The 144,179-nt window shown below is 41.1% G+C and overlaps 2 protein-coding genes across 2 annotated transcripts; both read right to left on the bottom strand.

Moving 5' to 3' along the window:
• Window positions 1-22,901: 22,901 nt before the first annotated feature.
• On the bottom strand, window positions 22,902-57,627 carry mydgf (myeloid-derived growth factor). Its single transcript, XM_072243806.1, has 6 exons — window positions 57,436-57,627; window positions 47,163-47,213; window positions 41,195-41,256; window positions 39,058-39,139; window positions 24,170-24,242; window positions 22,902-23,866 (listed from the first exon to the last, which is right to left on the bottom strand). The coding sequence occupies exons 1-6, from the start codon at window positions 57,574-57,576 to the stop codon at window positions 23,787-23,789; spliced, it is 489 nt and encodes a 162-aa protein (XP_072099907.1). The 5' UTR covers window positions 57,577-57,627; the 3' UTR covers window positions 22,902-23,786.
• Window positions 57,628-89,017: 31,390 nt separating this feature from the next.
• LOC140188176 (protein-lysine 6-oxidase-like) lies at window positions 89,018-118,787 on the bottom strand. The gene is made up of 7 exons (XM_072244183.1): window positions 117,953-118,787; window positions 115,392-115,500; window positions 105,405-105,542; window positions 103,132-103,288; window positions 98,831-98,926; window positions 95,059-95,174; window positions 89,018-94,019 (listed from the first exon to the last, which is right to left on the bottom strand). The coding sequence occupies exons 1-7, from the start codon at window positions 118,548-118,550 to the stop codon at window positions 94,013-94,015; spliced, it is 1,221 nt and encodes a 406-aa protein (XP_072100284.1). The 5' UTR covers window positions 118,551-118,787; the 3' UTR covers window positions 89,018-94,012.
• Between the last annotated feature and the right edge of the window lie 25,392 nt (window positions 118,788-144,179).

Below are 144,179 nucleotides of genomic sequence, written 5' to 3'. Positions count from 1 at the left end.
CAGGCCCAGTGTCCTTGTCTCGTCCAGGGCCTGTGTCCATGTCCAGCGTCATTTCTTCCTGATTCCCCTTGCTTTCTTGATAACTTTCAGCACTACCTCCTTGCTTTAATATTCTAGTCCTTTTGATGTGAATGCCAACATTGCATTTGTCTTCCTTACTACCAACTCAACCTGCAAGTTAACCTTCAGGAAATCCTGCACAAAGGCTTCCAAGTCTCCTTGCACCTCCAATTTCTGAATTTTCTCCTCATTCAGAAAATAATTTTCTCCTCATTCAGAAAATAGTCAATGTCTTTACTCCTCCACCAAAGTGCATTACCATACACTTTACTCCACAGTATTCTGTGTGTTACTTCTTTGCCCATTTTCCATACCTGCCACAGTCTTTCTGCAGACTCCCTGCTTCTTCAACACTACCTGCCCTTTGACCTACTTTTGAATCATCCACAAACCTGGCCACAGAGCTATCAGTTCCGTCATTCAGATCATTAACATATAATGAGAAAAATAGCACTAACCCCTGTGCAGCACCGCTAGTCATCATCAGCGAACTGTAAAAGTTCCACTTTGTTACCATCCTTTGCCATCTTTCTGTCCATGCTAGTATCTTTCCAATGAGGCAATCGCTCATTGTTAAACTGCACACTGCCTTCACACACCAGTTCAGATGCCTTCCTGTAGCAGGCAGCAACATGGTCTTCACCAAATCCAGCTCCTGCACCAACGAGCAACTCGCTAATGGGGTAGACCTGAAATACTTGAAGTTTTTATTGTCCAGCATTGTCTTGTGACAGTAAGAAAGATATTTAGAAAAGACAAAGTCACTTTTGGCTGGCCAAGGAGAGGCTGCTTTGTCTGAGCACCTTGCCATTTATCCAGAAACAGTACTCTTTTCCACTTTTCTAACATAAGCTCAAGGACAAGAACTGTATCTTCCATCTAGGAACTTTGAGATCCCTGAGGTCACTACTGAATTCAGCAATTTCCGTGATCTAACATTTTATGTTTGTGTCAGAACTAGCCAGTTCAGAAGTAAGGTCATTCAGCTGTAACATTAACTCAGTTTCTCTTTCTCGCTCTAAGATGTTGTGCGAACATTGAGTCTATCTAGCATTCTCGTTCATTGTAGTTTTCTGCACCTCAGGTCCAACATGATTATGCGTTCTCTCTCTACTGCCCCTGTTCACACACTGCTCTAGGTAGATCAGTTCCCACTCAAAGATGACAAGAAAATAATTATGTGATTTGGTAGTTTTTGGTCTCCATCCTGTAACAAGCATTCTTTCGTTATTTGCACCCTTCCACATATCTGTGACTTACAACATGCATATTTTCTAAGTATCTAGTAACATCTGAAAGTCTACCACTTTCTCTTGAACATGTTTAGCAACTGAGTGTCCACGACCATTTAGGATAGAGAATTCCAAAGAATCATCACACTTTATTGAAGAAATGTTTTATTTCAGTCCTGAATGGTTGGCCCTTTGTACAGTCCATGACCCCAGGTTCTAGACACTTCACCCATGGATAACATCTCAAAGTTCAAAAGTTCAAATTACATTTATTATCTAAGTATGCATACTATATACAACCTTGTGATTTGTCTCCTTGCAGAGAGCCATAAAACAAAGAAACCCAATAGCCCCATTAAAAAAGAGCATCCAACACCCAATGTGCAGAAAAAATTCAAAATAATAAAAGTAAGCAAATAACATTCAGAACTGAAGTTCATGAAAGTAAATCCACAGCCACAAAGACAGTCATCAGAAGCAGAGCAGCAAGCTGAACACTGTCATGTCCCTCTCCTCCTGCCCCGGCACCCTGATCATTTCAATCTAGTCCGGCACTTCAATCAGCCAGGCCTCAGCTCTTGGCTCCCTTCTCCAGCTCAGGCTCCGTCGTCTTAACTCTGCTTCGCCTTGGATCTACCACTTCGAATCAACTCCAAATCCACTCCAACGATGGCCAAACACTGGCTCATTCCCTGCTCTCAGACACAGGCCCCGCCACCTCAATTTACCCCATACACTCCACACTGCAACCATCATGTATCTTCGAAACTTCTGTTCACTCCACAAAAATGCCAAGTGTGACAAGAATACACATAGATTAAGATGTAGCTGGCCTGGGCTGGCACCAGTGGAATCAGCAGTTGGTCTGCCACCTGTCTTCAGGAGAGAGAGAGATAAGGAAAACAATGGAGCAGCATTTGGAGATGTTAATGAAGGGACGGGAGAGAGAGGTGTCAAGAGCGTCTCCCCCTTTGAACCCTGAACTGTGTGAAGTGATGGACAGGCGATACCCCAGCAGGGGGATAAAAAGGGACAGGTTCGCTAAGGCAGGACACACACAACACCCAAGGTAACGAGACCCTGGAAGCGGTGCGTCTCTCACAAGTCGGTGGGAAGTTTTGGAAAGGCACGATCGGCGGGAACCTGGTGTGTGTCCACCCTTGCCTGGGTGCCAGGTTCACCGCAGGGAAACGATTCGTATCTGGAAACGGAGGGGTCACGGTCGGTGACCTCAGATGACATCACAAAGGACCCGCCCGAAAGCTGACTGCGAAAGTCTGTGTGGAAGCTGTGTTGAATATTCATTTGTTTTGCTCTCTCTCCCTCCCCCCCACTGTCCATCGCCACGGCAGCGATTACTGCGAACTGAACTGAACTAAATTGAACTGAACTTTGCGTCACTTTGAAACTGGTCATTTACCCCTAGACAACGATAGAGCTTGATTGATCCTGTTATCTTAATTCTGTGTACATGTATGTTTATCATTGCTGAACTGTTGCATTTATTATCCTTTTTGATTAGAGTACTGTGTTGCTTGTTTCTTTAATAAAACTTTCTTAGTTCTAGTAATCCAGGCTCCAACTGAGTGATCCATTTCTGCTGGTTTGGCAACCCAGTTACGGGGTACGTAACACAAGTTGTACAGGTGGTTCAAAAGCTCAACTCTGAGAAGGAAGTTACAAGCCATCGACTTTCCGTGATCGTTTCTGGAGAAAAGTGTGATGAATAAAGTTATTTTGTAGTTTTGTTTGCCTGCCAGCAGCTTGTCACTGTGCTTCACCAGCACCATCTTAAATCAGACTAGTCTACTCTGTCAGGGTCCAAAAGAATTTTGTGCATTTCAATGAGATCGCCTCTCATCCTATAAAGTCCTCGTGTAACAAGCCTGCCATCGGAGAAATCAATTTGCTGAACAGTCCGAACCTAAGTATATCCTTATTTAGGTAGGTAGGTAGAACAAACCTATACATATTTTCTGGATATGAACTCGCCATGGGCCTGTATAACTGAAACGTCTCTCTTCTTGCCATAAGTGCCAACTATTTCCCTTATTTTGCCTGTTGAACTTGCACCAAATTTTTCAGCGATTTGTTAGAAGTACAGCAATACCATTCAATTTCTCATATTTTAAAAAAAACTTTCTATGTTATTCTACCAGACTCTGTAATCTCACATTTTTCAACAATATTTTCCATTTGCCATTCATATACTTGGCCTATCTATATCCCTGAAGCCTCTCTACAGCCTATACAGTGAAATAGCTTTGTATTATCAGTAAATTATATTACACTTGATCCTAGCTAATTAATTGAAATAGATTGTGCTCACTTTCCAGGTGTTCGCAGACATCTGTGGCATTAAACACACAGCCACTCAACCTACAAATAACCTTGCTACTCTTGTTATTCATGCTTAGTCCAAATATATAGATTAAAGTCTGTCATGATTTTCACATAACTCTATAATTTCCTGATTTATGTTGCATCCGACATCTTTTTTTCCTACCTGGATGTCTATATGCAACTGCCAAAGTTTTCTACCTTATCTTGTTTCACTTTTTCACCAGCTAGTTCTACCTGATTTCCTGAACTATGATCCTCTCTTTTGCCATTATCCCCTTTCTTTAATATCAGGGCTTCCCACTACTCTTCTGTTTAGTTTACCTCTTACAAAAGTTAAATGTCACAACAGATTTCATTCCCAACGTTGGTTTCTCGAGAATGGCTGTTAGATTGTACCCACCTACAAATGCCACTAATTCACTCACCTGGTTATAAACAGTATATGTATTTAGACAAAGGACCTTCAACTTTGTTGCTATAGCTCTTTATCATCTGGTTATGGTGCAAGTCCCTTTGGATATTGTCCAAAACTGATGCACAGTAAAGGACCTTATTTTTCCCCCACAATTAAAATTAAAATTGGTGTGAGAGAGTTGCCTCTACGTGGAATCATCACTTTAACAGAGACTGCTACAGATTAGTTAATATAACAAATGGAAAACTGCCACATTGATGTATTGGAAGATGTTTTCCTGAAACTGCTGCACAGTTGAGTAGAAAAGAGTGAACTTTAGTCTGTACCAAACAGTTTGATGAGGTCTGCAACTTTTCATTCATTTATAAGACCATTGCACTATTCCACCAACTAAAGTAGAGGCAAATTATATGCCACTTATATAATGTGAGTTTCAATGCAAGTACTAAATAATGTTACTATAATACATCGTTGTCTCTTAACTCATATAGAATTCTGACCTAGGATTTGCAGGATATTTTCCATTCTAAATCCTCCTCTGAATCCAATGCCAAAGCTGTTTGAAGTTATCTTGAATCAAGTTACCTTCAGCTCACTATTTGGCATAACCATCATTTTGCAAGTAACAAATTCAAAATGAATATGTTGAATGGTGGATGTAAGGCAATACTGAAACAAAATTTATGAAATTACATAGCACAGACATTCTTCTGTAAAATACAAAAATGAATTAACGATAGCCATGGGTGAGATAAAGTCAAAATGTAATGAGTGCTCATTTAGTAATTAAATTTCTCATACTATGTTGCTTATTTAACTAAATTTTGAATATTCAGAGATTTAACAACTATTGAGGCTATAAAACACTTCTACCTCTTTACAAAAGCAGCATGGAATATTGATTAGAATTGAAAACCAATATTTGGAGCAGTTTAAAATACTTATTATTTCCACAAAGGTATTTATTTGACAAGCATTGACCTCACATACGGAATTATATTATACCAGTTAGTTTAATATCTCAGGATAATACATTTTAATGATGTCTTCAAAAGAGCCCATTACTTTTGAAGTTATTTCATTTTATCCTGAGTAAGTTACAAATAGCATTTCAAATTAAAAGAATGTCCTTTATATTCATTACCCAACCATCTCAGATTAGGACTTCAATTTGTGCTTAAGACATTCAGCATTAACCATTAGTTCCAAACCATTTGCTCACTTTTAATCATCTCTTTTAATAATAAAACACAGAGCTCTTGGTCTGATAATGTTAAAATTTGCCCATTTATTCAGTTTTCTCAGTAATATTCCTTCACTAATAAAATCATAAAGAATGGTTTACTTTAAAGGAGATTCAGCAACATCACACATTTTCAAATATAATACAACTTTGAGTTGAACATTTATGTCACAATTTGCTCATTTTACAGGGATTTCTATATCTACCCAAGCTCTATATGAACTGAGCCACTAAGTCTTTCTCTGTAGACAAGGGGAAGGACAATGAGTTCAAGGAAGGGTAGTTGGACAATCTAAAGTAGGTCACTATTAAGAAGGAGCAAATGTTAAAAGTCATGGACTGCAGAGGGGTGGATAAATTCAGGGCCTGATAAGATTATCCCAGGATCTTATGGGAAGCAAGGTCCCTGACAGAGATTTTTGCACCTCCATTATCCACAGTGAGCTGCCAGAAGCATAGAGGATAGCTAATGTAATACCTGGCTACAGGGATAAGACAGGTAACAACAGTCCAGTGAACTTTACATCAGTGGTAGGGTCTTTGGAGGTGGTAACTAAAAAAAATGATGAAGGCATGGTGTGGACTTTGTTTATCTGTCAGCAAGGTTTCTGTAAAGGGAAATCTTCCCTAACAAACCTGTTAGAATTCTTCAAGAAAGTAACAAACAGGGTGGACAAAGGAGAGGCAGTGGATAACATTTACTTAGATTTTCAGAAGGCATTTGATAAGTTGCCTCACATGAGGCTGCTCACCAAGATAAAATCCTAAGGTGTTACAGGAAATATATTGGCATTGATAGAAAAATGGCTGACAGGCAGGAAGCAGCCAGTGGGAATTAAGGGGGGCTTTTTGGGTTGACTGCCAGTAATTAGTGGTGTTCCTCAGAGGTCAGTATTGGGACCACTGCTTTTCACGTTGGTTGTCAATGATTTAGAGAGTGGAGTTGATCTTTGCAGCAAAGTTTGTGGATGATACAAAGATAGGTGGAGGGGTAGGTAGGGCCGAGGACGCAATGCGATTGCACAAGGTCTCAGACAAAGTGGATGAATAGGCAACAAAGCATCAGATAGAATACAGTGTTAGGAAATGTATGATAATGTATTCTGGTAAAAGGAACAATAGTGCAGACTGTTACCTACATGGGGAGAAAACTCAAACATTGGCAGTACGAAGGAACTTAGGAGTCCTTGTGCAAGACCTCCAGAAGGCTAATTCACAGGTTGAATCTGTGGTAAATAACAATAGACAATAGACAATAGGTGCAGGAGTAGGCCATTCGGCCCTTCAAGCCAGCACCGCCATTCACTGTGATCATGGCTGATCATCCACAATCAGTATCCAGTTCCTGCCTTATCCCCATAACCTTTGATTCCGCTATCCTTAAGAGCTCTATCCATCTCTTTCTTGAAAGCATCCAAAGACTTGGCCTCCACAGCCTTCTGGGGCAGAGCATTCCATACATCCACCACTCTCTGGGTGAAAAAGTTTTTCCTCAACTCCGTTCTAAATGGTCTACCTCTTATTCTTAAACTGTGGCCTCTGGTTCTGGACTCACCCATCAGCGGGAACATGCTTCCTGCCTCCAGCGTGTCCAATCCCTTAATAATCTTATATGTTTCAATAAGATCCCCTCTCAGCCTTCTAAATTCCAGAGTATACAAGCCCAGTCACTCCAATCTTTCGACATATGACAGGCCCGCCATCCTGGGAATTAACCTTGTGAACCTACGCTGCACTCCCTCGATAGCAAGAATGTCCTTCCTCAAATTTGGAGACCAAAACTGCACACAGTACTCCAGGTGTGGTCTCACCAGGGCCCTGTACAGCTGCAGAAGGACCTCTTTGCTCTTATACTCAATTCCCCTTGTTATGAAGGCCAGGATGCCATTAGCTCTTTTCACTGCCTGCTGTACTTGCATGCTTGCTTTCAGTGACTGATGTACAAGAACACCTAGATCTCGTTGTGCTTCCCCTTTTCCTAACCTGACTCCATTTAGATAATAATCTGCCTTCCTGTTCTTACCACCAAAGTGGATAACCTCATGTTTGTCCACATTAAACTGCATCTGCCATGCATCTGCCCACTCACCCAGCCTATCCAAGTCACCCTGCATCCTCATAACATCCTCCTCACATTTCACACTGCCACCCAGCTTTGTGTCATCGGCAAATTTGCTAATGTTACTTTTAATTCCCTTATCTAAATCATTAATATATATTGTAAACAGCTGCGGTCCCAGCACTGAACCCTGCGGTACCCCACTGGTCACCGCCTGCCATTCAGAAAGAGACCCATTAATCACTACTCTTTGTTTTCTGTCAGCCAGCCAATTTTCAATCCATGTCAGTACTCTGCCCCCAATACCATGTGCCCTAATTTTGCCCACTAATCTCCTATATGGGGCTTTATCAAAGGCTTTCTGAAAGCCCAGGTACATTACATCCACTGGCTCTCCCTTGTCCATTTTCATAGTTACATCCTCAAAAAATTCCAGAAGATTAGTCAAGCACGATTTCCCCTTTGTAAATCCATGCTGACTTGGACTGATCCTGTTACTGCTATCCAGATGTGTCGTAATTTCATTTTTTATAATTGACTCCAGTATCTTTCCCGCCACCGACATCAGGCTAACTGGTCCATAATTCCCTGTTTTCTCTCTTCCTCCCTTCTTAAAGAGAGGGACAACATTAGCCACCCTCCAATCCACAGGAACTGATCCTGAATCTATAGACCACTGGAAAATGATTACTAATGCGTCCACGATTTCTAAAGCCACCTCCTTAAGTACCCTGGGAAGGAAAATGTAATGTTGGCATTTATTTCAAGGGGAATAGAGTATAAAAACAAGGAGATAATGTTGAAGCTTTATAAGACACTATCAGGCCGCACTTGGAGTATTGTCAACAGTTTTGGCCCCTTATCTCAGAAAGGAAGTGTTGTCACTGGAAAGAATTCAGAGGAGGCTCATGAGGATGATTCCGGGAGTGAAGGGGTTAACATATGAGGAGCATTTGGCAGCTTTCAGCTTGCACTCTCTGGAATTTAGAAGAATGTTTGGGGATGTCACAGAAACCTATGGAATGCTGAAAGGACTAGAAAAGGTGGATGTGGAGAGGATGGTGGGAGTATCCAAAACTAGAAGGCATAACCTCAAAATTGAGGGACAACCTTTTAGAACAGAAGTAAGGAAGAATTTTTTTTAGCCAAGGGGTGGTGGATCTGTGGAATGTTCTGCCACAGACTGTGGAGGAGGTCAAGTCCGTGGGCAATATTAAAAGAGGAAGTTGAAAGATTCCTGACTGGTCAGGGCATCAAGGGATATTGTGAAAGGGCAGGTGTATGTGGACTTTGCAACTTGAGGGGCGAACACGTTGGACCTTATTTACACAAATATTCCCGGCGCATACCGGGCGAAGCCCTGCCCCCACCTCGGTTACTCAGACCACATCTCTGTTATGCTAATCCCAGCATACAGACCACTCGTCAGACGCTCCAGACCAGTTCTGAAGCAGGTGAAAACATGGACAGCAGGAGCCATCTCTGCTCTTCAAGACTGCTTTGAGCACACCGACTGGCACATGTTCAGGGAGGCTGCAACCGATGGCGACTCTACCAACTTAGAGGAGTACATGGCATCGGTGACTAGCTACATCAGCAAGTGCATCGATGATGTCACTGTGGCCAAGACCATCACTACACGCACTAACCAGAAGCCATGGATGACCGCGGAGGTGTGTGCGCTGCTGAGGACCCGTGACTCCGCTTTCAGTGCAAACAACAAGGCAGCCCTAACAACAGCGAGGGCCAAACTGTCCCAGGTCATCAGGGAGGCAAAGCATGCACACGCCCAGCAAATCCACAGCCACTTCCAGGACAGGGGTGACACGCGGCACATGTGGAAGGGCATTCAGTACATCACCAACTACAAGACAACACCACCTGCCTGTGCTGGTGATGCCTCCCTCCCAGATGCATTGAACAACTTCTATGCTCGTTTTGAGGCAGAAAATGACGTGGCGGCGAGGTAGACCACCCCTTCTCCAAACGACCAGGTGCTGTGTCTTACTGCGGCTGATGTGAGGAGAACCCTGTGCAGGGTCAACCCACGGAAGGCTGCTGGACCAGACAATATTCGTGGCAGAGTGCTTAGAGGATGTGCAGACCAGCTAGCTGAGATTCTCACTGACATCTTCAACATCTCCCTGAGCAGCACCATCGTTCCTATGTGCTTCAAGGCTGCCACAATTGTCCCCGTGCCGAAGAAGTCTTCAGTGTCCTGCCTCAACAACTACCATTCCATTGCGCTCACATCCATCATCATGAAGTGTTTCGAGAGGCTCGTCATGAGGCACATCAAGACCCTGCTGCCCCCCCCCCACTAGACCGCCTGCAGTTCGCGTACCATCCCAACCGTTTTACAGACGACGCCATTGCCATCACCCTCCACCTGGCCCTCACCCACCTGGACAAAAAAGACACGTACGTTCAAATGCTGTTCATAGATTTCAGTTCAGCATTCAACACAATCATTCCTCAGAAACTGACTGGAAAGCTGAGTCTACTGGGCCTGAACGCCTCCCTCTGCAACTGGATCCTAGACTTCCTGACTGGGAGACCTCAGTCAGTCCAGATTGGAAGCAGCATCTCCAACACCATCACACTGAGCACTGGGGACCCCCAGGGCTGTGTGCTCAGTCCACTGCTGTTCACTCTGCTGACCCACGACTGTGCTGCAACACACAGCTCGAACCACATCATCAAGTTCGCCGATGACACGACCGTGGTGGGTCTCATCAGCAAGAATGATGAGTCAGCATACAGAGAGGAGGTGCAGTGGCTAACAGATTGGTGCAGAGCCAACAACCTGTATCTGAATGTAAACAAAACAAAAGAGATGGTTGTTGACTTCAGGAGGACACGGAACAATCACTCTCCGCTGAACATTGACGGCTCCTCCATAGAGATCGTTAAGAGCACCAAATTTCTTGGTATTCACCTGGCAGAGAATCTCACCCGGTCCCTCAACACCAGCTCCATAGCAAAGAAAGCCCAGCAGCATCTCTACTTTCTGTGAAGGCTGAGAAAAGTCCATTTCCCACCCCCCATCCTCACCACATTCTACAGAGGTTGTATTGAGAGCATCCTGAGCAGCTGCATCACCGCCTGGTTCCGAAATTGCACGATCTCGGATCGCAAGGCCCTGCAGCGGATAGTGAGGTCAGCTGAGAAGATCATCGGGGTCTCTCTTCCCGCCATTAGAGATATTTACACCACACGCTACATCCACAAAGCAAACAGCATTATGAAGGATCCCACGCACCCCTCATACAAACTCTTCCCTCTCCTGCCATCTGGCAAAAGGCACCGAAGTATTTGGGTTCTCACGACCAGACTTTGTAACAGTTTCTTCCCCCAAGCCATCAGACTCCTCAATACCCAGAGCCTGGACTGACACCAACCTACTGCCCTCTACTGTGCCTATTGTCTTGCTTATTATTTATTGTAATGCCTGCACTGTTTTGGGCACTTTATGCAGTCCTGGGTAGGTCTACAGTCTAGTGTAGTTTTTGTGTTGTTTTATGTAGTTCAGTGTAGTTTTTGTATTGTTTCATGTAGCACCATGGTCCTGAAAAAAACGTTATCTCGTTTTTACTGTGTACCGTACCAGCATTTATGGTTGAAATGACAATAAATAGCGACTTGACTTGACTTGACTTGGTATGGGGTCAAATGGGATCTGGGATCAGCCATGATGGAATGGCGGAGTGGACTCGATGGCCTGAATGGCCTAATTATGCTCCTATGTCTTATGGTCTTATCTGGACTTTTGTAAGGCATTTGACAAAATCTCTTCATCTGCTACACCGTTCAATAAACGCATGCGAGTCTATCTCAGCACCATGTTCCTGCTACATCAACATAAATCTTGATTCTCTTAATACCCTGAAATCTATTGATCCACTTTGAATCAACTCTATTACTGAGCCTGCAGAGCTCACCTGGGTAAAGAATTCCGAAGTTTAAAGAAGATTCTTCAGATCAGCCTACTACTTATTCTGAAATTGCTCCTTGTTTTAGACCCCTCATACATGGAAAACATCCTCTGCATTTAGCCTGTCTAGTCTTTGTCAAGCTTTGTACATGAGTTCTTCTATTATTCTTCCAAACTCAAAAATAAGTCCCAGTCTCCACAGCTCTCCTCCAATGACCAACCTGCCATCCCTGAAATTAATCTTGCAAATCTTTGCTATAGACCTTTTAAGGAAAGTAAAACTTTCTTTATGTGAAAATGTAACTCTAGGGGCTCTTTTTTTAATTTAGTTTCTGAACCTGGGTACTTACCCCTTGAACTGGAATACTTGATGATATTTGTCCTAACCTAGACCAAGATCATCACTTCTCCCTGAAACATCCTTCTCAAGCCAATTTGACCCGTCCTTCATTATAGCACCTAGTGACCAATATGTACAATCCATGTAGAAATAATGCTTTCTTCCTTCATCATTAATGAACTCTCTACAACCAAATTGTTGCATCACTGCTTCTCCCAAGAATGCACAGAGTAAGTGTAGCATAAGAAAGAAATAACTAGTTGGAATTGATAGATCTAGTTGACCTATGGTCACTCAAGTGCAAAATCTGCAAGTAACTTTTTATTTGCTTTCTAAAGTTAAGGCACAGTTAACACAGCAGTAGTTGTGACATTAAGTCACACCCATTTTAGGTATGCATCCTGGATGGTCCATCCAATTAGTTGCAGTTATGATTTTGTTGAATATATGTGCATACTTGTGCAGAGTAACAGCTTGTGCTTGCTTTGATCTCACTTTGGATAGCACTGGGCACACATTTGGTATTCCTGCTCCTCATCTAGCATCAATGGTTTTAAGGGATAGTGACAATAACTGTGATTAGATTAGATTAGATTATGAGGACACGCAGTCCTCTTTTATTGTCATTTAGTAATGCATGCATTAAGAAATGATACAATGTTTTTCCAGAATGATATCATGGAAACACATGACAAACCAACTTAAAAACAAACAGAAACTACATAATTATAACATATAGTTACAACAGTGCAAAGCATTACAGTAATTTGATAAGAACAGCCCATGGTGAGGTGTCTGAGGTGTCATCAGATCAAATAAGTTTCCAACATGATGAAAAGCAAAATAAGGATATCTAGCACGGCTGTTGAATTAGGTGGAGAGGACTTCTTAAAAATGGGAGTGGAAATGGAAAGACATAACTATTGCCCCAATATAAGTAGGTAGCAGGGAATCAGGAGGAGGTGATGGACATGAGAGATACAATAAGTTACAGGGAAATAAGTGGGACAATGGTAATAATAGTATGCTCTTGAGATCTGGCATAAACCCAGTAGATTGGATGGCTACCTTTTATGTTGTAAGACAATATGAACAGATTGACAATATTTTCCTTTCCTTTCTGACAGGTGGTGGGACAAATAGACCAACTGACCTCTAATCTGAACCTGTGTGATGATACAAATGAAAGTTACAAAAGTGATACCCTTGACAGCAGTTCCAGTGGAGTAACAGTGTCTACTCTGGAGAAATCTAAAGAGAGGCCAAAACTGACTACCAGACCTATGCCAACATCAACTGCTATCCTAACGGTGATTCGCAAATCCAAACCCCCACCCCCACCCCCAAGGAGGACACCAATCAGGGTGCTAAATTCAGCAAAATCATTTTATACAGATAACAATTACAACATAAATGGCACTCTCATGCACAATGGAACACATTCAACTACTGACCATCTGGAGGGTAATTGTGAAAAGTGCAGTGCAAGTTCTGATACTCCAATGTGGGTGCCACAAAATCAACTGGACGATGATGATGAGGCCAAACCATTACCAAACTCTCTTCCCATTGGTCAACAATCCTCAAAGTGTGGCTGTTACACCAGCTCCACAAACAAACTTGAGCATCCTGTTCAACAGCAAAAAGCGTGCCATGTTAATGTATGCGGCTGCTGTACCAGATCACAACTCAGTCCCTGCCTTCATCAAAGACCACTGAAAATCTGTAACAGCAGCATTTCCACAACAAATGTAACAACAGCATCACATCCAGAACATCCCCAATCAACAGTCAGGAAGCCTACCTCTACAACAGTTTGAACTGTACATTTGGAAACAATTTACCCAAACATCAATTAAATGGGATTAAATTATCTGACATCTCGGACCATTCAATAGAGCAAGACAGGGGAGACCTCAGGAAGGTAAGTAATTCAAATATATTTTAAATCCCAATTGGAAAAGTAACACGTTAATCTGTTATCTCTTAACACAAGCAAGTAACTTAATCCTATTTCAGTTCATAAATTGGTGTTAATACAACTGAACTATTTCTGAGTAGAATGAAAGCAAAAAAAAAGAAATGGAGGGGAGAAGAAGAATTGACTTTTCCTGCTACATCCAGTGCCCTTGGTTGTGTTATATAAGTACTTTTTCTTAGTGCGTGTGCCTGGAAAGCAACCAACAAGAGGAATTGAGGTTAAATATTTACAGGCTACTTAATTGTGGACCACACCTCGGACTAACACATTCCTAACCACATAAGCACCTTTCCCAACAATTATTGCAATACATAATAAACAAAAACGGCAGCCAAATCAAAATTGAAACCTATTGGATAAGAAGAACAAAAGTGTCACAAATTAAGAATTGGCTGTTACATAGAAGAAGTATTTTGGTGAATGGCTGTTGCTTAAACTGAAGGGGGATAAACATGGACTTCTAAAGTCGCATACTGGAAACACTCATGTTTGCAACAATACATTAATGGATTGGAGGGCAAGGAACTTTTTGGAAATTTGTAGATGACTCAACTGATCAGTGTACTAAACAGTAAGGAAATAGTAATTTTCTCCAGACAGGTAGATGAGAAGGCATAGGTTATCGTTTGAATCAAGTGGACATAGCGCAGATTAAATTCATTTCAATGAAGTGTGCAATATTTTGATAAGGATATGGAGGCAAGACCAAAGATATTTATAGTGATTGTAGGATGCAAAAGAAAAGTAGAATTACATGCATGGACCTCCAATAAAAGACGTGCAGACCCATAGGCTGAATAGGCACTGCATTGTGTTGAACTATTGGACAAATTCATAATCCACTAAGAATGTGGCCTCAACTCTCTGCACTATCAGTTAAGAGCTCATTAGCTGCTTAGATTGAGTTTTAAAATGTATTGTAAACTGATAATCAGAAATCAATTAGTCTCCTTCATCTGTATTAATCCATTTCATATCAAATCAGAATCATGGCACACTACAGCAGTGAAATAGGCCCTTTGGCCCATCTAGTCAGTGCTAAACTGTTATTCTGCTTAGTTCCATTGACCCACACCTGGATCATTATCATCCATACTCCCTCCCAACTATCTACTTATCCAAACTTCTCTTAAATGTTGTAATTGAACCTGTATCCACCACTTCCCCTGGCATCTCGTTCCACACTGGCACCACCCTCTGAGTGAAGAAGTTCCTCTTAATTATTTCACCTTTCACCTTTGACCTACAACCTCTAGTCCCAGTCTGACCCAATCTCAATGCGTGCTTGCATTTACCCTAGCTATTCCGCTCATAATTTTGTATAACTCGATCAAATCTCCCCTCATTCTCCTATGCTTCAGGGAATAATGTAGTCACCTATTCAATCTTCAGAATCAGAATCAGAATCAGGTTTATTATCACCGGCATGTGACGTGAAATTTGTTAACTTAGCAGCAGCAGTTCAATGCGATACATAATCTAGCAGAGAGAGGAAATAATAATAATAAATAAAATAAAACATAATAATAAATAAACAAATAAATCAATTACGTATATTGAATAGATTTTTTAAAATGTGCAAAAACAGAAATAGTGTATATTAAAAAAAAATGAGGTGGTTTCCCTATAACTCAGGCTCACAGGTCTTGGTAACATCCTTGTAAAATTTATCTGCACTCTTTCAATCTTATTGATATCTTTCCTATGGGGGATGGTGGGGGGGGGGGAGGAGTTGACCAGAACTGTACACAATACTCCAAATTTGTCCTCAAAGTCTTATACAATTTCAACATTTCAACTCCTGCACTCAATACTCTAATTGATGAAAGCTCTCTTTATGACCCTATCTACCTGTGACACTACTTTCGAAGAATTTTGGATCTGTATTCCCAGATCTCTATCTACAACACTCTTCAGTGCCCTTCTGTTCACTGTAAGTCCTACTCTGGTTTGTCTGCCGAATGTGCAATGACTCGCATTTATCTGCATTAAATTCCATCCACCATTTTGCAGCCTATTTTTCCAATTGGCCCAGATCCCACTGCAAGCTTTGATGGCCTTTCTTACTGTTCACTTGGTCCCTATCTTGGTGTCATCTTCAAAATGTGCTGATCCAATTTACCATATTATCATCCAGTTTGTTGATATAGATGACAAATACCAATGGACCCAGCACCAGTCCCTGTGGCACACCACTAACACAGGCCTCCAGTCAGGGAGACAACCATCTACTACCACTCTCCGGCTTCTTCTGTGAAGCTAATGTTGAATCGAATTTACAACCTCATCCTGATTGCCAAGTGACTGACTAGCCTTCCGTACATGACTTTGTCAAAGCCCTTGCTAAAGTCCATGTAGACAATCACAAACATGAGAAAATCTTCAAATACTGGAAATCCAAGCAACCACACAAAATGCTGGAGGAACTCAGCAGGCCAGGCAGCATCTATGGAAAAGTGTAAACAGTCAACATTTCCAGCTGAGACCCTTCATCTGGACTGGAGAAAAAAAGATGAAAAGTCAGAGTAGAGAAGGTGGGGGGAGGGAAGGAGAAATACAAGGTAATAGGTGATAGGTGTAACCAGGAGAGGGGGAGGAGTGAAGTAAAGAGCTGGGAAGTTGATTGATGAAGGAGATAAAGGGCTGGAGAAGGGGAAACCTCATAGGAGAGTTCAGAAGGCCGTGGAAGAAAAGGAAGGGGGAAGAGCACCAGAAGGAGGTGATGAGCAGGTAAGGAGGTAAGGTGAAAGAGGGAAATGGGAATGGGAAATGGTGAATGTGGGGGGGCGGGAATTACCAGAAGTTTGAGAAATCGATATTCATGCCATCAGATTGGAGGCTACGCAGATGGAATATAAAGTGTTGGTCCTCCAACCTGAGTGTGACCTCATCACAGCAGTAGAGTAGGCCATGAACTGACAAATTGGAATGGGAATGGGAATGGGAATGGGAATGGGAAGTAGAATTGAAATGGGTGGCCATCAGGAGATCCCACTTTTTCTGGTGTACGGAGTGTAAGTGCGTAACAAAGCGATCTCTCAATCTATGTTGGGTCTCACTGATATACAGGAAGCCTCGCTGGAAGCACCAGCTACAGTAGGTGACCCCAACAGGCTCACACTTGAGTCTTTCTCCCTTCCCCCAACCTTCTTCTCATCTTTTTTCTCCAGTCCTGATGAAGGGTCTCGACCCGAAATGTCAATTGTTTACCCTTTTCCATTAATCCTGCCTGGCCTGCTGAGTTCCTCCGGCATTTTGTGTGTGTTTCATGTAGACAATGTACACTGCCATTCCGTCATTAGTATTCCTGGCACTATTTTCAAAAAAAAACTCTCTACAAAATTCTACCACACCACATGCAAAGCCATGTTGAGAATCACTGATCAGGCCCCCAAATACCTATATATATCCTGTTCCTTAAAGGAACTTTCAATAATTTACCCACTACTGACATCAGACTCACTGACCTTTAATCCCCTGGGTTATTCTTAGAATCTTTCTTAAGTAACAAAATAATTTAACAATCCTCCATTCTTCCGTTACCTCATCTGTGGTTAAGGATGTTTTGAAAACCTCTGCCAGGACCCTTGCATTTTCTGCACTAGCCTGCCATTAGGTCTGAAGGGATACCTTGAAATGCTCTGTGGTCTTATTCACCCTAATTTGCTTCAAGACAGCAAGCATCTCCTCTTCTGTTATCTGTATACAGTCCATGATCTCACTACTGTTTTGCTTCAGTTCTATAGACCTAGTGTCCGTCTCCCAAGGGAATACAGATGCAAAAAAATCAAATTAAAATATCCTCATCTCTTTCAGCTCTATGCATAGATGACCATTCGACATACCAGGCATGTACAGTATTTCTAGCTAAGGTTAATAAGTAGCAGAAATTATTGAAAGCTTCTCAATGTATACCTAATAATAAATTGAGGAAATAAATATAATTAAAGTGAAAGTTCCAAACAGAATATAAAGCCTCCAGATGACAGTCAAATCAAGCAGCCAGACCTATTTTTCAATTAGATCAAAGGTGATCTGTGGTTCAATTTCAATCATTAGAACTTGTTGCATACCTCCTGATACTCTTCCTAACAATGATCAGCCAGAGTCAAAGTTTACATTGACTCACCATTCATAGCTTTCTGGGAAAAGACAACGTTGGATTCCACTAGCTTGTGTCTGATAAAGTGGCTTCAAATTTAATTGCTAAAGGGTCTAACTCTAATTTGTAAGGTTTTGGTCTTATGATGCATTCTTTAGCAGACATAATAGGTTCTTTGTAATTACTAAATGGAGTTTCATATTTGTAATTTTAAATAATGTTGGAAACTCAAAATATGAACCATGTTAATCCAACTACTCTTCATGATTTATTCTTTATGTGAAAATTAACACTGTACTCTAATTTTCCTGCATATCAGTGCCCATATGGAACTTGCAATCCAATTAAATTTTTGTTTATTGACATACCACTTCATAAACATAAAATTTATGGACAGGACAAGACCAATTCATGAAATAAGCTTGTCCAACACCTTGTCAGACCTTCATAGCTAAATGCTTCCTCCCCATCACCTCCCAACACATGTAGCCTGGTAACCTTTTGAGAGGCAAGGACAAAATAATATTCTGAAAAATAACCTTACGGTTTCCTTTGAAAATCAATACTACTCTAGATCAAAAATTTTAACAAGGATACAACATACTGTGACTCAAACTTTGTTCCAGGTAAAAGATAATCTTACTCCCCATTAAAGTTGAAAATAATAATGCACCCATTATGCCAATCAGAAGTTGTCTGATGTTTAACTGCACATTCCCAAGCCTTCCAGTCAATTAAACTAGACAGAGATTGAGCAGTAATGCACATTTCAGCCACTTATTCAACTTACAGATTTGTCAAAAGTATCTTTAAATCCTTACTGCTCTAAAGTAATCAGAATTAGCTTTATTTAGTGCAAGAAATAAAAATTATTTTCAGTTATAAATGTATATATAAATATTGTGAAAAGAGGAATAATGAGATAATGTTCATAGGCCATTCATAAATCTGATGGTAGAGGGGAAGAATAAACACAAGAAATTCTGCAGATGTTGTGAATCCAACGTAATACACACAAAATGCTGGAGGATCTCAGCAGGTCAGACAGCATCTATGAAGAGGAACAAATAGTCTATATTTCAGACCAAGAACCTTTATTAGGACTGGAAAGGAATTGGGAAGTAGCCAGGATACAGTAGGAAAGAGTACAAGCTGGAAAATGATAGATGGAACCAGGTGACTGGGGGTGAAATGAGGATCTGGGAGTTGACTGGTGGAAAAAATAAAGGGCTGAAGGAGGAATCTAATATGACAAGAGAGTGGACCATGGGAGAAAGGGAAGGAGGAGGGGTACCAGAGGGAAGTGATAGGCTGGTGAGGAGAAGGGAAAGGGTAAGAGAGGAACTAGAATGGGGAATGAAAAAGGAGAGAAGGGGGAGAGGGGAGAAAATACCAGAAGTTGGAGAAATCAATTTTCATGCTATCAGCTTGGAATCTCCTAGTCAAAATATGAGATGTTGCTCATCCAAATGAGAGTGGCCACATCATGGCAGCAGAGGAGGCCATGGACCAACATGTCAGAATGGGAGTCATTATTGACGGAGCAAAGGTGCTTGATGAAGCAGTCCCCCGATCTATGCCGGGTCTCACCAATGTAGAGGTGGCCAACAAACTTACAGGGAACTGTTGCCTCACCTGCAAGGACTGCTTAGGGCCCTGAATGCTGTTAAGGGAGGAGCTGAATGGGTGAGCATAGCACTTGTAAATGACAGCATCTGGTTCTTAAGTTTATGCCAAGACCCAAGCAATACACAATTTTCTGACTATTGACTCATGGTGTCCAACAATTATTTTCTTTTATTTTGAGATGTAACACAGTGTATGTTTCTACTGAAACAACACAATTTCTTACTAATGTTAACTAGCTCTTCCTTTATGGTCATAATCTTTTGACATGCAGTCTCAAGTGAAGCTCAGATTTTTCAGTTGTTTTCTCCACATTATTCCCATGAGTCACATTGAGTGTCGCTCCACTAAAATGTGTAAAACTGCATTCTAGATTAACATGCTTTTGCCATTTGAGCTTCACATGCCTAGACCACTAAATCTTTTTTAAAAATGTTATTATACTTTTATCTTAACCCTTGCAGAAATGTTGGTGTTCCTCTCAACTTGCTGAGCTTAAGTCCTCATCAAAATGAGTAAAATGAGTCAGCACAGGGTCAGTCCCTGAGGAATCCAAGTTGAACCAATTCATTAATTAAAATTTTATTATTTAAGTTTAAAAGAGATAAGCTACAATATTTAAGCACATAATGTTTAACAGGTTTCTTTCATTCATCATCTTAAAGACTTCTTCAAAAATAACCCAAACTGTTGTATTTTAATCTCTCTGCACACACAGATGAGCATTAAACAGCTTCCAGCAGAGCAAATGTCTTTGACGGCCTGGGTGAAATTTATCCCTAAATTAACATCAAACAGATTATTGAATCGATACCATATTGGTGTCTTTAGGAGTTTGCTGGAAACAAATTAGCTGTCATGCTTCCAGCAGTATAACAATGACCTTACTTAAATGTAATTTGTTGTCAAACATTTTGTAATGACATGAAGGACACAAAATGAACTAAATCCTTTTTATATTATTAACTCCTTAAACACATTTGTCATCCCTTGGCACAAGCATAGAGAAACATCTGCACTGTGCCATTAATACTTTATTTTATTATTTACAATCATTTGTAAACAAAACAAAATTAAAAGCACAAGAGACCAAGATTAACAAAAAGATCACTTGCTCTGGACGTGAAATAATCATCACCTTCAACCACTTAGAAGTAGTATTTATGAGCCTTAATCACAATCCCAACCTTTCGTCAAGTGATAAAGCTCCACAAATAGGTTAGGAAAAAAATACAGCATTTCAGTTATAATTTTCCAGTAAAATCTACCTTATAGCATAGCCTTTTTTTTTTCCGATTCTAAGAACCTGACCATCAGAAATATTAATAGTGGTTTAATTGCTCTACAATACTCAACTCTGAATTATCTGTGTCCTATGGAATCTCTAGAAATGAACATGCTTTATTTACAGCTGCAAGAAAAAGTTGTGAACCCTTTGTAATTACCTGGTCTTCTGCATTAATTACTCATACAATGTGGTCTGATCTTCATTTAATAGACAAACAGAATCTGCCTAAACTAATAACACACAAACCATTCTACTTTTCATGTCTTTATTGAACACCTTGTTTAATCATTCACAGTTCAGGCTGGAAAAAGTCTCTGAACTCTTGTATTTAATAACTGATAGAACCTCCACCAAACATTTCCTATAACTGCTGATCAGACTTGCACAATGGCAAGGAAGAATTTTAGAACATTTCTCCAAACAAAATTGTTTCAGTTCATGCCACAGCATCTCAATTGGGTTAAGGTCTGGACTCAAACTTGGCCATTCCAAAATACAAATATTCTTCTTTTTAAATCGTTACTGACTTACTGGTGTGTCAGATCATTGTTTTGTTGCATCATCCAACTTCTATTAAGCTTCAGGTGATGGACTGCTACCCTGATATTTTCCTGAAATATGTCGACACAATTTTGAATTCATTGTTCTCTCAAGTTGTCCAGGCCTGAGGTAGCAAAGCAGCCTCAAACCATAATGCTCCTTCCACCATGCTTCACAGTTGGGACGAGGTTTTGGCGTTGGTGTGCAGTGCCCCTTTTCCTCAAAACTTAGTGTGCATTTCTGCTAAAAAAGTACAATTTTTATCTCATCCGTTCACAGAACATTGTCCCTGAAGCATTGTGAAACATCCTGGTGGTCATTTGCAAACTTGACACAGGCAGCAATGTTTTTTGGAGAGCAGTAGTTGCCTCCATGGTATCCTTCCTTGAACATTCTTCTTGTTCAGTATTTCTTATAGTGGAAACTTTAGCAAGTTCTAGAGACTTCTGTAGGTCTTTTGCTGTACCCTTGGGTTCTTTTTAACCTCCTTCAGCATTCATTGATTGGAACACCTGACTTCAAATAGCTGTCATTACCTCAGAGGTTCACATATTTTTTGAACCTAGACTGTGATTGATAAAAGCGTGTACTCAGTTTTAACAAGTAATACAATTGTTTGTATTATTGGTTTAGGCAGCTTGTGTGTATCTATTATTGTGACTTAGACAAACATCAAACCACATTTTATGAGTAATTAATGCAGCAAACCAGGTAATTGAAAAGGGGTCACAAACTGTAAGTTCAACTTTACAATTTAAATATTTGTACCACCATGTGCTTTACTATTCTATTGTGCTTAAATTATCAAGAGCTCAATATCCTTCCTGTCAAAGATATTTGTATTTAAGTCCAGTATTAAACTTCACCTCTGACTTATAAGATCACAAATACCAACTGTATCAAATCAGTTCTCCATATGAATTACATCCTCCAATTTGATGTCATCTATAAATCTGAAATTGGACTTCTAATTCCTTTATGTACATAGCAAAGATGTAGTCCCAGCACTGCAGCTTGTGAAATTCTCCCAGTCTACAGCAATTTTGCGCCAGCATATTATTAACTTTACTTGTTCAATGGCTTGGTTCACTTCTACAAATAAACTTTATTATAGTAACTTAAAGCCCAGGATTAATTCTCTATTTCAAATTCTCTTTACATGTGCTTCTACTCTTGCATTTTCATTCCCAACTTTTAATGAGAAAGCACAATTCATCATGACCATGTTTTTGTTCTAAATTTGACATGCACCACCATAATCACCTATCTTAAGTGTATATTTGATTCAATTTTCGTAACCACCTTGCTAGGCTCCCTAATAAATAAAGGCAAAGTAATTATTGAAAATATCTCCTATTTTGTTCTTATTCAGCTTTTAATTTATTCTGTGAAATTCCTTCATCAACTAAACCTCAATCCTGATATTTCTATTATTTCCTTTGCTTCATATTTATCCTCCCACAATCTCAATTTTCCTAAGCTCTAACTTCCACATTGCCATCCTTTCCTTTGATGCATTTTGTGTCACCTTCATCTTTGCTTTCATTATTCAATTACTGTTCACGTGTTATCATTACTGATTAATTTCTCATTTCTCTTGAACTCTGTTGATCAATCTTTTTTGTCAAGAATCCCATAACAATCAAATTTCCAATTCAATACTTTGAGCTCATATACTGTGTTACAAACACGTCAAGTTGTTTGACAAACAATAAAATTCAAGCAGTCAGAAAAAGTATAAATGAACTGAAATTAGTAATTTATTCCCCTTGTGGCATAGGTCTATAACAAAACCAAATACAAGGTTAACTGTAGATGATACATTAAGCTTGTACCAAATTATTTGCAATTGATAGTAAAATATAAAGGCATATGGTGCCCGTAAACAATTGTTACCTAGTATAAAAGTACAGAAGACTTCCAGACATACATAAGAAACATGTTGCATTTCAACAACAGCACTGTACAGATAAGCTCTATAAATTAACACCAAGTTTGCTAAAGATTTATCTAAGACCTTCACGCAAAAATTATTTTATAAAGATGTTCTATACAGGTCAAAGTTCATTCTTACAGTTGTAGACAGGTTTCATAGTTTTGGTTTACAAAGAGCACCCAGTGTACATTAACTAATCAAATATACCAGCATTAATACAAAAAAAATCAGTGTTGTAAAGATGGGCACACGTTATGCTCAGTTTATAATTTTGACATTTAATCAGATTTACAGGATTTAACAAAGGTCATTGTTACAGTGCAAGACTGAGTGTAGTCTGGCCACAGATGATCTTCCAAGAGTGCTTAGTTACCTCTTCCCAGTTTGCATGTGAAATGAGACACCCTGATAGGACCAAGGATCTCTTCAAGATTTAAAAGATTAACAAGGACATTTGTCATTTACAAAAGGTCATCTTTAAACTAAAATTTGTTTGATTTAAGATGGTTGATAGAACAGCAAGCAACAGTACACATTTCTGCTCTGTCATTAAAAGGAGGAAATCAAAATGAAAGATACAAGATAAGGGTAGGGATGAAAATGTTTCCAATAATTGAATTAAGGTAATGAATTTATAGTTATAAAATTTAAGGTTTATTTCAATGGTTATTTATAATGGTCTTCTAATTACAGTTCATCATGTCCTGTACGAGCAACTATGATAAGCTTGGACAGCTCTGATTTGAAAAAACCATCCTTGTGAGTCACTGCAAAAAGAAAAGCAGACGTTACCAACAAAGCAATAATTGAACATTAATACCCTGTCAGAGCTTTATTTATCATGTTTTCTAATATAAAATACAAGTGACTTATACATAAGTTAATCATGCAGTAGGGTAACATACATGTTAACAAGAAACGATGAAGCTGCAAAAGGAATTCTGCAGTTTATGGAGCCTAAGTTGTTATTTCAATCATTTTAAAATCAATTGATGAGATGAAGTTCAAGGATACATTCAAGTAAAAGCAACAGAGGAAAAAACTGATTGTGTTTTGTGAGCTATACTAACCAGTATTCTCACTGATCACATATTCATTTTCTTTCAGAGGAACATCACTTCGGCCGTCTACTGCTGCTTGAGACTAGAAAGGAGGAGAGAGAAAAGTGAATCAGCAAATCAAAACTGTTGTTCCACCCAAGGGAAATAAGCACTGATAAAACCAAATAATTTCTCCATGAAACATCAAATGATAGCATTTTCATCATTGGTAAAACAAAATATTTCATACAAAAATGCCCCAATGCATATTTTAAAAAATATTAAATAGCTAATATCAACATTGATGATACAAACATTGTATGTATACATTCATACATGGTTGAAGTAATTTCAACTTTAAGACTGAATATTTGCTAATCTTTCATGATATTATAAAAGAAACGGAATAATAAAAATCTATGGCATCATAGCTTCCTGTCCCCAAATCAAAGCCCATTATTAACTCAATTTTAGAGCGACAAAAATTTTCAGGTTTAAGGAAGGAGACCGCCTTCAGAAGTGCTTCCCTTCCTCCAATTAGAAAGGTAACTATACACTATGGGATTCCAGCCTCATTACTCCCTGCCTCTCCTGCTGTGAAATATTTCTCTTCCCCATACTTTTCTCTCCCTCCGTAGGTGGAAGGATGCCAGAGACACGTTTTTGCACCCAAGATTCTTTGGCAACTCACCACCCTTGGCCATTCTGTGGACAGTTAATCCATAATCCTAAAGTAGTTTTGTAAATTGCAATTCAGACCCATAAAAGAAATACACATAAGTTATACATGACTGTCAAACTATTTTTTTTAAATAAAATGTTTGAAAATATTTTGGTATTCATCACTGGTGACATTTGGAAGTACTGAGTTTAAAATAACTCTGAAATAGCCTGCACAGTGCACCAGGTGTGTAATACAGTTGACAAAATAATCCATCATAGGAAGAGAATAAAAGACTATGGATCGGCAATGAAGGGTCACTCTGTTAAAAATTCTACTGATATTTAACATTCATGTAGGAACACATGAAATGTGGAATTGTCGTTTACCAAATCATTTACTAAAGCAAAAGAATAGAAGGAAATCAAGAGGCAACTGGAACCTAAATGATATCACATTACCATTTACAACACTATTCTGTGATTTACACATGCAAATCTTAGTACTCAAACTACTTTAAGATTGCTTAATGCTCCAGCACTAGTCAGAGTCTGAAGTAATGATAATGTACAGTATGAGATGCAGTTTTATTTGCCAGCCTCCTCTTAATATATTAAACTTAACTAATAAATTAGTTGGCAGGGTGGAGATGAGTCTTCACCAAAGGAGGTATAAGGCGTTTTTTCTGCCCGCTAGTCTGCATGTCACCCTTGGACAAGGTGCAGCACTTACTCAGCCCCCCACCCCACCCCGATCAGGGCCACATGAAGCCATGGGAGCAGGTGGTGGATGGTCATATGATCAGCTGGTGAACATCACAAATCCTGGTTACGTGACCACTAATGCCAATCAGACAATTTCTGCAGAGTATCAATAATGGCTGGGGTCACCCATCTTGTAAACACACTACCCAGAAGGTGGCAATAGCAAATCACTTCTGCAAATTAAAGAAAATGATTTACAAGTTTTATAGAGTGGCTAGGAATTCTAGAAATATGCACACATTCTTTCAAATTAACAGATATGCCACTACAGAGATAGTTTGGGGTTATGAAAAATGTATTTAAGTATCTCTATAGAATGCATATACATTGTGAATATCCCCTCAAAATTTGATATTCTACTAAAAATGTTCATTACTGCTTTAGAGAAAGAGGTTATTAAATCTAATCATTATTTAATAGGCAAAATGTGCAGGGGTGTGGATTTTAACAGAGGACAAGATCAGGCTTTAATGTCTCCCATGATCAAATAACATGATGACACATGAGAAAAATTAATAAATTTTTAATATCAGAATTTGTTTCAATAATTTGAAGAATAGCAAGTTATAATTTATTCTAAACTACACAAAAAATCAAGGCCCCTCTGGTCAAGTTCCAATGAGAATGCTGAACCTTAAACATGCAATGTATTATGATATGCTTGGTCCTCAAAATTGCACAAAATTATTCTATCACATACTCCATGGACTCAGCAGAGGCCTGTTACTTTTAGAAAATGCACTGTAACAAAATCCTCAATCACTTCATGGAAAATTTTGTTAGCATTCCATTTGAATGTATCATGTACTGAAGAAATCAGCTGCATTTACTTTAAAGTATGCAGTGTTTTTTTTAAACAGGATAGTTAATCTTCTGCCAACTGTATCGTGTTAAATATTTAATCCTTTTGAAATCCAAATCAAGATTGCCATCTCTTATTGCGAAAATGTTAATGAAGATAAATGGACAACCAACAGTAACATTCAGTCCAACTGCCACAGAAGCAAATTAAAATTATAGGAGTTATAATCTACAAAAATCAACGGGCTAGTTTGGCTGCCAACATCTAAGATACATAGAATCACAGACTAGTGTCACAAAATAAACTTGTATGTTATAATTCAAGCATGTTAGCTGGCAAAGTACCTCCTGCAATACACAAGAAAATTTGAATTTTTAAAATCTAATTTGAGATAGAAATCACAAAGTACCAAGCTCAAAGTTAATTCATTATCAAAGTATCAAAATACCATCCTAAGATTCATTTTCTTGAAGGCATTTCGAGAACAAAATAAAATATGTAACACCCTGGGAAATTTTTCACTGCTAATGTAACGGTCTTTCTTCAGAAGCAGTGTTTGGGTTATGGTTAGAGATAACGGGTGCTTTGGAATGTGAGCCATTCAAGGACAGGATGGTGTTTTCGTGCCATGTGCCTGACACCAGGGTGATCTGGGTCTTTTGTTTGGCGGGAGATGAAGAGAGAAGATGCCAAAGCGGAGCCATGACCCGACGAAGGCTGGAGGAACCAAAGGAAGATCCGCATGGGGGGAAAACCATGAGCTCCAACTTGTGCACATTAGACTGTTTCATTAAAATGGGCTACCTTCTGTTTTTGCTTTTTCTTCACTAACCCTGTAGTCAAATTAAGAATTATAAAGCTAAATTGTTTAATTGTATGCTGTGAACTGTCTGTTATTTCATGGCACTGATTTGTAACAGGGGAACAAATCACACAGCATCCACAAAAATTGAGTGGGGGGGGGGTTCTCAGGGTGGACTCACATCTCAATCTCACCCGTTTGGCGGGGCCAGAGATTGTCTTCCCTAGACTTACACAGCTGACAGACCCTGAGGGTTACGAATATAATCAATGGATCAATGGAAAACTGCACACAAATAAATACAAACGATGTGCAAAAATAAATAAAAATACTGAGAACATGAGCGTAGGAGTCCTTGAAAGTGAGTCCATAGGTTGTAGAATCAGTTCAGTGTCGAGGTGAGTGAAGTTATCCTCACTGGTTCAGGAGCTTGATGGTAGAAGGGGAAAAACTGTCCCTGAACCTGGAGGTAAGGATTTCCCAACATTTCTGTCCCACAAGAAAATGAATTCTCTGGATTTACTTTAAACTAATGGGTCACATTCCAAAGTGTTATGCAAGCACCTTTCTGACAGTTTGCTCGATTTCCTGAAAAATGGGAGTGAATTGTCCCTGCTCCCCTCATGGCCCAACAGTACCTTGACTATCAGTGGGCCTAGTGGTTTAATAAGCACTAAAGTGGCATAGCCTGCCATTATGAACCAGCACTGAACAGACAACATAAGCTTTCTACAGTGGAGGGTATGCATAGCAATTGACTTTCTTCCCCAAGAGAAAATGAGCAGTTAGAGCGTTGGGCTAGAGTAGGCATCTGGACATGCAAATGGAGTTGAGGATTCACTTGTGCCTTGTCGTTTTGTACAGGTTGCTTAGGCCTAGCACCAATAGTACGCATACACCAGATTTTTAAACCAGAGATTTACTGGTATTAAGCGGTGGTACGAATTCATGGGGTTACTGGTAACGAATGTGTGTATATTGAGTGGGGTAGACATTTGCATCCCCGGTGAATTGTTAATTTCAGTAGAAGCAGTTATGACTATGGTGCTGAGGTTTGATAAAATGGCAGGGAAAAACCCTCTTTGATAAAGAGAAAGTTGACTGCCAAATCATTCAACCTTGGGGACTCCCCAGTACTCCAGTATCCGGAGGCTGGAAGAAATTGATAGAGAAGATGTTGAAGCTGGAAGATGCCTTTTCCACTGATGAGTTTGACATGGGTTGTTTCAAGAGCATCTGCCACCATCCGGGTGACAGAGGACACTTCGTTCAGAGAAAGGTCGTGGCAACTGGCACCTGCAGAGGTGGAAGATGATCGGCAGCACTTATGCAAGCTGAAGAAAGCTGGGATCATCACTGAGTCCAGAAGCCCCTATGGGTCCCCAATAGTGGCCAGGAAGAAGAATGGGAATGTACGGATGTGTGTGGACTATCGGACTCTGAACAGGCGTATCATCCCCAACCAGTATACGGTCCCGAGAATCGAGGATGTGCTGGTCTGCCTGAGTGGTACGAAGTGGTTCTGGGTGCTAGAGTGGGTATTAGAGTGGGTGTAGAGTGGGTATTATCAGATCCCCATGAGTGAGGCTGACAAAGACGGCATTCATATGTCCACTGGGATTCTTCCAGTTCCAAAGGATGCCCCAGGGCATTCTGGGAGCCCCTGGCGACTTTCCAGCATGTTATGGAGGAAACAGTGGGGGGATATAAACATGCTTGAGGTATTGGTGTACCTGGATGATCTCAAGATGTTCGGGTCCACCATGGAGGAACATGAAACAAGGCTACTGAAGCTGCTGGGCATCTTGAAAGCTGAAAGGTTAAAACTTTCCATAGATAAGTGCTGGTTCTGCAAGACGTCTGTCAACTATGTTAGGCACAGAGATGGATCTGTAGCTACTCCACCATGTGAAACTAAGATAGAGGCAGTGACTACATGGCCAAGGCCCCAGACTGTGAGTACCTTGCGCTCATTCCTTGGATTCTGTGGGTACTATCAAAGGTTCATGAAGGATACTCTAAAGTGAGTCACCCTTTAAATCAGCTTCTGTGCAGTTACCCTACCTTGGGGATGAAAGGAGAGGATGGTAAAGACCTTAGCCCTTCGGCGTGAGATGGGATGCGAAATGTGAAGAAGCCTTTCAGTTGCTGAAGGAACTGCTGACGAAAACGCCTGTGCTGGCTTTTGCAGACCCCTGGTTCTGTATGTATTGCATACAGATGTCAACAGAGAGGGTTTAGGGGGTGTTCTGTATCGGGATCAGGGAACAGGGTTGAGACCTGTTGCGTTTGTCAGCCAGAGTCTGTCACCCTCTACGCACGTACAAATTAGAGTTCTTGGCATTTAAATGGACTGTGTTGGATATGCTAAGTGACTATCTATATGGTGCCAAGTTTGAGGTGAGAACGAACAACAACCCATTAACTTATATCCTAATCTCAGAGAAATTGGATGGCACAGATTTCAGCCTGAAGTACCAGCCAGAGAGTCAGAACATTGATGCTGATGTACTGCTCTGATGTGCACCATGAAGGGCTGCACAGGGACAGAGAGTGGGAAAGCATTCCTGCCCCTGGAGTCAAAGCCATGTGCCAGTTTTCCATCATGGGGAAGGCAGAGGAAAGGCAAGGGCAGAATCAAGCGTTAGATCATTTGGGAGCTTCTGATGGTGCCATGCCACAAGCTTACTGCAACCTGTCTCCTTTCACAACCACTGGCCAAACAGTACCAATATACGAGTTATCTCACTGAGCAGCTACCACCTCCCTAGGGCTCGAAGTGAGGTTGCCCGTCAACCTCTGTTTTGTGACTGGCGAGGAAGCTCTATCGCAGAAAACTTATCCGAAGTATGTGTGTGATATGAGAAGGGAGCTGAAAAAGGCTTAAGAATTAGCTGAGGTCTCAGCTACCAAACAGAATCAAGGAAATAGAAGAGGTAAGATCAAAAGGTTACGTTCTCCCAACTCATGTCTGCAGACTGAGTACTCAAAGAATTTGGGACTACCTGGGAAGCACAAGTTGGCTGACCGCTAGGCGACTACACCCTATGTAGGAGAGTCAGATAACAAATGTACCAGTGAAAACTGAGGGTGGGATGGGCCTGTCAAGATTCTCCATCAGAACCACCTTTTACCTCTGGGACAAGAGGAGCATGCTGACCCAGAAGCTGACTCGGACCCTAGACATAGGAAGTGGACTCTGCAGCAACGTGGGGACACTGATGGACCAGCAGCAGAAAGGATTAGACTGGCCCCTGCCCCTGAATGGGATATGGACTCAGAGGATGAGGAAATGGGGGTGGTATATGCTGTCTTTCACTAACTCCCCACTAATTGAGGAAGAGATTCCCAACCATTCTCATGCTGAGGCAGGTGAAAGTGGACAGGCAGGCTTGCAGCTGGACCATTGGGGGGGGGGGGGGGTGTTGGGCTCTAAAATAACTGAGAATGATGTTCAGCTCAGCCAAGTGGCAGAGAGATCTGAGTTACCAGAAGGCACAAGTGATAGACCAGGGGAGGCCTCGCTACGTAGACCAGAAGTATCCCAAGGAGTGTCTGAAACTGAAGTAGTAGATGATGGGGTAATGGGGTCTCAGAGTCAGGAGACCCCAGACAGGCTGAACTATGTTGCACCAGGGGAACAGAGTGTTGCGAATATCCCTCTAGTGAGATATGTCACTACCATTTACAAATGGATTAGAGGTTCTGACATCACTAAGTTCCTTTGAAAATGGTGTTATTAATGATGGGATGACAAATGATTTTAAAGTCATGAGGACATGACTATTTGTAGTGGGGGGAGCGTGTAATGCCCTGTTTCACGTCTTTAGTGTTATGCTGTAGGTATTTCACTTAGCAGTTCTGTAAGACCAGTCTGTTCTGCTTTCAGCCTTTTTGGGTTATTGTTGAAGATAAAGGATGATGAGGAATATGTGCCATCCAATTAGGTGGGTGGAACTGGGGGGGTGGGTTTTGGTGAGGGACACTAAGATAGTTGGTCTTCGGGCTTTTGTTCGGCGGGAGATGAAGAAAAGACACTGGGGAGAACCAGTCATAGGATATGACCTGGTGGGAGACCCGTTTGTTCGAGATGGATTGTTAGTGAGGTTCGGAAGGTGATGTGTGCTTTCATGCAGACCGAGGGCCCAGAATGCGAGTGACAGTGGAGTTCAAGATGAGCTCCAACTTATGCACATTAAAATGCGTCCCTTTCTTTTTTTCTTTACTAATCCTTTAGTTAAGCTTCATAAATATAATTCCTTTAATCATGGAACTAATTTGTAACAGGGTAGTAAATTACACAGCATCCACACAAACCAGGATTTAGGGTGGGAGAGCTGTCCCAATCTCACGAGTTTGGCGGGACCAGACAGTACCTTCCCTAGACTTACATAGCCAAGGAATCCAGGGGGTTTGAGAAGCTTAGGTTGAGGAAGCTAAAGATCAAATAGAACTCTTAAGAATTATAAAGGCAGCAGAAAATGGTAAGACTCTTGGCAGTGTGGAGGATCAGAGGGATCTTGGGGTCTGAGTCCATAGGATGCTCAAAGCAGCTGTGCAGGTTGACTCTGTGGTTAAGGCGGCATACAGTGTATTGGCCTTCATCAATTGTGGAATTGAATTTAGAAGCTAAGAGGTGAAGTTGCAGCTATATAGGATCCTATTACTAATAATTAATTAGCAATAGAACAAATTATTGCCCTTGAAGATTATGGAATTGAAAAATTGATTTAATCAATGACATTTATGAGACTGGAATAATACCAGAAGAGATGAAAAAAAATCAGTATTTATCACTCTTCCTAAGAAAGCTGGAGCAATAGAATGTGAATTACAAAGGACCATAAGTTTAATGAGTCATATCACCAAGGTACTTCTAAGAATTTTGATGACAAGAGCTAAAAGTAAGATACAAGCTGAAATAGGCAAAGAACAATGTGGTTTTGTGAAAGACAAAGGTACAAGAAACATAACATTGATGTTAAGGATACTATCAGAATGAGCTATTCAAGTGCAAAAAGATTTGTTTGTTTGTTTTATTGACTACACAAAAGCATTTGATAAAGTGAAGCACAATAAGTTATTTGAAATATTACAGAAAACTAGATCTAGATTCGAAAAACCTCTGCCTAATCAGAAATCTGTACTGGGAACAAACTGCCGCTGTAAGAATAGATGGAGAAGTGAGTCAGTTTACGAAAATCAAGAGAGGCGTTAGACAAGGGTGTGTTTTCTCCCCTGATTTATTTAATGTGTACAGTGAAACAATATTACAAAAAATAAGAGACATTTTGGGAATCAAAGTTAGCGGTGAAAACATCAATAATTTCAGATATGCAGATGACACTGTGTTAATTGCAAGTACGGAGGAAGAACTACAAAACTTAACTGATATAACTGTTGAAAAAAGTGCAAAAATGAGTCTATCAATTGCAAAAAGACAGAATGTATGGTGATATCCAAAAAGAAGGAGAATCCTATCTGCAGGCTGAGAATAAATGGGGAAGACATAAAACAAGTAAAGAACTTTTGCTACTTAGGAAGCTGGGTGACATCAGATGGCAGGTGCGACTTGAACATCAAAAGAAGAATAGGGATGGCAAAAGACACCTTTACGAGAATGAAGAGTATACTGACCAATACTAAACTAGGCATGACAACCCACCTCAGAGTACTGAAATGTTACATTTATCCAATTATGTTATATGGCTCAGAATGTTGGACAATATCTAGTAACATGAGGAAACGAATTGTAGCAGCAGAGATGTGGTTTTTGAGGAGGATGCGAAGAATATTATAGACGAAATGAATATCTAATGAGGATGTCATGAACAGAGCAAATACAAGAAGAGAAATAATGTATGAGATCATGAAAAGGTAACGTAACTTCATTGGACACGTGATTAGGAAAGAGGAGTTAGATTGCACGGTAATTATGGGAAAGATTGAAGGGAAGAAAGCAAGAGGAAGACAAAGACAAATGATGATAGAGACAGCAGCCAGAGAATTGGAAATGAATACCAATGAATTGATCCACTTGACCCGAAACAGGAGTGCATGGGCCATGGCAGTCAAAGCTCAAACTGAACATGGCACCTGATGATGATGATGATGATGATGATGATGATGATGATGATATAAGACCCTGGTCAGACCCCACTTGGAGTACTGTGATCAGTTCTGGTCGCCTCACTACAGGAAGGATGTGGAAACCATAGAAAGGGTGCAGGGGAGATTTACAAGGATGTTGCCTGGATTGGGGAGCATGCCTTATGAAAACAGGTTGAGTTAACTTGGCCTTTTCTCCTTGGAGCGACAGAGGATGAGAGATGACCTGATAGAGGTGTATAAGATGATGAGAGGCATTGATCGTGTGGATAGTCAGAGGCTTTTTCCCCAGGGCTGAAATGGTTGCCACAAGAGGACACAGGTTTAAGGTGCTGGAGAGTAGGTACAGAGGAGATGTCAGGGGTAAGTTTGTTTGTTTGGTTTCTTTTTAACGCAGAGAGTGGTGAGTGTGTGGAATGGGCTGCTGGCAACAGTAATGGAGGCGGATACGATAGGGTCTTTTAAGAGACTCCTGGATAGGTACATGGAGCTTAGAAAAATAAAGGGCTATGGGTAAGCCTAGTAATTTCTCAGGTAGGGACACGTTCCGCACAACTTTGTGGGCTGAAGGGCCTGTATTGTGCTATAGGTTTTCTATGTTTTCTATGTAAAACAACTCCAGAGAGAATTAGGAAAGCTAACAGGGGCCATGAAAATCCTTAGCAAGTAGAATTAAAGGCAATCCAAAGCATTCTATACATACATCAGAGCAAGAGAATAACTAGAGAATAGGTTGGATTATTGACTCCAGGGATCCATTAGCCAGATCTCATTGGGGAATTAAAGGTGGTGAGAGAGGGTCAGCAACATGAAAATCCTCAGTGTTATCTTTTTAAAGGATTTGTCCTGGGTCCATCACACAAGGGCAATTACAAAGAAAGCATGGCAGTGAAGATTCGGAATGACATCTAAAACTTCGACAAGCTTCTATAGATGTGGAGAGTATATTAACAGGATACATCACAGACTGGTATGGAAATACCAATTCCCTTGAATGGAAAATCCTACAAAAAGTAGTCGATACAGCCCAGTCTACCACAGGTAAAGCCCTCCCCATTGAGTACATCGAAATAGAGCTCTGTTGCAGGAAAGCAGCATCCATCAAGGGCCTCTAGCATCCAGGCCATGCTCCCTTCTTGCTACTGCCATCAGGAAGGTGGTACAGGAGCCTCAAGACCCACACCATCAGTTTCATGAACTGTTATTACCCCTCAACAATCAGGCTCTTGAAACAGAAGGGTTAACTTCACTCACCCATCACTTAACTACAACCTATGGACTCACTTTCAAGGGTTCTTCATCTCATGTTCTTAATATTTCTTGCTTATTTATTTATCATTATTTTTTCTTTTGTATTTGCAGAGTCTGTTTTTTGCACATTGGTTATTTATCCATCCTTTTGGGCGTAGTCTTTCATTGAGTCAATTGTTTCTTGGATTTACACTGTATGCCAGTGTGAAAATGAATTTCAGGGTTGTATATGTGACATTTATGTACTTTGATAATAAATTTACTTTGAACTTATAGGATACAGAAAGGAACACATGCTTGGAGATGGTGAATGTTTGTGAGATCATAAATGAGTACTTTGCATCAGTATTTACCCAGGAGAAGAACATAGAGGAAAGGAACATCAGTGCAGAGCATGCTAAGGTATTGAGATAAAGGAAGTACTGCTGGGTCTCTTAAAGTCCCCAGGGTCTGATGGAATGTGCCCCAGATTATTAAGGTAGAGATGATATTCGACCTTGACCAATATTTTTGTGCCTTCTCCAGCCACTGGCTACATCTCAGATGACTGGCAAGTAGGTAATGTTCTTTATTCAAGGGAAGTAGGGATAATCCTGGGAACTATAGACTGATGAGTCTCACATCAGTAGTAGAGAAGTTACTAGACAGAATTCTTAGGGATAGAATTCAAGCATTTGGAAAATCATGACTTGATAAGGGACAGTCAGTACAGCTCTCCACAGGGCAAGTCTTGTCTTACTAAATTGAATGAGCTTTTTGAAGAGGTTACAAAGGTGATTGACGAAGTCGAGCTGAGGATCTTGACTACATGGAAGGCTCATCCAGAAGATTAGATTTACACTAAAGTGTTGAGGCCAAAAGTTCCATTTTAGTCTCACCCAAACACAAAATCATCTCCCAAATTGTCACAGTATCTTCCAAGTGACGCTTTGCAAAGTCTTTACAGGCAAGTATATGCTTTTTTTAGTGTACATATGGCACAAATCTAATTGTACATATCAGCCAGGTAGCACCATCCCTACTGTAAAATATGGTGGAGGTAGCATCATGTTGTGGGGATGCTTTTCAGCAACAGAGATGGAAAAATCTGGTTACGATTGATGGAAAGATGAATGCTGCTAAATACAGGGATCCTGAATAAAAATGTGCTAGCCTCTGCCAGAAACATTAAACTGGGGAGGAAGTTCATCTTTCAGCAGGACAACAACCCAAAGCAAACTGCCAGAGCAACCGTGCAGTGGTTTCAAATGAAGAAAATTGATGTCCTTGAGTGGCCAAGTCAGAGTCTTGATCTTAACCCCATCAAACATCTCTAAAGACCTCAAAATTGCTGTCCATCACTGCTCCCCAACTAACCTGGCACAGCTTGAGCAATTTTGCAAGGAGGAATGGGCAAATCTTTCTCCATCACATTGTGCAAAGCTAATATAGAGACCTATCCAAAAAGATTACTAGTTATAATAGCTGCGAAAAGTGGTTCAACAAGGTACTGAGCAAAGGGAGATGAATACTTCTGAACTGCTGGCATTTCAGTTTTTGAATTTTTAGTTTCCATGCTTTACAATTTTCCCAGTTTTGGGGCTCTACTGTGAAAAAAAGTAGCATGTGATTCACAAATAAAAATTCTCAGCTAAATTGATCAAAATCCCTGGTTGTAATACTCATTTATATGAACAAAAGTATGAGGGCTGAATACTTTTTCAAGGCACTGTATATTAAGCTGGTAATTTAATCATGGTCATGAGATCTAGACTCAAATGTTCTTAGCAAAATTCTTAAAGCATTGGGGAGCAAGTTAGTTTTGAATAAATATTATTTAACAGCAATGATGATGATACATTTCATTAGCTTTCTGATAATTAAGAGTAGACAAATAGAGTAGTGATTATGGAGGACTATACGTGTCCTACATTTCACAGAAACAAGTAATAATTGAGGGATTTTCCAGATTCTCAGATGGACACCAGATTTGTAACTGTTCTGGAACAGCATCACTAGAGACAAACTTAGGAAGCCCCAAAGCATATATCTGCAACATTTCTAACATTGACAATAGCAACACAAAAAAGGGAACGAGAATAAGCAGGTTTTGTTCTTAATATCGCTGATGAGCTAATTTGGCAGCAATGGCCTCCCATTAAATATATCTAAATTATGCAGCAAAGGAAAAATAAAAGTTAGGAAATAATGTTAAGGGAGACAAACTTTAAAGAAAAACCAGAAAGGTAAAAACAGAAATATTTTTGGATCAATTTTTCAAAGAGAAGACGACACTGCATCTATAACATTAACCCTTAGGATTAAAGCAGCTTTAAGCAAAAATTATCATTTACTATGATATTAAAACCCTATCCTGCCTATACGAGAACATTTTCGAAAGTCTGTAGTGTAGAATCAACAGGTAAATTCAATCAGTGCAATCCATGAAGGAAGTAATCTCTGACAGCAGCTTTGTAAGATCCACATTTAGTTGTACATGTCCAGATGATGATAGATTTACTTTTTAGTAAAAATGAGCAGTAAAAGCACAGACACTCCACTGCAATATCCTCAGTCAAAGATAAGCTTATCAGAATTTCACATTAGCTTTGGTTATAGTGGAGTGTTAAGGGTCTTTATTTTACTGAAGATGCTTTCTCACATTAGTCAAAATTCTAGTGAAAAGAAAATCTTCAGTGAAATAAAGAATAAAGAAAACTAAATGGAAAAAAGTACCTATTTTTAAATTGTAGTTAGTTCTCTGAGTATGCACCAGACAACATTTGAAACTTGACAAGCTGATGAACTTGTTTCACTCGATTATACCATTGAATGATGATGACGGATTCAAGTGCCACCACATTGGTGAACTGCAAGAACATTAACTTTGACGCCACATCTCAATACTGGCTGTCATTACTAATATGCTCCTTTTTAAGGAACTAATGTAATGTCTATTGCAATGAATCATGGTAAATTACCTTAGGCCAAACTTAACAGTGAAAGCAGAAGGAGTTCACTTTTCACACTATATCATTAATGACCATAGGACAATCCAAGGTACTTTACAATTAACAAAGCACAGTTAGGTATTGATATAATATGGTAGGTAGCTAGGTGCACAAACAGCAAGGGAAAAATAAAAGATATAAGTATCAGAAATGGCACTGAGAGACTTGAACTCATGACCTCTTGCCACAGAGAATATCAACACCAAGACAAGGCTGATAATTTCATTAGATCCATCTGCATTTATCTGTAATATTACCAGTTATAGCACACATACATTTCAAAAGGTATTATAGGAAGAACCAACAAATCAAAATCTACCTTTAAATATTAATATCATAAAATGATTAATGCTTATTCAGAGAATATGAAATGAAAGCAAATCAGATTTTAATCCCCAAATACTTGGACACTGACAATTCTAGAATTATCAACGTATAGAAGATGTAACTAACGTTTAGTCTTCCCTTTGCTTGTTCTTCACAGATGTGAACTTAAACATATTATGGACAATGAACATCCTTTTCTGCTGTATCCCTCTTGCTCCCATGCTTGACCAATAAATATGTAAAATATTCTTGCCTAGCCTACTAAGAAGCAGTCAAGTAATGAAATTCTACAAAGAGTGCAAAAAACAGCCATTTTTGTAAAATCAATCACAATGATAAAATACCTAGAGTATAAAAATATGCAGGAACTACAATTTATAATTTTCAATATGATTAAGTGTTAACCTCCTGTCAGCAGTACCAACCTGGGCACAAGTTGCAGTCTCCCCATTGGGACAATGATGGCTGTTTTGAGTTCAGCATTGCAGCTATTTCTCAAGTCCTACCTATGTAATACTTAAACTCAAAAGTTATAAGCATTGCAGATACAGATTGAATCTCAACTCTGCACTGGTTAGTGAATGGGAGGAAATTACTTCTGTTTAGGGGAAAACAAAATGTGCTGATACCCACCAGCTAGAGGAACATCTATGAAACCAAATGGAAAATTCAGGTGCATCTTTCACAAGATATAAAAACAAATAATGGTTCTGATCACTCTAATAGCTTTATCATGAAAAGAAACTAAAGAAAAATTATACTGGAAGTTAACAAGTTGTGACAAATTGTCCTCTAAAACAAAGATCAAATCTAATCTTTGCTCTTGGATTAGATGTGAATCTCTAAGACTGAATCATAATTAATTATAATCCAAATTCTACTTTGATATTAGCAAACAAAATCAATTTTACAATAAATATATAAGGGGGCTCTAATTTAAAATAGATTGTACATTTTTTCCATAAAAGCAGATGAAGTCTTCTTTAATGAAAATTCAAATATGAAACTCAACAAAGACTGTCCCCAGAAGGTAATCTCATATCTGGATCTTACTCTTGAAAATTTTTACAGCCTCATTACCCTATTCAGTATTCATTGATGTAAAGGTATAAACAGTTCACAACAACGAGGAAACCTTTAAAATCCAGGCATAGCAGCTTATTATTTGATTTATATTGTGTTTTACAAAAGAAGAGAAAAATAATTTACTTACAAAACCATTTGCAAATTCAATCTTGGCATTAGTGACTTCAGCTTTAAACTGAGTAAAAAACAGATAGGATTTTCCCTGAGGTCTGCAAAGAAACAAAAATGAAGGGAACTCATTTGAAAAATACATTCTGCTTAAGTTATTTTCCTCCCTGAAAATGTTTTTTTTTGTTTTTAACCTTTCCTTCAATCTCATCATAACCATCCAACAAAGTATGCCTATATTATTCCTTACCAAATAGAAAAGACAGTTGAACTAAATCCAAGGTCTTTAAAGCATCACAAAAGTCACCAACCTATACTTCGGTACTATAAGTAATCATTAACATTTCAATGAAATTTAATTGCGTGAAATGGCCAATTGCGATGGGAAAAAATCTAAATTATTGATTTTAGTGATGTCAAATATTTGCTGGTTCACCATCATTTTAAGCCACATAAAGTTCAAAGTACATCTGTGTCACCATATACAACCCTGAGGATTATTTTCTTGTGGGCATACTCAATAAATCCATAATAGAATAACTACCTTAATAAAATCAATGAAAGACTGCACCAACTTGGGCATTCAACCAGTATGCAAAAGACAATAAACTGAAAATACGAAAAGAAATAATAATAAAAAAATAAGCAATAAATATTGAGAACATGAGATGAGGAGTCCTTGAAAGTGAATCCATAGATTGTGGGAAGATTTCAATGACGGAACAAGTAAAGTTATTCCTTTTGGTTCAAGAGTCTGATGGTTGAGGAGTAATAACTGTTCCTGAGCCTGCTGGTGTGATCCTGAGGCTTCTGCACCTTCTTCCTGATGGCAGCCCAAAAAGAGAGCATGTCCTAGGTGGTGGGGTTCTCTGCCGTGTAGATGTGCTCAATGATGGGGGAAGGCTTTACCTGTGATGGACTATACCATATCTACTATTTTTTTAAGGTTTTTCTGTTCAAGGGCATTGATATTTCCATACCAGGCTGTGAAGCAGCCAGTCAATTTACTCTTCACTATACATCTACAGAAGTTTGTCAAAGTTTTAGATGTCATGCCAAATCTTCACAAACTCCTAAGGAAGCAGGGGCACTGCCATGTTTTCCTTGTACTTACACTAAGTGCTGGGCCCAGGACAGGTCCTCAGAAATAACACCTAGGAACTTAAAGGTGCTGACCATCTCCATCCAGCTCTGATTCTCCAATGAGGACTGGCTCATGAACTTTGTTTCCTTCTCCTGAAGTCAATAATCAGCTCCTTGGTCTTGCTGACATTGAGTAAGAAACTGGCACCACTCAGCCAGATTTTCATTTGATTCATCACCATCTTTGATTCAGCCTATGACAGTGGTGTCATAAGCAAACTTGAACATGGTGTTAGAGCTGTGCTTAGCCACACAACCATGAATACAAAGCAAGTAGAGCTGGGGGCTAAGCACACAGCCTTGTGGTGCACCTGTGCTAATGGAGATCTGTGGAGGAGATGATGTTGCCAATCCAAACTGACTGGGGTCTGCAAGCGAGGAAATGGAGGATCGACAGAAGTACCAATCAACAGAAACCACTCACTAGTGATGCAGGAGGTTGTAGGAACAATTTGAGAGGATGGTTGATTCTTAATTCAAAACAAAATCATCCTGCTGAATCTTTCTTTGCTAGTCAGTTTTAAGATAACATAAAATTACACAGACTTCCCCCCCACTGAGCATTAAAGTAAAACTCAAAGAGTTTTTCACAATTTTGTACAGCCTTGTTCAGTGCATACTAAAATTACTGGGTACACATCAGTGCACTTAATCAGTTATTGAAAATGTGCACACATTACTATTTACTTGCTGTGGAAATGAAACGTTATACAAATACAGTTACCTTTATCCATAATCTTACCAATACACATATTGCAATAAGGAAAATTAGTTTCCTTCTCCCTTCTGGGAAAGCTTTGTGATGTAAAGTTCTTTCTTTACCTTGTTAATCTGATGCCACAGGAAAGTAACAAAAACTGAAATTCTTTAGTTAATTCTATGCATGGTTGATTTACTTTTGTACAGTAAGTGATTAGTTGAACTCTACATGGGTTTAAGCAGCTACCTAGATCTAATGACTGAAACAGCTCTGCACTTAAAGTAGTGTCATAAAAACTTCCTTATTTACTTACCGCCAGACGGAGCAAGAAAATAACTTATTGTCTTCACTGATACCTACACTCATGTGCCATCTCTGTAAAGAGAAACCAATTATGCTTCATTAAACCTTCATTAATTTTATGTCCTTATAAGTTCAATTACGGAAATCACAGCAAAGACAAGACCTGGAAGTTTAAAGCTGCTGTTCAAATCATCTTTGAAAAACGAAAAGGTGGAATCCACCAAAATCATGAAAAAGAGACAAAATTCATTCATACTGAAATTTTAAGCCATTTCATTTTAAAATTCCCCAATCCAAGATTTTCAGAATACCAAAGAGTCATAGAGCACTACAACAGGAATTCTGCAGATGCTGGAAATTCAAGCAACACACATCAAAGTTGCTGGTGAACGCAGCAGGCCAGGCAGCATCTCCAGGAAGAGGTGCAGTTGACTTTTCAGGCCGAGACCCTTCGGCAGGACTAACTGAAGGAAGAGTGAGTAAGGGATTTGAAAGTTGGAGGGGGAGGGGGAGGGGGAGATCCAAAATGATAGGAGAAGACAGGAGGGGGAGGGATGGAGCCAAGAGCTGGACAGGTGATAGGCAAAAGGGATACGAGAGGATCATGGGACAGGAGGTCCGGGAAGAAAGACAAGGGGGGGGGGGGACCCAGAGGATGGGCAAGGGGTATATTCAGAGGGACAGAGGGAGAAAAAGGAGAGTGAGAGAAAGAATGTGTGTATAAAAATTAGTAACAGATGGGGTACGAGGGGGAGGTGGGGCATTAGCGGAAGTTAGAGAAGTCGATGTTCATGCCATCAGGTTGGAGGCTACCCAGACGGAATATAAGGTGTTGTTCCTCCAACCTGAGTGTGGCTTCATCTTTACAGTAGAGGAGGCCGTGGATAGACATGTCGGAATGGGAATGGGATGTGGAATTAAAATGTGTGGCCACTGGGAGATCCTGCTTTCTCTGGCGGACAGAGCATAGGTGTTCAGCAAAGCGGTCTCCCAGTCTGTGTCGGGTCTCGCCAATATATAAAAGCCCACATCGGGAGCACCGGATGCAGTATATCACCCCAGCCGACTCACAGGTGAAGTGTTGCCTCACCTGGAAGGACTGCCTGGGGCCCTGAATGGTGGTAAGGGAGGAAGTGTAAGGGCATGTGTAGCACCTGTTCCGCTTACACGGATAAGTGCCAGGAGGGAGATCAGTGGGGAGGGATGGGGAGGACGAATGGACAAGGGAGTCGCGTAGGGAGCGATCCCTGCGGAATGCGGGGGGGGGGGGGGGGGAGGGAAAGATGTGCTTAGTGATGGGATCCCGTTGGAGGTGGCGGAAGTTACGGAGAATAATATGTTGGACCCGGAGGCTGGTGGGGTGGTAGGTGAGGACCAGGGGAACCCTATTCCTAGTGGGGTGACGGGAGGATGTAGTGAGAGCAGATGTACGTGAAATGGGGGAGATGCGCTTAAGAGCAGAGTTGATAGTGGAGGAAGGGAAGCCCCCTTCTTTAAAAAAGGAAGACATCTCCCTCGTCCTAGAATGAAAAGCCTCATCCTGGGAGCAGATGCGGCGGAGACGGAGGAATTGCGAGAAGGGGATGGCGTTTTTGCAAGAGACAGGGTGAGAAGAGGAATAGTCCAGATACAGCTCCCCATCCCTCCCCACTGATCTCCCTCCTGGCACTTATCCGTGTAAACGGAACAAGTGCTACACATGCCCTTACACTTCCTCCCTTACCACCATTCAGGGCCCCAAACAGTCCTTCCAGGTGAGGCAACACTTCACCTGTGAGTTGGCTGGGGTGATATACTGCGTCCGGTGCTCCCGATGTGGGCTTTTATATATTGGCGAGACCCGACGTAGACTGGGAGACCGCTTTGCTGAACACCTACGCTCTGTCTGCCACAGAAAGCAGGATCTCCTAGTGGCCACACATTTTAATTCCACATCCCATTCCCATTCTGACATGTCTATCCATGGCCTCCTCTCCTGTAAAGATGAAGCCCCACTCAGGTTGGAGGAACAACACCTTATATTCAGTCTGGTTAGCCTCCAACCTGATGGCATGAACATTGACTTCTCTAACTTCTGCTAATGCCCCAGCTCCCCCTCGTACCCCATCTGTTACTTATTTTTATACACACATTCTTTCTCTCACTCTCCTTTTTCTCCCTCTGTCCCTCTGAATATACCCCTTGCCTATCCTCTGGGTTCCCCCCCCCCCCACCGTCTTTCTTCCTGGACCTCCTGTCCCATGATCCTCTTGTATCCCTTTTGCCTATCACCTGTCCAGCTCTTGGCTCCATCCCTCCCCCTCCTGTCTTCTCCTATCATTTTGGATCTCCCCCTCCCCCTCCAACTTTCAAATCCCTTACTTACTCTTCCTTCAGTTAGTCCTGACAAAGGGTCTCGGCCTGAAACGTTGACTACACCTCTTCCTAGAGATGTTGCCTGGCCTGCTGCATTCACCAGCAACTTGTATGTGTGTTGCCTCTTCCTAGAGATGCTGCCTGGCCTGCTGCGTTCACCAGCAACTTTTATGTGTGTTGATAGAGCACTACAGCCCACTTTCCCAGCTAGTCCAGATCATTTTGCAAACCTTGACAGTCTTCCTCACTGTCCATTATGCACCCAATCTTGATGTCATCCACAAATTTGTTGACCCAGTTTACATTATCAAAATCATTAAAACAGATGATTAAAAACAGACCCAGCACAGATCCCTGCAGCACACCACTAGTCATAGGCTTCCAGTCAGAGGCCCAACCATTTTCTGCCACTCTCTGGCTCTCCCTCTAAGCCAATGTTGAATCTAATTGACTTACTTCATCCTGTATGTCAAGCAACTGAATCTTCTGAACCAGCCTCTAATGCGGGACTTTGTAGCTTGCTAAGGTCCACACAGACAACTCTCATTGCCTTCCTTTTATCAATCTCCTTGGTCACCTCCTTGAAAAACTCTAAGATTGGTTAGACATGACCTGTCACACAAAAGCCATGTTGACTATCCTTAATCAGGTGCTATCAATCCAATACTTATATATATATATATATATATATATATATATACCGTCCCTCAGAATACCTTCCAGTAGTTTACCCACTTCTGACATCAGGCTCACCCAGGTTACTCTTAGACAACAGAACAATAGTAGCTATCCTCCAGCCCTCTGGCACCTCACTCATAATTAAAGACCTTTTAAATCTCTCTGTCAGGGCCTCTGCAATATCTGGACTAGTCTCCCACAAAGTCCAAAGGGACACCTCCTCAAGCCCTGAAGATTTATCCACCCTAATTCACCTCAAGACAGCAAGCATCTCATCTGTAATCTGGATATGGTCCATGACCTCACTACTCTATTTCCTCAGATCTATAGATTCTGCTCAAGTCTCCCATGCAACTTCAGATGCAAAAAATTCATTTAAGATCTTCCCTATGTCTTCCAGCTCCATGTATAGCTGATCAAGTGGATCAATTTTGTTGTTTGCTATCCTTTTGCTGTTAATATAGCTATAGAAGCCCTTGGGATTCTCTTTCAGCTTGCCTCCCAGAGCAACCTCATGCTTTCTTTTAGCCCTCCTGATTTCTCGTGTTCTCTTGCATTTCTTATACTCAAGTGCCTCATTTGATCCTAACTGTCTATACCTGGTAATGCACCTCCTACTTTTTCCTTTACCAGGGCTTCAATATCCCTCAATAACAAAAATTCCCTAAACTTATTAGCCTTGCCTTTTATAAAAGCATTCAGATTCTTCCCTCTCAACATTTCACCTTTGAAAGCATCACACTTACCAAAGACACGTCTGTCAGTAACCAACCTACTCCAATCAACATCTGCCAGATCCGTTTTGATGCCATCAAAACTGGCCTTCCTCCAGTTTAGAATCTTAACCAGAGGACCAGTCCTACCCTTTTTTTTCTTGAAACTAATGGAATTATGATCACTAGATCCAAAGTGTTTTCCTACACTCACCTCTGTCACCTCCCGTGTACCACACCCTAACAGGAGACCCAGTATCGCACTCCATTTCGGACCTTTACATATTAAGGAAACTTTCCCGGACACCTAACTAACTTGAACCCATCCAGTCCTTTTTCAGTATGGGAGTCCCAGTCAATATATGGAAAATAAAAATCATCTATCACAACTTTATATTTCCCACAACTGTCTGCTATCTCTCCATAAATTTACTCCTCTAAATCATGCTGACTATTGCGAGGTCAATAATATAGTCTCATCAACATGCTCATCCATTTTAAATCCTCTGTCCCACCCAAGTTACCTTGGTTGGCAAACACACCAGAATGTCCTCTCTAAGCACGCTGTAATATTTTCCCTGAAGAATAATGCCACCCCTCCCCTCTATATATGACCCGGATCTGGGCCATACCCTCCAAATATCTGGACCTGCCTCTCGGTTTTTTTGCACTACCTTACTTTCCCTTTTCTATTTTCTATTTATGATTTATAATTTAAATTTTTAATATTTACTATCGATTTGGACTCCATGGAGCATGAAGAGCAGAATCAAATATCGCTGTGATGATTGTATGCTCTAGTATCAATTGTTTAGCGACAATAAAGTATATCACATCTAAAACAATGGAACTCTAGAACATTAAGTTGCCAGTCCAGCCCCTCCTGCAACAAAGTCTCACTAATGGCTGCAACATCATAATTCCACATAAGGAACCATGCTCTAAGATCATCTGCCTTACCTACAATAGTTGTTGCACTGAAATAGACACAACTCCAAACATTAGTCCCACCATGTTCAACTTTTCAGCTTCCATCTTTGCTTCTAGCCTTAACATCTACTTCCTCCAAAGCCACTTCACTTGCTGTCTTGCCACTCTGGTACCCTGCTCCCCTTCAACTCCTAATTTAAACCCCTCTAAACAGCACTATCAAGGATATTGGTCCTCTTCCAGTTCAGGTGCAAACTGTCCCATTGTAGAGGTCTGACCTGCCCCGGAAGGGAGCTCGATAATCCAAAAACCTGAAGCCTTCCCTCCTGTACCATCTCCTTAGCCACATGTTAAACAGACAATCATCTTCCTATCACTTGCCTCACTAGCACATAGCAATCCAGAGATGACCACCCTGGAGGACTTGTCTTTTAACAACTCATTGAACTAACTCAGCTAAACCTTGTCACTTTTCTTGCCCCTGTCACTGGTATCAACATGCACCATGACTTCTGGCTGTTCACCTTCGTCCTTAAAAAGAGCAAATACAGACTAGATCTGAAACATCAGACCAGGCACTTTGGAGGCAAAACACCATCTGAGAGTCTAGTTCTCACCCACAAAGCCTCCTGTCTGCTCCCCTAATCAAAGAAACCCCTACCCCTTCTCCACCATCTTCTCTTCTGAGCCAAAAAGTCAGACTCAAGTGCTTGAGACCTGACCACTGTGATTCTCCCCGGTAGATCGTCCCCATATCACTATCGAAAACGATATACTTCTTATCGGGGCGGTACACCCCCAGTGGCACCTTGCTTTGACTGCCTATTCCCTTTTGCTCTCCTGATGGTTACCCAGTTACCTGCCCCCTACTAGGTGTGAATGCTACTCTGTAACTGTGTATCAACCCCTCAGTCTCTCAATGATGATAGTCATCAAGCTTCAGCTCCCTAACATAGTCTGTAAGGAGCTTCAACCAAATGCACTTCTTGCAGGTATGGTCATCAAGGACACTGGAGATCTCCCTGACTTCCCACTTGATGCAAGAGGAGCACACCACTACCCTGGCATCCATTCCCTTTGTTCTACCTGTAGCTCCTTAAAAACACAAACTACTGAAAGCTACTAGTCAGAGGCTCAAAAATGTTTAGACATAATACTAAATCAACTTTAAGTGATAAGGCAGAAATTAGAACAAAATACTTTGTGTTGTTTGCTTCAACATTTTCAGGAGCCTGCTCCCAATATAAGCACTAATTAATTTCAAATTAGGTATAATTAAGATCTCACATGTTTATCACTAACCTCATTGGTTCCGCCTTGAGATGCATATGTAAATATGCATGAATGGTCACCCTAAATGGGGAAAAAAAGGGTGAACATTTTAACGTTTTAACAAATTGTACATCTATAGTGGTTTACAATTTTCATTCAGATTACAAATAATTTATGATATTTACACAGTGCATAGTGATTATGTGAATCAATAATCCAGAGGCCAGAACTAATGACCTAATGACAGATTTAACTCACATCTGCCAACCAATATAAGACCATAAGACAAAGGAGCAGAATTCTGTCGCTCAGCCTATTGAGTCTGCTCTGCCATTCTTTCATGGTTGATTTACTATCCCCTCTCAACCCCATTATCCTGCTTTCTCCCCATTACCTTTGAAGCTCTTACTAATTAAGAACCTATCAACCTCTGCTTTAAATATACTGTGACATGGCCTCCACAGCTATCTGTGGCAATGAATTCCAGATTCACCAATCTCTGCCTTCATCTCCACATCGACAATGTCTAGGCCTTTCAATATTTGATAAGTTTCAATGAGACCTCCCCCCCCCCCCACTTTCCTAAACTCCTGCGAGTACAGGCCCAGAACTCCTCACACATTAACCCTTTCATTCCAGGAATCATTCTCATGAACCTCCTCTGGACCCTCTCCAATGCCAGCACATCTTTTCTTAGAAAGGGGCCCAAACCTGCTCACAATACTCCAAGTGTGGTCTGACCAATGCCATATAAAGTCTCAGTATCACATCCGTGCTCTTATATTACAGTCCTTTCGAAATGAACACTAACATTGCATTTGAATTCCTTACCACCAACTCAATCTGCAAGTTAACCTTTAGGAGATCCCGCACAAGGACTCCCAAGTCCCTTTGCACCTCTAATTTTTTAAAAACATTTTCTCCCCCTTTAGAAATTAGTTTACACATTTATTCCTTCTACCAAAGTGCATAACCATATACCTTCCTACACTATATTCTATCCGTATTTCTTTGCCAATTCTCCCAATCTGTCCAAGTCCTTCTGCAGACTCCCTGCTTCCCTCAACATAGCCTGCCCCTCCTCCACCTACCTCTGTAAACTTGCCCACAAAACCATCAATTATGTCACCCAAATTGTTAAAAAGAAGCGATCCCAATATCGACCCCGGCATAACACCACTAGACATCGGCAGCCAATCATATTAGGCCCTCTTTATTCCCACACTTTGCTTCCTGCCAGTCAGCCAATCTTCTGTCCATGCTAGTGTCTTTCCTATAATAACATGGGCTCTTATCTTATTAAGCAGCCTCATGTGTGGCACATTATCACAAGCCTTCTGAAAATCAAAGTAAATAACATCCACTGACTCTCCTTTGTCAATCGTGCCTGTTATTTCCTCAGAGAACTCCAATAGATATGTCAGGAAATAGTTCCGCTGATTTTGGCCTACCTTATTGTGCACTTCCAAGTACCCCAAAACCTCATCCTTAATAATCCACTCCAACATCTTCCCAACCACTGAGGTCAGGCAAACTGATCTATAATTTCTTTTTCTCTGCTTCCTTCCCTTCTTTGCAATTATCCAATTCTCCAGGACTCTTCCAGAATCTAGTGATTTTTGAAAGGTCATACTAATGTCTCCACAATCTCTTCAGCTACCTCTCTCAGCACCCCTGGTCCAGGTGACTTATCTATCTTCAGACCATTCCGCTTCCTAAGCACCTTCTCCTTAGCAACAACAGTCCCTTCTGCCTCTGACATTCTTGAATTTCTAGCATACCGCTAGTGTCTTCCACTGAAGACTGACACAAACTACTTATCCAGTATTAATAGCATTAAAAATACTTAAGTATTAATACTCTTGACTTATTATCCTTTCTGTAGGCAACATTTAACTGAATCTTCACACTGTGATCTCCTAAGCAGCAAAATCCTGAGGGTGGGAATGAAGCAGCAAGGGCCAGACATCTCAAAGCACACACTCCAGATTCTTCTTCTTCTATTTCCGGCAGAGTAGACGCATCTAGGCGTATTACTGCCCTTCGCAGGATGTATAATTAATTATAATTCTGCTTGCAAATGCTGTATGTGCTCATTAGATAGCAATGCCACAGATTGTTTTCCTTCCCATATTTTGTCACCTGGTTCCCAAGTAACTACATTGCCTCAATTACATTAATTTCATCTGAATCATTTGCAAAACTAAAAGCCTGTTTGAGAATATTAATTATTGCATGCTTAATATTTAAAAATTGCTGTTTTCCAAGTCTATCTGCTATTTCCAAGTTTTCCTTTTCTTGAATCAAAGCCTGTAGTTATTTACTGAGATCTTGAAGTTCTTCCTCATTTGTTTCCATGTTTTCATTTTATAATCTGAATGTAGATAATTCACTTTGCAACAAATTCCTTTTTCCTTTTGTAACTTTGGAATAAGTTCCTCCATTTTTTAATCTGTTTTCCATGTCACTGAATTTCTGACAACAAGCATCTTTTTCAGAAACTGTCTCCTTTAAATGCAGTACTGTTTCATTCAATCTCTTTTCCAACTCATAGTTGCTCTTATTGAGTACTTCTATTTGTTGTTAGAGTTCTGCACATTTACCCTGGGCTTCAACCATATTTCTTGTATACATAAAATCTGAGATTTTCCTTAAGGTCTGATACATATTTCATAAATTCTTGACCATTTCTGATAAGACTCCTTGCATTCCATTGTAATATATATATATATATATATATATATATATATATACACACACACACAGCCATTAATATCCCGCCTCTCCTGCCTGTGAACTGTTTGATCCTCCATTCAGCACTTTTTTGACTGCTTCCCACCTAAGCCCTGTAATACCAAGATATTTTTCTGCAGACTTGACTATAACTTTAATTCTTTTGGTTCTTTTGTCTGTTTGAGCTGAACAGTTAATTGCATCTACCATAAATTAGTACGAAATCCTTTCTACTCATTATTAGTGTATCCTTATTTATCATATTACAACCCTCACAGTTCACCAGTTTATTATTCCCTGTATTTGTTTGCTTGATAGCCTTGTCCTTTTCAGCGAATGCTTTCACTGCATCTGCGTAATTGATCCCTTGAGTTACTTTTACATATTGTATCTCAGCTTCTTTCTTGCTATTAATGCATCCTCGATAAGCTGCACTGTGTTCCTCGCCACAATTGCAGCATTTCAGCCTAGCTCCCGCCTAAAATTTCCCATATTCATGTTCTCCAGCGCATCTCCCACATCTGTTTCCCTCTGCAGACCGCTGCAATATGTCCGAATTTCTGACAATTAAAGCATCTTAAAGGTGGTGGTACATATATTCTGACCTCATAACACATATACCCTAAATAAACTTTAGTCAGCAATCTCTCTTCATCAAAATTAATAACCAATAAACTACCACACTTTTTCCGTTTCTTGTAACTTTCAAACGTTTGGCCTCAATAATTTTTACTCCTTTTATGTTGTTTAATCTCATCCATAGTAACTTTTGTTGGTATCCCCGAAATAACTCTAGTCCACTTTCTATTGTTGGGTATTGAGCACTGTACTTTCTTGCCATCTATTTTATTTAATCTTATCACTTTGCCTTGCTGAACACTATCCCGACAAATCACTAATAGCAATCCATTTCGTACAACCTTTGCTCTTTTGACTTTGCCCATAAGTTTGTTGATTATCTTAGTCAAATGAATCTGGTTTCATTCACCAAAAGGCGCCCTGCCTTCGCTCAGTTTTATAATTGCTTTAATCTCATCTTCTTTCCGTTGTTTTGCTATCCTATTTTGATTGTCCCGACTCCTCAGAGTTTGACATCTCATACCTCTGTTTTCTTTTCTTACTCTTTCCACTCCATTCCTCTTTCCCGCCAACCTCCATCTCTAATCACTTCTGTCGACCAGCAGTTCATCCTGCAGGATACCTTCTTTATCAACTCAACAGCTGCAGCCCACACTACTACCTAACACTGCATCATCCCTCCTCCTGACTGGCCGCCAGGAGCGCATAAGCACTGCTGCTCTGCGAGAGAATGGGACGAGAGAAAGCTTCACACTCCAGATTGAATTGCCTGCTTTCATTAAAGGGCTGAGCTTGGCTGATTGACTACCTGCTTTGCAAATATTGGTTTTGTGCAAGATCAGGCTAGAGGCAAATCTCCTGCATGTCTGCTTGTACATTGGTATGATCTAGTTTACACTCATTCTGTCCTTCATGAACTGACTACAATTCATTTCAGCTTAGTGCAACAGCAACAGCAGTTAGAGAGTAAAGGAAAGTCAAAGCCAAAATCATACCCACCCAAGCTTGCTTTTCTGGATTGATCTCTTCATGCAGCAAGCCATCCTGACAAACCTATCCCCTAATTAGTTGTGAATCTAATTAAGTTATCAAAGAATTAGAGGCACAGTCACTAATAGGAAATGGAGTGAACAGGAGTGAAGAACACTGAAAACAGAACATTGAAGGTGATTATGCTAAAAGCAAACCCAGAGGGATTTGAGCACCATAAGAAATTATAAGAGAGGTTGTAAATGAGAAATTATAATAGAGGATTTAAATGAAAAGCATTTTCCATTGAACTAATGGCAGTGGTGCACTATTATTGCTTAACAGTGCAATTAAGAGTGATTAATATCCAATTAGCTTTTTTATTGTGCAATTAATTTTAAAAGTACAAAAAATCCTTTTTCACCCTAGTTTAAATTCCAGCATATCAGCAGGAGCATTTAAAAAATAGTTAACTATCTAAACTGAACTATAAAACCGGAATCACTAATGGAACAGTGAAACGAAGAGTTTGCCTTTAAAAAAGCATCCGATTTACATGTTCCATTTTGTAAAGGAGTTTATTTACTATCCTAACTAAATCTTGCTGATACAGCATTTTACTCTTAGTTAGCTCATAATTAGTCTTTCATGCCACAAAGTTCTTGTTACATACTTGTTACATACACCTGTTAGGGTGCATTCTCCAGTTACCTTATAAGGTAACCGTAGCCTTCAGCCAGGAGCAGATGTCATCAGGTGGTTCCCAACCTTCACCGAGTGTTTAGACCCTCAACCACAACACTCTCCAGTTGGGGGGCCAGCAGTGATGGCCAAATCACTGCCCATCTGCTCCTGGCTTCCAGCTTCCCTCCTCTCGCCTACTCCAAATCCAACAAGAGGCTCGTTCTGCCTCTTCCCCCAACCTACAAGCTGCTTGTTTTTTGCTCCTTTCATCCAGGCCCAGATCTGACAACAACCGCCATGCTGATTTGGGTGGGAAACCTCTGCAGCCAATCTCCACAGGGAACAACCATGCCTGCCATTCCTTGTCTTTACCAATCATACTATCAAGTAAAATTGACAGACCAAATTAGACAGCTGATCAGACAAAGGCACATCCAATCTAAGACCACCTCACTAATATCTAACACAAATATATGCCAAAGTGAGGAAAGCTATTCCATAGTTTAATCAAAAACAACAGCCTTGCATAATTACATTCAAAATACCTTTCAGCCATTCCTCCAAGAACATCCTCAAGTATTTTCCCTCAAAGAGAGGACAAACCAGCAGAAGTGGTGACACAATAGCACAGCAAGAAGGAAATAGTCCTACAAATCCTCAAAACTAACACTGGAACTACATTACTTTCCCTCTTTTGAGGGATTGTTGCAAAACTTCAATGTTATGACCTAACAGTTCAGTAGCACATCAGACCAAAGAATACTGATTCCAGATTCTGTCTGGAACAGATGAGGAGCAATCTAATTCTATGGTAAGACATACTTAAACTACTGGAGACAAAAGACACTGCATATACTGGAATCTGGAGCAAGACACAAAAAGATTTTTTGCCTATTTACCACATGTATCAGTGTTAGTGACCAATATAGACCTTCCAATATATTATGCAGCACTGCCAGCAAGAGTGATTCAATATAGATTCAGTAGTTCAAAACTGAACATCCATGAAAAGCAGCAGAGATACATCCACAACAGTGAACGTGTCGTGAATTGCTTACTCTAGTTTCAACAATATGCAGGACTAACCCTGCTTTTATACAGAATCAAAGGAATGAACTTCTGGAAAAGTTCCACACAAACGAAGATGTCAACTTGATGAGGACAACAAGCAGAAGCAATATATCATCAACATTAAGCAATCTCAGAACCAACAAATCAAAACTCCAAAGTCCTGAACATCCAGTGTGAACAGTAGCAGTCAAAAAACAAAGGGAAGAGAAATCATTCCAGGCCTCAATAATGGAATCCAGTACATGAATGCAAAAGTCAATACTGAAGCACTTGCAATGACAGGGGAATCCAAATTACATCTAATTCAACCTGACTTAATGAAGCTTACACTATAGATGATTATAATGCAACTCTTCTCCCAGCTGAATTCATTTATGAGGCATGAATGGGTCTTTCTCAAATATGTATCTACTTTCATTTGTAGGTTATGGATTCTAATTCTTCCACTATTTTATAATAATAGATTCAAGAAAATGCTTTATTTCTTATTCTTTTGGCCTTGGTTCATATCAAGTTACTGAATAGTGAATATAGCTTTGCAAATTTATCTTCATGAAAATACAGTTTAATCTTGCCTGCTCTAATGAATATAATACTTGCAAATTATTCAAAGTAAATTTATTAATGTATACTATCTACAACTTTTAAGATTCAGGTTTCTTTGTTTTACGGTTGCCTGAAACACATTCTGAAAGAACATCAAACACCCTATGCGCAGAGAAATAAAACTGTGCAAACAACATTCAGAACTGAAGCTCACAGAAGTCCACAGCCATGAACTTTGTAATTTCAGGCTCAGTAAACAAAATATTCAAATTAACTTTTCAGCAAATTCAAAAGTTGAAAGTGTTGGAAGTGCAGTCATCACTGCAGTCAATTCAGAAGCCCATTTGTTGCAGGCCAGTCTCAGTTCAGTGCAGAGACAAGTAAACCTCACAGAGTAGCAAGCTGAACACTGGCCCAAACCTCACCTCTGCCCCACCACCCTGACCTATTCAACCTGGCCCAGCACTTAAATCTGCTAAACTTTGGATCGTTCTGCATTCTTGGACCCAGGCCCTGCTGCTAATGTTAGTTACATTAAGTTATCTGGAAATATAAACAAAACACAAAGAAAGAAGAAGCGGAAAACTATCACAAAACTATTGCATTTTTGTTGCTTCTTTAGTATGTGGATTTACATTAAAAAGTTCACAAAAGGCAGAAACCCACATTGTAGAGTAACAGTTATATGATGTGCAAGGTTGCAAAGCTACAAATCCAGTACCAAAAGACAGGATTAAGTCAAGCTATTTGAATCAGCACAAACATGACAGAACAACTATCTTCCTCCTGTGTCATGAATTATCTGATTCTTTAAGTCTATAATATATGGTCCTCCTGATACTAATTTAACTTAATATAACTTTAATATTACTATAAAAATGTAGGTAAAGGCAAAATGAAAAACTTTGCAATTTCAGGCCCAGTAGACAAAATATCCAAAAAAAAACTTTTCAGCAAACTAAAAAGTTGAAAGGGTTGGAAGTGCAGTACTTTGAAGAAACATGTGCTGGGGTTAAAATAGAGAGCATGAATACACTATATACAGATTATCAAAAGTATTTGCTAAAGTTATTACAGAAATAGCACCTTGTGGTGTAAGGAAATAACATATTGGTATGACATATAGAGACAGAAGATATGATCAGTAAAAGGAGGAAAGGTGGCATAAATGGATCCTTATCTGATTGATAAGATATAACAAGTGGTGTGCCACAGGGATCGGTGCCAGGGCCTCAACTTTTTACACTTTACATTAATGAAGGCAGTGAAGACAGTTCTAAATTTGATGATCATACATGATAGATTAAGTTGTGAAGTGGACATAACAAGGCTGAAAGAGATCAAGATAAGGACAAAGAAAATACGCGGTCTTTCTTCTATGCTTGATCCTGATCTTAGGCAGTTTGCACATGGTCTGTGACTGCACAGGTTATCACTAGGTGCACTCGTTTCCACTCTTTTACCAAAGACATGCAAGTAGATTAATTGGCTGTTCTATTTTACACCTTATTTAAAGACCAATGACAATTGTCAACAGCAAAATGAATCCTTGATGGAACTGATAACCATGTAAGAAAAAAGAATTACAAGGATGAAGGGAAATGCTCCACTGTAGGTCGGCTTCCTACGTTATTATAAGATATAGGATGATTTACACAAGGTTGATCAAACGTTCACTGTACAAAACCTCACTGTTACGAAAGACCTACATTAGTTCCCTGTTTTCACTAACAGAAGGTGATTTCACTGTTACAAAAAAAAAGGCAGCGCGCGCCGAGGAGCCACTCTCCCCGGATTCGGAACTGCATTCTAGCCGGCATTTCTTAAACACGTGCCTGTGAGCAGCCGTTAGCAAGATGAGTTCTAAGGTATCGGAAAAGCCTGAAAGAGCTTGTAAGGGTGTTACACTTAGCGTAAAATTAGACATAATTAAGCATTTCGATCGTGGTGAACAAAGTAAGGACAAAGTGAGTGAGCTTGGCTTGTGGAAGTTGACGAAGATGATGTTGAAGAGGTTTTGGCATCCCATGACCAAGAACTGATAGATGAAGAGCTGATGCAATTGGAAGAGGAAAGGATAACATTCAAAACCGACGTCCAGGAACTGAACGTGAAGCAACTGCATGAGATTTTCGCTGCAATGATAAAGTACGACTTTAATTTTGAAAGGGTACGTCGGTTTAAGGCATATTTGCAGGATGGGTTGAGTGCTTACAAAGAACTGTATGATCTAAAAATGCGCAAGGTTAAGCAGTCAAGCAAGCTTTCCACATCAGCCACAGCAGACGACGAACCTCGACCTTCGATATCGAGGCAGGCAGACATAGGAGAAGATGACCTGCCTGCCCTGATGGAATCAGATGACACCCCAGTGTCCCACCACCCCAACTCCCGGGCCGCGGACAGATACCGATCCGCGGAGAATGCAGCGGTGGCCGGAACGCACCCAGCACATCTTTAAGAAAAAAAGCCAAAATAAACAAGCTAATTTAATTAGGTGCCGCCCGACACGTAAATGTCGGCCCAGATCAGAGGCGATTACCGATTGTACCACTGCATGCTTCGCGGATCAGTATCAGGTCGCTGCCCGGAGGGTGGGGGCCACTGCACCGCCCCAACCTCCGACAACTCAGCCTAACACACCATCATCAGTGTGCTCGGCGCTGTCCCAATTCCGGTAAGTGATAGTACACTGTACATACATTATTTCTATTTTATATAGGCTGTGTATTTTTACATGTTATTTAGTATGATTTGGCAGCTTCATTGCTTAAAGATTACTGGAGAGAGTGTTTTTGCCAACAGCGCTTGCGTGAGATTTTCACTACGGGGAACAGTTCAGCAATGATTATGGAAAAGTATTTCTACTTTACATAGGCTGTGTATTCATCATATCATTCCTGCTTTTAATATATGTTACTGTTATTTTAGGTTTTATGTGTTATTTGGCATGATTTGGTAGGTTATTTCTGGGTCTGCGAACGCTCACAAATTTTTCCCATATAAATAAATGGTAATTGCTTCTTCGCTTTACGACATTCCGGCTTACGAACCGTTTCATAGGAACGCTCTACCTTCGGATGGCGGGGGAAACCTGTACAAGTTATCAGAGGAACTGGTAATGTCATCACTTAGGGAAATTGAGTACAAACCTGCAGGGAGGGTATGTTTCAGATAAATATGTCAATGGTGAGATCACGTCCGTGATTTATGTCTTTCCTTCGCAAGGAAAGATATATTGCATTGGAAGCAGTTCGGAGGTTTGCAAGAACCGAGTAGATAGAGGATGGTTGCACAGGAAGTCGAGTTGCTGAAACTGCGCATGCGTAGAAGCGCAGCCCGCACTCTGCATGGGAACTGATGAATTACGACCTGTCTCCCTCGGTTTTTCTCGGTGTTCCGCGTTAAGTGCCCGGTCTGAGCAGTGCTGAAGCCGCAATGCTTTCCCAAAGGTAGAGGTATGCAGTGAAAGAGACGCCTGAGAGGTGGTTTACCGGTTGACAGCTCTCTCCTGTTGATACCGAACGCCTTCACTCGACTCCATCGCCTGGACATGGCTGACGTGGCGGCTCTTCCCCGTCCTAACCTGAGAATCTCTCCCCGAGTGTTCCACCGTCAGCCCGTTATCTCGCTCTCACCTGGCTATCTGTTCGCTTCCAAAGGCAGACTCTTCCCAAAGCTCCCCCTCCCCCGTCCCTCAACCCCGCCGGCGATCGCTTACCAGTGTCTCACTGTGCGAGTGCACCAGGCCTCCGGGCCTGACGTCGAACTCCCCCGTGTGCGAACGTTCGGTGCAGCTCAAGCCGAGCGCGCCGACGAAAATAACGATCAACAGCGCGCACCTGAGCCCCTCTCCCGCCATCGCAGCGACGGGTGCCGTCAGCAACCAGGACCGTCGCAACTGCGCAACCGCGGCGGCCGGCCGCCTTGGCAGCCAATCAGCAAGTAGCACTTGTTCTTGGTGTTTCCCCCCGCCCCCGTTCTCACCCACCTGGGAAATCCGAATCTTTTGCGAGATTTCGGGCCGATACTGGTGAATTAGAGTCAAAAGCTGCAGATTATTGCAAACCCGAAATAAAACCAGAGCGTGCCAAGAACATTCAGGTCAGGCGACTTTAATAGAAGAAAAAGAGTCCCTTCATCATAGCTGGAAATTTGAGATAACATTACATATTCCAAGTAGCATATTTCAAAGGATCCAGAACCGATGTGAATAACTTTAGTCACTACAACTCCGAGCTGATGCTACGATTTACAGATTCATTTTCAAAAACTCTGCTATAACTTTTTTTTATTTGTACAATTTGTCTTCTTTTACACGTTGGTTATTTATAGCAGTCTTTGTTTATGCATAGTTTCATAAATTCCATTATACTTTTCCCTTACGTGCTTACAAAAATATGAATCTCATGGTAGTATATGATACCGTATATGTACTTTGATCATAAATTTGTATTGACTGACTTTGAGAAAAGGAATGTGTTAGGATGTAGACCTAAGTTATTGAGGAAATTGTTTATTTTTAAATATTAGCAATTAGTGGCAGAAGAGAAAGGGGAGAGCAGACTCAAACTGCAGATACTGGGCTGCAGAACAAAACAATCTGCTGGAGGAAATTAGTGGGTTGAGCAGCATCTGTGGGAGGAAAGGAATTGTCAAACCTGCATTGTCTAATGCAGGCTTTCTACCTGAGTGTTGCCAATTCCTCCCCCCTACACTTCCTCAGCAAAAAGGAAACAATCTTATTTGATCTCCAGTAACACAGCATGCTCATAAAATATAGGAACAGAGTTAGGCCATTCAATTCATTGAGTCACCCATTCTCCCACCTCACCCCCTATAACCCTTAACTCCCTTCTCAATCAGAAACCTGACAAACTCTGCCCTAAGTACTTTCTGTGGCAAAGCATTCCTCAGATCCAGTACCCTCCAGCTGAAGAAATTCCTCTTCATCTCAGTTTTAAAGGGCTGCTCCTTTATTCTGAGGCTGTGCTCTCAGATCCTATACTCTCCTTCAGATGGAAACATCCTCTTCACGCCCACTCTATCCAGGTCTTTCAGTATCCGGTTGGTTTCAATGAGATACCCGTTCATCCTTCTGAACTCTGTCAAGTACAAGCCTGGAGACATTAAACACTGATATATCAAGCCTTTCTTTCCTGAGATCACTCTTGTTCCTGGGAACTTCTTCTGGATCCTCTCCAGGAGATTCACATCCTTCCTTAGGTACGGGGCCTAAAATTGTTCACAGATATAACAAATGCATCCTGACCATTGCACTTGCCTTCTTTACTACCAACTCAACCTGCAGGTTAACCTTGAAGAAATCCTATACTAGGACTCTGAAGTCCCTTTGTAACTCCAACTTCTGAACTTTTTCTGCATTTAGAAGTCTACATCTTTCTTCTTCCTACCAGAGTGCGTAACTCCACACTTCCCTGCACTGTATTCTATCCACTGCTACCTTCCCACTCCCCCAACCTTTTCAAGTTCTTCTGCAGACTCTCTGCATCTATGATATCACCTGTTCCTCCAACTATATTAGTATTAGCTGCAAACCTGGCCACAGCACTATCTATAGCCCCCTGGTAAGCCTCAGGCTCGCTCAACTCGCTTTCGTCTAGGGGAAGCGGCCTTCAGCCCCGCCAGACTGGGTAATCAAGTTTGTGTGGATGCTGTGTGATGTACCCCACCCCGCCAAATGACAGACAATACACCACATGCGATTAAATGATTACAATTTATAGATATTACTGGAACTATGTAATTAATAATGATAAAATATAAAAGGAGAGTAAAAGGCACCAAACTTATTAAAGTTCAACCACTTCGTGCACAACAGTTGGAGCTCAAGTAACGGAGTCCTCTTTCCACCATTCGATCCCCTCTGACCACCTCGACCCACCGCCTGGGACCAACCACAGTGGTTGACCAGATGCTCCACACGAATCTGCCTTCATCTCCTCTCCTCGCCAAAGACCCTGGGCCTCGGACTCCCGCTCGGGGTCCATCCCGTCGGCCAGCTTACAGCATCGCGTCTCCTCTCTCTGTCCCCATCGCACCTTCTGCACCAAAGCTCGCGCAACACAATAGTTTACAGACACACAAGAAAGAATAACATCTATCCCAATTGGCTAGCAAATGAATACAATTCTCTTTATGACCCAAACAAGCTGCTAGAGAGAACTTTCTCAGCAGTTAACATAACAAAGAAGCCATTTTGATTAGCCTATGCAGTAACATAAAAGAAGAAACCCCTTACATATCAATTCCTCATCCAGGTCAGGAAGATGGGGTGAACTTGTTGAGGTTATGTTGGACATTGCTAGAACATAGAAGATCAAAGACAGAAAAGCTGGATTGGGAATTGGAAAAGGAATTAAGGTGACAAGCAACTGAATGCAAAGCCAAACCCATCTACTCTGAAGAAAGCTAGAACCCACTTCAAATAAAAGATCTCTGCTGATATTTAAATAATGGAATTCACATTATGTGGAGTGTAAAGCACAGTTATGGAGGATGTGCTGATTATAGCCTCAAGTGTGCAGAAAATAGAATTAATATACTTTTCATTGTTTGTCATATTTTATTGTTAAGTATTGCATTTTTTATTGGTCTACACATAACGAACTAACTTCAGGACTCTTTCATTATTCATCAGTTAGGGAATGAGTTAAAGTAACCCTTCACTGTTGTATGGTGTCATTTTCACACATATTGAGCCCAGATCTATAACTATAACAAATTTGTTTGCAATATTCCTAAAGCTGTAAACCAAAATCGTGCTTAACTCACTGTGGCACTGAGAGGGTACTGCAATTTTGGAGGTGAAATTAAACTTGAGACGAAGTCCAGGCACATATTCAGCTGATCTAAGCAATCCATAGAAATCATCAAAGAAGTGCCTTGGATTTCTTTTGGTGGTTCTGGTCAGATTATCATAGTTTCCTCTTACCATTTCATTGTTTTTTTCCCTGTAAAATGCATCGCTAACAGTCAATATTCCTGTGCCTTATCACCTGATTGCTCTTAACCAATCTTCATGTAGTGCTTTGTCTTACCTCACTCCTTTCTCCAGCTCTGTGCTGTAATCCCTTGTGTACTTCCCCAGATCTGAAGGTAAAGGGCCACAATCCAAAACTTTAACTGGTTTCTCTTTCCACAGATTCTGTTTCCCTAGCTGATTTTTATCAATATTTTCAGTTTTTGTTTTAGTTTACTAGTTTATGTACATAACAGCAAAATCATGTAAAACTGGTTGTGTTGAAGGACTTGTAGATATCTGGATCCCAGAAGAAAGAAGTTGGGCCTTCCAGCCCCCAGTGTCATTATTCCATTAGATCATGCTGGATCAATACTTACGTTTTCTTGTCTTTTTATCTCATATCCTTTGATGTAATGGTTTGAAAATATTATTAGAATAAACTCAGGGAAGTGTTTCCAGCTACTTTGCAGGAGTGTATTAAAACAAACATTTGGCACAAAGAACAGGATATTAGGAAACAAATTAGATTATTTGTTAAATAAAAATGTAATTTTATCAAGGAGCAATATACACAATGCAAGAATTCCAGAACTTGGCTTCAATAAATAACAAGGCAAGACGTTTTAGTGCTGGGTAAGGAAACATAAGTAATTTAAGATATTGTGGCCATAATCAACTATTCCCAAGTCAGGTGCAGCATGGGTTGGAAGCAAACTGAAATTCCCCCTACTCTGTCTTATTTGAAGTATCTTCTATTGCACCAAACACACCAAATTGTGGCCTAGTCTGTATGAGATTATTAGGAATTTAGCATGATGCTCCTGGATTTGTTTAATGAGGATTGGAGGGTGGCTTATGTAACCCTGCTTTTTAAAAAAGGAGGGAGAAAGAAACTGGGGAATTGTAGACCGGTAAGCCTGATATCGGTGGTGGGGAAAATGCTAGAGTCAGTTATCAAAGATGTGATAACAGCACATTTGGAAAGCGGTGAAATCATCGGACAAAGTCAGCATGGATTTGTGAAAGGAAAATCATGTCTGACGAATCTCATAGAATTTTTTGAGGATGTAACTAGTAGAGTGGATAGGGGAGAACCAGTGGATGTGGTATATTTGGATTTTCAAAAGGCTTTTGACAAGGTCCCACACAGGAGATTCGTGTGCAAACTTAAAGCACACGGTATTAGGGGTATGGTATTGATGTGGATAGAGAATTGGTTGGCAGACAGGAAGCAAAGAGTGGGAATAAACGGGACCTTTTCAGAATGGCAGGCAGTGACTAGTGGGGTACCGCAAGGCTCAGTGCTGGGACCCCAGATGTTTACAATATATATTAATGACTTAGACGAGGGAATTAAATACAGCATTTCCAAATTTGCGGATGACACGAAGCTGGGCGGCTGTGTTAGCTGTGACGGGGATGCAGGGTGACTTGGATAGGTTAGGTGACCGGGCAAATTAATGGCAGATGCAATTTAATGTGGATAAATGTGAGGTTATCCACTTCGGTGGCAAGAACAGGAAAAAAGATTATTATCTGAATGGTGGCCAATTAGGAAAAGGGGAGGTGCAATGAGACCTGGGTGTCATTGTACACCAGTCATTGAAAGTGGGCATGCAGGTACAGCAGGCGGTGAAAAAGGCGAATGGTATGCTGGCATTCATAGCAAGAAGATTCGAGTACAGGAGCAGGGAGGTACTACTGCAGTTGTACAAGGCCTTGGTGAGACCACACCTGGAGTATTGTGTGCAGTTTTGGTCCCCTAATCTGAGGAAAGACATCCTTGCCATAGAGTGAGTACAAAGAAGGTTCACCAATGGTGTGAATATTGACTTCTCTAATTTCCGCTAATGCCCCACCTCCCCCTCGTACCCTATCCGTTATTTATATACACACATTCTTTCTCTCACTCTCCTTTTTCTCCTTCTGTCCCTCTGACTATACCCCTTGCCCATCCTCTGAGCTTTCCCCACCCCCACCTTCTCCTTCTCCCTGGGCCTCCTATCCCAAGATCCTCTCATAACCCTTTTGCCAATCACCTGTCCATCATTTTGGATCTCCCCCTCCCCCTCCCACTTTCAAATCTCTTACTCGCTCTTCCTTCAGTTAGTCCTGATGAAGGGTCTCGGCCTGAAACGTTGACTGTACCTCTTCCTAGAGATGCTGCCTGGTCTGCTGTGTTCACCAGCAACTTTGATGTGTGTTGCTTGAATTTCCAGCATCTGCAGAATTCCTTGTGTCACCAGATTGATTCCTGGGATGGCAGGACTTTCATATGATGAAAGACTGGATCGACTAGGTGTATACTCTCTGGAATTTAGAAGATTGAGGGGGGATCTGATTGAAATGTATAAAATTCTAAAGGGATTGGACAGGCTAGATGCAGGAAGATTGTTCCTGATGTTGGGGAAGTCCAGAACGAGGGGTCACAGTTTGAGGATAAAGGGGAAGCCTTTTAGGACCGAGATGAGGAAAAACTCTTCACACAAGGAGTGGTGAATCTGTGGAATTCTCTGCCACAGGAAACAGTTGAGGCCAGTTCATTGGCTATATTTAAGAGGGAGTTAGATATGGCCCTTGTGGCTAAAGGAATCAAGGGGTATGGAGAGAAGGCAGGTACAGGGTCCTGAGTTGGATGATCAGCCATGATTGTACTGAATGGCGGTGCAGGCTCGAAGGGCCGAATGGCCTACTCCTGCACCTATTTTCTATGTTTCTATGACATAACCAGTAGATAGAAGTGATCATTATTCTATGTATCTGAACTGGATTTGGACACAAGTTTACAATTTCTTTAAACAGTAAGTAATACTAAGTTATTGCAAGTCTGAATTTGTCTTGGCAGCTAGTAGTTGTCTACAGAATAAAATTGTTATGTCAGTAAAAGATTTTACCTAATAATCTATAACTTTAAATTACTGGGCAGAATATCAGCCAGCTGAATTGTCTTTAATAAGCTCATTTGAGTTCCAAAGAAAGTTATTTTCCAGGCGCGTCTGAAACAAGGCAAGCACTTATTTAAGACACATAATATTTATTTTATCCCTACGTTCCACATATATCCAGACCCTTCTGTAGCCAATGAACTTCTGCATTAGCTGAGGAGAAACATCTTCAGATCATATCTTCAGTAATCTAATTAATATAAGATCAATTTCTATAGCTATACATAATCTTTTTTTCATTCTGGAAACTTATGCAATTCCTATATACTAAGTGTCTGCTTATTCAAGGGTTTTCAAGACATTGACTTTTGCTGGGACACAGTTCTATGGACATATACTGTATGTGTAGTAGGATGCATTCTCCATATGCCAACACTGGCTTGAGTATTGCTGTCACTTTTGTTGAAGTATGACTTCCAAGTACATTAACTATTATAAAAAGTAATGAGGTGCACAGTAAAGGTGAATCTGAATTAATTTCATAGGGCATGCTTTAAATTCCCTTCAGAGTAGGTGAGTGGTAGAATCTCCTGGAAGTTGATGGGAATGTACAGAGAATGAAAGAAGCATGGATTGGTGCTTGGTAGTTGGAACATACTCATTGGGCCAAAGGACTGCCTTTCCAACTAATAAAACCTCTTCACAAAATAAAATTATTTCAGTGTATTACTGATACCCCAGTGAAGGCAAAAATACTGAATCTTTTAACTACTGTATAAATCAGTGCAACAGCAATAGTTGTCTACCCTCTTTTTATATTCTCTTTAATTAGTATTTGATTTTATTTCAATTTTCAATTATAATAAAGAATCTTACAATTTAAACATATGTCTGTTTTTATGTTTTTGTCTAGTTTCTGAGTCACTCTTTAATCTGAAACAATGGTTCTCCTTTGCCTTCCAGTCCATGTATTTTCAGTCAATTTATTGTAAACCACAAGGGGGCAGTAACAAACAACATACTGTAAAACAACTACTGTACACAAAAATCCACCAATATTATTATTAAAAAATGACTAAGTATTTAACTTTAATTATTACCCTTTTCAATGTCACATATAATACTGAATTACTGAGAAAAAGTTGTACTTCTGGTATGTTCTCTCTGCTGGTCAAAGTTAATTCAAAAAAACCTTGGCAATATTAAAGATTATCTAATTATTTTTCTTTGTTTTATTCCAAAGGTGAGGGACATTTATAAAGGAAATTAGTACATATTAAGCACTCAGAAGTTCATGACACAACAGGCATTACGTACAGAATAAAGGTCTTAAAGCAAATGAGGGAGAAGGAAATAGAGGGTTATATTGATATATTTGGATGTGGAAAGGCAGGGATAAGTCAAAGGGAGCATAAGTACTTACACAGATTGGTTCAGCTGAATTTTCTGTTTCTTTGCTCAATTTAGTACTGTGTACATATACTGTTACAACTGTCACAGGCTTTCAATCAGCATCCCATCAAAATAATCCACTTTTCTGTAATCTGCATTATAGTAGCAAGGAGACAGAATGTAGTGAGGAAGAGGCTATTCGACAACCATCAGCAAGCTTGTCTCAATAGCACCGGCACTGAGCAATTTGGTAAATTCCTGAGGGACATTGCTGGTAGTTAGAAAATTAGTGAACCAATACAAGGGATGCACCTACTTTTTTTAATCCCCACCAATCTACCTGTGGCAGATATTTCAGCCCACTGGTAGAAATGACTATTCCCTTGTGCCACCACATTCAGTTAGAAGTTCATCCATCACTTCTGCCTCCTGTGCTTCCCACCATCACAGAAGCCAGTCTTCATCTTACTCAACTCACTCCATGTAATATTAAGAAATAGTTGAGAGCACTAGATACAGCAAAAGCTAAATGACCAAACATCCGTACTGTAGTTTTGTAGACCCCCACATCAGAATTAGCTGTGTCTCTAGTCAAACCGTTCAATCTACCCATCAGTGTGTTACCTAATTCACAAAGACCAGGGCAAATTCAATACAGCTAATTGCTATTCTTGCTATTGAGGGAGTGCAGCGTAGGTTCACAAGGTTAATTCCAGGATGGCGGGACTGTCATGTTGAAAGATTGGAGTGACTGGGCTTGTATACTCTGGAATTTAGAAGGCTGAGAGGGGATCTTATTGAAACATATAAGATTATTAAGAGATTGGACATGCTACAGGCAGGAAGCATGTTCCCGCTGATGGGTGAGTCCAGAACCAGAGGCCACAGTTTAAGAATTAGGGTTAGGCCATTTAGAACGGAGTTGAGGAAAAACTTTTTCACCCAGAGAGTGGTGGATATATGGAATGCTCTGCCCCAGAAGGCTGTGGAGGCCAAGACTCTGGATGCTTTCAAAAAAGAGATGGATAGATCTCTTAAAAATAGCGGAATCAAAGGTTATGGGGATAAGGCAGGAACTGGATACTGATAGTGGATGATCAGCTTTGATCACAGTGAATGGCGGTGCTGGCTCGAAGGGCCGAATGGCCTACTCCTGCACCTATTGTCTATTGTCTATAATTACCACTCAATCACCATAATAGATACAACAAAGAACTAAATAAAGCTATAGGAGCAAACACGAGAAAATCTGCAGAGACCTTTCATCAGGATTCTGGATCAGTATTCTTATTCCATGTTTTCTTTTTGGCATTTCAGTTGCAATCTGTGCTGTTGTCTCCTGTTATTTGGCGTACCATCCTATGAGCTCTGGCTGTATTTGTGCACTATGTTCATTTTTTATTTGTTTGACTAGACATCAGTATTAACAGTTTATTGCAGCTTGATGAGGGGACAGGGGAGTTCACTCCCTTAACCAACTGGTTTCACCATTTCCTCCCACCCTCATTTAAGGCTCTTGTATCTTCTACCTGATGGCAGCAGCAAGAAGAGTGCATGACCTGAGTGATGAGGGATCCTTGATAATGGATGCTGCTGTCATATGTCAGCATTCATGTAGATGTGCTCAATGGTTGGGAGGGCTTTACTAAATCCACTACCTTTTGTAGGATTTTCCATTCGTAGGCATTGGTGTTTCCATATCAGGCTATGATGCAGCCAGTCAATATACTCTCCACTACACATCTGTGAAAGTTTGTCAAAGTTTTAGATGTTATGCTAAATCTCCACAAACTCTTCAGGCGCTGCCATGCTTTCTTTGTAATTGCACTTATGTGCTGGGCACAGGACAGGTTCTCTGAAATAGTAACACCCAGGTATTTAAAGCAACTGACCCTTTCCACCTCTGTCGAGGACTGGCTCACAGACCTCGGGTTTCCCTCTCCTAAAGTCTATTATCAGTTCCTTGGTCTTGATAACATTGAGTGAAAGGTTGTTGTTATGACACCACTCAGCCAGATTTTCATTCCTATATGCTGATTCATCACCACCTTTGATTCAGCCTATGACAGTGGAGTCATCAAAAAACTTGAATATGGCATTGAAACTGTGCTTAGCTGCACAGTCATAAGTGTAAAGTGAGTAGAGCAGAGGCTAAGCACACAGTCCTCTGGTGCACCTTTGCTGATGAAGACCATGGAGGAGATGCTGTTGCCAATCTGAACTGAATGGGGTCTACACATGAGGAAATCCAATTACACAAAGAGGTATTGAAACCAAGGCCTTGGAGCCTAGTGATTAGTTTTGAGGGGATGATGGTGTTGAATGCTGAGCTGTAGTCAATAAAGAGCATCCTGATGTGTGCATCTTTGCTGTCCAGATGTTCCAGGGTTGAGTGACGAGGCAATGAGATGGCATCTGCTGTGGACCTGTTCTGGGAGGCAAATTGGAGCAGATCCAAGTCACCTCTCAGGCAGAAGGTGATATGTTTCATTTCCAACATCTCAAAACATTTCATCACTGTGCAAGTAAATGCAACCAGGTGATAGTCATTGAGACGGGTCACCAAGCTCTTGTTGGGCACCAGTATAATTAAAGCCTGTTTGAAGCAGGTGGGTACCCCACACTGCCAAAGCAAGAGGTTAAAGATCTCAGTGAACACACCAGCCAGTTGGTGTGTGGCCAATGTTATGTTCAATGCTTTCATTTTGATATGAGTTGAGGGAAGTGGAGGCAACTTAAACCCAAGAAAATTGAGAGCACATTAGGAGGCTGATTATCTCCAGGGTTTGTTGATTTTTACCAAAGCTGATGAAAAAGCAGGCACTCCACTTAAGTTAATTGTGCTAATAGTGCTGCAACCTCAGATTTGATGTAATTTGTCAAATTGGCTTGACTATATGCTTTCTGAGAGGACTGAATGTACTGAGAATGCTAGTTAGGTAAAGTCAGTCTACAAAGAAGACCTATTTTGGACATGTTCTTAACTTTCCTTACTGATACTCAGTTTCAGAAATGGCCTCCATCCTTCTTTTCATGCATGAAGCTTTGGACTGTGTGATCATGGACCAGAGATTCCCATAAATCTTTGAGAAATCTGTATTTATCCTTGAAGCACTTCCTGTGCATTTAACCATACCACAATCGTGGCCTTTCCCCCTTACCCCATGACTATCCTGAGATGCTCTGCAATATAAAGCATAAAAGCTAGAGGATCACAAAGGGCGTAAATTGTACTAATGTAGAATCCACCGGAAAAGAAACCACTTTTCTTGAGATTAAATGAGATTACATTTTAGCAGGTGATAATGGAATTTGTATATATTACAAGTAGAAAATGCTAACTTAAAATCACATAAAAATAAAATATGCCAAGATAAGGTTTTTAAAGGAAGTGTAACTGAACTTTCAGTACCGTCACTAATGCATGAAAATTTGTGTCCAAGCAAAACAGAAGTTTGATAGAAAACCATTCTGACAGGAATCACAAACAGATCGTTGATTAATGTCTCCATATCCCAAATCTCTTGCTTGTCTGTTATATTACAATAGGTACTTAGGAATGAATTACCTAATTCTTTTCAGTATATGATGGTGCATTTTCAATGCAGGACATAGAAGTTAATGGTTCTTGACATTCCATTTAAATTTTCAATTTCATAAGTGATATTATTTGTGTATATCAAAACAGAAGCAAGAGATCCTGCTGCTTAAAATTTCTTGGGTTTATGCTAGTCTACTAACTTGAACTGAGGGGTATAATCCAGAGCAGTTTTCTGGATAATCTTACTGCATGTGAAACCGCAAGTTTCCATATCGATAGATGAATATGAACGAGTATGAATAGGAAGTTGAGCAGCTGGGAAGATACTTTGCCCATGATTTTTTTCCTGGCCCTTCAGCTTATTGACACTCATAAAAGAACTATCATATTTTCAGGATTTGAAAGACACATTCTTGTTGTCCTGATAGGTTAGGAGCAGCCCTGGACTGCCCTCCAGACCATAAATCATGAAAAATTATAGAGAGGCTTGCTGTTTGCAATTCCACAATTTTTTGACTATGGCTGAATCAGAATCTGGTTTAATATCATTGGCATATGTCATGAAATCTGTTAACTTCATGGCAGCAGTACAATACAATACATGATAAATACAGGAAAATAACAGTATTACGGTAATTATATATATATCTTAAATAGTTAAGTTAAAATAATTAGTGCAAAACCAGAAATAAAAAAGTATTGAGATACTGTTCATGGGTTCAGTGTCCATTTAGAAAATGGATGGCAGAGGGGAAAAAGCTGTTCCTGTAGTGTCAACTCCTAAAAGTGGTATCATGTTTTATGTGTACCAATATTTGCCTTTGGCTTCAGTTATTTTCCAATAAAGGGACAATACCTCTTTTTCCAAATCCATTATCAGCTTACCTGTTCAGCAATATATTTTGCTCCTTCAGTGCATTTAATTAGTACTCAAATGAACTTCAGTGTTAAATAAGTGCACTCTTTCCATGAAAAGCAGAGAATCACATTGGCCAATCAAATTATAAAGGATAATTTATGTTCAGCTTATTTAATGTTTGAAATGAAATGAGGAATGTATGTTTTCAAGAAATTCTTCAAAATATGATTAAATGAGGTGCTATTCAAAATAAAACCACAGGGAGTCCAGTAAAAATGACTTAAAATTAGTTTCACACCTGAATTTGCCAGGGTGCGATCTACTGCCAAAGATTCCAGAAGACTTCATAAGGGACAAAGCCTCCAACTTACCTTGATAAGTTCTTAAGGAATGGAGACCTGGCATACGTCTCAAAGAACTCAGTTTTTTGGGCCACCCAGAGTCCAAGCTGCCATATGAACCACAGAATATCTGTAATCAATATTTTTCCAGACAATGTTGTATTTATTTCTTTTTATTTCCGGATTAGTTATTGTCACAAAACAAATTTCAGGACATATGTCAGTGGTAATAAACCTGAGGCTTAGGAGGACGATAGCACCTCATGGCAACTCCTTTGCTTGCATCTTCGGAAAGTTTTATTTCTATCTTTAATATCTCTATTTTTCCCTTTCAGGGTTCTTTTGAAGACCGTGACCTGGAGCTACACACTGACTTCAGTTCTTTGCAGAAATGGAACCTGCTCGGGGTCTCACAACTGGCTGCTTGCTACTCGATATGCTAAGGATGCAGCCGAGAAGACTAGAGGGCCTTCAGGGTTCTGGGACTTTGTGGCTCTGGAGGCGGGTGGAATCAAGGTCGGTGCCACTGTAGAAAATTAGTGTGTCAAGGGAGACGGAAGATCGAAAACAGTGAGCTGGCTGCTGGCTATGTGCCTGGAGACTCGAGTTATTTGGGCACAGAGCTCGAAGAAGCGACACGGGTTAACACCATAACTCGGTGAGTTGTTTTGTTAGTCTCCTCTCTCACTGTGAAATGTGGATACCTCTTTTTTCCTTATTAGGCAGAGGGAGAGCCTGTGGTATGTCGAATACCGGGTGAATGAGTAGTCTTTGGGGCCCTGAAAGTCTGTGTCTTTATTGATGCTTTGCTGCACGCTTGATTGCTCGGTGGGGGGATGCCATTGCTTTTCTGCTAGTGGGGGGAGGGCCGTTGCTTTGCTGCTGCTTGGTCGTGGGAGCGGGGAGCTGGGGGGGGACTTTGGGATTCTAACATTTCACTGTCATTCATTCTTTGGGGCACTCCTCTGTTTTGTGGATGTTTGCAAATAAAAAGAATTTCAGGATGTATATTGTATACATTTCTCTGGCATTAAATGTACCTGTTGAACCTATTGATATTCTGAAATCAGATTCTCTAAATTTGAACATTTTGAAATATATTCAAATTAGTGTAAATATGAACATTTTGCTTTTAGCAAATTACCAAATGATTGTACTTAAAACTATGTCTGAGAGAATACCTCTAAATTAGAAGAGCTATATTAAGTAGGAAATTACTTCAAACACTGAAACATAAACCTACTTTAAAACAGTTGGCCTTTGAACAATTTGCTGAGATTATCTTGCTTTTATTTGTACCGTTAATATATCTTTACATATCTGCTCTCCATTTTTAGGCAATGTATTATGTAAATATAAGTTTTGCTAAGTGAACATAAACTACCTTGTAAGTTCTGTCATATTTAAATTGTCCTGTCCTTTCGATTTTGGTGAGTTGTCCCAATTTGAAATTACGGAATTTCATTTGACTGCAATTCCTTGCCTGTTAACTTTCATGGCCGTACAATGTCCCAGTTCCTAACTATGTAGCTTCTGCTTGGGGATTTTTTCTTAGATATTGATATCTTAGTGAGGTATAATTGATATTAGTTGATTCTAGTTGGAGATCTTGTTTGACAGATCTGATCAGTGGAGTATATTGTTTTGAAACTTGACAGGAACACTTATAATGTTAGAATAGTACAATATGGAAGAAACCCATTCAAGCCTTTGGGTTCATGTCTTCTCTGCTTCATGGACAACAATTTCAGTATTGATATGAAATAGGAGCAGGAAAAGGCACTATGGTCCTTCAAGATTACAAGTCTAATCTTTTAGCACTAAGGCTTTCTTGCCTGTTTCCTAATAGTTCAAAAATCAGTCTATTTCAGTTGTGAATATATTCAATGACTCCACTTCCACAGCTCAAGAATTCCAATGATTCACAACCCACTGAGGGAAGAAAATCCAGCTTATCTCTGCCTTAAATAAATGGCCTCTTATTCCAAAACTATGCCTTCTATTTCTTGATCTTTTTGATCTATTGTAATGTATTCTAAGGGACAGAATGTATAAGTATTTGGACAGACAGTGCCTGATTAGGGATAGTCAACCAATCTTACAGTTTTTCAAAGAGGTTACCAAGCAGGTTGATGAAGGAAAGGTGGTGAACATTCCCTACATGCCTTTGACAATATCCTGTATGGAGGCTGGCACAGGAAGTTAAGTTCCTTGGTATTCAGGTTGAAGTAGTCAATAGGATTCAACATTGACTTAGTGGGAGAAGTCAGAGGGTGGTAGTAAATAGCTGCCAACCTGACTTAAAGTCTTAAAAGAATTACATTAAAACAATTAAAGAATTTTAATACATTTTGGTTTTGCATTGAACTATTTTGCATATGTGACTGGATTAATAATTTTATCTAAATAATTTATCAAGTAGTAATTTGGAGGAAAGCAGGATGGTTTGCTCACAAAACTAAATATAATTTTCTCAGATTTTGACTAATAATTCCTATATGGTGTAACCAGAGTTTTGTAAAGTAGAGATTGCTGCTTAGAACACAGATGACCAAGGTGATTTTGGCCGGTGTCATTTGGGAGCTTGAAGTCTATAATTAGTGATAATTTTTGTCAATGTTCAAACAACAAAGACAAGTTTTTCTTTTGTTTTAACAACCTTGCTTTCAACATTCACATCTAGTGCATAAGGCTTCCATTTTCTTACCCACCATTCCCCCGTCCCACCTTTGTGCACATGCCCATAACAGGCAAAGTGAACATCCGAACTAAATGACTACATAGCCCTAATGAAAAGAACTCAGAAATTTCAAAGTTGAATTTTACTCCTAAATCATACTATTTTCCACTGTTGCTCTGAAATTATTAATCCTACTTGACAATGGCTCAGCAATTGTTTTTGTATAGCCTTATTTGGAAAATAGCAGACAATGTTTCCACCCACCCTAGTTACAATCAACAAACAACATCAGATCTAAACTATCTATTAACAATTGTGGTATTGTTGCTGATGGGACCCATTGGTGTTCATATCAGAACTACAAATCACCACAGTGCAACAGTGACTGTTTTTCCAGCAACCCTTGTCGATAACATTATCACAAGAACCAAGAAGATTAACAAGTAATGGGTTGTATTAATAGATAAAACTTTGACAAACTTATGAAAATATATTTCACTTTGACAGCTGATCTGCCAGTTTTTCAGTTATTGTAGAGAAATTGAAGTTCACTTTTCTTCCTAAATATTTTTATTCCTCGATTTCCCCCTTCTCATTCTTTTAAAAATATTGGGTCCTCATGAGCTATGGCATGCTGCTCCCTGTAAGTAAATCAACCTAATAGCTAATCTTAATATATGACCATAAATATTGAATTTGGCAGTCTATTTAATTAAAGGCTCATTTTACTGATTAGTCTCATTATGCTCTTCTCTGATGTGTACACATACAGTTCAAGTAGAAACTGTTAGATCAAGTCTAGAATTGGGAACCCATTCTGTATTTTTATCTTCTGTCCATCTTTGTGGTGTTGACATCAATTTGTTATGACTGAGACCAGCTAACTCAACGTAAGAAAAATAATAATCCAGAGACTGTGCTGCTCCATACAACCCAGTGCAAGGTGACTCGGTAATACCCAAAGCTGCAGAATTTGTTTCAATGAGAATGCTGTTGATTTATGTTATATTCCATATGAATGCATAACAAATGCTCATGAGCCTGAAATAGAAGAAAAACAGATGTGCTAGCATTTTCCAAATTAACTGAACAAGATGTAATTGTAAGTCTCTAAAAGCAAAACTTGTTCTTTTTACGTGTGCAATGACTTCATGCAATGGACTGCCAAAACTTACAAATAGCAGCACCTTGCTACGTTACCAATGCAATAGGTATGTATAAAATGCTATTTCTGTTTGATCAAAAGATTTGAAATGGTATATTTAAGCTGGAATTTACATCAGACGTGAACATTTGTTTTTATATATTTGTTTTTCATAATGTTAGACTATTTATCTTAACTTTATACATTCCAACTTTGTTTTCATCCATGGTTTTCTCTCCTCTGCTGAAGACACTGACCTTTCACTGGAGTTTCTCACATGGTTCAACATCAACCAATTCTGCCAATCATCCACCCATGATTTGACTTACACTCCTGGGCACACTTGCTATTAACAACACAACACAGATAAAAAAACATAATGTGCTTCTAATTGCCAAATGAACCCATTGGTCTCTGTTATGTTTTGTAACTTCAAAACATTAAACTAAATCAAAGGAAGATAGGATAGTCCAAAAATACAGGTGTAACTTTAAGTTTACCTGCACATATCAGGTGGTAATGTGATGACGTAGGTAATTAATGTACTTCTACATATAACCTGTAATTCATTATTTAAATGAACAAGAATACTTAATTAAACAATACATAATCAAGACTATTCAAATATTATTGAAATATTAATACGCAACACTCCTCCCTACTTAGCTATATACTCCAACTCAATATAGAATGCATCGCAACTATATTCACAGTATAAGATATAATGCAACTACTATATATAGATATCCACAACATAGTAAATTTTAAATTGTTCCATTCAAGCTTAAAGATTTAATCACTATGGAGGATTTCTTATTCTTGTGGGATAATGTCTTTCCTGACAAGAGGGATCACTCTGCTTAGTAGGTGAGACTTGTCACTGTAAAACGATCTCAGGTTAGATTAGATTATGAGGACACACAGTCCTCTTTTATTGTCATTTAGTAATGCATGCATTAAGAAATAATACAATGTTTTTCCAGAATGATATCACAGAGACACATGACAAACCAAGACTGAAAAACTGACAAAAACCACATAAATATAACATATAGTTACAACAGTGCAAAGCAATACCGTGAACAGACCATGGGCACGGTAAAATCACAGAGTCTCTCGAAAGTCCCATCATCTCATGCAGACGGTGAACATCCAGTGCCGCAAACTTGCCAGTGCAGCATCCCGGAAGCATCCGACCACAGTCCCACCCCAAGCCCACCTGAAAACTCTGAGCCTCCAACCAGCTCCCCGACACCGATGCACCAAGCACCATCTCTGCCGAGCATTTTGACACTGGCCCTGGCAACAGGCGATACACAAAGCCGAGGATTTGGAGCCTTCCCCTCCGGAGATTCTCGATCGCGCAGTAGCAGCGGCAGCAAAGCAGGCATTTCAGAAGTTTCTCCAGATGTTGCTCCGTGCTTCTTCATGTCTGTCCCCATCAAATCAGGATTGTGCACAGCACCCTACTTCACAGATACAATATCAATTCGGAACGGCTGCGCGCGCTGCGTCGCGCCATCTTCTCCCTCTTTCCAGGTTCTCGGGTCTCCTCTGTGACAGTTGTAGGAGTTGACTCTGAAACTGCAGAAAGTGGTTTTGATAGCAGTAGCCATCTTTCTTCTTCGTTTCCCTTCTTCTAGTTTGGACTTCTTGATCTTGGGAAGGAGCATTTGGTTCACTGGAGTATTCTCTTATTAATCCTACTGTTGCTCCTTTTATGATCCAATCTCTCCGTTTCCTCATTCACAGCGTCATCTAACAAATCCCCTGTCATCCAGCTCAGCTTTGGTCTTTGCATCTTCTTTTACAAACAACTTTTTTGTCTCACACTTGAATTTCATGCAATAACCTTCATGCACTCAGAGTAGATCCTAGTTCTTTATACTCACAAAAGCCAACTGCTTGCAACTTTCCTGAAGGTCCTTGAACTCTTCCAGTTTAAAACCAAGCTACATTTTGCAAGTAACTGCCTGATTAACATATCAGAAGCTTTCTCAGATACATTGCCTACAAAAACTGTTGTAGTCGGACCAATGCTTTTGTCACTTTCATGATTTCTCTAAGCAGCATGGTTCTTCATGGGTCCAATATACTTTCCAAGCAGAGACACAAAGATTGGCACCAACACCTGTTTGTCCTCTGTTAGGCAATGGTTCATGCTGTTCAGCTCAGACAGTTGTGGCATCATTCAGGGCATTTTTTAATTCATTTTCAGTTGGCTTCATTGCAAGGAATGTGGCATGCAAATTGTGAATGGATCTCCAATCAAGTTGTAGTTGTCTATGCCTTTCACATCCCCACAAGGCTGGTGCTCCCGTTTTTACCACAAGGAGGACCAGCATTGTGAGGACATGAACCAACAAGCTTTTTATGGCTTGTTGGTTGTTGTATTTCACAGTTACCAATATTATTCCCACAGGAGTTTTCTCCAGAATAAGTCCTTAGTTGAAAATCTGCAGGCTTTAGTTTGTATCTTTGAAAAGCTGTTCAAACTCATTTTGTGGAATGACTGAAGCAGCACAGCCAGTGTCCAATTCTATTTTAATTAATTTGCCATTCACTTCTGGCGTAAGCCATATTGCTTGACTGTTATTAATCTCAAGGCTACACAGTCCTGTGTCACTCGCATCATTATCAGATTTTTCATCAACAGCATGCAAATTAGTGCTCTTCTGAAATCGCATTTTGACCTTTTAGCATTTTCTCTTCCTTATGCAGACAACTTAATTTTTGTCTGCCAAACATGCTCTTTGTATGTGTCCTACTTTGTTGCATTTTCTGCACATTTCACCTTTAAATCTGCATTTGTTTGGTGTATGTAAGCCCTGTCACAACAATAACACAATTTCAAACAAGAAAAAATCTGCAGATGCTGGAAATCCAAGCAACAAATTGCAGGAGGAACTCAGCAGGCAGCATCTATGGAAAAGAGTATTGTCGACGTTTTGGGCCAAATCCCTTCATCAGGACAACCACACATAATTTGTTCAACTATCCCGGTTTCTGTTTAGAGGCTGCATTTTATTCATGCTCACTTTCATTCCTGACTGCAACACATTTGCACCTCTGCGGTTTCCACTGAGTAAGCTGTGCTTCATTTAGGAGTCATTTTTGAATACTTCTATTTAAGATTCCAGAAGCTAAATGATCTCTGAGTGTATCATTAAGACCATTATCAAACTGACAATGCTCAGACAATCTCTTCAATTGAGCTGCTGAAATGGGCTCCCCATTTTTATGATTCTGCTTATGAAACGTAAAGCGTTCTGCAATCAGCAATGGCTTCAGTTCTAAGTGTTCCTGCCTCACTTTCACAATAGCAGCAAACCTCATTTTTGATGGTTTGTTTGGAGCAGTCAAACTTCGAAGCAAACTGGATGCCTTTAAACCAACAAACTCAGCAAAATTGGCACTTGCTTCTCATTATCTATTTCATTCACTTCATAATACTGTTCCAATAGTTCAGTATAAATGAGCTAAATATCTGTTGTATAATCAACTTCATCTATCTCTCTGATGTAGCCAGCCATTTCTGCTTTTCTTAATGGTCACACAGTCCCGTGAATTCTTCCATTTTCTGATTTTAAAAAAACTGGATTGTGTCAAGAATATCTGCTGCACTCAGACATTCCACCCTGCAAAAATTCATTTCAGGGAAGTCTCAACCTCATTTCAGGGAGGTCTCAACCGGAAGCCTCAACCTCATAGCAGCCTGTGTCAATGAATTTGTTAATTTTGCAAGACATCAGATACACAAGTGTTTTGTGAGACAGCTGACTTCTGATTCTGACTTAATGTGACGCACCATGCTGAATGCCCTTTCTACATCACAATTAGAATTTGTCAGCTCCAGGAGTCTCACGAATATTGATAGCAGCTCCCTGATGCCCGCAAATTATATACAATATCCCGGAAATCGTTTTTTTTTTAGTGAGAACAAGCGGGGGGGGGGGGGGAGGGAGGGAGGGGGAGAGAGAGAGAGAGCGCAAGTGACAGACGTAGCAAGAGAGTGACAGACATCCTGATTGGTCTCTCTTTGTGCTAAGTAGAGCTATCAGTTTTCTCTGTGGGCTGGCTTTACAGTCGACCTCTCTCTCTCTCTCTTTCATTCTCCATCAGTTCAGTTTAGTGTCCTGCAGCGCTATGGCAGAGTGTTCCAAAAAAAGAAAATATAAACCTACTTCACCCCAGACTACACTTAAGTATAGTGTAAAAACTGCCTAATAGGGGTCAAAAGTAATGACAGTGTTGCTCGCTGCACTGTTTGCAACAGTGACTTTTCTATTTCATGGTGGGTTAAATGACTGTAAAAGACATGCTGAGGTGAGTTTAGCAGGTGTCATTCATTCATTAGCATAGCTAATGTTATTTAAACTAACTGGGTACCTGGCAAGGAGGCAGTTGCTAAGCAAGGAAGCACAAGAGATCCCCCCTTTCAAGACAAAGCAGTTCTTCAACGATGCCAGAGCATTCTATGTCAGGTCCTTTCAAAAAATCTTGGAGAAGTTCCCAATGAGAGACCAAATCTTGAAAAATCTATCAGTTGTCAATACAGAGAGCCAAGGTGAGGTGAATCCAGAGCAGATTTTGACTTTGGCAGAGAGATATCCAAATGTGATCAAGGCAGATACAAGAGCACAGCTCCACTTGGAAGTCCTGGATAACCTTGAAAGTCTGGTGCCAAACTACAAAAGTTTGCCAGTTGCTAAGTTCTGGGGGAAGCTGTCCAAAGTAAAATCTGTGAGCATAGGACAGTTGAGATTCAAAGAGCTCTGCCAGTTGATGAAGCTGCTTTTGGTGCTGCCAAATTCTAATTGTGATGTAGAAAGGGCATTCAGCATGGTGCGTCACATTAAGACAGAATTCAGAAGTCAGCTGTCTCACAAAACACTTGTGAATCTGATGTCTTGCAAAATTAAGAAATTCATTGACACAGACCGCTATGAGGTTGAGACTTGCGGCAAAATGCTCATATCTGCCAAGCAAGCTACATCACAGTACAAGGAAAGTTTGCAAAAGAAATAGAAAAGCTATTTGCATTAGCATTTAGCTATTAGTATTGAGACTGCTAACAAAATACTCAACAAGGAATATATATATGTGGGTGTGTGTAAATAGTTTCAATATGTGGTCAAATAAATTGTTGTGTTCTTTCATAATCAAATGTCCTGTATGCATACACCCTTGGAGGTCGACTTGGGGGGGGGGGAATATGGGGTTGTGGGGGGTCGGGGGTGGTTGTGCTACCTCCCTGAATTGAGTTTTTGCAGGGTGGGATGTCTGCAGATTTCCAGCTTCAGCAGTTTTTATGAACAGTCATTCTAAAGGGTTATTGTTTATTTATTCCCTCACATATCAGGCTGATCCTTTGTTTGGTAATAAAAGATCATGATGCATAGTTAGCTATTCTTTTTCTTCCCTGAAAAGTTAATATTCCACACAATAACTTGTGAAATTTAAGTCAATATAACTTATTTGGGGGAATCTAGGACCAGAGGGCACAACTTCAGTATAGAAGTATGTCCCTTTGGAACAGAGATGAGGAGGAATTCTTTTAGCCAGAGGGTAGTGAATCTGTGGAATTCGTTGTAGAGGCCTAGTCATTGGGTATATTTAAAATGGAGGTTGATAGGTTTTTGATTAGTAAGGTGCATCAAAAGTTACGAGGAGAAGGAAGGAGAATGTGGTTCAGAGGGATTATAATTCAGCCATGTTGAGCATTCTCGATGGGCTGAATTCTCCTAGTTCTGTTCCAATGTTTTATAGTCTTATTTGTGAGCCAAAAAATGATTATAAATCTGTGATAGTGTCATAAAAGTTCCAAACATCCTTCAGCAAAGCTAACCTGTCACCCTTAGAGTCTAAGCAACAAATGTCTCCAATCTCAATGCAACACCATAAAGCAATTAATAAAAGAAAAGGTTGTTCTGGTCTAAATGTAAGATCTGTAATTTGATGTTAATTACAGACAAAATGAGAAGATACAGTATTTGAATTGAATCAGGGCTTTGCTATTTAGAGCTATTTGATAGACTTAAGAATGTCAGCTGAAGGGGATTTTGCCAACTGAGTAATTTCAGTATTTGGATCCTTGGCGTGAATAAGAGTAGGAGGTTTTATACTGGGCCTCTATTTCAACACAACAAGGAAGAGGAATTTGTAGCCAAACACAATTTGGACATGGGAAAATAGAGAAAAGTTCAAAGGAGCAGTGATGATAATGAAATACTCAGCAGGTCAGAATATGTCTGAGGACAACAAATTTCATTGTTGACTTCTTATCCAGAATGGACAACGTTAAAGATCAACAGTAATTGAAAAGGAATTTAACAAGGGAAATGTGGGGCACAGTAAAACAAACACACACAGATAGGAATACACAAGAAAAATGGGAAGTATTGTAAGATTAATCAGAGGAATTTATAAGACAGAATGTCCAAAAAGCTAACTGAGATAGGAAATAAAACAGATAGCAATGAAAACAGGAAAGACTAGCAAAATCAAATAGGTTCCAGCAGTTCAGGACACCAGGGAAGAATAATGCAGGTCAATATCACAGTAATGGCAAGCTTTCCAGCAAGCTGTCACTCAAATGCTCCCAATGCTTCACTTCTTCCATTATTGGACCATCGCCTACAAGCATATTCACCTGTCATTTTTACATTTCTTTCGAAAGAGAAAAGTGAAGGCTAAAATGAACTTCTTAAGTAATTGAAGCCTATCTGGGTAAGGAGTAAGCAGCTTAAAGGGGATATGAGGAAATACTTTTAATGGTTGATAAGTAACATTTAGTTGAGTATTTGAATTCCAAAGGCAGAAAAGGCTAGAGCTAAGTGCTAGTGAATACGATTAATATAGATGGATAGTTGATAGTCGACATGGACGTTGTGGGTCAAGGGGTCTGTTTCTTAAATTACTGAATCTACAAAAATGGTTCTTGAAAATCAATCACCTCTTTCAGATGCTACAGAAGTGAGGAAATTGCTGAGTTTCTGACCATAATTTTTAATTTCTCCCTGGTAATAGGAATCATACCAGGCAAGTGGAGACTTGCTAATGACTTGCTAATAAAGTACTTGTGGGCCAGTTAGTTTAACCTAGCTGGTGGGCACATTATTATATTTAATTGAGGGACGGTATAAATCTCTGTTTAGAGAAACAAAGAATAATCAAGCTGTGACAGTAAACCATGTATATATGTTGTAACTCGGTTACCTGTCTGGACACACCCCTCTGCTGACTGCCCCTGTGGCTCCTCCCACAGAATCCTGTATAAAGGTGTTCGCCTTGCCCCTCCCCCTCAGTCCGGGGGCAGACACTCACTGTGGAGGTCGTATTGTACAGCGAATAAAAGCCTTTCAGTATTTTACCAAACAAGGAATTTTACCAAAAAAGGTGCTTCAATTTTATTCGCTGTACCTTTTAAAACATGGAACAGGCCCTGAGACCAGAAAAATTAGACCTCAATCCGCAAACACCTGAAGCTGGAAACGCTTTCGAACTCTGGCTGGCCTGCTTCAAAGCGTATCTAGAGGAGATTAAAGCGACCGACCCCGTAGCGAAGCGCAGAGTTCTACTCTCCAGGGTCAGTCCACGGGTTTATTCACTGATCAGAGACCAGCCGAACTACGACGGTGCAATGAACGCACTCAAAAGACAATACCTGCGGCCGATAAACAGCGTCTATGCTCGGCATCGCTTAGCGACACGGCAACAACGGTCCGGGGAATCGAGTGCTGAGTTTGTCCAGGCCCTACAGACACTCGTGCGGGCCTGCAATTGCCAGGAGCTGACGGCGGCGCAGCATGCAGAACTCCTAGTGAGGGACGCCTTCGTCACGGGGACCAGGTCAGTGTACTTGCGCCAGCGGCTGCTGGAAAAAGCCGATCTTACCCTAAGTTTGGCGATCGAGCTGGCTGATACGTTGGAGGCCACTCTGCCTAACTCCGAGGCTCTCCAGGCACGCGATCCCCCGATGGCCTCGTGGGTGCCGCAGACCCCGCAACCTGCTGGCGAATCGACCTCGGCTGCTGCCAGTCGTGAGTCCACGAAGTGCTACTTCTGCGGACTGGAGAAGCACCCTCGGAAACGCTGCCCGGCCCGACAAGCTACCTGCTGCAGCTGCCCACTTCGCCAAGGTCTGTAAGTCAAAACCGCGAGCGGGATCGAGCAGCGCCGTGTGCGAGACGTGGGGGTTGCCATCTTCCCTGCACACTGCCACCAGGTGCGAGACATGGGGGCCGCCATCTTCCCTGCACGCCGCCACCACGTGCGAGCCATGGGGGCGGCCATCTTGGTCGGCGCCACCTCCCACCGCCTACAACCAACGGGTGCTCACGGGGCACCCCACCACGCCGGACCAAGACAGCGACCCCACCCTGGCTTCCGTGAACCTCGACCAAAGTGCTCCCCACCAGCTCGCAAGGTCAATGATGGACATCCTGGTGGAGGGGCACAGTTCAAGCTGCGTGTTTGACACAGGCAGCACGGAGAGTTTTATCCACCCGGCCACGGTGCAGCATTGTGGACTCATGATACGGCCGGTAAGTCGGAGGGTCACCATGGCCTCCAGGTCGCATACAACAGACATCCGGGAGGATTGTGTAGCAACACTAGTGGTGCAGGGCACAGAATATCGGGACTTTACGTTACTGGTCTTGCCTCAACTGTGTGCCTCTGTGCTTTTGGGGTTGGACTTCCAGAGCCACTTGAAAAGCGTGACAATGAAGTATGATGGGCCCCTCCCACCAATTACTGTCATAAATCCCCTGTTTTGTAGAGATATGTCACGTACCCCACTACTGACCACACACACACACCGACCCGCGCATCCCACCCAACATCATGCCAACTGCCACACTACCGACACCACTTGCGGCCTCTCCACCCTCAGGATCCCTCCCCCACCGCTGTTCGCCTACCTGACCCCCGACTGTAAACCTGTGGCAACTAAAAGCAGGAGGTACAGCGCGGGGGACCGAGCTTTCATTAAGTCGGAGGTGCAGCGGCTGCTCAGGGAGGGGGTCATTGAGGCAAGCACAAGTCCTTGGAGGGCGCAGGTGGTCGTTGTTCGGAACGGGGAGAAGAATAGGATGGTCGTGGACTGTAGCCAGACCATCAATAGGTTTATGCAGCTCAACGCGTACCCTCTGCCCCGCATCGCGGATATGGTCAATCAGATAGCACAGTACAAGGTGTACTCGACCATAGACCTAAAATTTGCTTACCATCAGCTCCCCATCCGCCGGGAGGACCGCCCTTACACTGCCTTCGAGGCGGACGGCAGGCTTTATCAATTCCTGCGCGTCCCCTTTGGTGTCACGAATGGTGTATCTGTCTTCCAGAGGGCAATGGACCGGATGGTGGACCAGTGCCAACTGAAGGCCACGTTCCCATATCTGGATAACATCACCATCTGCGGTCATGTCCAGCAGGATCACGACAACAACCTCCAAAAATTTCTCCAAGCGGCCAAATCTTTCAACCTCACCTATAAAAAGGACAAGTGTGTATTTGGGACCACCCGACTTGCTATCCTTGGGTGTGTCGTGGAGAATGGAGTCATTGGCCCTGACCCCGACTGTATGTGTCCCTTGTTGGAACTCCCTCTTCCCAATACCCTCAGAGCCCTCAAAAGGTGCCTGGGCTTCTTTTCATATTACGCCCAATGGGTCTCTAACTATGCAGACAAGGCCCGCCCTCTGGTCAAGTCCACCACGTTCCCCCTCTCTGCCGAGGCCCACGCGGCCTTCAACCGCATAAAAGGGGACATTGCCAAAACAGCAATGCATGCGGTGGATGAGGCCATTCCCTTCCAAGTAGAGAGTGACACCTCTGACTTTGCGCTGGCTGCTACCCTCAACCAGGCAGGAAGACCAGTGGTGCTCTTCTCTCGTACCCTTCAAGGCCCTGAAATTCGGCACTCTGCGGTAGAGAAAGAGGCCCAGGCCATAGTGGAAGCTATAAGGCACTGGAGGCACTATCTTGCCGGCAAAAGGTTCACTCTGCTAACTGAACAGCGCTCAGTCGCATTCATGTTTAATAATCAGCAGCAGAGCAAAATCAAAAATGATAAAATTCTGAGGTGGAGAATCGAACTCTCCACCTACAACTATGACATCATGTACAGGCCTGGGAAACTCAACGAGCCCTCCGATGCCCTATCCCGGGGAACATGCGCCAGCGCGCAGATCGACTGGCTATACGCCCTACATGTAGACCTTTGCCACCCGGGAGTCACCTGGCTTTTCCACTTCGTGAAAGCCCGGAACCTGCCTTACTCCCTTGAGGAGATCAGGATGATGACCAGGGACTGCCAAGTCTGCGTAGAGTGTAAACCGCACTTCTACCGACCCGAAAAAGCGCCACTCATCAAGGCCACCCGCCCCTTTGAGTGACTGAGTGTTGACTTTAAGGGCCCCCTTCCCTCCACCGACCGCAATGTGTACTTTCTTAATGTTATCGACAAGTACTCGCAGTTCCCCCTCGCCATCCCCTGCCCCGACACCACTACCACGTCGGTTATAAAAGCCCTGCGCAAGCTCTTCACTCTGTTCGGATACCCATGCTATATCCACAGTGACAGAGGGTCCTCGTTTATGAGTGACGAGCTGCGCCAATATCTACTGGCTTGGGGAATTGCAACCAGTAGGACCATGAGCTATAATCCCCGGGGGAATGGACAGATAGAGAAGGAGAATGGCACAGTGTGGAAAGCCACACTCTTAGCCCTCAGGTCAAAGGGACTGCCGGTCTCCTGCTGGCAGGAGGTCCTTCCCGAGGCACTCCACTCCATCCGCTCCCTGTTATGCACAGCCACCAATGCCACCCCTCATGAGCGGCTCTTTTCTTTTCCCAGAAAATTGACCACTGGACCCACCCTACCATCTTGGCTGACGTCCCCGGGGCCAGTGCTGCTCCGGAAACATGCGAGGAGCAATAAATACTCCCCGATAGTCGAGAGGGTTCACTTACTTCATGCGAACCCCCAGTATGCCTACGTGGTTTTACCTGATAGGCGGGAGGACACGGTCTCCATCCGCGACCTGGCGCCCGCAAGAGATTCGGGCCCCTACCCTGAACACTCCGTGGTGACTATTGATCCCGTACCCACCAATGTATGTACCTACGAGACACCGTGCACCCCAAACCCTATACAGACACCACACGACACTCCCATACCGGGCACGACGCACACGCACGAGGGATTACCGACGCCTAACGTGCTGACACCTCAAGTCAGGCCGGAGCCAGCACAACCGCCATTGCCGGTGCAATCACCGCCGGTGCTACGAAGATCACAGCAACGGACTCGACCGCCTGATAGACTTAACCTGTAAATATACTCCTTGTAAATATTGTCAGTCACTTCACCCCGCGGGACTCTTTTTAAAAAAAAGGAGGGGTGAATGTGGTAAACCATGTATATATGTTGTAACTCGGTTACCTTTCTGGACACACCCCTCTGCTGACTGCCCCTGTGGCTCCTCCCACAGAGTTCTGTATAAAGGTGTTCGCCTTGCCCCTCCCCCTCAGTCCAGGGGCAGACACTCACTGTGGAGGTCGTATTGTACAGCGAATAAAAGCCTTTCAGTATTTTACCAAACCTCAGTCTTTTGGAGTAATTGAAGGTGCTTCACAAGCATAGTGAACATAGACACAATACGCTGGAGGAACTCAGCAGGTCGGGCAGCATCCGTGGAAAAGATCGGTCGACGTTTCGGGCCGGAACCCTTCGTCAGGACTGTAGGGGGAAGGGGCAGAGGCCCTATAAAGAAGGTGGGGGGAGGGTGGGAACGAGAAGGCTGGCAGGTTCCAGGTGAAAAATCAGTAAGGGGAAAGATAAAGGGGTGGGGGAGGGGACGCAGGAAGGTGATAGGCAGGAAAGGTGAAGAAGGAATAGGGGAAAACACGATGGGTAGTAGAAGGAGGCGGAACCATGAGGGAGGTGATAGGCAGCTGGGGGAGGGGGCAGAGTGACATACGGATTGGGGAAGGGAGGGGGAGGGAATTACCGGAAGTTGGAGAATTCTATGTTCATACCAAGGGGCTGGAGACTACCTAGATGGTATATGAGGTGTTGCTCCTCCAACCTGAGTTTAGTCTCATCATGGCAGTAGAGGAGGCCATGTATGAACATATCTGAATGGGAGTGGGAAGCAGAGTTGAAGTGGGTGGCTACTGGAAGATCCTGTCTGTTTTGGCGGACAGAGCGGAGGTGCTCGACGAAGCAGTCCCCCAGTCTGCGTCGGGTTTCACCGATGTAGAGGAGGCCACACCGGGAGCACCGGATGCAATAGGTGACCCCAACTAGACTCACAAGTGAAGTGTTGCCTCACCTGGAAGGACTGTTTGGGGCCCTGAATGGTGGCAAGAGAGGAGGTGTAGGGACAGCTACTGCCCCACCAGCCTCCGGATCCAGCACATTATCCTCCACAACTCCCGCCACCTTCAACAGGACCCCACCACTAAGCACATCTTTCCCTCTCCACCCCTCTCCACTTTCCGCAGGGATCGGTCCCTCCGCGACTCCCTGGTCCACACGTCCCTCCCCACAGATCTCCCACCTGGCACTTATCCCTATAAGCACAAGTGCTACACCTGTCCCTACACCTCCTCTCTTGCCACCATTCAAGGCCCCAAACAGTCCTTCCAGGTGAGGCAACACTTCACTTGTGAGTCTGTTGGGGTCATCTATTGCATCCAGTGCTCCTGGTGCGGCCTCCTCTACATTAGTGAAACCCGACGCAGACTGGGGGACTGCTTCGTCGAGCACCTCCACTCCGTCCACCAAAACAGACAGGAACTCCCAGTAGCCACCCACTTCAACTCTGCTTCCCACTCCCATTCAGATATGTCCATACATGGCCTCCTCTACTGCCATGATGAGGCTAAACTCAGGTTGGAGGAGCAACACCTCATATACCGTCTAGGTAGTCTCCAGCCCCTCAGTGTGAACATAGAATTCTCCAACTTCTGGTAAGTCCCTCCTCCTCCCTTTCCCTATCCCTATTTCACTCTGCCCCTCCCCCAGCTGCCTATCACCTCCCTCATGGTTCCACCTCCTTCTGTTTTCCCATTGTGTTTTCCCCTATTCTTTCTTCCCCCACCCCTTTATCTCTCCCCTTACTGATTTTTCACCTGGAACCTACCAGCCTTCTCCTTCCCACCCTCCCCCCACCTTCTTTATAGGGCCTATGCCCCTTCCCTCTACAGTCCTGACGAAGGGTTCCGGCCCGAAACGTCAACCAATCTTTTCCACGGATGCTGCCCGACCTGCTGAGTTCCTTCAGCGTGCTGTGAGTGTTGCTTTGACCCCAGCATCTGCAGATTATTTTGTGTGTGTGACAGTGAACATAGATTTCCCAAAAGGCAAACAAAAACATTTTCAGGACAATCAAGGAGGGTAGTGTGTTTGATGTAGTCTATGTGGATTTTAGCACGACTTTTGACAGGATCCCATATGGCAGGCTGGTTGGAAAAATAAAAGCCAATGGAACCCAAGGGAGAATATCAAATTGGATCCAAGATTGTCTGAATGTCTGGAAGCAAAGGATAATGATAATCAGCTGTTCTAGTGACTGGAAACAATGGAGCTCCTTAGGGGTCAGTGCTTGGTTCTATATTTTTTTTGTAATATATATTAAACACTAAGTCCTAAATACTACTTTCATGATAAAGAAGTTTGTAGGTGATTAGAAAATATGTACATATAATTTGACAGTGAAAGTGAGAAAGAAAGTTTTTAGGCAGCAGGAAGATTTAGATGCTCTGGTCAGTTAGCCAACAAATTCAGTCCAGAAAAGTGTGATATAATGCACTTCAGGAGGTCTGATAAGGCAAAACAGTAAATGAGACAACACTGAAAGGTGTGAAGGGACATTGAGACCTTGGAGTGTTATGTCCACAGATCCTTAAAAGCAGATTGATAGAATAGTTAAATATCAGAGAACCTTTATTAGTCAAGGTAATACAAGAGCAGGAAGTTCTGCTACAACCGGTATACAACACTAGTTACAACACAGGTTAAGAAACTACTGCAGCTTATATCATCAAATTATAGAAAAGATTTGTTTGCACTAGAGATGATGTAGAGATTAATAAGGATGTTATTGCAACTCGGAAATTTTAGCTATGAAGGTTGGATAGACAGTGTTTGTTTTCTTTGAAACAGAGGAGGCACAGGGGAGACAATTGACGAGTTTGTAAAGAGAAAAAAGAAAGGCACAGGGCACCAAATTAAGGTCATTGACAGTAAGATTAGGACAGTGAGAGAGACAGAGAAAACAAATCAAAGGATAAGAGTCTGGAACTCACAGTCTAAAAAAGCAGATGAGCCAGAAACTCTCATCCCATTTAATAGTAGTCGAAAAGCCGCTAGCCATGTGCTGGTAAGTGGGGAGCTTGTTATCAAACAAACACTGTACCGAATGGCCTCTTTCTGTGCCCCGAATATCTGTGATCCTCTGAATGCAGCAAGTGTTTCTCATAGCAGTGTCTAGGCCTACCTACTTGACATGCTTCATCAGTGATCCTCTCTTTATTAGGAGCTCCTTAATAATGAAGCTGGATAATAATCGTGTACATCCAAATAATAAGGTAGTTCATGCCCACCTTCTGTAAATCTTGAATAACGTTTAGACCTGGGCTGAGGTGTACATCTGACATTTCTGCAGCAAGTGTAAGGCATTGATTGTCTCTAAAAGGAAAATGTTTTACAGTTTAACTACTATTCCATGATATTTAGTGCGATTACCATCAAGTCTATTTACTAGCATACAAGTTCATTTAAAATCTCTAACAGACCAAGCTGATAAAATGTCAAGGCTGCAAGAACAGGTCTGTGTTCATGCACAACAAGTCGAATGTCATGACAAGTGACTTACCTCCCAAGTCCCCAAAGTATTTCTCTATCCAAGAATATATCAGTATATTCTTCACCGTGATAGATTAATGCAGTTTCAAAGCAATAAAAAACAAGGTCAATGCTAGTCAAAAAAATAACTTGCACTCCACCTTAAACATTCACTCCCTATCAGTGGCTATAGCAGTGGGCCTGAACAGCACACCAGGGCCTCTTAAACCCAAACCTGCAACCTCCACCACTTAACAAATGCTGTAGGTACATGAAAAATTCACTACCCTCAAGTCCTACTCCAAGTAGCTCACCATACTGATTTTAAATTTTATTACTAGTCCTTTGTCACCAGGTCCAAATCTTGGAACTTATTTTCACAGGAGAGTAATGCAGGATCCCCACAAAGATAGCAGCAATTCAAGACTGTCTTATCTCCATATTCTCAGACACATTCAGTGATTACCAGATCCCATGGATCATTAAAAGAGTTATCTATCATTGGTAAAAAAATAACAGAAATACTAAAGACAGAGAAAATCTATTTTTTTCCAAAATTTTATTCAACATAATATTTATACAAACATTCCTTTCACAATAATACATACTATAAATATGAGAAAGGAAGTGGGTTACATTAGTAATAAATGAAAATTAAATCCTATGGAAACTATTAGATCCTGCAGAGTATTTTTTAAAAATCCTTCAAGTCTCCTTTTAAGTTGCCTGCAAGAAAAGTCGTCACATTTAGGTGTTGAACATGAATGCAAAAACTTGGAGAAAAAGTGGGAATTCTTGCTTAAATCATTCTTCAAAATATGAAAACATGGGCCTGGAAGTTCACCTGCACAGCACCGAGGAAAACAGCTGAATATTGACAAATATCAGGACTGGTCACATCCCTCCCATGCACTGGAGGTAAATGCCATTCCTCCTGGAAGGACCAGCTTTTAATGATGCGCAAGCTGAATGTTATTTAAAGTATTAGACATATTTTACCCCCAATCATAAAATGATTCCTATAGAACTGAAGTAGACTGACCCTGACAGGAATCCCAGTCATTACACCTCTCAGCAACTTCCTCCATCAAAATTAAATGACAAAGAAATCTTGAAAACAGTGTGGTAACATTCCATTAGATCAGAAAATGAGTGAAAAGCTGATCACTGCTAAAGGAGGTAGCACCCAAAACCTTTTCCACACATAGATGTAGCTTCTAATCAACACCTACAGCAAGAGGAACATCTACTCTTCCAAAGGTGTTCCTCAATTAAATTTGTGATCTCCAAAATTCTCAAGTAAAACTTCGCCCTGTGTTGCTCAGAAAGTCAAATTCAGGGTCACTCTCATTCTCAGGATCCTTGCAGACTGCTATCCACATGCGAAACTTTGCTGCTTACTTCTGTATTGTAATTTGTCAAGACAGTTCGTTGGCATTAACACTTCTGCATTCACACTGAGGGACATTTGTCTATGTTGCATTCTCTTAAATGTACAGACAGGCAAAAAGGGGTCACATGTCTTTACAAACACCTTCCCCTGGCAGCTAAGCATGTAAGGTAGGTACCTCCTGCATGTACTGTTCTTTGGGAGCTTGTGCAACTTCATTTGCTCTCCTACAATAACTATCACCCCTGCTATCGCACGAGTATGTGATGATTCCCAGCCAACAGTCCTCAGCAGCGAGAGTGCTGGATTATTGCGTTGTGAGCCATTAAGGGCCATTTCTGAAGATCAGAACAGTCAGAGAAACTACAAGTGCAGGAAATTTTATCCCTAATACTTTCTGATCCTTAAACAAATTCCACGAGCAGTGTTTTCAAATTAATGTTTCATGGATGCTTTCAAACAGCATTAGGAAGATTTTATTTCTATTATTTATTTATTTTTCAGGATCTGGGCATCATTAGAGAAGCCAGCAATTATTCTCCAAAATACCCAAGATCCAACATTGTCACCTGACCTTGAAGGAACTGTTTTGCTGGATCATTTCAGAGAGCCTTTAAGAATCAGTCTATCTGGGTCTGGAGTAATTTATGAGGCAAGAGAAGCAGATTTTCTTCCCTTAGACACAAATCAAATAGATTGCTATTTTAACAATCCAGTGGTTTTGTGGTCATGACCATAATGACAACTTCTAGACTGAAAATTAATTCCACAGTTGCAAAGGTATGACTTGAACCTAAATCTCAGGATTGTTGAATCTAGGCCCTTTCTAATCTGGTAGTTTAACCATATGCCATCACCATTTTAGTGTCCAAAAATAGGTAAAAATGAATTTCTGGGCCATAGATCAGGGTGCCTGGTTATTGAGAAACAAGCCCTTTATCACTTAGATCCAAATTCAACCCAGGCCAGGGTAAGGGAATGAAAGTCTTCAGGCTGGCCCATTATAGTTTTCTGTGAAATAGCTCAACCCAGATCCTAAAGGTAGCACATAATTGGCACCAACTTGGCAGATACACAAAAGTAATTTTTCTTTAGGGGATGGACTTGGCATGATAGATATAGAGTTGATGTCTTCCTGTGGCTCTGGTGTATTAGAACCAAGGATCATACTCTGAAAATAATTTGTACCTATTCAGGACTGAGGTAAGAAGGCATTTTCAACCTACTCCTCCCCTTACCCCCCACAGTATCTCCAGAATTCTTCATCTAGGAAGATTGTGGAGACTTAGTCAGTCTATCCAACGATTTTTAGATATTAAAGAACTAAAGCTCAGTGAAGGAAAGTGGCACAGAAGTAAAAGATGAGCCATGACCTCACTGAATGAAACAGCAGGCAAAAGGGAGTAAATGGCCTTGTTCTGCTTCTATTTCTTGTGTTCCTGTGTAATGAAAGATCTGGAAAATGCAGGGTGGTCACAATTAGATTTATTATCATAAATGGGAATGTTCAATCCTTAACACAAATGTAAAAACACAAGCAAGAGGAGTAGGAGTAGATCATATGTCTCAAACCCTAACAACTCACCAACTTTACTGAGCTCAGTCCTAAATGTTTGCAACATCCATAGCCCTCCAAAGTGTAACAGCATCTTCAGGGTCATCCTTAGGCGGTAGGCTAGACTTTTAATTTAATTTTGATCTAAGGTCAATCTTCAGACTAAGATAACACTGATTGGAGTTGCTTAAACACCACTAACTATTACTAACATTTTAAAGACCAAACTTGGGGAGCAAGAGAACAAAGACTGCCTATCTCTACCAGGATTAATTTTATAAATACTCTCAGATCTCCCATGTTACATTCGGATCAAATAAGATTATATCTTTTTCATTAGAGCAACAGAATAAATGTGCTAAACCACTATGAATACATTACAAATATTACTTTAGAGTTGCTGAATAGATGACCTTACAAAATTGCATAAAACTACAAACCAAATTTTATAGGAGCTCTTAAGTAATTTAGCAAGCGTCAACAATGCCATGCGGAATTTTATTAAGCATTTCAAAGCCAGCTCTTGTGAAATTAAGGAAGTGTCAAATCTTTTCCCTATATTCAATCAAACCTGTATTTTCTAATATATATTCTCTCAGAGATTTTGTTTTTGGAATCCCTGTATAATACTAAACTAACTGATGTAATTCAGTTTTCAAACTCTGAAGATCAAAGAAGTATTCAAATTCCTGTTTCTTTCCATCTGGCTCAAACATTCTTTTGTTCTTGAACCGTGGGAGCGCAGTATAGACCTCTGCCCTTAGTGCAAATATTAATGCAGCCTTCAAACATTTCAAGCCTTAGTTTATCACTGAGTTTGCAGAACAAAATTAAAATCCAAAACTCAGCAACAGGCTCATTGCAAAAATAAATCAATGTCTGGAGATATGACCATTCTAGTACAACATAAACACCGTATGTTTTTATATCTAATCATGTTTAATGTTGTTAAAATTCAGACTCTTGCTCTTCCTTGGCCTTTTTAATAGATCTACTGTATTTGTTTTAAATTTCTTGCTAATAGCAAGTTCTATATTGGAATAGACTTGGCTTTACAATTTCCTATCAAAAGGAAGGTACAGTATGTTTTATTGGAACTTAAACTAACATTCAATCAATAGCAAGTTTGTTTTAGATTTTTAACAATTTCCCATTGTGTTCCCACAAACATCAGAGATACCATGATTTATTTCAGACAAGTAAGTTCCTTCTGATCTCATATCAAACTCATCTTCATTAAAACTACTTTCTCTGTTCTCTACCCAATGTCCTAGTCATGGGGTCAATAGCATAAAAACAAGGAATGTATTCTTCAATGCACAATGCATTTTAGAATATAGGCTCAAAGAATTCAAATTTCCTTCCAAAAAAAAACTTTATGAGAAATTCTTGAAGGATTGAATGGGTGCAGATTGTCCAACTAGACTAGCTAATAAAGTTTCATTTAAATTGAAATATCAAGCTAAAGGATTAAAGAAAAGGAAAAAAGGAAATTGCCTTTTAAACTCACGAGAGAGAATAGGCCATCAACTTTTCGCTGTTAATGTTTCTATAGCAGGCAATTTTTTTTTTACGAGGTCAAGTTACTAGCTCGACACTCAACCCAGCACAGATGGAAAGCGTGCCTGGGGAGCCAGCTGGGTTCGAACTCAGGAGCCTTCACTCCAAAGTCTGGCGCTGATGCCACTACGCCACCAGCCAGCCTAAAGGATGAAAGATAAAGAGATAAAATTGTGTTATGTCATGAATAACCATGGTTTGAAAACTTGAGAGTGAAGGGGAGGAAATAATTTTAGGAAGTACCAATTTTCATATTAACCACTTCAAGACTGCGAAAGGATGAGGAAATAGAAGTTGAATGTGTACTTGAAAGGAGATTAATAAATAATTGTAAGGATCTGGGACCACTTCAAAAGTAATATTAAATTCTTGCCATAACAAAATTGATACCAAATTTGTGAGAGGAGGATACTCCAAGTATTAGCAAAAATATCTCAATTTTTTAAAAATAACTACCATTTCCAAGACTCTTGAACACTCAAAATACCAAAAAGCCTTTTAATGATTGCCGTATATATTACTGTTCAAACCAAGAGCTCGCTGGTTGGGGAATTGCAGCAAGGGGGCCAGGTTCTATTAACTTGGTGCATTTGATATTCAGCGAACATTGGTCTTCCAATTCCGCAGGACACCTTGAATAGTTATTGGGTGGAAGTGTAATGGAGCAAGCTAAACACATTTACTTTCTTAAAAATGGATAGTTAGATCTTCTTTGACAAGCTTTTGGTTACCAGACAATATGTCACAAAATTTCAGAACAGGCAAAAAAGAAAAATTTTGGTTAAAGACAAGCTCTCTTCATTTATTAAAGATCGTTGGAGGGAAACTGCAGCAGGAGCTAAAAGACAGACAGAAAGCAAGATAGATCATGATTCTGGAACCCCAAAATTAGATTAATTCTATGTTTTCAGTTCTAGTTTGCATAAGACTCCCTGCAGAGGTGTAATGAATATTGTAAGTTGACATATATATGTCATGGTTCTGAAGCAGGAATAAAATTGCTCACTTCCACCATAAAACTGTTAAATACAAACACAAAACTAAAGCAAAAAGCAGGAGATTTCACACACTTCTGACCGACTATAGAGTCCATTCACTGGGTCTCATCCTCAGAATCTGTTAAGAAAAATTTTTAAAATATTATAAATAAATTGGAGTAAGCCAGAAAGAATTTAAGATTGTTATTCATTATCCTGTTATTAATGTCCTCAGTGCTATCAGTACCATTACTGAGAGGCAAAACCTAAACTGCTGCACCACAAAGTTTTAGGACAATGGGTCTAAGCCAGCAATTCAGTATTTTAAATTACTTCATTTTGTGCAATTACCAAATCGAAGTACTTTACATTATTGGTTGTTCTATGGAAAATCTAAGCCCTCTTTTCATGGACATCTTTTATTTTTACTGGATTAAGGATTGATGTTCCTTCTGATCAAGTTTGTAGTTTTGTTTTATACATTGCAAATCAAGAAGAAAGGGAACATGACTGGATCCCAGCTCAGATAGCATCCCATAGCCTTAAAAACATAGGCACAGGGCAAAGGATGCTGAGGTTGGCCTTAATCCACAATTAAATATGATTCCCTAAGAAAATATTATCAGGGAGATGATGGGCTCAATTTTGAATTCAGGGTTAAAGTAGAACACAATTAAGAGCAGCCAGACCTTGGACAAAACAACATGAAATTCCTGGAACATTACAGGGGAAAAGGGGTGGGTTTAAATAAATTGTCAAAATGATGGAAGATTATATATCAAGGATATTATCTCTGGCCAGTGAATTAGTCGTAGGAAGACAAAGACTTAGCAGTTATACAGGAAAATGACATTATTTCACTCAACGATTATTAGGTTATATAATTTATTTTCCCAAACTGTCATTAGAACCATGCCAATTAAAATAATTAAAAAGTAATTGGAAAGTAGAAAGTAAAGAGAATTGGAAAATTACGTTAAAATTTCCATTGAAATTAGTGATACTGTACAAACACAATAGGACAATTTATTTACCACTGTCCTGAATTTTACGTGGTTACACTAGTGTTCCCCAAAATGGATCAAATATTTTAAGTGAAAGTTCCATCTGTCATCTGTTAGGCCTTGACATTCAGAGTACAAAACCTTTCACATGCAATTTAACAAACCACTACAAACCTTGTAATTCTGCAATTTCTGGCTGACACATAGCTCCCAGTATAAAGTATATCACATCTAACCACGTTGTTGGTTACATCTGACTCTGGTACCAAGAATCCTGGATTTACTGAAACCTACAAAAGAAATAATGGAAATTATTCAACTGAAATAATTCAACAAAAATATAAGTATGGAACATTCAGCCCCAATTGATTAATTGCTGAATATACTAGCATAACACTAATTGGAAAAATCCCAAGTCAAATTAATTAATTTCAGCTTTGTTTAATATGCGGTGTTGTACACGGAACAAGCACATTCATTCAATAAAGATGCTGTACAGGGAACAGGCATATTCATTAAAAGGTAGCCAAAGCTTCCTCGATGAACTCACCATTTCAATGGTGAACATTATGAGCAATGCTTAAACTTAAGTCAATTTTAATTTGAACAACTGGGCAAATTGGTAATCTGCCAAACAAATAGAAAGAATATTTGGATGAGTTTCTAAACAGAGACCCATCAAATCTCATGGTTAAAATCAACCCTTTGTGTGTGGATCATGAAGTATCTTGTACAAATGTTGGCTAACACCCTTGGAACCCAAGTCTCAACAAAACTTAGCCAACAAGAAAGTGCACCTAACAAAAATCAAATACCCTTGCACCAAAGCAAATCCATGCCTACGAAAGTAGAGAGTAGAACACAGTACTTATGAGAAAAAATGAGGAGGCTTCAAAGCAGAATAAAAATATCAAGATTATTGGTGATTCAACTATTTTTGTCATGTTTCTACAAACAGAGACACATATTTCATGTACTCGTTCTCTCTCTCTAGGAGTCAGGATGACAGAGTAAATTTAAGAAGTAGAATGACAACATGGAATTAGATTTCCAATGCTGCAGAGCCCAGGTCTTAGAATCTGGATGAAGCATGAATTAGGTAAAGATATCAATACAATGCATTGTAGATCCTCAGAACTTCATTGTGGCAGTGAGCTATGGGCACCACCTGTAGCTACAAATTTATTGTTGGTTGAAGGGAAGCACCAGCAGAAGAGTTCATCAATGCAGCTGTGAGGAGCACTGCCGTATCTGATGGTTTTGATATTGGTTTATTATTGTCACATGTACCAAGATAGTGGATACTGTACATACAGATCAAATCATTACACAGTGTATTAAACTAGAACCAGGTAAAACAATAACAGAAAGCAGAATAAAATGTAAAAAGCTACCGAAAAAGTGCAGTAGAGGTAAACAACAATGGGCAAGATCATAACAAGGGAGATTGTGAGGTCGAGTCCATCTTATTGTATAAGAAGTCCATTCAAGAGCCTGATAACAGTGGGATAGAATTGCCTTTGAACCTGGTAGCATCTGCTTTCAGGCTTTTGTCTATTACTCCCAATGGGAAAGGAGAGAAGAAAAAATGTCTGGGCGGGACATTTATGACATTCTTTAGTAAGGGATATGAGCAACCTCTAAATAGCCACTTTAGAATCACAGCTTTCACAGAATAAGCTGCAGTCTTTCACAGACCATCTTGGCAAGAGCATTAGGACGAACATTTCCATTCACAATGGCTTTAATGCCAATTTTTAGATAAGCATTATAAGAACATCAGAAATAGTTGCAGGAAAAGCCGTTTGGTTCCTCATAAACTCTTCTGCCATTCAGTAAGGTCATGGCTGATTTTCTTCCTCAGTGCCACTTGCCTGCACAACCCCATACCCCTTGATTCTCTTAATATCCAAAATTCTATTGACTTTAGTCTTGAATATATACCCTGCATGCCTAATAGAGCAGTCCAGATGTGGCAGCATAGAAATGACAGCACTGCACACAAATCCACCGGATTCAATGGTAAGCATTCTCTTTATGAATATAAATCAGGTGCAGGGCCATCTAGGCCTAGGACTGAATAGATATCATCTTATTCTATGCTGAGCTTCAAAGCTTATTGAAGGCCTGCTATTCCTTTGTTGATGTTAGCTAGGTCAGCAAAAGGGAGTAGGCAGAAATCAAGAAATATTTATACAAAGATAAACATGAGCCAAGGTTCTCACTTCTGATGACTGTCCAATGACTGCAGCTGCAATTATACGTGGATGCGATGTGAGGACAGAATTAGTCTCAAATGGAATTTTATTAGGGAGAAATAACCTGCCAATGTTCACTAGCTGGGCTCACTTTTGATGAACTAACACTTGGGCATGGGGTTGAATGAAAGCCAACATCTGATTTAGAATCCAAACTTTCCAGAGAGTAAAGGAAACTGAAGTAATTTAAAAACAAGGAATTGGCATGCTTTCATCGTCTTGTTAAATTCTTTTTGAATAGGCAGAAATGTGGACAATCAACGTGAAATTCCTCACACCATATGTTCAGGACACAACATCAGCTTGCTAATGCCAATCAAAAGTCTACAGTAAGTTTAACAGGAATTTTCCCTACTTTCTACATAACTTGCAGTCCTGGAATGGTATATGATTCCATCTGCGCAGTTACCATCCCAAAGAAAATGAATTAGTCAAGATTGTAGGAAATGCTACAAATAGATATGGAGCAACAAGGGGTGGCAAAGGGAGACTAAATTAGCCAATGTGCCATCGCCTCTGTCCTCCTAAATCAGAATTTGTTATAGTCCAAAGAAAAAAACACTTCTCTAAATCAAAAAAAATCCCCCCCAATACAGACGCATCTCCAACTCAAACTTCCCATCGTTCAAACCAAAGTTAATGACAAGACTATAATTATTTTTTGAGTTTCCTTTTCCAGTTACCAGAACATGCTGTCAGACAGAACAGATTATATATAAAGAATAAATTCACATAAAATGAAATTCAGTAAAATCCATCTTAATTATTAGATGGCTAATCTGTTCATGAAAATTCCTTTCTCCTTGCCCTGACCAATTTTATTTGTTCTAGCTAATAGACCGAAACAAAAACATATACTATATATTAATAATATATTCTAAAGCAGCGTTAAACTTTTATTTAAATTTACTCTGAATTATTGAAACAGAAATAAAGCATAATTTTACAGTCTTTAACATTAAAAAAGCAGGAAAAAAGTAATAGCGTTGAATTATTACAAAGCTCTCCAATGTTACCTTTCATCTCCCTCTTCATCTTATTTACTGCACTTACTGATGTTACTCTCTTTCTCTACCGCTAAAATAACTTCTCTAAATCTGACTTTTTGGACTTGATACATTTTTCTTAATTTTTGTATTTTCCACCTGAGTAAAAGTTAATGAAAGAATGAATCTGTTCATTGTTAATTAAGTTACCCAATTTAACCAACTTGTGTATTAAATTACGATTTTTGAGAAACCAAGTTTGTAAAAATGAAATTAAAAACAGTAAATTATAATTAATAGCCTTAAGCATGGATTTTGAAAGATGAGAACTTCTAGGAATGACAAAAGACTGAAAGGAAAGTTGTTGAACCATTTTGAGATCCTGGCACTGAACTTGTTACAAATGGTCCAACAAGTCTAGACTTGAACATACTGAAAATGTGGAAAAGAAGCATGGTTTAGGACAAGGAAACCGGAGCTTTGCATGAGCGTGGGGAGATGTTCAGTCCCACTGACTGTAATTGGATAGATGAAATAAAGAGAGAGGCATAAGATTCTTAAGGAGCAGAAAAGAATGCAAGAGATGCAGAATGAGAATTGGCAGCTGGATTAAGCGCATGATCTGTTACAGATATATTTGTGCTTCTAATCTGTTTTAATGATACTGTCATAGTGATAGAGCCAATTACATGGTTTCATTACCTTCAGTATGTAGTTGCCAGGAGCAACATCTGTAATGTCAATCCACTGACAATCAATATCCGCGTTGTATGTGTCATAACACCCAGGACCTAATCCCTATTAGAAAATATGAACATTTAATCAATGAGTCACGAATAAAGCTCTGGAATTGTATTCACGTTAGTTTTCTTTAAGAAATCATGGCCAAAAGCCTTAGCGCTCAACTTCATCTCTAGCAATTAGTGGTTAGAGGTTTGAGGAGTATGTGGATAAAGAAGGATTTACAAGGATGTTGGAGGGTGTACCTTATGAGAATAAGTTGAGTGTACTTGGCCCTTTCTCCTTGGAGTGACGGAGGATGAGAGTTGACCTGACAGAGGTGTATAAGACGACGAGGGGCATTGACTGTGTGGCTAGCCAGAGGCTTTTTCCCAGGGATGAAATGGCTAACATGAGGGGGCATAGTTTTAAGGTGCTTGGAAATAGGTACCGAGGGGATGTCAGGGATAAGGTTTTCACAGAGAGTGGTGGGTGCATGGAATGCAGTGCTGGCAGCAGTGGTGGAAGCGGATACAATAGGGTCTTTTACGAGCCTCTTAGATAGGTACATGGAGCTTAGAAAAATAGAGGGCTATGCACTAGGGAAATTCTAGGCAGCCTCTAGAGTAGGTTACATGGTCAGCACAATATTGTGGGCCGACGGGCCTATAATGTGCTCTAAATTTCTATGTCCTATGTTCTAAGAAAGGAGGGAAACCAGACAGCCTGGGCTCCCATGTTCCTGATTACTGTATTATCCAACATGGTTCCCATTTTGAAACTATATGGGTCTGCATCTATATGCAAACAATGGGGTTGAGAGGGAAAATAAATCAGCCATGATTGAATGGCAGAGCAGACTCAATGGGCCAAATGGCCTCAATCTGATTGTATGTCTTATGTTCTTATATTTTGGGTGAGAATTGAATCAGGTTTGACCTTAATTGCTTCCAAAGTCCACCAATTGTTTCCAAAGCCCAAGTTTATTCATGAAGGATGGCCAAATGATGAAATAGTATTAACCTTTCAACAGTATCGCACATCAAACAGCAACTTCAAGAAATGTGAACTGAAGCAGTTGATTGAGTGAGTGGTAAGGGATTCAGAGAACACTGAATGAGATCATAAATTTATTTACAGGATTATTAGTGAAAAGAGGCTGTCATCCGGGTGCAGGTTAGGAAAGCTTCACTTGGCGCCTGTGACCCATACTTGGAAAATTAGTGAAGGTTTCTAATTACCTTCCACATAGCACCAACTTAACCCCTTCTTCACAACAATGTCTCCAACAAGAAAAATACCAGCAATCCAAAAACAATTGATGTAATTCTACAGTGGATAATTATACATAGAGACACAGCTTATTCCGAATGAAGCTGCAGTATGCCTAATATTCCACATTTTCCCATTAAACTGCAAGGATTTTCCATTATAAGCACAGAATAATATGGCCGAGGAGGACTTCTTTTTGTGTGTGAGCAGGAGATTTTAGAAATAAACTGCATTCCCTGCCTCTTTAATCTAAGATCTTTTTCCCCCAATAATATATCCAATTCCCTTTTGAAAGTTATTGTACAACCTGCTTCTATCAGCAGTACACGCAGTGCTTTCTGGATCACTACATAACCTCCTCATCTGCCCTCTGTTCATTTGTCAATGATTTTATTCTTGTAAAGGAGCTGAATGCCACTGTAGATATAAATAAATTTTCTTTGTTACTTAAATCTAATTGGTAAATTGTTTTATCTAGTTTTTATGGTAACATAATGACTGTATTCTGAGTAAGAGGATCTGCACTTTGTCCTCATTGCTCCATCAGTGGACTGGCCATCATTCAAGTGGTCCATAAAGGCTAAGGCAAAGAAAGTGGGGAAAGTGATGCCATTAGGTAACAAGATGTTATTATCACTTCACAAACAAGAGAAAATCTGCAGATGCTGGAAGTCCAAGCAACACACACAAGATGCTGAAGGAACTCAGCAGGCCAGGCTGCATCTATGGAAAAGAGTACAGTCGACGTTTCAGGCTAAGACCCTTCAGCAGGACTGGAGAAAAAAAGATGAAGAGTCAGTGTAAAAGGTGGGGGAGGGGAGGAAGAAACACAAGGTGATAGGAGAAAATGGGGGGGGAAGGGTGAAGAAAAGAGCTGGGAAGTTGGTTGGTGAAAAAGGTACAGGGTTGGAGAAGGGGGAAACTGATCGGAGAGGACAGAAGGCCATGGAAGAAAGAAAAGGGGGAGGAGCACCAGAGGGAGGTGATGGGCAGTTAAGATGAGAGAAGGAAATGGGAATGGGGAATGGTGAAAGTGGGGGTGGGGAATTACTGGGAGATTGAGAAATTGATGTTTATGCCATCAGGTTGGAAGCTACCCAGACGGAATATAAAGTGTTGCTCCTCCAACCTGAGTGTAACCTCATCGTGACAGTAGAGGAGGCCATGGACTGTCATGTTGGAATGGGAATGGGAAGTGGAATTAAAATGGGTGGCCACTGGGAGATCCTGTTTTGTCTGGCAGACAGAGCTTAGGTGCTGGGCAACCTGATCCACTTCTGACACCTCCCTCCCCTTTCTCGATATCCATGTCTCTATCTCTGGAGACAGCTTATCTGTTGATGTCAACTATAAACCCACGGACTCTCACAGCTACCTAGACTATACCTCCTCCTATCCTATTACTTGTAAAAATGCCATCACCTCCTATCAATTCCTCCATCTCTGCTGCACCTGCTCTCAGAATTAGGCTTTTCATTCCAGAACTAAGGAGATGTCCTCCTTCTTCAAAGAAAGGAGCTTCCCTTCCTCCACCATCAACACTGCCCTCAACCACATCTCTTCCATTTCGTGCACATCTACCCTCCCCCGATCTTCCTGCCAGCCCACCAGGGATAAGGTTCCTCTTGTCCTCACCTACCACCCTACCAGCCTTTGCGTCCAGCACACAATTCTCCATAACTTCCTACAATCCCAACAGGATACCACCATCAAGCACATCTTCCCCTCTCCCCCATTTTCTGCTTTCCACAGTGATCGCTCCCTATGTGACTCCTTTGTCCATTCATCCCTCCCCACTGATCTCCCTCCTGGCACTTACCCTTGCAAGCAGAACAAGTGCTACACCTGCCCCCACACCTCTTTCCTCCCTACTATTCTGGGCTCCAAACAGTCCTTCCAGGTGAGGCGACACTTCACCTGTGAGTCTGTTGGGGTCATCTACAGTATCCGGTGCTCCCAGTGTGGCCTCTTGCATATCGGTGAAACCGCTTCACTTAGCACCTAGGCTCCGTCTGCCAGAAAAAGCAGGATCTCCCAATGGCCACCCATTTTAATTCCACTTCCCATTCCCATTCCGACATGTTAGTCCATAGCTTCCTCTACTGTGGCGATGAGGCCACACTCAGATTGAAGGGGTAACATCTTATATTCCATCTGGGTAGCCTCCAAATTGATGGCATGAACATCAATTTCTTGAACTTCCGGTAATGCCCCCCCCCCCACTTCACCATTCCCGATTCCCATTTCCTCGCTCATCTGATCTCCTTACCTGCCCATCACCTCTCTCAGGTGCTCCTCCCCCTTTTCTTTCCTCTATGGCCTTCTATCCTCTCCTATTAGATTCCCCCTTCTACGACCCTGAAAGTGCACAAATCAACTTCCCAGCTCTTTACTTCACCCCCTCAATCACCTTGTGTTTCTTCCTCCCCTCCCCCCACCTTCTTACTCTGACTCCTCATCCTTTTTTTTCCAGTCCTGATGAAGGGTCTTGGCCTGAAACATCGACTGTACTGTTTTCCACATATGCACACTGGCCTGCTGAAATCCTCCAGCATTTTGTGTACGTTGCTTGTTATTACCACTTGTTATATTTTGTAACTTCAAAACATTGAACTAATTCAAAGGAAGACACGGGAGTATGAAATGTGAGTTGAATTTCGGGTTTACTTGAAGCAAGGTATGCACATATCACATGGTAGCATGATGATGTATACAATTCACATATTTATACATATAACCCCGTAATGATTATTTAAAAAAACAAGAATGCTTAATTAAACTATATATATTATAGTTTGATTAAACGCTATATATAGTTTGATTAAGCATTCTTGTGTATTAAGCATTAGTTACTCAAATATTATGAAATATTAATTACATAACACCACTTGCAGTACATAGAGTCTCAAAAAGCTAGAAGAAGATAATGGTTCTATAACCAGAAGTCTAATAAGTATCCGATTGTTGGAGTATCAACAAACTAAGTTACTAATGCTACTGCATCATTTTACCTGAGTATGGGCTGTACATGCATATCTCCTTTGAATGCCAGGGTCACACATCGTATCTTCTAGACAGAAGCTAGCTTTGTGTCCTTCAGCTACTTTTCTCTGTGAGTTCGCCTCTAGCAGGTCATAATGGCTAAACTGATCCATGCTGTGATAATGCCTGAAGTGAAAGAAATTCAATAACAAAAACTTGCCTTCGTGGGCCATCTTTAATATAGAAAACAACGTGAGCTGTTTACAGAAGGGTTAGAACAGTACAGGACAGTGATTTAAATAAAACAGAAAACAAAATGTTATACGGTTACAAAAGATATTAGAGCAGAAGCTTGCTCAAAGATGCATAAAATCCAAGGCCATGTGATGCATAATCTAGTAGAAGTTAGTAATAAAATGACAACTACATGCAGATATACAATAGGATGGTCAAATGGGATAATGGATGAAACACAAAGTAGGACTGACTTTGTAAAACATGAGTCATGAAGGAGCATACCACTCACTTGATTCTTGTTACAACTAACTACAGAACATTTGCTGTTACCATTAACCTCCTGTAGTTACAACTAACTACAGAATATTTGCTGATACCATTAACCTCCTGAGGAAAAAAAGGTGATTAATATATGCTGATTTTGTTCAAAGTGTGTAAAAGTTTAATACAATCTCAATCCCTCCTTAAACATTGTTCCAGGACAGAATGGACCAGCATCAGCACCTACCTGAATGTGTATTCCTAAACGTTCCTCAATCTTTGATCAGTCATTGTTCTATCAGTGACGATTCCTATCAATGACAGAGACATTTCCCTACAATTTTGTCACTAGATCATACCTAAAGTTCAAAATGACGGAATTCCATTAATATTTTAGCTAATGAAATGCTTTAGTAAAACACTTATTTAATTTAACTTAAAGTGTTTGCCCATCATTCACCATGCTAGCAATCTAGTGAAATTAGTGGTAATAGGATAGTAATGCCTGGCCATTACATTTTGAAGCAGACGTAACCATATTTCTGTGCACTTCGAGAATCACAAAATTGAAATCTCCTCAAAGCTTTGCATTTTTCAGAAATCTATGAGAAATCAGGCTTGTCATCTCTCCAGTAGTACCTTGGCTTTGCTGTTCATGTGAATACTAATGCTTTTTCTCAGAGCTCAATGTTTGCCTATTCATAACTCAAGAAAGATCATATTTTTTCTCAAATGTTTATATATGGGAATGCCAAAATTCTTGATTGAACACACAATGGAGTCTGCATGGCAACAACAGTATATTTGGTCCCAAGGAATAAATTTTGATTGACCCTAGGTGCACTACTTAACTGTAATCACCTGCAGTTACACAGTATTCCATTGTGGATACAGGAAGTAATAAAGAGAATGATCCAAGTGAACATAAGGCAGCTGGTTCTTAAGTAACATGTGGCTCAACAAATATTGACTATCAAATTATCTCCCAACCCAGAATGTCCTGCTCTTCTGCCTATAGAAATACATGAGTAAATAATAAAATGGGAACATTTAGTGATTTCCACAGGAATTTGTGGAAAATATTGAAGTGAAAACTCCAGTAAAATATCACCAATAAGACATAATCAGAATTTTATGTGACCCCATAAAATCCAGCCCATGCAGGACAATTTTAGTGGCATCACTGACAGTACTGCTAAAATGTTCAGTTAGTGAAGACTATCTAAAATGAATCGCTCCATCAATTGAAAAAAATGTCAGCCAGATGTTTTACCATACTATAGAAGTATGAGGTCTTCCTGAAAAGAACAAGTGGCCACATTGTCGAGTGGGATGAAATCCTTATCCGAAGCAGCAGGAGTATTTATGTTTGTAACCAGGACCAGTGAGCACCATTGTTCTGCAAGTTTGTTGCTGAGCATCTGCTGTTAGTCTATCTGACTGTGGGATTATAGGGAAGCTAGAACCTCATTCTATTCTTTCTCTGTCCTCTCCTGTTCATGGAAGTGTGAAAAGAGAGACTCCGATGTAGCAAAGCACCAACATTAGAAAATTAGAGATGGTTCTACTGATGCCACTCATCTTTTCATAATGCATAATTTTGCATAATTTTTGACTGAATTGTATAAACAAAATCTTGTTTGGTAACAACTCTTAATAAAATAGTGCAATAGTAATGGTGGCCCAAAGGATTCAATTTTACCACAAGCCCAATCATCAGTTGAAAAGGCTAAGATCGTCATGTTTAGCTCACACAAGTGATTACTTCCCTGTGTAGGAAATAGCTCACATACAACATACTTACTGGTGACAACTGTGCCATTCCCAGGTATGGCGTGGCCTGTTGGGTAGGAAGTCAGCAGTTCCTTGATTCTTGACCCTTTGGGGGAACCTCAGAAGTACCCTAATGCTGAGGTCATTCACTCTGGGACTGTATGCAGACCTAAAGCAAAAAGACAGACATGCTTTAAGCTTAGAATTATTTCCAAAGAACAACTGTTATTTCAGTATGATAAATTTGAGCCAAGTATTTGAAAATCATCTTGTTCCCCAACATAATTATACATAGCTGAAAAGGCAATAGTTGTTTAAGAACAGAAAATGCAGCCAGATGCAAACATATCCAGATGTAGACATACAGAAAAAAAGCAAAGAAAGTTTATTGTGGTTTGAGGTCTTACCTTTGCTAATGAAAGTGGATTGTAAATTTAAGCATCAGCATTGAAAGACAAGATATTTCAATTCACTAATGAGAATCTCAACATCCATGTCAGAAATTAGCAAACATACCTGGTCTTAATGTACCGAGCAGTAACCCGATGAGTCAAATCACCTAGTTTGGAAGTTGTTGGGTGCTATTGGAATCTATGGACTGAAATTTATAGTGACCCCCACTGAGAGAAACTAAATTGGTGATTTAAAACTATTCCGGTGGTGAATTCATCAATAAATATTTGTGCTGAGGTACATAATTTAAGCCATATAAAACCAAAACATTTACACAGTGCCACTCATTGATGGCTGCACAAATTCCATATAGTGATCTGACTGATAAATTGTCATTATTAGGTAAGAGAAGATATAGTAAACTGGTTTATTATTTTCACTTTACAGAGGTACAGTGAAAAATTTTGTTTTGTTCACCATTACAGATCATTTCATCACATCTGTTACTGAAGTAGGAAAGGGAAAACAATGGCAGACTGCAGAATAAACTGTTACAGTTACAGAGAAAGTCATAGAGTCATAGAAAAGTACTGCACTGAAACAAGCCCTTCGGCCCATCTAGTCCATGTCAAGCCATTTAAACTATCTACTCCCATTGCCCTGCACTGGGACCATAGCCCTCCAAAGTGCAAGTGCAGAGAAACAACGAAGTACAAGAACATGAAGAAATAGATTGTGAGGACAGAAGTCCGTCCTATCATGCAAGGGGTCTGTTCAAAAGACATATAATGGTGCATAGAAGTTGTCCTTGAACCTGGTGCGTTCTTTCAGTAATAGGTATCGTCTGCCTAGTGGGAGGGGGAGGAGAGAGAAGGTCCAGATTAGGGGATATCTTTGATTATATTGGCTACTTTTTATTTTATTTATTTATTGAGATACAGCACGGAATAGGCCTTTCCAGCCCTTCGAGCCACGCGGCCCAGCATGAAGTGTAGATAGAGCCCATGGGGGGGGGAAGCTGGTCTATGTGATGTGCTGAGCTGTGTCTACACCTGCCCGCAGTTTCCTAAAGACTTGGGCAGAACAGTGGCCTGCGAAGCCAGATAGGGTGCTTAATATGGTGCATGTATAAAAATCGGTGCCAGTCAAGCAGGGATTTGTGGAATTTCTTTAGCCTTCTAAGGAAGTCAAAGTCAAATTCAAGTTTATTGTCATACACAACTACAGTACATGTATGCACAGATATAATGAAAAATTTACTTGCAGCAGTATCACAAGCACATAGAATCATAAAAGCAGCATTCTCAATAATATCTTAAATAATACACATTTTTATTTTTAAAAGAACACGAATAAAACAAAATATGAAGTCAATTTGTTAAACTGTCGTGATGAGTGTTTTGGCAGTTGGTCAGGTGCTTGCGTACTTTCTTGGCCTTGGTGTCTACGTGTTTGAACTAGTTCAGACTGCTACTAATGTTTACGCCCAGAAAATTGAAGGTCTCAACCACTTGACCTCAACACCATTGATGTAAGCAGGGGAAGGAAAGGTTTGGCCCTCTAAGGGTACTTCTAAGGTATTATATGTGAAGTAGCCCTTAGCCTGAGAAGATAGCTCCCAACAACCTCGACAACAATTTTACTCTGGTTTTGGCTCTAATAAGTGGCAGCAATATCTCACTTAACCTACAGTGCTGACTAAGCCACACATCTGACATCAGTCTTGTGAAGTAATGCACCTTATAAGTAGCAGAATGTAGACATGAATCATTGCAATGTGCATATAAAATACTTTAATCTAATTTTTAGTACTAGTATTAAAATGCTGAAACATTGCTAAAGAAATATCATGATCTGAAATGGTAACTTAGCATCTCTCTACAGAGCTGCCGGGAATTTCCAATGTTTTTACATGTTTTTAGAAATTTATGGAATGTTGTTCTGCTGCAAACCTATACTGCACAGGGCCTACCAGACTATGTAAAGGAAGTTTCAGTCTGCATCCTGTGCTTCACCTGATGTCCTTGGTGAGATGGAACAGAGAAGAATCCAACTCATACTGTACCTGACCTCAGAGTATTTGCTGCTAACACTAGGTGCATGGTCTGAGAAAATGATCCAAACCCTTACAAGTTTTACTGAAGTGAGCTTGCAAGCAAAAGCATTTATTTAAAGAAGCGCCTGACAGTTCTTTGAATAGGTACAGAATTAATTTGGTTGAGCTCAAAGCTTATATATTTTTCATGAACCATTCACATGTTACATTCAACTCAATGCCAGCAAGACCAAAGAATTGATTGTAGACTTTGGGAAGGGAAGTTGGCAGAACACACATCAATCCCTATTGAGGGGATCAGCAGTGGAAAGGGCAAACAGTTTCAAGTTCCTGAGTGTCAACATCCCAAAGGATCTATCCTGGCCCAATACATTGATACAATCATGATGAAAGCAGGCCAGTGGCTATACTTAATTAGGATTTTGAGGATATTTGTTATGTCACCAAAGACTCTAGCATATTTCTACAGTTGTACTGTGGAGAGCACTCTGACTGTTTGCGTCTTTGTCTGGCAGAACAATGCTGCCGGAAACCAACAAATTTCATGATTTATGTCAGTAACAATAAACCTGATTCTGAAAGAAAAATTCTTGTTAATGCAGCAATATCGAGTAATAGCCGTATTTACCTTCCCAATATTCAACCAAAACTGGCAGAAGTTGCAGTTTGGAATGGAATTTTGGCCAGAATATTTTTCAATTGAGATGTTAAGTTGAGTCCCTGTCTGGACTTCAGGTGGATATAAAGATCTCAATATATGGAAGAGGAAATTTGTCCTTTGCTGAGGTCAACATTACCACTGAGCTAACACCATAATTATCATAGCTTTCATTGTTTTTTTGTGGTTCCTTGCTGTGTGCAATTTAGTGACTACGTTTCCCAAATCACAACAGTTGATTGGCTTGGAAGTATTTTGAGGAAATCCAGAAAATATAAAAGGTGCCTCAGCAGGAATTTAAAACAGAGCTCAGCAGCTTCAAAACTGCCTCATCTCTTACCTCCCTATCAATATTGCTGACCTCTCGCACAATGAAGCTTGGTTCATTACATAGCAAAGAAGTGTAACTGTGATACAGGAAGAACTGGTAATTATGTTTCTCATGAGCAAACATTTTAGGAATGTAGTATACAAGGCACCATAGTTTGTGGCTGACTGCTTGCTGAGTTCTACTTCAATAGCCTTGGATCACTTTGGGCCAAGTCTGACTCATGACAGGAAATATCCAATGGCCAAATCAATTGTAATTTTACTTTTCAAAACCTCACTAAAGGCAGTTAAAGAGGTTGGACATCCAAAATTGAATGTGATAAATGAACAATGATGAGGCAACACTTTTTTAAAAGAAAACATGTCTAATCTCCAGTACTGCAGTTGCACAATAAAATGTTCTTCTTTCTATTGCTGCCTTTCCTAAATCACCTTGATATGATACAGGACCAGTCCATGTGTAAACTTAGGTAGGTATTTGTCATGTATTGAACTACGTAGTAAACACACTGACTGTGATCCCACCCACCCCCCAGCTCTAAACCAGCTCGTTCCTCCCAACACACATCAAAGTTGCTGGTGAACGCAGCAGGCCAGGCAGCATCTCTAGGAAGAGGTACAGTCGGCATTTCAGGCCGAGACCCTTCGTCAGGACCTCCCAGCCTGCCTGAAATCCCACAAAGAGACTTCCACCAAAGTTTGGAATTGGGCCTTATGCATCCTCATCTCATTTCAGTTATGCTGCTGCCAGCATATTGCTTACTGTCATCTTTATTAAAATGAATAATTGTAAAATATTGGCTGAAATTTGATACTATGTTTGATTCAGTATTTTGTTTGTTGTGGGTTATCAGCATTCAGATGATATTGTGAAATGGTTCAGCCAAAAGGAATGTGTAATTCCTTCGATAATTTCCCTTATTTTAGCACTCCGCTATTTGATAAGGAATACAACATTCCTTTAAAGGATGCAAAGGATTCAGGAAAAAAGTAGGGCTGTACAATTTGGTAGCTCCTTCATAGAATATTTATTGTACAAATTTTAGGCCAAATAGTTATTTTTTGTTTGAGTTACATAAATTCTCTTCTATTATGATTTCCATTAAATTGCTCTTTAAAGGTTCAGCTCAAATTTAACATTACTGTTGTAATGTTAGCTCTTTTAAGTAGAACCCATTTCTACCTACCCAAGTCTTCCCGTTTCTACCTCCTACCCAAGATCCACAAACCTGCCTGTCCTGGCCGACCTATTGTCTCAGCTTGCTCCTGCCCCACCGAACTCGTTTCTGCATACCTCGACAGGGTTTTATCACCCCTTGTTCAATCCCTTCCAACCTATGTTCGTGACACTTCTCACGCTCTTAAACTTTTCGATGATTTTAAGTTCCCTGGCTCCCACCGCTTTATTTTCACCATGGATGTCCAGCCCTTACATACTTCCATCCCCCATCAGGAAGGTCTCAAAGCTCTACGCTTCTCTTTGGATTCCAGACCTAATCAGTTCCCCTCTACCACCACTCTGCTCCATCTAGTGGAATTAGTCCTTACTCTTAATAATTTCTCCTTTGGCTCCTCCCACTTTCTCCAAACTAAAGGTGTAGCTATGGGCACCCGTATAGGTCCTAGCTATGCCTGCCTTTTTGTTGGGTTTGTGGAACAATCTCTGTTCCGTGCCTATTCTGGTATCTGTCCCCCACTTTTCCTTCGCTACATCGACGACTGCATTGGCGCTGCTTCCTGCACGCATGCAGAACTCGTTGACTTTATTAACTTTGCCTCCAACTTTCACCCTGCCCTCAAGCTTACCTGGTCCATGTCGGACACCTCCCTCCCCTTTCTAGATCTTTCTGTCTCTGTCTCTGGAGACAGTTTATCCACTGATGTCTACTATAAGCCTACTGACTCTCACAGCTATCTGGACTATTCCTCTTCTCACCCTGTCTCTTGCAAAAACGCCATCCCCTTCTTCCAATTCCTCTGTCTCCGCCGCATCTGCTCTCAGGATGAGGCTTTTCATTCTAGGACGAGGGAGATGTCTTCTTTTTTTAAAGAAAGGGGCTTCCCTTCCTCCACTATCAACTCTGCTCTTAAACACATCTCCCCCATTTCACATACATCTGCTCTCACTCCATCCTCCCGCCACCCCACTAGGAATAGGGTTCCCCTGGTCTTCACCTACCACCCCACCAGCCTCCGGGACCAACATATTATTCTCCGTAACTTCCGCCACCTCCAACGGGATCCCACCACTAAGCACATCTTTCCCTCCCCCCCCCCCCCGCATTCCGCAGGGATCGCTCCCTACGCAACTCCCTTGTCCATTTGTCCCCAAGCGGAACAAGTGCTACACATGCCCTTACAATTCCTCCCTTACAACCATTCAGGGCCCCAAACAGTCCTTCCAGGTGAGGCAACACTTCACCTGTGAGTCGACTGGGTTGATATACTGCATCCGGTACTCCCGATGTGGCCTTTTATATATTGGCGAAACCCGTCGCAGACTGGGAGACCGCTTTGCTGAACATCTACGCTCTGTCCGCCAGAGAAAGCAGGATCTCCCAGTGGCCACACATTTTAATTCCACATCCCATTCCCATTCTGACATGTCTATCCACGGCCTCCTCTACTGTAAAGATGAAGCCACACTCAGGTTGGAGGAACAACACCTTATATTTCGTCTGGGTAGCCTCCAACCTGATGGCATGAACATCGACTTCTCTAACTTCTGCTAAGGCCCCACCTCCCCCTCGTACCCCATCTGTTACTTATTTTTATACACACATTCTTTCTCTCACTCTCCTTTTTCTCCCTCTGTCCCTCTGAATATACCTCTTGCCCATCCTCTGGCCCCCCCCTTTGTCTTTCTTCCCGGACCTCCTGTCCCATGATCCTCTTGTATCCCCTTTTGCCTTTCACCTATCCAGCTCTTGGCTCTGTCCCTCCCCCTCCTGTCTTCTCCTATCATTTTGGATCTCCCTCTCCCCCTCCAACTTTCAAATCCCTTACTCACTCTTCCTTCAGTTAGTCCTGACGAAGGGTCTCGGCCTGAAACGTCAACTGCACCTCTTCCTACAGATGCTGCCTGGCCTGCTGCGTTCACCAGCAACTTTGATGTGTGTTGCTTTTAAGTAGAAGTTTGCTTTTTTTTAGTCCAAAGCAGAAAATTCTGAATTGCAAACTGAAATAATTCCTTGGAATCTAAAGAGGACCAGGAGAAAACATGGCATGATGAAAAACATACAATTCATAAAATTTATTTCTTTCATATGTGAGACTTGGACCAGTTAGTATAAAGCAATCCAAATGTTCTGAAGAACGAATTAGCAAGCAGTCTTAAACAGCCAGCCATGCAACGTGAAGTCTTCTAAATTACATTCCTAAAATCTTTGCTCAGAAGAAACATTTTACTAACTACTCCTGTATCACCTGCCCTTACAATTTGTTCAGCTGCTTGAAGAGAGAGACGGCAGAGTGTGAGGTATCAGTAACTGTAAATAGATGAGGAGAAATGAACCTACTATAGGTGTTCTGATACTATTGCAATTTGTTTTAAAGCCCAGAAGAAAGCACTCTTTATAATTTCCCCAGGCACCTCTGAAATGCTTAAAATGTCTATTGCTGTAATATCAGAAAATATCACTAAACTGCACACAGCACGGACCTGCAAACAACAATGAGATTTATGATGATTAATTTACTTCAGTCATGCCATTTGAATAATAACTGGCAACATGGGCACAAGAAGAACATCCCAACTCTAAACTTCATCTCTATATCTGCCAGAAGGAGTCTCAATTTAATGTGTGATGAGTTTGGGTCAGGGGGAGGAGGGGAGGTGAAGTAGTGAGGGTGATCAGATTCAGCTGTGGTTCCCTACACAAGTTGAATAGCTAATCAATACTCACCAACTAGGTCTGCACATATTCAAGACAAGGACTGGACCTGTACTACATCAAAGTTTAGAAAAACACAGCACAAGAAAGGAAACAATGTTCCATCACACAACATCACTTCTAGAGATCACTGCATGTTTTCTTAAAAAGATCATTACTTCATCACAGCTCATGGGCCTCACTTTGTTGTCTTTTCAAGCTTGATGACCAACATCTTTAATTGCCTTGAAAAAGGTTTGGAAAAGGAAACTTAGATTTGATTTGCCTGTGAGGCATGTAGCTGCCATCAGTCCTAGTTCACAATACTCAGCTGTGTTGGCCAGTGCCAAAGCAAAATACCAGCTATGCACACTTCATGCCAATCCTCAATGCAATAGCTGCCACATAGCCAGACAGATGTTCCTTTTGTAGTTGCCATGCCAGCCAGCAATATTTTTTTCCTCTTTATTTTGTCCCTTACTGGGCCATATTCCTTTCATTTCTGGACCTCCTCCAAACCTTCTTTCAATCTGTTCAATGCATCATGACTGTTTGTTCAGTCTTTCCCCTATCCATGCACAGGAGAAGGAAGTAAAGACAAGCAGAGAAAGTGAGAGAAGACGTTATTAGAATTTATTTTCTTCAACAACACATTGATCAATGTAATAAAAAACAAGAAGGAAGAAAATTCTGTCACAGGATATACAAGTACATATATTTTTAGATTATTCATATAATCGTGTTTAATGTTTATTTAAAAATTGCAATATTCCATTAATAATGTCCATGGTAGATTTTGCTTTTCTGCATTGGACAAACAGATGGAAGCAGGTGGGTAGTGAGAGGTGAGGTACAACAGGTTATCAGCCCACTATCATCTGTTTTATGCTATGAAGATATAGCTCAAAAGATTCACCATTTATACTGTATTTATTTTTATTTTCGTATTAATGCCATAACATATATAGGATAAAGGAAAAAAGCTACTCAACCAAGAGAAATTTCCCTGTTTAGTCCTTCATTTTAGACAGTTGTTTTTCAAGTTTTCCTTGTATTTGATTTACATTGTAGCAACAGAGCAACACCTGCCCAGTTAGAGTTTCCTGCACTCTAATAAGCATTCTAATATATCTGAATAAATTATTTTAAGCTTAGTAAATTAAGTGCATTTTTGAAAGAAGAATGTGTTATAGCAAATTACATGAAGGCAAACAATTTATGGGTGGTTGTGTCAGGGCGCTGAAGCAGGAACCCAATCGCAGACCAAGTACTGTGCGCACTGTGATATTTACTGAGTAACAAATCCAGAGGGGCAATAAAGTCAGCTTCAAAGTTCAGGCAGAGATCAAAAATTCCAGAGAAATCCAAAAACCAGAATCAGGAAGCAGGCAGAGTCAATATTCAGACAGACCGAGTACAGACACAAATGCTGGAAAGGCTCAGGAAAACTCACTGGCACAATGTGACAACAAACAGCTGAAAACACAGGACTGAAATACACTGAGCAATAAACAGAGAGGCAGATGATAGGTGAAGCACAATGAGACAGAAGTGGCAGCAAAACAGGTAATAATGAGAAATAGGTGAGGGGCAGAGTACTCAGTAATACAGGGGCGGGGTAGAGCAGGAGTGGGGACAGGAGTGCATGGGGCACAAAAACAAACAAGAGCACATGGCAATACAAAACCACAGACTGACGGCTAGGGGAAAAACACACAGAAAGGCAAAGTTCAAATGGAGGTTCAGACAGGTTGAGAGGATGGGGAGAGAATTGAGGAAATGGAGAGCTGTGTAGAGCCACAAGTTCCAAGAGATTTCTGCAGTGTTAGTAACCATTGGTTGACCAAAGAGATTTTCCTCAACTAAATGTCTAAAATATAACAATTACAATCAACTCTGACAACAATGTTTAATCAACTTCCTACTCTCAAACTAGATACAAAATATTTAATGCAAGGACCTTTGAATAATTACAAGGTTCAATCCAACTTGAAACTGTCTATAGATGAAAGACAGTACTGAAATTATATAAATAAAATCTAAAACCCAAGCTCCCCTAATTCACTATAAGGTTTATTGCATATTTTTTAAACCTGTGGCTTGAACATCACACTGGTCCTTCACAACGGTGATGAAAAATTATGGGAAGAAATTACATCGGCTCTAGCATTTGAACATCCAAGTAACAAAAATATACTTTAAAGAGGAGAAACCAAAATGAATATATATAATAGGCTACACAATACCATAAGTCTTATGGTTTAAGTTATTTTATTTTATTTTGGAGATGCAGCATAGAACAGGCAATTCTGGCCCTAACAGCCTACACCATCTAGCAGACCATCTACTTAACCTTAGCCTAATCACAGGGCAATTTTCATTCACCAATAACCTACAATTGGTATATCTTTGGACTGTGGGAGGAAACCAGAGCACCCAGAGGAAACCCATTTGCTCAGGGGAAGAACATAACAACTTTTTTACAGAGGACACTGGAATTGTACTCTGAATTCTGACACTCCAAGCTGTAATAGCATCACACTAACGGCTACACTACCGTGGCATAGTCAGATAAAATGTCTGCATTCTGTATCTCAACAGATCACAAGCACTCCCTAAGGGATCTGAATAAGATTTATATCTGTGATGTCTGATCACTATTGTGACCACAAGATCCAATAGTTCATTACCATAATTGGTACGTAATACCTTGAGAGGCAATTTTCTTCAGCTGCGCACTTCAGTGCATACATATGCACCCTTTGGATATATATAGAAGCTTGAATGTAATAGGGATCAGGAACTAAGTCAGGAAGCCCTGGAAAAGAAGTAGAAACATTTTTTCTAATTATTTTAATCAATTGTATTTTGATATCACCAGCTGCCAGATACATCATCACTGGCATCACCGTGAGGTTTTAGTGTGTCCATCAAGCCACCAAAGGATTTTGCCAATATCTGATGTGAACTCTTCAATTAAGTTCTTTAACAAAAATACACAACTCTTGTGTCCCGGTGTGCAAACAGTTAATTCTGGGGTGTTATGATCCAAACTTGTGTATGGATTCAAGCCCAATAAGGAGAATGAGAGAGAAGATCTTATGACTCAACTAGTGGTTTTCATAAAGTCTCACACCTTAGCATATCTTAGCAGTTTCCTGGGCATTTATTGTAAGTCAATGAGATATGTAGAACAATAAATAGCTGACTCAGAATCACGTAATTTTGTTGTCTGGTAAGCTAAGTACACCAGTAACAAATTACTTCTTTGGTGGCGTAGTGACATCAGCATCGGACTTCGGGGCGAAAGGGTTCAAATCCAGCTGGCTGCCCTGCACGCTTTCCATCCGTGCTGGGTTATGAGCTGGTGATCTCTTTGGAAATTCACCCTGCAGAAGGTAATGGCAAACCACTGCTGTAACTTGCCTCGTAGGCGGTTCCCCACTACGTCAGAGAGGCGTGGAGGGAAATCGTCCGCTAACCGGAGAAACTCCGGATGCAACGTACCTTTCCTTTCCTTGCTCCAACATAGCAAATACCATTCTGACATGAGGATATTGTAAGGGGTGAGCTTGAAGGGTTCTTCTAAACTCCTTCCATAACACACAAAACAATCAGGTTATCAGCTCATTCACTTCGTTGTTTTGTGGGATCAGTTTAATTTATCTGATCAACTGGATATGGAATCCTTCATTCTGTATGGTATGACTCACTCAGACTGCTGTTGCATTCAATGTGCTAGGAAAGTCAGTGCGGAGCCAAATGTCCTCAGTAATAACCTGATTTCATGAATGAAAGAGAATGTGTTATTCTTAAGTAATTGGAGAGCTTGGTAAAACCTAAATGCACACATGATTACATAAGTAATGAGATATTAATGAAAATGAAATTTTTAATTTTATATCTAAGTTGAATGTATCTATCACTAGCCCAGTCCATTTCAGACAAAAACTAACCAATTATGCATAATGAAGCCCTTACTGTGTTCAAGCCAATAAGTGATTAGCGTATAGGACAGAGTAGCCCAGCAATGCCATTCTGTTAATTCTGTTCTTGATCCTTTAAGGAGATTGTGATATGTATTTCTTTTACACCAATGATACCGGTATAGCATATTCTCCTCCCTCAAAGCTCCCTTCCTTGTCCTATTTCTCTCTACAAAAGAGAGACTTCATGCTGAAGCTACAGGTTTACATCAGCTGTGAGACTGCATCTTAAACGTGGCAACATTCAAAGCCAAGGCAGAAACATTCCGTCAGTCATTATGCAGCATAACTTCAGTGGATGAAGTTGAACAGTGATGGAAAACAGAACTCCTCCATCTGATTTATTTTGTGATTTTTATTTGGCCTACAATTCATGGGTCCAATTGTTGCCCTCCTACAAGCAACATCAAGCCTAGGGGTTGAAATTGAGGCCATGTCCAACTATGTGACCTGGTTTCATACCAAAGATCATTTGTCCCACAACCACAAGGTAATCCAGAAAGCATCATCAAGCAGCTATAGCATGCTTTTGTGTTTATTGAAGGAAAGAATTCAAACCTGATGACAGAGGGAGATGAACCTGTGCCAGAATTATGTGAATTCTGACTACTGGAACAACAATCATAGTGAGATGTTACGAGAACAGTCAGTCCCGTGTTATGTATATTACACGCAAACCAGACAACCTTCCTGACACCAATAATCTGAGTCATATCACTAAACAGTTCGCTCTCAGCATAGAGCTTTGTAGTATCACTGTCCACTGCTCTTGCAAATTGGCCACTATCCTGCAACATTCACTTTATTCACCTCTGCACGTATGCTACCCGACCGACTGAATATTTCTAGTCTTTATTAAACTGTACCGCCCACTATGAAACAGTTTGATTCCCACTCCACTGCTGAATCAAGATGCAAGTCGGCATTGTATGAATTGTGCCAAGAAAGAGAATAATCCCCATTCTGGAGAGGAGGGGTTGGGATGCTTCTCATCGTGGGCGAGGTGCAAAACTAGCGGTGATGGATCCGCTATCAACATATGTCAATCAATTCTCACTCCATTAAAGTCCATGAAACCCGGTGTGGCTTCGGGGTGTGAGCCCTGGGCAAATTATTAGAGGACACTAGGGGACGGAGTTTTACTTCGGCAGGTCAGAGCGACTGCAAAAAAAAATCCTCTTCATTGCGAATCTCTTGATATTTGATTTCCTCCATTTGCTCAAAGTGCAATGAACACCCCTTCCCCATTCCCATCCTCACCGCACATCGACAAGAGGAACTCACCGTTCTGGAAGTATCTGGTCCCATAGCCCATCCTCCTCCGGTTCCCAGGCCGGGAAGACCGTGAAGACGAAGAATGGAAATTGTAAAACACGCTGTTAGCGTTTTCGAAGGGGTTCCGCGGATCGTCTGACTGTATTTCGGACGACCTGCCGGCACTTGCCATCCGTATCCCCGGTGAGACGAGGCTGTGGCCGGTCCGGGGACTTTGTCCAACCCAAGGGATTCCCTGCGTTAAGTTGACAGCCCGGGATCCCTGAAAGTGGCGGGATGTAGCCGTCCTCCCCGGGCGCTGTGGATACCGCCGCGGCTCCGGAACGATCCCTGGTGGGACGGCGTTGACAGGGTAGCGAGCGGGAACCCGGCTGCTTCTCTGCGGGCTCTCGACATTGCTGCTCAGGTAGATGCTCTGCTGCCCCGCTCCTCTGAGGCGGGTGGACGGTCGGTAAGCCGGACCGCTGTTCAATAAGCTGTACACATGCCCGTTATTCTCCCACTGAATTATCTGTCTCCACAGCCCATTCGGATCCACTTGTCCCTCCACACAACTCCTTTCACTGATCAAAATCCAACAGCAACAAATTGCAAGGATATTTCTCATTGTCCTTCACCCAAGTAGAAAAACAAAGTCTGAATCAAAAATAATTGTGATATTTCAGTCGGGACGCTGATCCCGCTACCACCTGCACTTCACAGTGGAAGAGGGCAGTCAGTTTAACTAAATGTTCCTGTATCTTACTTTAAGTTTGCTCGGGCTGAAGGGCTCTGATGTTTAACCCTTTGAACACGAGCCTACATTAGCAACGACCGCCCCGGTGTAAAATGAGCTCATTGAACTCTCTGCCATCAGAGTTCTGAAGAGTGGTTTACTCACATCTTAAAGCTTTAAGTCTTAGATTGAAATAGCAAAGCTGGAGGTTTGATGTTGATCGAATATTGATTTTTGGTGTAACATACTGTATTTTAATAAGACAGGCTTACATCGGCGTCGACCCAAAACGGCGCTGTCCAACCCCCCTCCCCCCTCACCACACACATACACACAGATGCTGCCAGACCCGCTGAGTTCCTCCAGATTTCAACATATGCGGTCTCTTGTGCCTCTATTTGTTTTGGTTTGGAATTGCAATAAAATTAAATCTAATGCAAAACATTATCTCCTTTAATAACTGGCTGCCGAATGCAACCTTCTCAACCCCATTTTATATCGGCGCGTAATGACCCTCCGGTGATATTTTATCAGCAATTGGACTCATTGAAGTACCAGTGAAAATGCTGGAAATGTTCAGCAGATCGGGCAGTAGCGGAGGAGAGGCAAGTCTAGGTTAATGAAATGCTGAGTGTTTCCAAGATGTTTGAGCAGAGCTCCAGCAACTGCAGTAATTTATCTTGTGCACTGTCTGACCTCAGAGTTGCCACCGTTTTGCCGCCCTTGCCCTTGGGGACAAGTTTGGTTGTTCAGAACCATCTCTCAATGGCAGAGCCACACTGTGTCTGTGTCAATTTCTCATCATTACAGTGAACACCCCCGCCACAATATCAATGGATATTGTCCGATTTAGAGCAAAGCTAGCCAGGGCCACTCAGCCCTCTGAACCTGCTCTCCTATTCAGCAAAATTCTTGACTGATCTTGTGTGTTGCTCAGATTTCCAGCATCTGCAGATTTTCTCTTGTTTCTGATCTAATTCTATTCCATTTCTCTCCACTATTCCCAATCCCTTCATTTCTTTAATATCCAGTAATATATTGGTCTTTGTTTTAAATAAACTCAATGACTCAGTCTCCACGGCCTGGGGCAGAGATTTCCAAATATCACCAGCTCTGTCTCAGCCTCAAATGGCCCATTCCTTACTTGAGACTGTGACTCTTGATTATGGACTCTTCATCTAGGGTGTCATGGCGGGGGGGGGGGGGGGGCACTCGTGGCAGACCCAAATGCTTGGCACAGACACTGAAGTACTAGGAATAGGACTAGGTGCATTAAGCAAGCAAGGGAAGTGGGGAAGAAATGACAGTGGACAAGACACAGGCCCTGGACGAGGCCAGGATACAGGGCCTGGGCTAGGACTGGACTAGGAAAGCCAGACCTAGACGAAGAAATAGGGACTTGCAACCTGGCCGAGGACTCCGAGCCAAAGACTGGACAGGGACCCGGAACCTAGGTCTTGACTCGGGCTCGGACCCCAGATCTAGGCAAGGACAAGACATGGCTACAGGACGAGGAGTGGCAACAGCTCTGGATGTGAGACTCCTGGACAGGACGAGGGAACCCCAGCACCGGGCTGGGCAAGATATTCCTGGGCTGGGTGAGGCACATGGACAGGACAAGAACACGAAGCCTTGACTTGGTCGAGGGAGAACAGGAATGCAGAGCCTTGGTCAAGGGAAAACAGCAATGCAGAGCCTTGGTCAAGGCAGAACAGGAACATGGAACACAGAGACATTGCAGACCCACTTATTTTGTCACTTAGCGCATCAAACATGGTCACAGGTTATGATCAATCAATAGCTGGAATAGGTGTGTGCTCAGAAAGTTAGTCCTCACACCATTAAAATTGGGTGCCTGGGATCTCTGTCCCCAAAAGCGTTTAGATCATCCGTGTGTTTTTTTTTTGTCCCAGTAAAGGTATCGGGGAAAAAACACCACATGCAAATAATGTCGACTACTGACAAAGCAGATAAATATTAGAAAGTATTGTGGATTGTTAGGAATGACAAGGAGAATGACAGAAAAACCGAGTGATAGAAAGAAGAACAAGAATTCATTCCTCAACCATTGGTTTCTGTGATGGGTGGCTCATTTGTCTGTAAATTGTTGGTAGGTTCTTTTAGATTGTAAGAATTGTACCTGTACTTTGGAAATCATTTGTAGTATATAAATCTTTTGGGATTCAGAAATCTTTTATAAATCAGAAATCCTGTGTGGATTTTAAATGTTTGTTAAGTATTAAAAATTAAACAAACTGTACTTAAACATCTTTGTTAGCTGGAAGTATCTCCTTGGTATAGAGCGGGGAACCAACCACTCAAATGATATATATTGGCAGCTAGACCTCGCCACAGACACTTGACAGGGAAGTAAGCTAGCCTTTGAAGACTAGGTTGATTCAATATAACCTCCCTATAGTGAAGTTATCCATAGATACCTATATTAGATAGTGCTATGTGGACTGTGAACCAAATACCATCACAACATCTTGGTCTGGCCTGTGGATTCCCAGCTTTCCTCCACAACCTGAACTGTTTTTGTGGAAAACTTAGCAGCCCATTTCAAAGTCCTGAAGCAGGCCATTTTCTTTCAGATATTGAAAACCCTTTACAATGTGAGGCTATTGACAATCTGCTTCCATTTCACAATGGGTCTTCAGCAGATTTATCACTTGTATCTCCAGTTTTTTTTCCAATTTAACTATTTCTTAGATGTCAATTGTCCTGTCTTGCAACCAAACAATGATATCTTTGGAGTCAGGGTCTAATAATAAAGAAATAAAATCACCTTTAAAAGGGTGATCAAATGGAATTATTAGAACTGTCATTTAATTTGAAACTGCCATCGTGTTAGGTGTTGTGGGGAATGTAGAAACATCTGGATGTACAAACATGCCAAAGTATGTATGTTCTGAAACCAAGGCCAGAACAATCAAAATAAGTCACAATGCAACTTAAATACAAGGAATTCAAGTTGATTGGGATCAGATTTATCATCGCTGATATCAAATTTGTTATTTTGCCATTAAAATGGCAAATACATGGGAATCCAGATTAATCCACCAATCCAGAAAGCCCCTAAAGTTTCAGACGACAGATTCTATCCCACAAGGCCTCTCTACTGAATTTGTCGGGGGTTGTGGGTGGTTAGAGGGTGGAGTGTTAGTATGAGAAAAGCTTGGTGTGTAACTTGACTGTGTCATGTCCCTCTTTACAATACAGGCTACCCTTCCATAGCATTTCTGTGGTGTAGGTATACTGAGATCCTGAAAAGCACCCTATGAGTACAAATCTTTCTTTCAAAGTGTCCCATCTGCTGCACTGCATACAGTCCACTGATCTCCTCACAATGAATGATCCATGCCTTTTAATCTTCTCCCTAGACCCTCTGAGAAACCTAGGATGAATACCAACAAATCCATGGGATTTATTTGTTTTCAGTTCTTTTATCCTATTCAGGATTGCTATTTTATTTATACTAAAGTCATTCATTTTACTTTACCCCTGGGATAGGGCAAGTAAACAAATCCCTTGTGAAAATGTTTTGCTTCAAATCTAACTTAATATGTTTGAAAGTGAAATAGATTGGTGCCTCGGGATATCCACAAAGCTAATCACCAATAAGCAGCAAAACACAGGAAGCTGTTTCAAACATGATTTGCACAAGAGTCCCAATGTCTTGAAAGAGGCGACCCTGGGGAGACCAGCTTTGAGTTCATTTCCTTCCATTGAGAGGAGAGGAATCAAACAAGGCTCTTTATGAATAGCCGATGTATCCCCATGATGAACAGTACATCAGGGAATCCACGTGAAGGCAGCACGGCATTCAGCAGTGAGATCTCCACTACTGGGGACAGTCATTGTTTTCATATTATATATGAAGGAAAAGCTACTTGAGAATACTAGCGAAGAATTAGCAGTATCAAATTGGAAGTGGTCTTTGATAATGGGATGCATTCCATTTTTAAACTGTGTAGATAATCTATAAAATCTATAAAAGGCAACTTCAATTCGGTGTTGTATATGTCAACTGCAATGGTAAATGTGTTAACTGTAACTGTAACACCCCCACCCCCCCCAGCTGCCACCATCTTGTTATTTACAATTTCAAAGAGGCCATCCACCTTTCCGGATACACAAAATCCGTTAACAGTAAGGTGTTAATGTTTTCGTAGTCTCAGTGACTGACTTCTGGGGCTGACAGATGAGCAGGTTTGTTTGTTGTACAGCGAACTAACTAACTACTACCAAAAGTCGCAGGATTCCAAAACTGGATACTGAATTTGAAAGAGGTCTTTGCAAATGTAAACTATCAGGCTCCGAGCTGCTGTTGCTGAACCAGTAGGTACCCGGTCCAGACATCGCTCAATGAGGACAAGATTTAAGACAGGAACTTGGAAATCTCACTAGTCAGCACTGCCAGCAATGCTGAAAGCACTTCCTAGAATCAAAGGGGTAACATGAGGGAGAACTTCTTTACTCAGAGAGTGGTAGCAGTGTGGAACGAGCTTCCAGCAGAAGTGATTGGGGCAGGTTCAATGTTGTCGTTTAAAGTTAAACTGGATAGCTATATGAACAGGAAAGGAATGGAGGGTTAAGGGCTGAGTGCAGGTCGGTGGGACTAGGTGAGAGTAAGAGTTCGGCATGGACTAGAAGGGCCGTGATGGCCTATTTCCGTGCTGTAATTGTTATATGGTTATATGGTTATAAAGATCATTTTTGGAGGAATAAAGGGCTGTATCCATACTAATAGACACAATATCAGCTGATAAGGCTGTTTCTGCTCCTCTTTTAATATATTAGCATCACTACTCAGCCTGACACCTATTGTCCAACCCTATCTGCACGTGACAAGATAATCCTGACCCATTAAAATATTGCCATTAGCACAGTAGCCTCTACCAACCTGTACATCTGTTAATTGTAGTGAGTAAATTCACCATTGCAAACTCTAACTGAAAGCTGGTTTCAAAGATATCAAGCCACAGAACTGGGACACTAACTCACTTCAATGTTCTTCAGGTTTGTCTTTTCTGCTGAGATTATATAGACCTGTGCATATATTCTGTAGTTTGTTCTTATATAGCCTTCAGAATGGAGAACTGTTCAGTTGGCTGCAACCCAAAGGGAAACTGACTAGGAGGAAGCAAAATGGCAGACTGGAAGGTCTACCCTCCCTCCCATAGGTGCGGGTGGAGATGTTTTACAGGCCAGGTGTGGGGGTGGTTTGGGAGCAGGTGCTAACCAAAAGTTCTGAAGTTCCTAGATGCTCCTTCCCTATTTAGGGCAGGGCATGGGCTTAACAATCCCTTTGAGTTGATGAGGATGTTACAGTTATTCAGGAAGGTTTTGAGAGCATGTTTGAAGTGTTTCTTTGTCCTGGTGATGTCTTGTGATGGAGCTCAGATTACAATGCCGGTTTTAAGAGCCAGACGAGTGATGTAGCCTGGCCTTCAGAACTAGCCAAATGTAATTACAGCCTTAGTGCTAGGGATGTTGACTTCAGAGAGTGGCCATTGACACTGCTTCACTTATTCTACAAGAGGATTTGGAGGCTTTTGCACAGGCATTATTGGGGTTGGATTTCCAGTGCTTCCAGGTGCCTGCTGTTGCTGGGACATCCCAGAACATGGGAAAGGTTCCATTCCAGAGAATTGTTAGTAACCTGGACAGTTCACAAGTCCGATGGCTGAACCGAGTTCCCAGGTGGCAGAAGTTTCCTGTAGCTCCGCAGCAGCTGGCAACTCCATCCCTCCAGTGTCCCAAATGCTTATTCATATGTACAGCCAAACACAAGTCAGGCATTTGTAACCTGGTGAGGAACTATGGGCAGTTCATATCTCTGAAGCATAATGGAGGGTGGGAGATCATTGCTACCCACAGCACTATAAGCTTTGTGCTGGATTTGAGGTATGATCTTCAACCCCTTTTTCCCCAGACAGCTAAAGACTCTGCTAGATCACTGAAGTTAATGATGAATTTCATAATCAGTGGCAGCCTTATCCAAGAGGTGACTGCCAAGGACGGAAATTGGTTCACAACTCCAGGGTCCTGATATGGACCATTACGATTGGGTGGGCGGAGTGGTGGTGTAGTACATTCAAACAGAATCAGGTTTATTTTTAGGTTGAAAATTAACTTTTTCTGACGATGTAAATAGATAATTCCATTCAACTCTGTGAAAGGCCTTCTCCGCATCCAAAGATATCACACATTCCACTATTTCCTTAGATGGAGAATGCATAACATTTAACAAACGCTGTATATTAAAATGGGAATATCGATTTTTAATAAATCCTGTCAGATCATCTGAAACTATAGAAGATATAATATTTTCAAGTCTGCAAGCCAATGCTTTAGATAAAATTTTAGTATCAAAATTGAGTAAGGAGATGGGTCTATACGAAGAGCATCGAGTAGGATTCTTAATCTTTTTGAGAATAAGCAAAATGGAAGCTTCGTAAAAAGACTGCGGTGATCTTCCTACCTTAAAGGAATCTGTGAGGGTAGAACATAAGTGTGGTATAAGCAAGGAGGTAAAAGCCTTATAAAACTCACCAGAGAATCCATCAGGTCCTGGGGATTTGCCAGAATGCAATTCTCGAATAGCCTGAGCAATTTCCTCCTGGGATATGGGTTGATCTAATTGCCTACGATCATCTATCAAAAGATTAGGAATATTTAATTGATCTAAAAAATTATTCATTGCAAAATTATCATTAACAGAGTCAGAACTATACAATTTGGAATATAATTCCCTAAAAGTGTTATTAATTTTAAAGTGGTCAGTTGACATGTCCCCATTAATTTTATGTATTTCTTTAATTTGCCACTTGGCTATAAGTGGCTTCAATTGATTAGCCAGTAGCTTACCAGTTTTATCTCCGTGAATATAAAACTGACTCCTATCTTTTAAAAGCTGGCTTTCAATTGGATATGTTAAGAGAAGATCATATTTAGTTTTGTTTTCAATACGTCTCTTATATGTTTCAGCATCAGGTACTGAAGCATATTTATGGTCTATTTGTCTTAACTGATTAGCTAGTTCGTTTCTCTCTTTGTTAACTTTTTTAATGATGTTTGCAGTATAAGAAATAATTTGACCCTGGATATATGCTTTAAAAGTATCTCATATAATAAGACTAGATGTCTCTTCCAACGTATTTTCTTCAAAAAAAAAAGAGTAATTTGATTCTCCATAAATTTTAAGAAGTCCTCATCGGATAACAGAGTAAATTAAATCGCCAAAATCTACTCATAGGGATAGGACCAGGGAGATTTAAAGATAGAAGTACAGGAGAGTGGTCAGAAATAGCAATCTCTTTATATTCGATCAATCAAACCATGGAATAATTTGAATGTCAATTAAAAAACAATCAATCCTGGTATAAGAATGATGGACATAAGAGAAAAAAGAATACTCCCTGTCTGTCGGATGAAGAAAACACCAAGCATCAACTATACCGCATTTAGTTAGAAAGGATTGGATAAACAAAGCTGATTTATTAAGTGTGGCTGGTTTGACAGATGAGCGATCTAATACTGGATCTAACCAGCAGTTAAAATCTCCTCCCATCACAAGAGAGTAAGTGCACAAATCTGACAAAAACGAAAACAGACATTCAAAAAATCCTGGATCGTCTACGTTAGGGGCATATACATTAGCAAAAACAATCAATTTACTGTCTAAACTCCCTGATACAATAACAAATCGACCATTAGGATCTGAAACAACTTTATGCTGAACAAAGGAAACTGTATTATCTACAAAAATGGAAACTCCACGTGATTTTGCATTAAACGAAGAATAGAATTGTATACTCTTCTACCGAGTAAAAAAACGTAAGCTATCATAGATGCGTATGTGTGTTTCTTGTAAGAAAGTTATGGGTGCTTTTAACTTTTTAATATAAACAAGCACTTTGTTCCATTTATTGGGGTGATTCAGCCCTTTCACATTCAAACTAACTAGGTTAATATTTCGAACCATTTCAAATACAAATCATCATGTAATTAAAAGATCTGGCACTAAATATGATAGTTATTAAAACTAGAAAGCAAACCGTAAGGTAAGGTAGTCAAACAGGCAATCATATAATCAACCCAACACAGCTCCCAGAGAGAGGTAGGTCCTAGTCTCTCCCCCACCCAAAGCCAGAAAGCTGACCAATAGACAGTCAGCGAGCTAACAACTAAGTTCCCTCCCCAAAAAATCCTGTTGACAGAAACTGCAGTCCTTCGAGGTCAAATATGTCCCTACCAAGACACAACATAAAAAGAAAAATAACTCAGTATTCAAAAATATAAAAGGATCAGTTTAAACAAATTCAAAGAAAGCTATATTAAAATAAAGCCTCAAAAAGGGATAAAATTAAAAAGTATCAACAAAATATAACAAAAGACAATATATGAACAGCCAAAACGTAAGCTTATTGAAACCTTATTTCAAATTCATATTAACAGAGGAAAAAATTGTTATAAGAAATATAACAGTTTCAGACTTCATCCTTCAGAAACTCTTTTGTGTCTTCAACCGACTTTATTCTTTTTCACAATCTGTTCTTCAAAACAATACTCAGACAGGCAGGAAACTGAAGGGATGGTTTAAATCCTTTATTATAAAGTTCTGACATAATTTCTTTATATTTCATACGATCAGCCATAACTTCAGGCGAATATTCTTCCACAAATCTGACCTTGTAACCATGGAAATCAATCATTCCTTGTCGATGGGTATAGCGAATTAAAAGGTTCTTAATATGAAATTCATGAAAACTTAGAATGACCGACCTGGGTCTTGCTGCCGACGACAATGGCTTCGAAGTCGGCAAGCGATGTGCTCGATCGAGCTTCGGCTCAGGAGTGAATAGAACAGGGAATAGCTGTTTCAGAAAGTTTGCAAAGAACTTCGTAGGGTCAGCACCTTCAATTGATTCTTCAAGACCCAGAATTCCCGAGTTATTTCTCCTGTTTCTTTTTTCTAGGCTGATAATCCTTTTCGTCATTTTTTCATTGGCTAGGAATAACTCTTTGCAGAGTTTAAATGTATCTCCAATATCCTCTTCAAGTGTCACCAGCTTTTCAGTATTTTCCTGAATTCGGTTCTCGTGCTCAGTTTAAGTTCGTTGGATTGTATCCAATTTGCCATTAAGTCGTTAAAACTCCTCGAAAAATTCCGATTTTTGCCGTTTACGGAAGTCACTGATTGAATCCAAAGTGACTGGGGATTCATCTTCTGTTTCTCTTTTTTTTGCAATGCTTTTGTTCTTTTCTCAGCCATAGCAGAGCAGTATTAAAGTATTATAATAAGGTTTCAGAAAAAAAAACTGGTAGGAGACAATAAAGTAAATAGGGTAGGAGCAATCTAAAACGATGTTACTCCATCAGCTGCCAACAGGGCTCTGAGCACATCATTGTTAAGGGTTTGAGAAGCTGCTAGAGCAATTGCAAGACCAAAAGGCATAACCAGGTACTCATAGTGCCCCGTCAGGGTATTGATTGCAGTCTTCCACTCATTGCCTTCCTTTATATGGACCAGATTGTACATACTCCACAGGTCTAGCTTAGTGACTTGCCTCAAAGTCAGTATTCATGAGTGGAAAGGGGTAACAATTCTTGGTTGTTATGAGGTTTAATCCTCTATAACCTATATATGGCTGCAGAGTCCCATCCTTCTTTTGTATAAAGAAGAAGGCTACACTGGCTGGTGAGATGGAGAGTCAAATGAATCCCATAGCAAGAGCTTCCTTTATATATTCTTTACATTGTACTTCTCTCTGGACCTGCAAGCACGCATAATCTACCACATGGAGGACAAGTACTGGACAGAAGATCTACAGCACTGTCGTAGGGTCAGTGTGGTGGAAGAATCAAGGCCTTCCCCTTGCTGAAGACCTCTTCCAAGTCATTGAGCAGTCTGGACGTTTCAAGTTCTTCCAAACCCTCCTTCAAGGGCAATTCCTAAGGCTTCTTAGGTGGCAGGGGCGGTACGACCGAGCTCCAAATCTCCTCCCCAGGTTCACTAGACTCCTTTGTATCCTCAGGCAATGGAAAAGTGGTGTTACTGATGGCACTTACACCCCCAGGAACAGGATCCAAGGGCCTGTGTTCAGCAGCCTTTCCTTTGCTTGGGACCTGGCAGCCTTAGGCTTAACTGCAAGAGTTTCGGACTGCTTGGGCACCTCCTTGGTCTTCACTGGAGCTAGAGATTCCCTGTCCCCAGTGCGCCCCTGACTAGGGTTGGAATTCACACAATTCCATTGGCTGGTACCGACTTGTCTATCTTTGAGGGCAAGACTAGGTCTCCAAAAGGCTTAAGGTTACCTCACACTGAAATCTGCCCCATTGCTGGTCGTTGGTCTCGGGAGATTCTGGGGCTCGGATCTTCATGCTGCAGCCATACCTCTTACAAGATTACCATGCAATGATTCTCTCTTCATTCTAGTTCATGGATGGGTTTTGCTGGGACAGTTGAGGGTACCCGAGGATCAAGGGTATGAGTGGTGAGTCAATAATGTAAAAACTAATGTTCTCCACATGATGCTCAATGCAGTGGCCCAGGCCAGGGTTCTTACAAGTCAGAAGATAGAAAATGAAGGCCGTCTTTCCGAACTCCGAAGGGAACCGGGATTACTGAAGTTCAATCACTAATGAGCGTTGAGTGAGGAAGCTGCCACCAGAACCCAGGTTCCCATCGAATCTCTCCGGAGATGGAAGATGTACTGGCTCTCCCAAGCGGCTCTGGATTCCTCCTTGCGAAAGTCGATAAATGGCTACCTGGAGGTCATGTATCTCCTGGCTCTGTCTGGAAATCCTCTCTCTGTGGCTGGCCACAGCAGATGAAAGGCACTAATACTCTGTTGGGTCCATGTTGGCCCAATCGTACTGTGACGAGAGACCTCGACAGAAATGGCTAGGACCCAAATGGAGGAGTATCCAAGGCAGGGATCAAGGCACAGTATAAAACTGGAACAAGAACTGAGCACAAAACAAAACACCAGACAATATCTCTAGTTGAGCTTACAATTGAGCACTAAAGCTCCGTTCAGGTGCTCTTTAAATACTCAGTTCTTGGTGCCAAAACATGATTGCCAATTAGCGGGATGGTCCTTAACCCTTACGGGGCCACACCAACTATCCATACTCCACAGAGTTAGAGCATCTAAGCTCCGGAAGCTGGCACAGTTGGGTGCGTCTCGTAACAGGGAAAACAACCAATATAAACAAAGACCCCTTCCATCCTGGTCATTCTCACTTCTCCCACCTTCCATTGGGCGGAAAATGCAAAAGTTTGAAAACACACATCACCAGGTCAAAGTAGAGCTTCTATCCTCTTAATTGGACTTGTACAATAAAGTTGAACTCTTGACTTCTCAATTCTACTTCTAATGGTCCTTGCACCTTATTGTCTATCTACACAGCCCCTTTCTCTGTAACCATAACTCTATGTTCTGTATTCTGTTATTGCTTTCTCCTTTGTTCTGCCTTTATTAACTTATCTTTCAAAATAATCTGCACGGACTGTATATAAAACAAAGATTTTCACTGTATCTTGGTATATGTGACAGTAATAAATTACCACCATAAATGGACAAATACAACTATAACCTTGATTTATTGTAAATTTTACGTAGTAAGGAGTCCGAGATGCTTCAATGTGAAGATATACTGTGTATGTGTTTACCTTCTCCATATAAGAAGATTAAGCAGATTTTGATATTGCATCTACTTGAATGTTTCTGTGCTGTATGACTTTAAAGCAATCAACAGACCTTGGCGTTATTCCTTTTGCTTTTTACTGAGTCACCTAGTAATGATAAAAGTTCATTCCTAGTAATGGTAGAAGTCCTCATTGTGGAGCTAGTTGCAACATACAGAAAGTTCACTTCAGTGGCAGGTTAACAAATAGTTATTGAAAGTAGGATACATTTGGCTGGCCCAGTATGACCTAATCTTCTTGAAGAGGATGTTAGGAGCCTCTTTTGAGTCTGCCTTTTATATTCTATCAGACAAAAGTAAACCAAATTCATCACACATTGACAGATCGTGGTTTTGCCAACCATGTGTCGATAAATTAAAGAATCATTGACCGCCATCCGGGTTGTGGCCACATTGCAAAGGAGAGATTCAAATAGATTGTTTTTTAAATTTCTTAATACATTTAAGTAACGCCTTTCACAACCTCAGTATCTATATTGGGAAGCTTTCTCTCCCTCCTATTAAAAATAGACAAAGGCAGACTCAAAACAGGGGTGGATTCAGACTTGGGAACAAGAGGGTTTGGAATATTCATGGGCCACTGCTTTGTTGTTTTACAAAGTTCATCATTGTACACTCATCCACAAGTTTAAGATGTATAGGATCCACTGGGATTTGGCCGCTTGCACTCAGAATTGGTATGCCCATGGAATACAGAGGGTAGTGGTCGATGGGTCTTATTCTAGCTAGAGGTTTATATCTAGTGGTGTGCCATGGGGATCAATCTATACTGGGACATCTACTGTTTGTGAGATATATGAACAGCATATAACTTGGCTGAAAATGTAGATGGGTGGGTTAGTAAGTTTGTTGGTGTTGTGGATTGTGTAGAAGGTTGCCAAAGGATATAGTGGGATATGGATCAATTGCAGAAACGGCAGATAGAGTTTAATCTAGACAAATGTGAAACATTGCACTTTGTGAGATCAACCAGGATTCTTAACAGTAAACACAAGAGATTCTACAGATGCAGAAAATCCAAAATAATACACACAGAATTCTGGAGAAACTCAGCAAGTCAGGCAGCATCTATGAAAATGAATAAACAGTCAACATTTCAGGCTGAGACCCTCTATCAGGACTGGACTGGTGTTGAGGAATCCTAGTGTCCAAGTCCTTAGCTCTCTGAAAGTGGCCGAACAAATTGACAGGTGGTAAAGGAAGCCTCTGGCATGACTATTCGAGACATGGGGTTCTAGATTCCGGAAGTTTTGTTGCAGCTTTATAAAACTCTGCTTAGGGCACATCTGGAGTAAGCATTCATTTCTGGTCTCCCCATTATAGAAAGGGTATGCAGGCTATAGCGAGAGTTCATAAGACCATAAGATATAGGAGCAGAATTTGGTCATTGCCCCTATGGAGTGAACTCCACCATTCCAACATGGCTGATTTATTATCCCTTTCAGCCTCGTTCTCCTGCCTTCTCCTCATAACCTTTGATGCCCTGACCAGTCAAGAACGTATCAACCTCTGCTTTAAGTATACCCAATGACTTGGCCTCCAAGTTGTCTGTGGCAATGCATTCCACAGATTCACCACGCTCTGTCTATGGAAATTATTCATTATCTCTGTTCTAATGGGTGTCCCTCTATGCTGAGGCTCTGCCCTCTAGACCTAGACTCCCCCATTACAGGAAACATCCTCTCCACATCCACTCTATCTAGGTCTTTCATGCATGCATTACTAAATGACAATAAAAGAGGACTGCGTGTCTTCATAATCATTCACAGGCGAAGCGCCATCAAAAGTTTCTCATATGTTAACCCTTTTGTGAACTTCCTCTGGATCCTCTCCAATACCAGCACATCTTTTCTGTGCTCTAAGGGGAGGTTGGACAACCTATGGTTTGTATTCTCTGGAGCAGGAGAAGCTGAGGTGAGATCTAGCAGAAGTCTGTAAAAATTATGAGAGCAGAGATAGATAGCCAATATCTTTTTCCCCCAGAGTTCCCAGAGTTGAAAAGTACTTAAAGTGAGAAGGGGAAGTTTAAAAGAGATGTGTGAGGCAATTTTTTTTTACACAGAGTGGTGGGTGCCTGGAATGCGCTGTCCAGGATGGTGGTTAAGGCAGATACAATAGATCTGTTTAGGAGGCCTTTAGAAAAGCACATGAATAGGCAGAGAACGGAGAGATATAGACCATGTGCAGACGGAAGAGATTATTTTAATTAGTTTGGCACAACATTGCGGGCTACAGGGCATTTTCCTTTGCTGCGCTGTTCTAAATTCACAAGACGGGGGTGGAATTCTAGAAAACAACCCATTAAAAACAGCGGAAAATTACTTATGTTTGTAAATATACGGGATAAAAGGGGAATTTAATTTCGGTATAATTAAGCCACCATAAGGAGAAGAAGGGGGTGCAATTAAGGAGAGAAGGAGAAAGGGAAAGGGGGAGAGAGGGAGAGGGAGAGAGAAAGGGAAAGGAGAGAGGGAAAGAGGGAGAGAGGGAGGGGGAGAAAGAGCGAGAGTGGGAGAGAGAGGGAGAGGGGAGAGAGAGAGGGAGAGAGAGGGGGAGAGGGAGAGAGAAAGAGAGGGGGGGGAGAGAGAGAGAGAGGGGAGAGAGAGGGAGGGGGAGAAAGAGAGAGAGAGGGAGAGAGAGAGAGGAGAGAGAGAGGGGGCAGAGAGAGGGGGAGAGAGAGAGAGAGGGAGAGAGAGGGGGAGAGAGAGGGAGAGAGAGAGGGGGGAGAGAGGGGAGAGAGAGGGAGAGGGAGAGGGAGGGGGGGAGAGAGAGGGAGAGAGAGGGGGGAGAGAGGGGGGAGAGAGGGGAGAGAGAGGGGGGGAGAGAGAGCGAGAGAGAAAGGAGAGAGAGGGAGAGAAAGGAGAGAGAGGGAGAGAAAGGGAGAGAGAGGGGGAAAGAAAGAGGGGGAGAAAGAGAGGGGAAAGAGAGAGAGGGGAGAGAGAGGGAGAGAGGGGGAGAGAGAAGGGGGGTGAGAGAGAGGGAGAGAGAGGGGGGAGAGGGGGAGAGAGAGGGGGAGCGAGAGGGGAGAGAGAGAGGGGACAGAGAGAGAGGGGAGAGAGAGAGGAGGAGAGAGGGGAGAGAAAGAGGGAGGGGGAGAGGGAGAGGGAGAGAGAGAGGGGGAGAGAGGGGGAGAGAGAGAGAGGAAGAGAGAGGAGGGAGAGAGAGGGGGGGGAGAGAGGGAGGGAGAGAGAGGGGGAGAGAGAGGGGGGAGAGAGGGAGAGAGAGGGAGAGAGAGAGGGGGAGAGAGAGGGGGAGAGTGAGAGGGAGAGAGAGAGGGAGAGAGATAGGGGAGAGAAAGAGGGGAGAGAGAGAGAGGGGAGAGAGAGGTGGAGAGAGAGGGAGAGGAGAGAGAGGGAGAGAAAGAGAAGGGAGAGAAACGTAGAGAGTGAGGGGAGAGAGAGGGAGAGAGAGAGGGAACTGGGAGGGAGACAGAGGGCGAGAGAGAGAGAGATGTTCACAGAGGTAGAGAGAAGAAGAAGAAATGAGGGAACAGTAGAGGAAATGAGGCCAAGAGAGATAGAGGGGGTTGAAATACAAAGAGAGGGCATAGGTACATGGATGGTAAGGGTATGGAGTAGGTCAATGGGAGTAGGCAGTTTAAATGGTTCGGCCCGGACTAGGTAGTCCAAGGGGCCTGATTCTGTGCTGTACCATTCTATGGTTCTATGAAAGAGATGAGGGAAAGAATGGGTGATACAGAGAGAGAGTGAGAAAGCAAAAAAGAGAAATGAGAGAGAGCGAGAAGAGTGAGAATTAATAGAAATAGAGGGAGTGAGAAGGAGATAGAGAGTGGGGGGGCAAGAGAATTGAGAGCAAACAATAGAGGGAGAGGTAAGAATGAGAGACTAGTGAAACGAAAGAGAAATAATGGTCAGAAATGTTTATTGATACAATAAAGCAGTCTTTGATACCTCAGTTAATCTCAGCTAAATCCTTACCACTTGTATCTGAATCTATGGAGGAGAGAATAGAGACAATCAGACAGACAGGGTGATATTCCTGACCTGCTTTTGAAAACTGTACTTGAACTTGGCCATTCAGACTGCCCTTTGTAGTTATGTCTCCCACTTCATCTGGGAGAAGTGGAAACGCAGATAAAACAGCAGGTTAATTAAGAGTGAGGGGGAGATCTAGAAAATACTGTTCAAGCCCATTTCAGCTGATCTTAACTTGTCCAGATAATTGGCTGATTATTATTGTGTCGCAGTCTTGGAATTGTCAGGTAGCATCAGAAAACCACTCTGTATCCAGCTCACACGAGCCACCCTACAGCATCTCAGAGAGAGATGGAAGTTTATTGTTATGGGAATCATATTGTGCTGCATGTTATCCTTTTACTAGTCAGCAGGGGGAAGCTTAGACTAGCTGTTCCACTACTGGTCAGTCTGTGCTTATCCCCACATGATAGATATTCACCCAAAAGGCTTATTGCTAATCCCAGTTTTGCTAGACAGCAGCATGACCTTTCCAAAGGGGCAGAGTTGTTTCTGACAAAGTTAAACTGCTAACCAGTACTACTTGCTTAGCTTCTTGTTGTCGACAAGTAAAGAATGAAGTCTTGTAGACCCATGTTTAATCAACATATATCAGTGGGGTTATGTTAATTGGCCTGTATCAAACCAGCCAACACTGGATAAGTTAATTGCACAGCTCTGACTGAGTTCAAGGAAGCTGCAAACCAGACTGATTGTGTCATTCACCGCGTCAAACATGCTTACAGGTATAGTTGATCAATCCACAGTTGGGATATCTGTGTATTCAAGAGAGTCAGCCCTCAAAGAATTAACTTTGGGTGTTTAGGATCTCTGTCCCCAGAAGCTCTTAGACCATCTGTTTGAATTACTTTGTCCCAGGAAATGCATCTGAAAAACATCACATGTAGATAATGTCAACTAATAGCAAGTCAGCATAAACTTAGAAAGCATTTGGGATTGTTTCAAATAACAAGGAGAATGACGAAAGATGGAGGTGTCAGAAAGAAGAACTAGAGTTCATTCCTCAAACTTCAGTTTCTGCAACAGACGACTCAATTGTTTGCTTTTTGTTGGTATGTTCATCTTGTTCATAAGAATTGAACCAGGGTTTGGAAATCCTTTTTACTTTATACAACTTCAATTTGGGAATTTTTTTATAAATCAGAAATCCTCTGAGAGTTTTAAACTGTATTAAGAACTATTTGGCTAACTTTAAACATGTATCATTAAAAATAAAACAAACTGTGTTAAACTACTTTGTCAACTGGAGTATCTCCTCCTTGGTAGGGAGGGGGAATCCAGCAATCAAACTGTAAGTTTTGGCAGCTGGACCTCACTGCAGAGGCTAGACAGAGAAATAAGCTGGTCTTTGAAGAGTAGGTTGATACCCTATAGTGAGGGTACTCATAGATACCTATAGCAGATAGGGTTGAAAATCCCCTGTTGAGTTTAGGGATTTGTGGAGAGTGAGCCCAGTACCATCACACCAGATGCACCACCTGCTATACAGTATAGAAGTACAGAGTAGTAGCCTTGGTCTATGCAGACCAGTGGAGTGGCCAATAACCATTTAGAAAACTTTGCTTGTCGTGGTTATTTCAGGGAATAGTGTGAAGCAGTACTTCTGGAATTGTGCTATCCAATTTAGAGAACTGAGACACCCTCCCAGTGGAGGTATGTCGATGAATATGTTTCAGTAACTATACTGGTGGAGATGGGAATCGATATTTGGACCTTCCCTTTTTTTTACAAGGTGTCTGCGTGGATACCAGTTATGTTTCTTCTTTCTAAGTACTTTTAGTCACAAATAAAAGTGGGAGCTTATGATGATGGCGCCTAACGGCAACTCCTCTGCTTGCATCTTCGGAAACAGTTCTATTTCTATCTTTAATATCTCTATTTTTTCCCTTTCAAGGTTCTTTTGAAGACCCTGACCTGGAGCTACATGCTGACTTCAGTTCTTTGTGGAAATGGGACCCGCTCTCAGGGCCTCACGACCAGCCACATTTCAATATGCCAAGGACGCGGCCTGGAAGACTAGCGAGTCTTCAGGGTGCCGGATTTTCGTGGCTATGGAGGCAGGCAGATTCGAGGTCAGTGCCCCTGCCTGATGTGTCATGAGAGTACACGGAAGATCGAAAGCAGCGAGCTGGCTGCTGGCTGTGTGTCCAGAGACCCGAGTTCTTTGGGCACAGAGCTCGGAAAAAGCAACACAACAGACTTTTAACACCATAAATCAGCGGTTGTTTTGTTATGTCTCTCCTCTCACTGTGAAGCGGGGACACCTCTTTTTCCCATATTAGGGAGAAAGAGAGCCTGTGGTATGTCGAATGACTGGGTGAATGAGTAGTCTTTGGGGTATTGCAAGCCTGTGTCTTTATTGAAGCTTGCTGCACACTTGAGTGCGTCGGTGAAGGGTGCAGATGCTTGTTTGCTGGTGGGGGAGGGGGATTGTTGCTTTGTTGCTGCTTATGCGTGGGAGGGGGGAGCTGGGGGGGCTTTGGCATTCTAACATTTAACTGTCATTCATTCTTTAGGGCACTCCTCTGTTTTTATGGATGTTTGCGAAGAAAAAGAATTTCAGGATGTATATTGTATACATTTCTCTGACATTAGATGTACCTATTGAAACAGATTTATTTGCCATATTTTGAATCATTCTCAATATGTAGTCATTGCCAGCAATTCCAGTAGTAATTGTCTATCCTTACGTGCAGTTAAAAGTGAACTATAGTGGAGCAACACACAAAGCACAGAAGGAGGCATTGGGACAGATAGCATCTATGGATGCTTTGGGTCGAGACTCTTCACCTGGACTGGAAAGAAAGGGGAGATAACCAGTATAAAAAGTTAGTGGGAGGGGCTGGAGCAAGAACTGGCCGGTGATGGTGGATCCAGGTGAGGGGATGAAAGGCAAAAGATGGAAGGGGTAGAGTGGGAATGGTGTACAAGCTGGAGCTGAGAGGTGGAAGTGACAAAGGGCTCAAGATAAGGAAGACGGTGAATTGAGAACATCTTCAAAAGGTAATGCCTCAAAAAGATGACATCCATCATTAAGGACCCCCATCACCCAGGACATGCTCTCTTCTCATGGTGCAAAAGTCTTAGGCACATATATATATAGCTAGGTTGCCTAAGACTTTTGCGCAGCACTGTGTTTGTCAACATGGAGTGGAGGGAAAGCTTGTAAATCTGGCGGGAGCAATGGATATTGGGAATAGTGAGGGTGGAACACTGCAGGAGAACATTCCCTTCTTTGAGAAGCATTGGAGAATTAGGTGGGTTTCAACAACAGTTCAGTAATTCCATGGTTGCTGTTACCAAAGTGTGTGAGCTGCAACTGCAGAGGACAGACTGAATGGACAAGTTCAGGTACCGTTTTCAATGGCAGTTCTGGAGTATGATCCTATCTGGCTCTCTGCTCTCCTCTCCTCCATGGATTCAGAGGAGAACAGTAAAGATTTAGTTGAGATTTATGGAATTCAATGACTTTTACTTTTATTTAATTCTTCTTTTTAAATTTAAAAACTTCAAATTCAAATACCCTGGTTATCATGCTGAGATGTTAACTCATGACTTGGAATTTAAAACTTTGGCCGTTAGCCCAGTAATGTAACCATTATACAGTACTAATAAGCTCTATTCCTTCCTGGCCTTCATACGATGCTGACACACCATACTATTACTCAAAGGTCAAGTCCTGGACACTGGAGCAGATTTAAACTGCACTGATTGTTGGCTACCAGGTACAAGTGCTGGAGGAGGGAGGACCATGCTTGGGTTGAATCTTGTAACCTGGTTCAGAAAGTACCCTACACACCTTGACCCTGCCTAGCTTTCTCATGTCTTTCCTCTGCTGCAGCAGTAGAGGGTATTAAAACGCTTGCTGGTACCCAATGATTATATCCATGCCATATATTCTACAGCCCTGCTACTTACGAGGAAGTGGGAAGGGCACAGTCAAGGTACACAGAGGCAGAAAACTGCCACGAATGGTATCATGGAAATACCATTTGCCAAATAGCCAGCTAAACCAGTAGACAGGCAGAAGCAGCCACAGATCCTTGGGATGATTGTCAACAGTCAGAAGGCTAGGAAAAGAGCCACACAGTTGAAGTGGGAAGACAAAGATGGAATTACTTTTGTAAGCTTATTGCCAGCACGGTGTGTTGAAAGAGCTGGGGATTCCTGTCAAGTGTCACACCAAATGGGTTTACTTCACCCACCAATTCTGATCTATTCTCCTTCCCCATTGGTAGTGTTATATCCCAAGATGTAACTGTGGCTGTAAAGACACCAATGACAATCTGAGTTTTGTCTCAATATGTCTTAGGATCAGAGAAGTGAAACTTGGCAATTGGTGATTTACGGTCTCAAATGATCAAAATTTCTCTGCTGTTAACGTTTAGGATGTCATTGTTGTCAGTCATCGATGTCTTTAAAGGCAAGACTAATTTTACAAAATGAAATATTGCATCCTGTGGGTTTTTCCCAATTGTTGGCTGTCAATTGCTGTTTGGTTTTCTTTTGGTGTGTATTTTTTTTTAAACAGACCCTGTTGCTAGCCTTTGTTTTCATGGCATATTGCGGTGAACCAGTTGTCGGTTAGCAGGAAGGCCCAAAGTGTTGATAGGTACTGTATAACATTTGAAATTAGCCATATAGAGGGTTCATTTTTGTTATGACTCTTGACATCTCCAACAGTCTTCAGGCATGTATCATAGCTATTGGTTAACTTGGTTGACAGCCATTAGCACGATCATCAGTCAAGTGGAGGTGAGCATGGCGGCAGACGACCTTTCTCTGATTTTAACTGAAAATTCTAGCTGTCAGACCAACTCCTTGACAGGCTTTTGGTTGCTCGTGATGGGGCTGAGCAGCTCCTGGATGTTGATGCTGGAGTTAGAATTTGAGTCAGCCTATTGTGCCTTCACCACACCCACGCTGCCCATGAAGTTGGCCAGCACCAGAGACAGTTTGGAGCTTCCAGACCCATCTGGGTACTGGTACTCACTGCAGCCACAGTCTCTATAATCCAATAATCCAGCTATCATGTACAACACATGGCTACTGTGCCATTTCTGCCTTCAGTAATTGCAAGGCTCCATATGTATCACCTCTGGTATTTCTCATTCTGGAAATTCTATAATCTGAGCTGTCATCGCTTCTGAGCAATTCCCGTTCATATATCACTTCCTTTCCTTTTCATTTTAAAGCAAGGTCTGCATGCATATAATCTCCTTCTCAAACTCAAGAAGCCCCAAATCCTGAATGACCAATGTGATAGCTTCCAAAGGCAATCACTCTTACTGTATAGTGTGGGAGATCTCACAGCAAGGCTGCACAAGTGGCAACTGTATTAATGACCGCAAGATCTAATGAGGTATGATGCACAATAAGGCAAACAGACCAGGTTATCATGTCATGGGGGCTTTAAAATTCACACAGAGGGGCCTCAATTTACCAGCTCATCCAAATAAAATATACACCTCCAATAGTGCTTTATTACTACAAAGCTACAGACAGGGCCGGATTAATCTAGTAGCAAAAGTAGCATATGCCACGGGCCCTGCATTTTCGAGGGCCCCGACCATACTAAATGCTTGCAAGCTGCAGTCTGGTGACATCGGTATCTCACCATATTCTCACGACTGTTAGAGTGAGTTTTGAATAGACAATTCATTTACACTTAAATAAATGACTTCAGCCATCAGTTTTCTGTTCTTTGACAAAATACTGTGGATTGAGTTCATAACAACGCATTTCCTAAAAGCTGTGAACCCAGTTTCATTTGTAACAATGCATCTCTGGCACCTCTGAGACAACAATGCTAAGTTTACAGGTAGTTGCGAGGACACCATATCTATGCTTTTTGAATATGAATTGTCCTCTATGTTAGCATGTAACATACCAAATAATGTATCATGGATTTTAACTTGCATTCCTAAAGGCCATGAATGCCAGCTTAGGCATACTAGCGCCGGTAGAATGAATTTCATCAAAAGATGTGAGAATTTCGAAGAATTGTCTATACTTACAACTATGAACTGTCCTTTGTGTTTAGCAAATAAATATCGAGCCTCAGTCACAAGGCGGGTAGATCTGTTCTGCCAGGGGTCTCTGCTTGCTGTAATCTTGTTTTGTCAAATAAAGAAACTGCCTTGTACCTACCGGTAACGCAACGCTCTATGATTTCATCCATGCCACAACGACGATCTGGCAACGCTGTTGTTTTCATGTCGGGGGAGCTGCATGCTGCATGGTGCAATATGTGTGTGCAGGCGTGTGTTGGCTCCTTGCTGTGTTGTGGTATAAACGCTCATGCAAACCAAGGAAGGGGACATAAATCATACCTATCTAAAACAACATGTGAGGAATTCATCAATCTGATTGGATCCAGCATACTGGATCACATTATCGGTGGTGAAGAAATACAAGTAGCCCTGACGAAGGGTCTCGACCCGAAACGTCGACTGTACCTCTTCCTAGAGATGCTGCCTGGCCTGCTGCGTTCACCAGCAACTTTGATGTGTGTTGCTTGAATTTCCAGCATCTGCAGATTTCCTCGTGTTTGCATTTTTAAATACAAGTATTGTTCTGTTTCATTGGACTAGAATCCAGATATATCTACCGCCTTTGACTTTGACTGTGCGCTATGTTTTGCCATTGGGCCAGTTGAAAGATTTGTGAAGTTTTTGGATATGGAAGGTCATAGTGCTGAACAGCTCACTCAAAGTTCATTTGACCTTTTAAAGGAAAATGACATTGATATAAAAGACAGCCGTGGTCAAAGTTATGACAATGCCAGCAACATGAGTGGCAAGTATAGTGGCTTACAAGTACGAATTAAAGAGCTGAATGAGTTTGTGGATTAGATTAGATTAGATTATGAGAACGCGCAGTCCTTGTTTATTGTCATTTAGAAATGCATGCGTGAATTAAGAAATGATACAATGTTCCTCCAGAGTGATATCACAGAAAAACAGGACAAACAAAAGACTAAGACTGACAGGACCATATAATTATAACATATAGTTACAGCAGTGCGAAGCAATACCATAATTTGATAAAGAGCAGACCATGGGCATGGTAAAAAAATAGTCTCAAAGTCCCGAGTCGATCGACTCCCGAGTCTCCGATAGCAGGCGGTAAAAGGGAGAAACTCCCTGCCATAAACCTCCAGGCACTGACAACTTGCCAATACATTGGAAGCACCCGACCGCAACTGACACTGAGTCTGTCCATCCAAAAACTTCGAGCCTCTGACCAGCCCCTCCAATACAGCCTCCCGAGCGCCATCCTCTGCTGAGTGCCTTCGACCTCGCCCTGGCTGCCAAAACAAGCAAAGCCGAGGATTCGGGGCCTTCTCCTCCGGAGATTCCGGACCACATAGTAACAGCAGCAGCGAAGCGGGAATTTCAGAAGTTTCTCCAGATATTCCTCCGTACTCTCGCATCTGTCTCCATCAAATCAGAATTGTGCATGATACCCTACTTGACACATAACAAATATCATTCACCGGAGTGGCCGCGCGCGCTGTGTCGCGCCGCCATCTTCTCCTCTTTACATTCCATGTTTTGCACATTTCACTAAATTTGGTTGGAAAATATGCTGCTCAATGTTGTCAAGAAGCATTAATTTTCTTTCAATTTGTAGAAAGCCTGTACACATTTTTTTCTGCTTCTGCTTATTGGTGGGATCTCCTTTCTGCTGCATTATCTGATGGTGGTGCTCATTTACCCATTGTGAAAAGAATGTCAGATCCCAGGTGGTCAGCTCGTGCAGATGTAACAAAAGCACATTTACACAGCTTTTCTGCAATAAAACAAGTCTTGGATGACATTTCAAATAGCAATGATCAGAAGGCAGAGTGCCGACAACAGGCTCGTGGACTACTTTCAACCATGATGAAGTTGGAAACAGCAATAATGGTCATATTGTGGGATCAAGTATTACAGCATTTTCAAATGACTACTGCTTCTTTGCAATCTTCTGGCCAAGACTTAAACACAGCTTGTGCACTCTATGAATCGTTGCATGGATATATTCAAGCTATGCGGTCTACTTTTTCAGACATTGAGCAAAAAGCCAAGAATCTAAGTGTGAAGATTATCAACAGCAAACTCGAAGAAAACACAAGCAAAATCGCGCATATGATGACTTCAGTGGTTCCAGCACTCTTGATCCACTTGTTGAATCTCAAACACCTTCTCAGAAGTTTAAAAGCCGAACATTTCTTGCCATTATTGACAGCTTGCTTTCTGCCCTCTCAAAAAGGCAGAAAGCTTATCTAAAGGTGAATGGTGTTTTTGGATTCCTTCATCGGTTACAGTCGTTTACACCTGAAGAGATTGTAAAGAGGTCATCAAATCTTATTAAATCATAACCGGAAGATCTGGAAGAAAGTCTTAATGAAGAATTTGTGCAGTTTACTGAACTGTTGAAAACTGATTTTGCTTCTCATATTGGTGCCAAACAAGACCTTGTAGAGTTACAGTTGTACTGTTTGATAACTGACAATTCTTTGGAGTCATGTTTTCCAAATGTAGAAAATGCCTTGTGCATCTATTTGTCACTCATGGTTACAACTGCAGTGGAGAACACTCATTTTCAAAACTAAAAAAGATTAAGAATGAACTAAGGAGCACCATGGGTCAAAACAGATTGAACAATCTCACTCTAATGAGCATTGAACATGAACCTCTGCGTGAAATAGACATTTCCAGTATCATCAACAAATTTGCTCATGCTAAATCTAGAAAATCTAACTTTTAAATTGTAGTTTTGTTACTTTTGACATTAGAAATTGATACCTACATGTAAATAATACAATTACTGAAGTGTCAGACATTTGTCGCATTATCTGGCTGTATAGCAAATGAAAAAATTGAATTACTTTATTATGCAAGTAAACAATTTATGTTTTAATACTTATGTGCATTTTTTAAATTTAGGGCTCCTTTATAACATATGCCACAGGCCCTGCACTAGTTTAATCCAGCCCTGGCTACAGAGGAGAGCCAGTAAGATTGTGTGCTCAGTTCTATGGACAGGAGCTTAAAGTGCAATCATTGACACACAGACAAGAGTTCCGTTTCATTCTGTTTTGTTCTGCAATATTGAAATTTTCGGTTCACTGTTCTTAGAAACACGCAGCATTTTCCCACACCTATGCTGGTCATCTTGGGACTCGCAGAGTTAACAAGGGACTATGGAATCGCTCAGCGTGAAATTTAAAGATTCTTTGTGCAACTTGAGCATGGTGGAAAGTTGTAAGGCACTCCAGAGGGAGCACAACTGGTGTGAGACAGATTACTGTCCCCTGACCCCACCCAGTAGGGGTATGTTAGTGGCCATCCAGTGAAGACAAGATTAGGGGAATTCCTCCCCTTCTTGATTTGTCATCCAATCTGCTGGTAGTCACCTGAGAGGCTCACCGTTGAGGGGACAGCAGTACTAGTGGTGGTGATACCATACATGTCCTCTAGGTGATGCACTTGCCCAGAAAAGTGACGCAAGAGAGTCTGCAGATGATGGAAATCTTGGAACAAAACACACAACATGCTGGAGGACCTCAGCAGGTCAGGCAGCATTCCATGGAAGGGAATGAACAGTCAAAGTTTTGGGCCAAGAGCCAATGAAGGGTCTTGATGAAAGGTCTCGCCCTAAAATGTCAATTGTTCATTTGCCCCCATCAATGCTGCCTGACCAGCTGGTTCATTCCAGCATTTTGTGAGTGTGGTTGCTCATAACAGAGAATCGTTTCCCTGCAGACACAGTAAAGGGGATTAGATATCCAGCTGTGAAAGCCTCACCCAACAACACAAGT

The sequence above is a fragment of the Mobula birostris genome, chromosome 26, assembly GCF_030028105.1.
Source record: "Mobula birostris isolate sMobBir1 chromosome 26, sMobBir1.hap1, whole genome shotgun sequence".
Classification (NCBI taxonomy): domain Eukaryota; kingdom Metazoa; phylum Chordata; class Chondrichthyes; order Myliobatiformes; family Myliobatidae; genus Mobula; species Mobula birostris.
The sequence above is the reverse complement of the archived record's forward strand: the minus strand, read 5'-3'. Positions and strand labels throughout refer to the sequence as shown.

What these genes read in the sequence shown, in the direction of transcription:
- mydgf (XM_072243806.1), bottom strand. Translation starts at nt 57,576, where the DNA reads ATGGCGGGAGAGGGGCTCAGGTGCGCGCTGTTGATCGTTATTTTCGTC. An exon ending in TTTTCTTGCTCCGTCTGGCG is followed by an intron (nt 39,140 to 41,194) that starts GTAAGTAAATAA and finishes GTTTCTTTGCAG; the next exon opens with ACCTCAGGGAAAATCCTATC. An exon ending in TTGAATTTGCAAATGGTTTT is followed by an intron (nt 24,243 to 39,057) that starts GTAAGTAAATTA and finishes CCTCCTTTCTAG; the next exon opens with TCTCAAGCAGCAGTAGACGG.
- LOC140188176 (XM_072244183.1), bottom strand. Translation starts at nt 118,550, where the DNA reads ATGAGAAATATCCTTGCAATTTGTTGCTGTTGGATTTTGATCAGTGAA. An exon ending in CATGTACAGCCCATACTCAG is followed by an intron (nt 98,927 to 103,131) that starts GTAAAATGATGC and finishes ATTTTCTAATAG; the next exon opens with GGATTAGGTCCTGGGTGTTA. An exon ending in CTGGCAACTACATACTGAAG is followed by an intron (nt 95,175 to 98,830) that starts GTAATGAAACCA and finishes TTTCTTTTGTAG; the next exon opens with GTTTCAGTAAATCCAGGATT.